This window comes from Salvia splendens, chromosome 4 (assembly GCF_004379255.2).
Source record: "Salvia splendens isolate huo1 chromosome 4, SspV2, whole genome shotgun sequence".
In the NCBI taxonomy this organism is placed as follows: Eukaryota; Viridiplantae; Streptophyta; class Magnoliopsida; order Lamiales; family Lamiaceae; genus Salvia; species Salvia splendens.
Genome location: NC_056035.1, coordinates 597388 through 735621, shown reverse-complemented (window position 1 = coordinate 735621; position 138234 = coordinate 597388). Strand labels below are relative to the sequence as shown.

General features: G+C 36.9%; 21 protein-coding genes and 1 pseudogene across 30 annotated transcripts; 14 read left to right on the top strand and 8 right to left on the bottom strand.

The window, feature by feature from the left end:
- Positions 1–3553: 3553 nt before the first annotated feature.
- On the bottom strand, positions 3554–4769 carry LOC121798683. Its single transcript, XM_042197807.1, has 3 exons — positions 4438–4769; positions 4185–4347; positions 3554–4082 (listed from the first exon to the last, which is right to left on the bottom strand). The coding sequence occupies exons 2-3, from the start codon at positions 4343–4345 to the stop codon at positions 3716–3718; spliced, it is 528 nt and encodes a 175-aa protein (XP_042053741.1). The 5' UTR covers positions 4346–4347; positions 4438–4769; the 3' UTR covers positions 3554–3715.
- Positions 4770–18420: 13651 nt separating this feature from the next.
- LOC121801295 (von Willebrand factor A domain-containing protein DDB_G0292028-like) lies at positions 18421–24488 on the top strand. Of its 3 annotated transcripts, none has more exons than XM_042200758.1 (13): positions 18421–18971; positions 20629–20784; positions 21438–21650; positions 21730–21819; positions 21907–22023; positions 22154–22423; positions 22731–22890; positions 23013–23090; positions 23168–23268; positions 23354–23524; positions 23606–23680; positions 23840–23947; positions 24024–24488. In XM_042200758.1, the coding sequence occupies exons 1-13, from the start codon at positions 18576–18578 to the stop codon at positions 24336–24338; spliced, it is 2250 nt and encodes a 749-aa protein (XP_042056692.1). In that variant the 5' UTR covers positions 18421–18575; the 3' UTR covers positions 24339–24488. The 3 variants fall into 3 exon arrangements, with proteins under 3 accessions (XP_042056692.1, XP_042056694.1, XP_042056693.1); XM_042200760.1 differs by having other exon boundaries at positions 18835–18971; positions 20648–20784; XM_042200759.1 differs by having other exon boundaries at positions 18838–18971; positions 20642–20784.
- A 1322-nt stretch (positions 24489–25810) lies between these two features.
- LOC121800498 lies at positions 25811–28606 on the top strand (annotated as a pseudogene).
- A 3455-nt stretch (positions 28607–32061) lies between these two features.
- Positions 32062–33325, top strand: LOC121799584 (protein DEEPER ROOTING 1-like). The gene is made up of 5 exons (XM_042198993.1): positions 32062–32067; positions 32150–32213; positions 32403–32938; positions 33052–33223; positions 33306–33325. The coding sequence occupies exons 1-5, from the start codon at positions 32062–32064 to the stop codon at positions 33323–33325; spliced, it is 798 nt and encodes a 265-aa protein (XP_042054927.1).
- A 1447-nt stretch (positions 33326–34772) lies between these two features.
- On the top strand, positions 34773–36770 carry LOC121797655 (sm-like protein LSM1B). The gene is made up of 5 exons (XM_042196296.1): positions 34773–35136; positions 35877–35945; positions 36028–36143; positions 36227–36289; positions 36371–36770. The coding sequence occupies exons 1-5, from the start codon at positions 35076–35078 to the stop codon at positions 36446–36448; spliced, it is 387 nt and encodes a 128-aa protein (XP_042052230.1). The 5' UTR covers positions 34773–35075; the 3' UTR covers positions 36449–36770.
- Positions 36771–38070: 1300 nt separating this feature from the next.
- On the bottom strand, positions 38071–41409 carry LOC121798668 (exocyst complex component EXO70B1-like). 2 transcript variants are annotated; one of them, XR_006050081.1, is made up of 2 exons: positions 39317–41409; positions 38071–38486 (listed from the first exon to the last, which is right to left on the bottom strand). XR_006050081.1 is itself a non-coding variant. In XM_042197788.1 (1 exon), the coding sequence occupies exon 1, from the start codon at positions 41276–41278 to the stop codon at positions 39461–39463; it is 1818 nt and encodes a 605-aa protein (XP_042053722.1). In that variant the 5' UTR covers positions 41279–41409; the 3' UTR covers positions 39026–39460. The 2 variants fall into 2 exon arrangements, 1 of the variants encoding a protein (XP_042053722.1); XM_042197788.1 differs by lacking the exon at positions 38071–38486 and having other exon boundaries at positions 39026–41409.
- A 13267-nt stretch (positions 41410–54676) lies between these two features.
- Positions 54677–61084, top strand: LOC121798135 (ankyrin repeat-containing protein At5g02620-like). Its single transcript, XM_042196985.1, has 3 exons — positions 54677–55032; positions 59071–59331; positions 60282–61084. Exons 1-3 carry the CDS (start codon positions 54733–54735, stop codon positions 60951–60953), a joined length of 1233 nt encoding a protein of 410 aa, XP_042052919.1. The 5' UTR covers positions 54677–54732; the 3' UTR covers positions 60954–61084.
- A 5139-nt stretch (positions 61085–66223) lies between these two features.
- Positions 66224–68434, top strand: LOC121798013 (ankyrin repeat-containing protein NPR4-like). The gene is made up of 2 exons (XM_042196825.1): positions 66224–66833; positions 67612–68434. The coding sequence occupies exons 1-2, from the start codon at positions 66297–66299 to the stop codon at positions 68296–68298; spliced, it is 1224 nt and encodes a 407-aa protein (XP_042052759.1). The 5' UTR covers positions 66224–66296; the 3' UTR covers positions 68299–68434.
- Positions 68435–76977: 8543 nt separating this feature from the next.
- On the top strand, positions 76978–79771 carry LOC121801399 (protein TIFY 10b-like). The gene is made up of 5 exons (XM_042200882.1): positions 76978–77357; positions 77488–77623; positions 78372–78721; positions 78790–78847; positions 79486–79771. The coding sequence occupies exons 1-5, from the start codon at positions 77189–77191 to the stop codon at positions 79589–79591; spliced, it is 819 nt and encodes a 272-aa protein (XP_042056816.1). The 5' UTR covers positions 76978–77188; the 3' UTR covers positions 79592–79771.
- Positions 79772–81187: 1416 nt separating this feature from the next.
- LOC121797729 (protein PHYTOCHROME-DEPENDENT LATE-FLOWERING-like) lies at positions 81188–87588 on the top strand. The gene is made up of 12 exons (XM_042196419.1): positions 81188–81499; positions 81890–81929; positions 82067–82131; positions 82252–82332; positions 82698–82778; positions 82952–83110; positions 83188–83286; positions 83361–84682; positions 85036–85262; positions 85340–85488; positions 85597–85635; positions 85715–87588. The coding sequence occupies exons 1-12, from the start codon at positions 81335–81337 to the stop codon at positions 87236–87238; spliced, it is 3951 nt and encodes a 1316-aa protein (XP_042052353.1). The 5' UTR covers positions 81188–81334; the 3' UTR covers positions 87239–87588.
- Positions 87589–87948: 360 nt separating this feature from the next.
- On the top strand, positions 87949–90807 carry LOC121799038 (acetylglutamate kinase, chloroplastic-like). 5 transcript variants are annotated; one of them, XR_006050134.1, is made up of 3 exons: positions 87949–88079; positions 88817–90390; positions 90465–90807. XR_006050134.1 is itself a non-coding variant. In XM_042198362.1 (3 exons), the coding sequence occupies exon 2, from the start codon at positions 88845–88847 to the stop codon at positions 89877–89879; it is 1035 nt and encodes a 344-aa protein (XP_042054296.1). In that variant the 5' UTR covers positions 87949–88079; positions 88817–88844; the 3' UTR covers positions 89880–89888; positions 90024–90807. The 5 variants fall into 5 exon arrangements, 4 of the variants coding, with proteins under 4 accessions (XP_042054296.1, XP_042054293.1, XP_042054294.1 ...); XM_042198362.1 differs by having other exon boundaries at positions 88817–89888; positions 90024–90807; XM_042198359.1 differs by having other exon boundaries at positions 88817–90807.
- A 1047-nt stretch (positions 90808–91854) lies between these two features.
- On the top strand, positions 91855–96641 carry LOC121799579 (putative late blight resistance protein homolog R1B-16). Its single transcript, XM_042198985.1, has 3 exons — positions 91855–91942; positions 93469–96100; positions 96280–96641. Exons 1-2 carry the CDS (start codon positions 91855–91857, stop codon positions 96084–96086), a joined length of 2706 nt encoding a protein of 901 aa, XP_042054919.1. The 3' UTR covers positions 96087–96100; positions 96280–96641.
- On the top strand, positions 96288–101054 carry LOC121797728 (putative late blight resistance protein homolog R1B-8). The gene is made up of 3 exons (XM_042196418.1): positions 96288–96425; positions 97165–100182; positions 100387–101054. Exon 2 carries the CDS (start codon positions 98932–98934, stop codon positions 100078–100080), a length of 1149 nt encoding a protein of 382 aa, XP_042052352.1. The 5' UTR covers positions 96288–96425; positions 97165–98931; the 3' UTR covers positions 100081–100182; positions 100387–101054.
- Positions 96321–98798, top strand: LOC121799576 (putative late blight resistance protein homolog R1A-10). The gene is made up of 3 exons (XM_042198983.1): positions 96321–96425; positions 98054–98320; positions 98403–98798. Exons 1-3 carry the CDS (start codon positions 96321–96323, stop codon positions 98796–98798), a joined length of 768 nt encoding a protein of 255 aa, XP_042054917.1.
- LOC121799562 lies at positions 100420–100860 on the bottom strand. The gene has a single exon (XM_042198969.1). It carries the CDS (start codon positions 100858–100860, stop codon positions 100420–100422), a length of 441 nt encoding a protein of 146 aa, XP_042054903.1.
- A 4391-nt stretch (positions 101055–105445) lies between the features above and the next one.
- LOC121797725 lies at positions 105446–111748 on the top strand. Of its 3 annotated transcripts, none has more exons than XM_042196414.1 (12): positions 105446–105715; positions 105793–105823; positions 106278–106401; positions 106487–106669; positions 106760–106859; positions 106934–106955; positions 107276–107318; positions 107484–107636; positions 107748–109431; positions 109540–110812; positions 110930–111013; positions 111317–111748. In XM_042196414.1, exons 3-12 carry the CDS (start codon positions 106334–106336, stop codon positions 111379–111381), a joined length of 3675 nt encoding a protein of 1224 aa, XP_042052348.1. In that variant the 5' UTR covers positions 105446–105715; positions 105793–105823; positions 106278–106333; the 3' UTR covers positions 111382–111748. The 3 variants fall into 3 exon arrangements, with proteins under 3 accessions (XP_042052348.1, XP_042052347.1, XP_042052346.1); XM_042196413.1 differs by having other exon boundaries at positions 106271–106401; XM_042196412.1 differs by having other exon boundaries at positions 105446–105823.
- A 171-nt stretch (positions 111749–111919) lies between these two features.
- Positions 111920–113438, bottom strand: LOC121797727 (dormancy-associated protein homolog 4-like). Its single transcript, XM_042196417.1, has 3 exons — positions 112831–113438; positions 112540–112626; positions 111920–112385 (listed from the first exon to the last, which is right to left on the bottom strand). The coding sequence occupies exons 1-3, from the start codon at positions 113096–113098 to the stop codon at positions 112378–112380; spliced, it is 363 nt and encodes a 120-aa protein (XP_042052351.1). The 5' UTR covers positions 113099–113438; the 3' UTR covers positions 111920–112377.
- Positions 113439–115375: 1937 nt separating this feature from the next.
- On the bottom strand, positions 115376–118233 carry LOC121797726 (dnaJ homolog subfamily B member 7-like). The gene is made up of 5 exons (XM_042196416.1): positions 117822–118233; positions 117072–117165; positions 116610–116683; positions 115941–115997; positions 115376–115772 (listed from the first exon to the last, which is right to left on the bottom strand). Exons 1-5 carry the CDS (start codon positions 117924–117926, stop codon positions 115530–115532), a joined length of 573 nt encoding a protein of 190 aa, XP_042052350.1. The 5' UTR covers positions 117927–118233; the 3' UTR covers positions 115376–115529.
- Positions 118234–120467: 2234 nt separating this feature from the next.
- LOC121797723 (probable complex I intermediate-associated protein 30) lies at positions 120468–123755 on the bottom strand. Its single transcript, XM_042196410.1, has 9 exons — positions 123614–123755; positions 123207–123342; positions 123050–123126; positions 122133–122246; positions 121838–121894; positions 121631–121722; positions 121305–121385; positions 121051–121149; positions 120468–120830 (listed from the first exon to the last, which is right to left on the bottom strand). Exons 3-9 carry the CDS (start codon positions 123099–123101, stop codon positions 120639–120641), a joined length of 687 nt encoding a protein of 228 aa, XP_042052344.1. The 5' UTR covers positions 123102–123126; positions 123207–123342; positions 123614–123755; the 3' UTR covers positions 120468–120638.
- A 34-nt stretch (positions 123756–123789) lies between these two features.
- LOC121797724 (17.4 kDa class III heat shock protein-like) lies at positions 123790–124623 on the top strand. The gene is made up of 2 exons (XM_042196411.1): positions 123790–123990; positions 124122–124623. The coding sequence occupies exons 1-2, from the start codon at positions 123793–123795 to the stop codon at positions 124377–124379; spliced, it is 456 nt and encodes a 151-aa protein (XP_042052345.1). The 5' UTR covers positions 123790–123792; the 3' UTR covers positions 124380–124623.
- A 302-nt stretch (positions 124624–124925) lies between these two features.
- Positions 124926–130808, bottom strand: LOC121797721 (CCAAT/enhancer-binding protein zeta-like). The gene is made up of 16 exons (XM_042196408.1): positions 129951–130808; positions 129473–129545; positions 129080–129199; positions 128867–128942; positions 128628–128696; positions 128451–128531; positions 128171–128242; positions 127967–128059; positions 127723–127866; positions 127461–127544; positions 127223–127366; positions 127013–127102; positions 126762–126844; positions 126312–126674; positions 125999–126221; positions 124926–125914 (listed from the first exon to the last, which is right to left on the bottom strand). The coding sequence occupies exons 1-16, from the start codon at positions 130765–130767 to the stop codon at positions 125207–125209; spliced, it is 3240 nt and encodes a 1079-aa protein (XP_042052342.1). The 5' UTR covers positions 130768–130808; the 3' UTR covers positions 124926–125206.
- Positions 130809–131269: 461 nt separating this feature from the next.
- On the bottom strand, positions 131270–137822 carry LOC121797722 (phosphoinositide phosphatase SAC2-like). The gene is made up of 16 exons (XM_042196409.1): positions 137054–137822; positions 136332–136536; positions 136053–136218; positions 135244–135466; positions 134949–135025; positions 134559–134743; positions 134386–134483; positions 134144–134277; positions 133953–134048; positions 133338–133710; positions 133042–133163; positions 132788–132901; positions 132371–132559; positions 132073–132249; positions 131864–131957; positions 131270–131753 (listed from the first exon to the last, which is right to left on the bottom strand). The coding sequence occupies exons 1-16, from the start codon at positions 137174–137176 to the stop codon at positions 131634–131636; spliced, it is 2496 nt and encodes an 831-aa protein (XP_042052343.1). The 5' UTR covers positions 137177–137822; the 3' UTR covers positions 131270–131633.
- Between the last annotated feature and the right edge of the window lie 412 nt (positions 137823–138234).

Genomic DNA, 138234 nt, shown 5'->3' with positions numbered 1-138234 from the left:
TGTAGTTGGGGTTCACTTTCGTTCGACATCCAATATTCACTGTCAGCTTGCACTACCTCTGCGTTATGAGTTTTGTTTCGTGGATCTTCCACTGATTATATCGTATTGTTTCGTGGATCTTCCACGGATTATATCATACGATGATACATGAAACGATGCATATCAATGCACCACTTTATGAACAAGGTCAAACTACATTGAAAGATAGGAGCCCCTTGGTACAACAGCTTCTCCTCAATCTTTCTTGGTTGGGGCTCACTCCCGCTCTTCGCCTCCCATTAAGCTATAGCTGTCACGCTACCTCTATCATACGAGTTCCGCTTTCTGGATATACCACTCTTGATATTTATTATATACTGATACAAGAAATAATGTAGATCGTACACGAACAAAATAAAATAAAATATGAGACCAAAACACTACTTTACCAATGAAGTCAAACGAGACCAAAACACTACTTTACCAATGAAGTCAAACGCAGTTGAAAGATAGGTCTAGTTAGTGGCACAATTTGTGGATTCATACTTTCTATCTACTTAAATGGAACTGTTGATAGATGGATTAAATTAGCTAACCAGACTGTCATTATCTCCAAATTGATGATTATATGTTTGAAAAAGTATACTTAACAAATTAAAAAGTATTCGATCTCATCCCTTCTCTCTTCAAAAAGTTGTTCACCAAATCTACTGTGATTGAGTAAAAATATTACTATACCATAGAAAAGTGACATCTATGATTGGTTTTAATTAGTTGTTAAATTAACCTCTTTTGCATAAATTGGCTTATTATTTTTGTCATTTTGCTCTCGTTTGTGAGTTGAGTGATTACTTAATTTGTCAAAAGATTAAATTTTAAATTATATGCTGAGTGAGAATAGAGGAGATTATACTACTGGCACGTATTAGTCAGTATCGTAACCTAATTTATATTTTCATGCTTTAATATTTATATACTCTATTATAGTTTGAATTTTCTTTAAAAAATAAAAGTATCAAATACATGATCACCATAACCACTATTCAACACCTAGCCCACTCAATTTATACAAAATAGGTGTTGGTAAATGACAAATCTGTCCTTTTAGGTGATGTCGTGGCAAAGAGAGTGACAATTTTTTTTCTCATCAAAAGAATGTAATAAAAATTTGAATTTTAAATGAACAACAAAATATAACAAATATTGAAGTCCTAATTAGGGCTGGGGAATAATATCGAAAAAATGATATATCGCTCGTATCGTATTGAAAAATATCGAAAAATTATCGGATTTTCGATATATCGTAATTTTCGATACGAAACGATACCGTATGGTAAGTTTTCAATACGATAACGATATGAATTTCCTAATATCGCGATATATCATTTTATATCGAATATACGATATATATCGATATTTTCGATATATCGTTTTATATCGAATATTCGAATATATCGTATATATCGAAACATATTTGAAATTATAATTTTCGATATACAGGTATTCGATACGATAACGATATTGATATTATCCATATCGAAAGTTCGATATATCGAAATTCGATATAGCGAAACTTTCGATACGATAACGATATGAAATTCTTTCATATCGATATTTTTGATACGATATACGATACAACGTTTTCGATACGATATCTCGTATCGACTCACCCCTAGTCCTAATGGAGCTTAATTCAATCAACTAAGCTCTTTATATGTGGGTACCATAGAGTTTGAGTTCTATATATATTCACTCGAAGTAGTCCATCCATATATAAGTTCGAGTTAAGTCAGTCACGGAAAAATATAAGTTCAATTTTGTATGTATAATACTCCATAATTCTTAGATAAATTTCGTCAAATCTCAATATAAATTTGAATTCGTGTTATCTTAAAAATCAGTCCTTGATAAATTTGGACGAGGCGACTCTCTTGCACTTGCACCCACCACCATCAACAGTTATTGGCATTATTAGTTCATGGTCTAAAATAGAAAAAGCAAGGTGTATTCAAAAGGGGAAGGGGCTCGAGGAAAAGAAGCACAATAGCAATTATTGGGATGGGTCGTTACAAATAGGTAAAATATGATTGATGTTTGGTGTAAAGGAAATTAAAAAAATTGATGATTGATTGTAAGTTGGGAGTTGGCCATTTAACCTTATTATATATGCCAATTCAATATGACAGTCAAGGTCATATTATGAGTGTCCACATGAGATCTTTTTAGTAAATACGTATAAATTAATCATTTTAATTAATGTCCAAATACCATATAATTTTTCTATTTTAATAATTTACTAAAATTTAAAACATAATGCGTGAAACACCATAATGTGGTCATTTTGCATTGCTGTTCGTCTACACGGTCAAATTATAATATAGTACGTAGCATATATAAAAAAATTACACAATCAAATTTGTGTAAGCCAATTATTGTCCAAAACAGAATAATAGCAAGTGATCATATTTTGAAAATTTGGCAAACTGATAGAATTTCATATACTCCTACCACTTTTTAGGGCAGCAAAAAATGAAGGTGACAAAACGAAAACATCTATTAATATATAGGTTCTGAAAGAGATTGCACAACGCATGATTCTCAAGAACCCTAAATTATTGCTGCAATTTGTCTAAAGTTACTTCAAAAGAGAGATTCCAAGAAGCCAAGATGCCATAATCAAATAGTTTATGGCTATGAAGAGCATCAACTTTTGAAATAAAGCACGAACACATTATTAAAGAGACAAGGATTTTTCTACGTTGGTGTCCACAACTTAATACACATACTCCCTTCATCCCAATAAATATGAAACATTTGATTTTCGACACGAAATTTTTTACAGTGTTGTTTTGTAAGTTAATGAAAAAAGAGGAAACAGTAGAGATGTTATTATTTCCATTTTAGAAAACGTTTCAATTTTTTATAGGACAATCCAAAAAAAAGAAAACACTTCATTTTTAATGGAACAGAAAGAGTATATCTCATGTTAGTCCACTCCGGTGGCGTTCGGTTGTCATGACTAATATCATGAGACTATCCATCTAAGATTAAGTTATAGGATTATTTTAGTTGGAGGGGGAGGCTATGACTAATTACCATGAGACTATTTATCTAGGATTAAGTTAAAGTGTTCAATCTTATGAACCAAACATGATACATAATTAATCATGAGATTTAATCTTCCCAACCGAACACCCCCTCCGTATACATTGGTTTAAAATTATCTGAAATTAAATTTTTCTAAAATTAATTATGTCATAGAGATTAAAAAAAAAGACATACCACTAACCAATGACTAAGTATGTCTCCTATTCTTATTTCTTTAGAGCTTCCATTAGCACGGCAATGGTAGCACAACCAAGACAACATTCTCTACTTCTGGGGTTTATTGATATAGTGTCATTGAACTTATTTTTTGTCCACTTTTTTTTTATCTATTTTTCGTGAACATATATATCGCCCGGTAACTTTAGCTTAGATCATTTTTTTCTTATAATAATCAATCCTAATCATCTCAATTGAGGAAAAATAACATACACAAACTCCAACCATTAATGCAAGAATACAAGCAAGATTAATCAACATTTACTAACCATCATTTCATTTCATTTCATTCCATAACATCATTTATTCTATTCAACACTATGTAATGTCCAAGATCAAGCACTACAATTTTGCCCTTTCACATTCTTTTCCCTACTTTTCTTTTACCAAATTTACCATAATACCCTCGTCCTCATTCACAACCCTCATCCAACCTGCAGTACACCGCGGCATCTACTAGGGTCAAACTCGGCATACAACTCTCCGACCGAGCAAACACACCACCAACGCCTTCCAAGTCGAGCCCCCGACTCTTATTAGTCGGGCTACACGGCATTGACCTCAGCGCCTTCGGGCTCTCGAGGCCCCTCATCATAACCCGCCTCATCGCCCGGATCAAGTGCACGGTCGGGTCCTCCGGCGGCCCGCCAGCCCGAAACTTGCTGCAGAAGCTGATATGCCGCGCCACCGCCTCCTCTGGGCTTATCAGCTTCCGACACCTCACGATTTCGTCCTTCACCGCCTCCGCGCAAAGCCCGCATATCCATTTCCCGCCATACCTGAAAGCCCGAATAACGGTTATTTAACAGAATCCCACTTCTTTTTTTTCATCGGAATTAACAAATTTTCATTTTTTTTCAGTTCTTTGATTATTATTTTACCTTTCGCGAATTGTCTCGATGTAGGAAAGGGTGCATTCCTCAGTAAGCCCGCAGCAATCGCATTTCGCGAAATCAACCTCGTTTTGGCCCGAAATCGCGTTTGCGGGCCCTTCCGGCCCGGAACCCAACACCATCGAATCATTAATTATACTCGTAGACATCTCTAAAAAAAGGCAAATTCACAACCAAAATCAAAACTTTCGAAGTGGGTAATTCATGAAATCGGATATCAAGAGAGGGGGTGAGAGATTACCAGCTGAATAAGAAGAGATAAAAATTGGATCTTTTTTTGATGTTTTTTTCTATCGCTCTTTCTCCCACTCGACTTCTTCTTCTTCTTCGGGGATGAAGAATGTATACATGAAAGACATGTCAGAAAAGGCCGATTCGATCGATGAGAGAGAATTCAAGAAATTTCCCTTTTTCTCTCTAGTTAAAGACAGAATCTCTCAATCAATCAATGGAGCTTTAGAAGGTGTAAAGATGTTATCAAATATTCTTGCTATGGCTTTTTTTGGGAGAGAGAATTGAGAGAGAGAAGAGCTGTGTGTGACTTTGTGTGTAGAGAGAGAGACTGCAAGAAAAAGAGTTTATTTGTGCGTTTTATTGTGGAAAAGAAGGTCAATGATTGGCGGTGACAGGGTGGTGGGGGTGGGGGTGTACACGTCAACATTAGAAAATATAGTGTGTGTGTGTGTGTGTGTGTGTGTGTGTGTGTGTGTGAATTCTGGTCTTATCACAGTGGATTTGCCAGCAATGCATTATCTGTGTTTGGAGAGCTGTCCAATTCTTGCTATTCACGCATGAATATTATTTGGAAATTTCCATTATGATGATGACGAATAGGAGCCAGACACGTGGCACAAAAATATTTTCTCCATAAATAAGTTTTTGAGAAATATGGAACTAAATTTGATTGTATTAATCAGTGGGGTTATTATTATTGAATTAATGTTCATAATTGTGGTAATTGTATCTTCTTCGAAATTTGGTGATTTAGTTGAATTTTTATTATTATTATCATATTTAGTCAAATAAGAGGTGAGGGAAGAAAGTTTCTTATGTGTTTTTAATTGGGTGGACCAATTAATTGAAGAATAATCTGAGGAGATTCCATGGAATTAAATTAATAGATAGGCTAAGTATTGAAGTAATAGACCCGAGAAATTGGGGCTGTCGATTTCAATTGATTGATATATTGTTATTTTTATGAAGAGAAGAAAATGATATTGAAAGAAGCTCCTATGAATTCATTCGTTTATCCCTTTAAAAATAATGTATTAAAAATAAAATGTCGGCTTGTTTTTGTAGTTTATTGCTTTCCTTTATCAATTGGCATCTCTTCAAATGTGTAAATGTAAAGTCTATTTTGTTTTTCGATCTTATTTTATGTTCACATCACTTTCAGAGCTATGCATATATGAGCTTATTATATGTATATGAGTATTACATATTTATAAACTAAATAACAAAAGAAGAAGAAAATATCTTTCATCCATTCAGGTTACTTGGTCGTGGGCAAGAAGAAAGAATAAAAAACTACATACTAGAAAATGGGAAAAAATGAAAAATAAAATAAACAAACCAGTGTTTTAGTAATTCGCCTTAAAAATTATGAAATTAAATTTCATTACCTCACATATAAGCATTTGGTCATCCATATATTATCCTTACATTAATAGAAATCCAATTATGTAAACTCAAAACATTCAAGTTTATTTGGAACTCGAAATTACATTTTGTACAAAATTCAAATAATGTCGAACTAAAATCATAGTACTCCATAAAGTTTTTCGCATTTTGTTGCTTAATGAAAGGTACACTGTAAATGATGAATCACGAATATTAATTAATATGTTCATAGTATGAGCCAATAAGATAAGAATGCGTGTAAATAAAATAAATTTCAAAATTTAAAAAGGAAATTTCTCAATGCCCCAACTACTATTAAATTTATGAGTATAATTGGTCACATTCATATGAAAATGAAATAAAATGAGAAGACAATTTTCATGCACTTGTGAATTTTCCAAAGCCACGTCGGCATTTGAATTTAATTATATCCCATTCCTAGATGTCACAAAGCAAACCAAGTTTTCTTCACGTGGCTGTCCCCATTTACATGCACTCTCACGTTTTATTTTGTTTTTGTTTTATTGATTGTTTCTTCTACATACACATACACTTTTGTTATCCGAGATAATATTCTTGGATTTTTATCAAAATGGATTGTATTTGATTTTTTCTATTGTTTTTGTGTGTTTTTATAGTAGATTTAGATAAAATGTTTGCTTTTCTCCATGTGCAGATTTATTTCATTGTGTTTAGGGTTTATATTTTTTTTATTGAGTATTTTTCCTTCATATACTAGTACATTTTTGTTTTCCAAGATAATATTCTTGTATTTTTTTTTATCAAAATAGCTGCATTTTTTATGCATTTCATATAACATTTTTTTAAATTGTGGTTGTAGTATTTATTTAAAATAAAAAATTTCTAACAAAAAAAAGGCTAAGAGGGACCCGGCCAAAATGTTATGGAAATTTGTATCTTTCCCATTATCTTTTTATTTTTGCTTTTCCATCATCTTTATTCTTCATCACTTCTTAAATGATTCCAACACCACTCGTCCCTCTAAATCAGCCCTAAATTATATAACAAACATTAAATTCATCATCAATCACCACACATAGCATAGGTACGTAGGCACAAATGCAATTAATTAAGAAAAAAAAATCAATCACGCAATGAAAATAATTACACATGAATACTTTTGTGACAAATGTTTGGTCCCTAGTCCTTCGAGCTAACTGATTAACACCACTATTTATTAGTATAAAATCATAAAAAAATATAATGTTTGCCCTAAGAAAGAGAGTGGACATATATACCTAAAAGGATTGTTTAGTTTGTATCATCACACACCCAAATAAAATGTCCATTTGTTGTCGTCTCAAAATCTTAATTAATACAGACACATAGACCTACAAACCACCTGCATTGTATGAAATCTATGGTACAAAAATGCAGGTCATTACCTGTTTAATTTGTGGCACATTTATTGGTATGTGATACTATTTATTACGTGTCGAATTGCCCTTACCTATAGTTCTTGATTGCCATTTTAATTCAACGAATTTTTTGAACAGCGACGTTTGGATATAGTTTATCTTTTTTCGTGTTGAGTACAACATCGAATAACGACTATAGTATCCAATATTTTAGTTATTTGAAAATGTAGAAGTGGATGAACACTAGAAAAACATCTAAAAAGTGTGGTGTTGTAAGTTATGTAGTTTCTTTTTTAAGTGTCACAAATTGAGCGGTTAAAAAGATGAACAAATGCTTCATCAAAAACAAGTGAAGAAGAAAAGTAGCTTCAATAATCTCATCACCAAAGATGAATAGTCTCAAAATAGCTTCAAAACGAAAGAAGAGTTCGTTATCAAAAGATTTATATGACATTCCACAAAGCAAAAAAAATTCACAAAGATAAAATATACAACGAAAGTACTCAAAGGATCAAATAACTATAAAAGTAAATAGAAGTGGGCTTTATTATGAATTACATCACGAAAGAATAAAAATGAAAATTGTTTTAATTATAATACATAATTTTAATCTTAAACTCAACTTTCTTGTCCAAACTGTGGATTTATAAAATATGGCAATATGAAAATGCAACTTTGATTTGTCAGATGAGATAGTCAGATTTAGTTGTTGGATATCTGTAAGAAGCATTTTTCTATTACTAACAAAATAAAAATCAACAAAGAAAAATAAAAAACACAAGGCAATGCCTAACATATCCAAATACCGCACACATTAAATAACACAATCAAATCTGGCCGTCACATAAAAGTTTTCAATACTGAAATTTGAGTCTCATACATATATAGTGATGATAAAATATGATATTTTCCCATATTATATGGTTTCTGAGTGTTTATTTTCATAATGCTAATTAATTAAACATTTTATTTTACATATATATAATTAATTATTGAATATAAAATTGTCTCATTAGAAATGAAACATTTGCTTTTCGGCACATGAATTTATGTAATGTTGTTTTGTGAGTTAATGATGAGAGAATAAAGTAAAAGAGATGAAAAAGTGGAGATGTTGTTGTTTCTATTATAGGAAACATTTCATTTTTAATGGGATAGAGGAAATAGTATAGTATAATATATATAACACTCTTTGTAAGCAATATTACAAACATACGCCAAGAAAATATAATTATGACTAAAATATTTAATTGATGTGTATCAAACGAAACCAAATATTGGTTTACAAGATTTGAAGTTCCAAGCAACTTGTGAAATATGATTGAGACTTGTGTCAATAGGATATTAGATATTACAGTTACATGAAAATAAAATATTACCCAACATGTTCATCAAGAGGTTGAGTGCAATAGAATAATCGCTATTCAATGATAAAGAGATAAAAACAAATAATACATTTAAATTATTTGATCCTCAAAATCTCAATCATTTTTAAAAATCTTTTTTATCTCAATTATTCGAGAAGCGTCTTCCATCTTCTTTGATCACACATTTTTAATTTTTACTTTAATCTGTTTCATAGAATAAATAATACTAGGAGTAATACTGTTTTCATTGTTTTCATCACCAAGAAATATAGATGGAAATTTTTATAGAATGTTTGTTTAACTTTTATATAGTATTTCCTTTATAATGTAACTAAAATGAGTTAATAGAATGTTTCATACACATGAAATATAGTAGCAGTGATAAAAAATGAAATGTGAGAGGTATTGATGAATATCTAGAAATGACAAAATAAGATATTTAATAGCGGACAAAGTGACTAGATGTTATAACAAGGACTCAAGGAGTACAATTTTGCAGATTTGTATACCCACAAACACAAGATAATTCTAACTCACTTATTATTAGTAGGAGAAAAATGAATTGAGATTTAAATGCTCAAGTATTAACATTTGAATAAAAATGTCTTTTTTTTGTCGAGAACAAAACTACAAGTGGACATTAGAGTTTGATTCTTGTAAGAGAAGGGTGAGATTGTGTAGTTTTCATGTCAATTTATTACATTCAACTGGTTTGAATCTTATCACTTTGTGTAAGTTAAACAGTCAATTTTTCTGAGCTACATATTTTCTGCCTAAAATTGACATTTTTGTGTATCACTCGTCAATTTATCAATTAATACTATATGAATAAAAGGGTTGACATACCACAGCTGGATTCCAAATTATGAGTTTATTTTACAAAAATAACCTATATTAATATCTTTTGTATTAAATGGGCTTAATAATACAAACATGATGCTATTTCACATAGACAAGGCTTTTTATTGGACTGAAAATATAATATTTACCATACTTATTGGGCTAATATGGGTTTGATTTTTATGGGCTGAAGTCATTTTCCAGTTTGATTTATTCTTCTTATTTGTGCGTAATAAATAAATTTCCATAAATCAATCAAACTTTGTGAGATCATTAGTACTCATTTTAATAATTTACTATTTTCATCTTTTTGGCTGCACACTCATTGAGTATAATTTTGACACCTTGAATTAAAAATATATTAAAATTGACACCTTGTTTTAGGAGGGTGAGCCGCTGTAATTATTGTAGGCTGTGGTCAATATCGTTAGATAATTTAAATATTGAACATAAATTAATTAAATCATTCCACATCAAGCCAATCGTTGAAAATATTAATTTTTCAGTTGTAACCATTTTTAAATAGGAACTACATAATATTTGTTTGACTTCGTGATTCATCGTTCGTATTAGTCATGCTAGATCATTCAAATGATAAATTTTAAATAATCTTTATCATTTCATAATTAAACGGGTAAGACGCTAAACTATCACGGTTTGAAAATTGCAATAAGATTTTTATTAAATATTTAAAACCAAATTGTAAGAAGTGTGTACACAAGTAAGTATACTACAATTATCTCTCTTAACACTAAAGGTGAATATTCAAAACCACTTTAACCTTTTCCGAGAGAGATAATTTTGAACCCTAATTAAATTTTTCGACGATAAGATTGACCAAAATTAAAAGCTTCTTTCTCTTGTCGAAATTAACAAAAAAGTATTCGCTTGATTTTCTTTTTATAATCAGCCAATAATTGGTCCCTTGTATATGAAATTTGTTTTTAATTTTAATTTAATTTTTTCATTTTAAAAATTTATAAGTGTCTATTGCATTACTCATATACGGAGTATATAGTATCATCGTATTTCAAGTATAATTTGAAATAAACTCCAAAATATCGAAAGAAAAAATAGCTCTTCCTAAAATTTAATTTTGGACCTACATAGATTCGCCTGCGATCTTGTCTTTTTAATTTACAATGACACAAAGATGCTCAGAAAATAATATACTAATAAAGGTTGAAAGGAAAAAAAAGGAAAAAAAACACTTTTTAGAGTTTTTCCTTATAATTCTCTTGTTCATTTGTATAACAAAATTATATTTTGCTTCACAAATTAATATAGAAAATGCACCTAAATATTTTTTTTATCGTATGTACGTAAAATCAGGCTCCTTTTCAGAACATGACAAAAAAATATTTTTTATCAGTCAAAATTTGTCACCGCAAATTAGCCGTTAATAGTGGCAATCAATGCATTGATTAATTTAGGCGTGTTTTTTGTATATTTCAGTATAATACTACATTAATGGCTTTATTTCATTATCTTTATCACCTCTTTCTGTTTATTCTAGTAAAAATTGATGATTACGCTTCATGAATTATCTACTCACGAATAAATCAATTAATATTATCACGACCGTCTTAAAAAGGACTATCATTTTACTAAATTTGAGATATGACCTAAATTTTCAATTGCATGTCGTGGCTAAGGAGAAAGACTAACATGATGCGTGTGTTTTCATGGGTATGTTTAATATTTTCTTGATATTTTATTTTTTTTATAATTTTGCTTTGTTTTGTGTTTTCATGGGTATGTTTAATATTTTCTTGATATTTTTTTTTATTATAATTTTGCTTTGTTTCTTGCTTTAGCATTTTTTGCTATATTATCCGCGTGCTTAGAATTTATAGAGTTTTTTATTCCCTTTATTATTTGCTATTATTAATATTTTTGTTACATATCTTTATTCGACTACTTATTGAATTTATACTCACCAGTTTAGTTTGAGGTTTTTTATACATAAAAAAATGTAATTGCATATGGTTTAGCCAAACAGATGCATTTACCCTAAAATTCACCAACCATTATTAGTATTAATTAAAAGCGGTCCAGGTGGACCATATATGTTTAAGTGGAAATTAATATGGGCCAATAAACGGACGCCGCGTATCACAAATTTTATGTTTCCATGCAATAATGTTAGCAATAGTCAATTTCAATCAAAAAAAGAAGTGGGCACACTTTCCCTATTGTTGACCCATGGTATTAGTGTTAAAAAAAACAATTGTATTAGAGTTGTGTCATGTCGTCTCATTTATGAGATGAGCTTGTATTAAACCGTAAGATAAAAATCAATTTAATAGATAACAAGTTTTTTCTCCAATTAATTATAAATTGAGAGTTTGAGTCACAATAATGTATGTAGGAAATCATCGATAAGTGAGTGATTATACGTGTTTTTCAGAAAATTTCCTCATGCATATGTCAACAATCTCACTTCTGATATCTCTTGGTCACATCACCAAAAAACTTATGAGAACTCGCCCACTGGCTATTCCATAAATGAGAACTCGTTATTAATATATTTTGAAAAATAATATATTAAACATCAAATCATTTATGAATTATGATCAATTATGATTGTATTAATAGGCATGCATGAGTTTAGGTTAAATTGGCCAAACAACACCATTTTTAGATAGTATGTCAACTTTGTTTTGATTTTTGCAGTTAGAATTGTCCTCAGATTCGTACTTTTGATTTTATTTGGCCAAAACAACTTCGATAATATGCACATATAAACACTAATTTACGTAGAATAAAATATCACGAATAAATTTGAATTATTTTAAAAATTAATTATGTCCACTCAATCTAATTTGATTTTAAAATATACTCCATTTAGTTATTGATATTTAAACAATGGCTGTTTTTTTTTTATCATAAGCTTATCCTATATAAGATTTGGTGTTGCAAATAACCACAAATACATCAATTTCTTCGTACGGTGGTATGGTCCAAAGGCACAATTAATTGACTCCCTTCGATTGACTGATTTTTGAAGTGAGTTTTTATTTGTAATTTGTTTAATTGTTAGATCAAATTTGTTATGTGGTAGGAGTACTATTTATAAAGGATATTATGATTGTGAAATAGTAATACTTACAAACAGAACAATATATTATATGGCTTGTGACACAATCTTATTATCATAATCAAACCCACATAAGCACTTTAAAGATACCACAAAAGTTATTTATTACTCACTTTATAATTCATTTTATAAAAGATGACCTAAATGATCTAAAATAATATCTGTATTTCACAAAATGAACTAAAAATTAACTTCATATATAGTAGTATTACCTAAAAATTATAGTTCTGCATTTTGCAATAAGGCGTGCATAATCCCCTATTATTAAAAGCATCTCTCACAACATCACTATTCTTTAATGGCATCTCACTTTTTATTACTCCTAATACCTTAGTTTTGCGTAAAATGATTTTTAATACTAGAAGAACTTAAGCCACATTGAATTAGTTGCAATTTGCATAATTTTTGTAATTTAAGTGTTAATTAATTGATAATTGCTTCTATACATGTGTGTTTTGATAAACTTTTATTTGTTCTAGCATATAGCGCCGATTTATTGGAAACAATGTGTTGGTTGAACGTCACACTTTTTTGAAGCTGCCAAATATTAATAATTTCAATTATTGAACAATTAAATGGGCCATTGAATAGTACTCACGGCACAACCGGCCAGAAATTCAGTTTTATTATAATTTATTGTAACCCGTGATATATTTATAATCTATAGTTTTATAGATACTATTCATGTAAGTAATGACCAAAAGACTGGTATTAATTATATGCGAATATGATTAGTTTTGTGTATAATTAGTAAATCTCAATTGTTGATTTGTGTCTAATAATAATAGATACTGTATATACATAATCACACCTAAGGCAGACCTACGGGGGTCTGGGCCGAAGATTGGGCGGGGTTCGGGGCTGTCGGATTGCGACCATCCCGAGGTTGCCACGGGCGACGAGCAGTCATCTGTGGCTGTTGTCGATCGGGATGCGAGTCCGCCAGTTCCAAGGTTAAGGCCATCGCCGCGGCTAGGGACGGCGGCCGATGTAGGCGCAACCTTTCCTGCATAGCCGGTTTTAAACCGGCCACGAACAGCGTGAAGAGCTGTTTCTCCGGAACGCCCTGAATCCGGTTAAGGTATCTCTCAAACGTGTCATGATACTCGAGCACCGTTCCGGTCTGTGTCAACTTCGCAATTAGACCGAAGTAGTCTTGAAAGCTTTGTCTATCAAAACGATGGCGCACATCATCCAAGAACTCCTGCCACGTGACAAATTCATTGTTCGCGCAATAGTTAAAAACCCATTCCGACGCCGGTGGGTCGAACAACATTACGGCGTAGTGTAAGCGTTGTGCGTCCGGCATCATCATATGATTAAAATAAAACTGGACCCGGGACACCCAATTGGTAGCGTCCGAGCCATCGAATCGTGGTGCAGCCATCTTGACCCTCTCGGGCCGATCGAACGGTGATTCGCGCGATGTGAACCGTTGGGGGGGGTCCCAACAGGACGGCGGGCGATCAAACGCTTGATTGAACCCGGTATGTCGCGAACGGCCTGAGTCAACCCCCGCTGGTTCCCAGCCACCCTGCGCGCGGCGCGGCCTGAGCCCACGGTCCCAAGGTCTCTTGCCTCTTACGTCAAACTCCTCGTACTCCTCCCACTCGCCCTGGCGCGACGGGGGCTCTACCTCGCGTGCGGAAGGCGCCTCCAGATTTTCAAATCGTCGATCCGTCTCATCCCTCCACACATCCAATTTGTCGAACCGATCCAACAGCCGGTCCAATTTATTATTAACAGGGTCCCTATGCTGGACGTCGTCCCCCTGTCTCGTCTCCAATTCCAAGTCCTCGAACGGTGGGTGACTGAATCCTCCAGCCTCACGGCGAAACGCCGGCTGACCACGTCGGAAAGGCCCCCACCCCGGCCTACCGTAGTTGTTATTGCGTCGCATTGAATTCAAGATGAAAGCACCAGATGTTAAGGCTCCCTTCCCTTAACTGAACCCGACGAAGCCTTTCGTCGTTCTCCCACGTCCGGCGCCCTTCACGAGGGTCGGCGGAATCTCCCGAAAACGGCTGTGCGCGAGTTCCTCTCGTCGGGCAGCTCGTTTCTGAGTTTTCTTGATCGTTAAGTAACAGCGATTAGGGCAAAAATATTCTTTGTTATTCATATGTTGTGATATAACAGCCCTATTTATAATCTACGGACCCTAGGTTTGGTTCGACCTAATCCTAATCATCGGGAAAGAACCAACAAGAAAACCCGACGGAGCTTATAATTACGCTCGACCCAATGTCAAAATAAATAATAAAATATGCAAAAAATAAATAAATAAAAAGAACGAAAATAACAAAAATATGGAAAGAGGCTATCGGGCCACAAAGTCGCCGAATCGGCTCGGAGGCTTCACGTTCCTCGCCGGCCTTGTCTTCGCAATGGATACTTCCTCCCTTGCTACCCTCTGCTCCTCGACCGGCTCTTCCCGAGGCTGTCCGTCTGCCGGAGTCGACCCCTGCTCCATGCTCGGCTCATGCCGAGATTGCAGCTCGGCTGGGACCATGCTCGGCTCATGCCGAGGTTGCAGCTCGGCTGGGACCATGCTCGGCTCTTGCCGAGGTTGCAGCTCGGCTGGGATTGTATCAGATATGCATATAAATATCATTAAAAAAATATGAATCTTGCATCCAAGATCATTTTGGTAATCTCATACAATATCGCTAGTAATTGATTCAGGAAATGGAAAATTCTATTAAAATAGGTACTCGAATGTCGTAAATAAAACACCATTAGTGTGAACTTAATACTCAAATTATTTTTAAAATTACAATTAAATCAATGCTTTTAATTTATTGTAATAACAGTATCCTCATTTAAAAAAATAAATCCATATCATTATATCTATGAAATTATATTGTTCATGGACACACATGATGAGACAAGCTTTAGGACCCGTTTTATAGGTGATAAACCAAGGTTAAGGTTGGTGGGACCCACCACAATCCAATGTTTGATACAATTTTTCAGCCTGGATAAATGCAATCCAAGGCCCGAAAAAAATTGCGGCGGCCCGCCAGGCCCGCGTGAATAGTGCCCGTTTTCACTATTGGGCTTAGTTAATGTGACCCACAAAATTTGTGGGTTTATTTTATCCTCTTGTGGGTTTATTTTATCCTACATAAATCCTACATTTGGCCCGAAAATTTTATCCTATGTTAATCCTCTTGCTATAACCCACTCACTCTATAAAACGGGTCCTTAGTGGATAATAATTGGGGTCAATGTGTGATTGTGGTATTTTATAAGTCATGCAAAAAGTTACAAACTTCAATAAAATATGTACTCCAATATATATGATTGATTAAATTAATGGCGGACAAAACTATTATTAACTATTCAATTCTCAACCCCACTAATAAAGCAAAGAACTTATGCTTTACTTAAACTTTGAAATTGAACAAAACATGCTTAACTTTGTTCCATCAAATATGGTTTTCGCAATTACCCTTATGGAGTATAATATTGAAACTTGGGCTAGTAATTATTCTCCATTTTCATTATTTGATTAACACTAACATACGTTTTGTATATGTCTTATTAAAGTAGTTTAATCAGTATTTTGGGTATATTTACAATTCGAATGGGACAAAATTAGACACATAGATCTCACTAGAAGTACCACGTGGCCAACTATAGAACGGATTACATGTCTTAATTAGATTAAAATCTTATGATTATTTTTTACATATAAATGGTTGTACGAAATTATTAATCAAATTTACATGTCATAACATTGTGTACCCTGTAAATAATTTAATACAACAATTCAAAGTTATTATCAAGACTAAATATCTATAGTATATTATTAACATAGCATACAAACTTATACACTCTCCAAGTAACTCACACACACTAAGTATGAACACTCACACACACAGAAAACACACGCTACTTAAAGAAGAAGAGAGATAAATGATTTCTTGGAGAAAATGAATTCTCTTTTATTGATTGATTTATAACACTAACATACAAGTGAAAACTGAGCTACTTAAAGCTCATACAATTGTGGTAATTGCCACTAACAGAATAGAATCAAGAATCAAGAAACAAGAGCTTTCAATGGCTCTTCCCTAACAAACTAACTAACTCCAACAGCCAGTTCCTTTTTAACTCTTCATGCTTAGGGACTGAATGTGAACTCATTTCTTATATATGTATGTATAATGAATGTATGTATGTATGTATGTATGTATGTATGTATGTATGTATGTATATGGATGTATTCACACCCTTCATGTAAATATTGTCCAATCATTCAACTAAATCTCAGCCCCACGATTTTTTCATCCGACGATTAGATTAATGTCACGTATCATTTAATAATGTAGATTTTCAGTTGAATAATGCACACCGACTAATAATGCACTATTATAGTGTAATAATGTAGATTTTCATTCTAATAATGTACACCGACCAATAATGCAGATTTTTCGTCAAATAATGCAGATAATCACAACCATCCAATTCAAGGATCCAATGGTTGTGATCTGTTTGAAGCTTACACTAAAAAGCTGTGAAGGGCCCTAACACACCCATATATATATAGATGATCAAAGTATAACTAATATTAAGTGTATAACTAGAGAACAAATCTCAGCCATTAGATCAAAATGATCTAGTTCACTATATAAGTGATTTAGTTCACTACAGGAAGGAGTGAATCAAACCACCATTATAGTGAAGTATTTACTTCGTGAAGGATTTAGTTCATTGTAAAGGCGTTTTGGTTCACTTTTTCCTATAGTGAACTAAATTCGTGTTATCTAGTTATGAATTTAAGTAATGATTTCCCTAGATCAGTACTCTATATTTATATAGTGTTTGATCTTAACTATTTTTTCAAATTGAATTAAATGTCATAAGAAAAAGTTATCATCGTAATCATAATGAAAATGGAATGGAGGCCCAATAACTAAATGAGCTTGACCAATTCGGTTTAGTTATCTATATATTTTTGTAAGCTATGATTATGACTCTTAGAAATAAAAAAAAATAATGTGCTTTAAGTGATGAGTAGGTAGAAGTAGTCGTTGTTATGTTGACTTTTGCTAGATTAATACCTTCATATAGAAAATTATATAGTAGTATATCTCAAACCAAGTTATAAAAAATAAGTATATTTAGTCGTGTCATATTGGTGATGAAATAATAACATAGTCATATTAGAGTAGCTATTAGACTAATAGTAATTAATTACCACGCAATAAATGATCTTGCTTAGATGTATTTACGTTGTATAGTAAGCAAATCTCTCATAAATAAGCAGTTATTAAATGAGGATTAATATTTCATTATAACAGCTCACGGGAGCCAACCTTAATTTTATCGCTTTGAACATTTATTATGGATTATTCCTTTTTTCTCAACTCACAATATATCTACTATTATCACTTTTAAAATTTAAAACCAACAGTACAGTTTCTCCGAATTTATGGTACTCAATTATCAATTCCACTTCAATCAATCTTATAAAATTTAAAAATCTCGAATCATACAAATTTAGAAACTTAATCCCACTGTAAAACCAACCTTAGCATACCTAATCTCAAGAAGAGTTTCCAAAAAGATATTGACATTACTTAAAAGTTTAAACTCTTTATTTACTATACCAATTTACCATGTCATATATTGCTATATTGTCTATGAATAAAAATCTTAGTTTTTTCTTACACTATAAATAAATCTAAATTTGAATTAGTAAAATGAGACTTTTATTGATGTATACACAAAAAAAATAGATGAACGCGACTGACTCTAGTTGTCAGACCAAGAAGAATTATATAAAGTTAAATATGAAAGTTATGGAACTATTGGGGCTAATATGGAAATATCTGCATCTCCAAGTCCTCAAAATGCAATAAATCCAAAATTGAAAACACCATAATTAAATTAAGCAATTTAATACTCAATCTTTACACGTAAATGAAAGCTCAGTTCATTTCACTCTTCCAAATCGTCCCAAGCCAAACGTTACTAATCCCCAAAATTCTTCACCGTCAATCGTTTCCGCTAATCGCCGCCGCCTCTCCGACCAAACTCCGGCAATTCCGCTTCCACCAATCCAGGAATGGCGACAGACTTCTCCAGAGCGGTGGAGCTCGGGTTGAAGCTATCGAAACGAATCTATTACGGCAAGGACAAATCGACGACCGCGTCGGCGCCGCCGCGGCAGCTTTCGATGACGTCGGAGGCGGAGAGCTTCCTGCCGACGGCGCCGATGGTGTACGCCGAGATTAACGACCCGTCGATGGTGGATAATCCCGACGTTCCGAGTTACCAGCCGTACGTCTACGGCCGGTGCGATCCGCCGGTGCTGATTCCGCTGCGCATGCACCGCGTGTCGCTGGAGGTTGATTGCTGCTTGGATACGGCGTTCGTGACAGTCAGCGGCGCGTGGAGGCTGGACTGCGTCTCCACTAGTAGGAGCTGCAGCTGCCGCATTGCTATGCCGATCGGCGAGCAGGTATATCGTGAATGATTTTTATCCATGTTTTAAAAACCAGACCGGCAAGCGAACCGGCGACGTTACTGGTTCACGGTTCAACCGGTCCAACCGGTCGATTCACCGGTCTAACCGTTTTACTGTTGCAAATATATATAAAAATATATTAAATTTAGTAAATGATTTACAATTAATAATATATCACAAAACATTAAACCTTATAGATAATTAGTGATGTATTAATATAAATAATATTAAAATTTAGTAAATATATTCAGATATATATATTTAATATTAGTTAGTCTAGTTAAAAAATTTAATATTTCATGTATTAAAATAGATAATGTTTATATTAATTTAAGAAAATTTATTTCGTAAAATAATATATAATTAAATACGAATTAAGTACTTATTAATTAGTTTAGATAAGATTATTCATTAATGTCAATAGCTAGGGTATATAAATTAAGTATGTAATATAAAAAATTTATTTATAGTAAATAATGAATCTTATATGGTACTAATAATAATATAGGTGGTAAGTAGAGCATCATTAAAATATAAATTATGATAATGATATATATTATAATTAACAATTATATTAAAGAATAATAAAATTAAAATAAATTATTAGTTTTTTTAGATAAAATTAATGGTTAATGTATAAAAATATTTAATGTTCAAATTGTTCAATAAGCCCATGTGGTGGAGTGGTAGAGATCTTCTTAACTAGAAGAGAGGTCATGAGTTCAACCTCTACCAACAACAAATTTTAAAAAATTTTGAAAAAAAAATAGAAAACCGGTTTCCGATTCACGGTCCGACCGGCCGGTTCCACCGGTTCACGGCGGTTCAATGCAGTGGTAGTTTAAAGGGGTGAACCGGACCGGACTACGTACCGGTTCGCGGTCCGACCGGTCGGTCCGGTCCGGTTTTTAAAACATTGATTTTTATCAAGGTGTGGAAATCATGTGTATATTTTTGTTATTTTCCTTTTTTTTTGAAAATATTTTGACTTTTGAAATTAAAAACAAAAAACATGTCTATCATTGTTGTTTTCTGTTGTTTTTTCTCGCTCGTGAAATCTACATCCACTATAAAAATCTGAAAATGAGAAATTAAAAGCTAAATAAGTGAGTATAATTTTTAGATTAGAATTTTGTAATATAAATCACTCCATAGATTTAAATTTAAACCATTGATAAATTATTAATTATATACATTTTTAGAATAAAAATTAATATAAAGCCTCGTTTTCTAGAAAAGTTGTCATCCATTTTGATAGCTGATATCATATGGATAAAAGGCTTTAAGTACTTAACCTTAATTAGCTAAATAAACTTAGCAAGTTTGGCTTTTGGAGTTTCATTTCCAAATACATTAAATATAGCTTTCTAATATTTGAGGAAATTAGTGATTTTTTTCGGCAAATGTACAAAAGTATTATTCCAAATGAGAATATGCAATATACATTATGAAAATGCATTTTGGCTCCTGTCTTTGGACTGTATTTAGTGTCAATGTGCCAGTCTAGCATAAAAATCAAAACTTTTGCATAAATTAGCGTATTTATTTTTTAATTTTTCATGTAAAAGTATATTACTGAAAAATGTAAGGAATTTTTTTTTTTTTTGCAATAGTGCTTTTGATGTTTAGGTTGTTCATATTTGGCTAACAGGGTTCAGTTCTAGGTGTAGAAGTTGAGAGCCCTTTCAAGTCATTCAGTAGAGAGCTGATGCCAACAGAAGATGCTGCAGCAGATGCAGCCAAAACAGCCAGCAGTAAAGATGGATTCTTGATTAAAGGCCACATCTACACTTTTAAAGTTCCTAAGGTAGCTTTTAAACTTTTTTTCTATTACAGTCTGTCACCTTGGAGTATAAAAATTCAAGTTATTTGCGAATATAAATCATTAATGTTCTTCCACTTGGCATATATGCCATGTTCCTAAAAATCATACTACTACTATTCTCTTTATATAATATAAGGAAGGGACAAGTTGGATTTTACCAGTTAAATCCAAATCGTGGTGGCAAGACATTGGTCACAGGACTCACAACTCTCAGATCCGGAATCAAATCATGTCTACTGCTTATTTTAAGTCCTTTTTGGTTGAGTATTTATGGCCTAGTCAATGCATTTATCAATACTAATTTCTAGTAAAATATCCAATTTCTTTATTCGAGGGTGCAACGTGGCTCCTTTGTAGTGACACAATATTAAATACTACTACTTCTATTTTATAATTTCGTTGGTATTTGGAATTTGCAAATATAAGTCTAGATTTGGATATTTATTTGGCTCTCCATAAGATGATATCACACCATATATTAATGAGATTATTAACACTAAGTAGGATTCAAAATTAATGTGGAAAATGCATTTTACACATAATGTTTGTAGTTTAAATGATATTAACATCTGCAAGACTAGTTTACTCCAAGTAAGGCAGGTTGATGAATGTTGCAACTGCTTTCATTTTTTCAGATTGACGGAGGGACTATTCTTTCTGTCAAATTCAGTTGGTCCCAGAAGTTGTTGTATCAAGATGGCCGATTTTCCCTGAATGTTCCATTCACTTTTCCTTCATATGTTAATCCAGTGGTGAAGAGCACAAGTAAAAAGGAAAATATTTTAGTGAATGTGAACTCTGGCACTGGAACTGAAGTGTTTTTTGAAAGTACTAGTCATCCTATTAAGGTATTCTTGCTTCTTTAAGTAACTTCATTATCTTAACAAAAGCAAAAAGATGATAGTTTAATGTTTCCTTTTACGACAGAAAACAAAACATGAAGCTTCGAAAATAGGATTTTCTACTGAGAGGGAAGTTCCATGCTGGTCCAGGGATGACTTCAACTTTTCATACAATGTAAGCTTTCTCAATATTCATTTTATCTTTCTTTGATGTATAGTGACATAGCAAAGTGATTAATTTGTTATTTTTTATAATGCTCAGGTTGCTTCAAATGAAACTGTTGGTGGGGTGCTCTTGCAGTCTCCACCCCTGCATGATTTTGATGAGAGGGAGATGTTTTGTTTGTATCTATACCCTGGAAAAATCATGAATCATAAGGTCAGCCATCATCAGTAGCTATTATATGTTTACTACTTGCTTCTTGATATATATACATGTTCATGTAACTAGTTGACAAATATGTTGATGTCTCGTTCCCCTGACTTAGTATCTGGATTTTTTCGTGCAGGTTTTCAGAAAAGAAGTGGTGTTTCTTGTCGACATAAGTGCAAGCATGCAAGGAAGACCGCTTGATTGTGTTAAAACGGCTCTCTTAACTGCGCTCTTTAAGCTTAACCCAGTGGACACTTTTAACATCATAGTTTTCAATGAAAGCTCTTTGTTATTTTCTTCATCAATGGTTCAAGCAACTAAAGAGATGATTGGAAAAGCTTCTGAATGGATTGAGATGAAGTTTATAGCCGAGGGTGGCACAAATATCGCAGCTCCTCTGAATCAGGTATTTGGAAAGAATTTTTTCCTACTATCCATCAATGATTCTTGTGGATTTCATTGTTTGATTTGTGTATAAACTTTTTCTGCTATACGATCTATACATTCCAATGAGTTGATGATGTTTAAAGTAATTTGCCAGTGTCAATCTATGCCATTTTACTTTGGAGAATAAACTTACAGCAACACATATTTTGGTTTCATACATTACATACACATGATTGCCATTCAAGAAACGTAATGGTTGTTAGTGAAGTGATGAATTATGACTCTCTTTTATCTACACATAAATTACTTTCTGTGGTCTATGTTAGGCAATCAATATGTTCTCAAAAGCTGGAGGTTCGCTTCCCTTGGTTTTCCTTGTCACTGATGGAGCTGTAGAAGATGAAAAGGAGATTTGTGATAGAATGAGACGTCACCTCGTGGAGGCAGGAGGCTTGATCACTCCACGAATCTGCACGTTTGGAATAGGTGAGGTGCTCATTATCATCTATATGTTATCGCCTCTCAGTTTTATGTTAAACTCAATATGATTCTTGTAGTTATCTCACAAGCTTTAAACTGATCACACTAAGTTTGGTTTATGCTGCAAGGTTTGTACTGCAACCATTACTTCTTGCAAATGCTTGCACAAATCGGAAGAGGTCACTATGATGCAGCTTTTGATATAGGTTTGTCTCAATTCCAATAACTATTTGTGAATGTAACTATTTCCGTACTAATTTGGTTCTCGTGATCACTTTGCCAGGATGTGTCAACTCGCGGCTGGAAAGATTAATCAGCAATGCATCATCAGTTGTAGTAGCAGATATAAGCGTTGATTCTCTGAAAGATCTTGACTCCCTTGAGGTATGATGAAATTCACACTTATCCCTACATATATATACATTTAGGCCTCTGATATACTCATCCGAACTGTTCTTTATCACTGCAGATTTATCCGGCTCAAACTCCTGACCTATCGTCTGGAAGTCCAGTACTGATATGGGGAAGATACACCGGAAGCTTCCCTGACAATGTTGAAGTTTATGGCACCTTACCAGATTTAGGCAAGTTTGAGATAACTCTAAAAGTGCAGAGTGCAAAAGATGTACCTATTGACAAAGTAAGGTTTCATCTATACCTCTGTATACAGATAGCTTGCTTGGTTATTATATTTAACCACCAATCTCTTCTCTAACGGCAGGTGATCGCGAGGAGGCAAATTGATTCACTCACTGCGTCTGCATGGTTATCCGGAAGCAAACAGTTAGAGGAAAAGGTTTGTTTTCAATTTCAGTGAAATGATGATCACTACTGTTTGTACACACATAGAAAGAGATATATGCTTTGAATATAATTCTAGGCATTCTATCTCAAACTTGTGCTAATTTTAAAAAATGATGTGATTTGAGTAATGTGAAATGTTCTATACTTGCAGGCTACAAAACTGAGCCTTCTTACCGGGGTGCCTTCCGAGTACACCAGCATAGCTATTGTCGAAATAGACAAATGCATATTAGCTGCCATGACAAAAACAGTTGAAGAGGTGCGCCTTCTTCAATCTTGCAATGCTGTTTATATAGAAAGTGTGTGTTTTCTGACCTATGTACGCGAAAACTCAGAGAAGAGACGATGCTGGAGCAAAGAAGACGACATTCATGCGCAGCCTAGGGATCGGGTTTGGTAACCTCGAGGCCACAGCTGAAAACAGACCACCTGAACAAGCCGAGCCAAAGCTGTACGAAACTTCAGAGATGATGCTCAAAGCTGCAACGAACCTTTGCGCCAAGTGGTGTGACTGCTGCTGCTGTATGTGTTTCTTGCAGTGCTGCAACAAGGTGAACGACCAATGCGCGATCGCGTTCACTCAGCTCTGCACGATTCTCGCGTGCTTCGAGTGCATCAATGTGTGCTGTGAGATATGTTCTGGTGATTAAGATTGGTGTTTGTTGATGCATATGCATGGAGGGTGTGTTGGTGTTGTTTAATTATAATGCTGTATGTAATTATAATAGAGAATAATAAACTGTAGAGTGTACTACTATTAAGTCAATGAGAAAAAAAGAAAACAGTTTTCCCTCTTCAAATTGTATTGATTTGTGTTAGAGTGAGTATGTTTTCATACTTATATGATTATATCTGATATCTAAGGTCTAAAGGGTGATGAATTGGCATTTGGTTAAGTGTTTGGATTTCAGATCTTATTTTGTCAAATTCAAACCGGTCCGGAAATTCGAATTACAGAAAATGAGAAAATATAAATCCGGACTGATATGAAGAAAATATCTAAAAATTCAAATCCGAAAATCCTATTTTTTTATAACTAAACCCAAACCAAAAAATCCAATATATTTTAAAATATAAAAAAGTTATCCGAAATCATTTCTAAATTTATTATATATAATAAATATAATTCTAAATTTCAAATATTTTCAATTAAAAAGACTATCCACTGAATTGAAAATTTGAATTTTGAAGAAAAATAATCTGATTCAAAACCCAAAACAAATTTTATACTGTATTAGTTAGTTTGGTTAGATTATTTTAAATTTTAAATTATTTATATTTTGTTCACACCTAATTTCATGTTCAATTTATTCAATGTAAGATAATCCCATATTTTTCTTCATTTTTATATTTTGGGTTTTTAAAGTATTATATGTAATTGTTAATCTTCAAATTATGTTTTAGCATGAGATTATTCCCATATAGTACTACAGTGTACAGTTTTAAAAGGCCCAAAAAAGGTTAAACAGGCCCAATTGTAAGGCCCAAAATGGAACTTTCAGCCCATCACTGGAGTCTCGGTATTGTGTCAGTCATCACTAGCGCTAGCAAATGGTGCGGATTGGGTCGTTATCGGGTCAACCTGATAATGACCCAACCCAATAAGGCCTAACCTGAACCCGACCTGTTAAGGAAACTGTAAATTCGAACACGAACCCGACCTGCTACCTTCAAATCCGAACACGACCCGCACCCGACACGAACCCGTTATCGACACGATATAATATGGGTTGACACGACACGATAACAACCCGAACCTGATATTACACGATTAAAACCTAATATTACACGATTAAACCTTAATTTTTAACCTAATTTACACAATTAAAATTCGTTTTATACCATTTAAACCTAATTTATAAGAAATTAAAAAATTAAAGTAATATATATTTTTTAAATAATAATAAAAATAATAATATTATTTCTTAATGGGTTACCTGTATCCGACCCGCATCCGACACGAACCCAATCCGAAATTATCGGGTTCTTAATGGGTCAACCCGATAAGGACGGATCCAATAAGACTTGACCCCACCCAATAATTTCGTACGGATTCGTGTCTGATTATCGTGTCGTGTCGAAAATTGTCAGCCCTAGTCATCACTAATCACTGATTCTCTGAACTCTCTCTCTATACCCTCTCTCCCCATCGGACGATAATCATTTGATTTTTCCCGCTCTCGCGTATCAGTGTTCGCGTTTGATGTTAAAATCAGTTTGCCGCGTGTGATCTCGGTTTAAGTTTATTATGGCTCTTCGTTTTGCGGCTTTCTGCTCAAAGAATTGCGTTCTTATCTGCCTTCTGCTCTTCACTTGCAGGTGAGCAAACATCTGCTGAAATTGCTTTATTATGAATCTAATTTTACATTTTTACGGTTTAGTGAATTTGATTTATGTTGCTGGTGGTGTTTTTGATTACGAGTTGAATTGGATACGATCGCTTGGATTGGGTGAGATTGCTCATTAACTGAATTGAACTAGTGAAACGGCTTAGAGAATGGAAGTTTTTTGTTGTTTTAGCTTTTGACGTTACTGTTCTAGCTTCATTTGTTTGATTCCTGATTTGTTGAATCGAAAAGGATAACAATCTATGATGATTATTGGTCCTCAGTCCTCACATCGTCTTTCCACTAACAATGGAGGCGTTTGATCATGTAAAATATACAGAGATTGCCGTTCGTGGAATTGCAACGGGGAAATGCATAGTATAACCTCTATTTGTAGATTAAAATTCAGCATTTGTATTTCCTTGGCATACTTTCTTGTCTTTTTAAGACCTTAAGCTATGTTTACTTTTTTATGCCTACTTGAGCAGTTGTCTGTTGAGTTGCAACTTGTCTAGTGCGCTTTAGAAGTACAAGCAGTTTGAGGAGAATGTTGATTATATTGATCTCAAGAAAAAAAGGAATCATAATATGCAGCAGGCTATGGAGGTGGTGGAGATCCTAATGTTTGGCGCCTCTTCAGTTAATTGCTTTTTTCTCCCGGGGCTTCTTCCATTCTTCATGCTAGTTTTTGGTTGAGATTAGGTTTTATCTGTAAAGGAAGAGACATCATAGTGCCCGTAACATATGCATGCATATCCATTTTGTTGTGCAGAAAAGGTTGATAGATATAGTGCACTGTAATGTATGCCACTGCTCTTGAAATGTTTGGGGCTCATCTGTGGCTTACCATAGTTGTAGTGCATATGATTTTAAAAAAAGGCTTTGTGATAGAAGCTTGTTTACTTGGCTGGATGTTACTTTGTCTAAAGTTTCTTTTTAGTTAAAACTATTTCCGCTCGACTGTTTATAAACCTTCAAATGTTGGACTCTAGAGCATCATCTGATGCGGATGGCTTCAAAGAGAAGACCCTGGCAATGATAAAACCGGATGGAGTTGAAGGTAAATATGTTGATGCTATAAAGGAAATCATCTTGGATTCTGGCTTCAGCATCACGCAGGAGATTGAGCGCCAATTAGATGAGGATACAGTGAAAAGTTTCTATGCTGAGCATGCTTCAAAGAGTTTTTTCTCAAACCTTGTTCAGTACATGACCAGGTACACTATCTTTCTTTTCTGACTTTATTTTGAGATAAAGGCATTCTGTTTAAAATCCTAAACACATCAATACTGCTTGTCAAGATTAGCTGGTCTGGCCGATAAACAAACAGAATGGTTCATATAGTTTAATAACAGGCATGATATTTTACATATTTCTGAGTTTGTGGAATATGCCACAACAAGGTACGAATAATTACTTTCATCAGTTTCACAATCTTTCCTTATGACAGAGACTCCTCTTAACTGTTATCTTTAACCAGTGGGCTAGTGTGGATAATGGTAATAGAAAAGGAAAATGCCATAGCTGATTGGCGTGCTTTGATTGGACCTACAGATGCAAAGAAAGCTAAGGTGACTCATCCAGACAGGTTAGTAGCTTTGCTAGTTTATCACAGTGCTTTGTATTGTCCTATGAGGAATTATGTTCTGTTCCTTGTTTACATTTTCTATTTTCTATTTATTACATTATATTTCCTTTTGACGCAGTGTCCGAGCTTTGTGTGGACTCAACTCAGAAAGAAAACTGTGTGCATGGTTCAGATTCACCACAATCTGCTGCTAAAGAGATATCTTTTTTCTTTCAGAAGCCTCAATCAGGTGAAGCATCTGTTGTATCTAATACAATATTCAGTGTGTGTGAATACTCTCCTTATTCTAATATCTTGATGATTGTTTGCATTAATTATAATTGCATCGGCTTTATGTTTGTTTTTATGGTGAGAACGTGTTTTTCATTGTGTATCATGCATTTTGCTATGTGGTACTACTGTACTAGTACATCTAATAAGTGTGTATCAACTAATAAGGACTGCAAATGCATCTATTTTCCACATAACGACTGTCTGTCAGCAATTCTGAGCTATATGGTTCTAAAGCTGTATTTGTGTTTCTAGCTGCAGGTTTTGTCCCAACGCATGATGAGTTATAAAACTGGAGAAATCATATCAAAGTTTCTATCGGCAGCGCCTCTTTGCTGATAGAAGTCACCAATTATTGGCCAACTCTTGTGATTAGTTTGGGTAATATCCATAGGTGCCTTGCCCTAGGCTTTTCATCAACCGTCCCATTTTTTCTTGTTTTCTACTCCTTGTGCTTAATGGTGGAAATTTGAGAGTTACATTATCAATCCATGTTAAAGAACTGTTGACTTGCATAGTTGCATGGATTATCTATTACTTGAACGAATACAATGACCGTCCGTGATTCATGTGGATAAGGCTGGAATTTATCTACTCCACTAGATATTTTAAACCATGTATCCAATTATGATATTTAATGCAAGAATATCTAGCCTCTTTTAGTTCGAAAAGTATTTTGTGGTTGTGTGGTTGGCATACAGGTTTGAAATGTATTTCTGGTTTTTACATCAAATGTTTGCGTTCAGTATTTATGTCTCTCTGTCCAAACACCAGTTACCATGTTCATTTAGTTGACCGGTTTCAAACAATGGATCAAGATGTACTTGAGATAGCTTCTTTGTTGAACCTGATCTGTGTTTCAGCATTTTATTTGTGGATGTACCCCCTAAACATTTTAATTTGGACTGAGGAAAGGCTTTATGATAAAGAATGTCTGTATATATATAGTTTGAATAGTATATTTTTTTTATTGTCCTCTGTTTCATATTCAGGTGATGATCTTACTTTCCATGTACATATAATCACTGAGGCTTTCCATGGTAGCTTGGCTCATATCCTTCCAAGTAAGTCTCTCTCTCATATTCGGTCATGCTACATTCATCTACGAAATACGGTCTAGGTACACTAGTCTTGTATAAAGGGAAATGAACTGTTGCAGCATATGTGCAGTACAGCTTTGTGAACACAAATTAGGCCAAGTTAGCGTAGAAGTACATTTCTGTGCTCAAAGATTATTTAGCATCCAAGATCCAATGAGATTTGCACTGTTAGTCAACTAGCATTAGACTAACCACTTTATGGAGGGTAGTAGTCCACATCATTCAGCACCCTTTGTTTAATCAAAGCTAAGGTGTTGAAACAGCAAAACATTCCATATTTGGCAACTTTTCGAGTTTCGATTGCACAACTTATGGCAATGGGGAGTTGGATTTCTCAAATTCTAGACATTTGCTAGTTGTACTCATTCTCACATGGTTGTGGCTTCTTTTCCTCTTCTTTGTTTATAGAGGGAACGTTTAAAATAATGGGATCATTTTTCCTTTCTTGATTGGTGTGAATTCTTGAGTTTTCTTTAACCTTCCTTTCCCCTTCTCTTTTAAGTTGTCTCTTTTTACATGCATCTCGAGGGATATCTGCAAATTCTATACAGAAGCTTAAGGAAGTTTGAATGATAGATGGTGACGGTGTGCATGACGTTTTACTTGCATTGAGAGAGAGAGAGAGAGAGGGGGATTTTCTGTAGCAGCCAATGTGAAGCATTTGAATATTAGTTAATCTTGTTAACTGTTGTATGCAATTATAGGATGAATTTTGTACATCGACGGATCTGAAAAATGAAATTTATATGGGGTCGATGATTGCTCGAAAGACCGGATTTAATAGAATATGCCAGTACTCATGGGCCGACCCCGTTCGACCCCACCTTAGTCCGTCCCTGGTGAGAACCCTCGCCAGCTATCTTTGATGTGCACTAGATAGCCCTTCGTTCACCCCCGTCCGCTATTTTTTATGTGCACTAGATAACCCTCCATTCTTGTTAAATACTTGCAAATCATACATAAATATAGGTAAATTTATTGTAATTGTTTGAAATTATAGGGTGGATCAAACTAATTTATCAACCAACCTGTGGAAATTCAGTGATATATTTATTCATCATATGTCAAATGTAAGCAATATTTATCAACATTTTAAACGAATGAAAAGAAAGATCAAATTAAGCATCCTCAAAAGTTAACGAGCACGATTATTTCTATAAGCAACGCGATTAAGGGCTTCAAGAATAGCCATGTAAATAAGAATAACAAGATTATTTAGTAATGTTATTATTAAAAGGGTTGAAATAATCCAATGACCTGCAAGAGTGAAACCACACACAAGAGCAAGACAGGCATTCATCGTAAATCCCATTCAAATGCATTAAACTTACTTTAATTATATTTAACATGAATTGAATAAGAATTTTTGCTAATTTTGATGACACTTGTCCTTCTGCCCGACCTATTGGGACACGTGGAGATTTTGTATCCATCCCACTTTATATGTTTTTGAGTATTTATCATATCTCATCTCTAAATTAAATATTTAGAACAACTGAAAATTTAAAAATTTATTAATCATATCTTTGAATATATCTTCATAATTAATATCCTAACATAAGTCATAATATATTCTAAAAAATAGTAATCATGACTTTTTTAATACTTCTAGCATTTTATTTTTATATGAATAAATAGTAATAACAAAGTGGTAAATAAAAGTTAGTAATTATAACATAAATATCGCGTTTATATAGTCTGCAGCACATTTTGTTTAAGAAAGACGTTTGAAATAAATAATTGATTTTAAGAGAGAAAACATGAAATATCCTACATCAAAGCATAAGATCACTTTTAGAAGTTTTAGGATGATTTTGATATAGACATATCAGATTCTTGTGATCTTAGTTGGTCAAAATTAGCTGCATATATATTGGTTTATCACGGATTATAAATGCATTTTTTTAATTAACATTCGTCCTTTTCATTTTTATTTATTTAATACTTCAACTCCAAAAGATGTGATTTTTCAATTTCCAAGAACTCTTAGAGACCAATTTCTGATGGATTTCACCTGCCTCTTCGGATTAGCTAGAGATTAATAATAACCCAAACCAAGGGTTGTATTTTCCATTTTCGAAGTTTGTAATGTTCTTGGAGCTTCTAGTTCTATTTCTACTACATTTTACAACTAGGCTTGGAGAAAAAAATATTTTTAATCCCACATAATTCTTTGATTTCTTTACAGCCTACAAGTGATAACAAATATGAAAAGTTATTGATCAAAAATTGAGGGAAGAGTCCAGCCACAAATTAATTTTGAAGTAAAACTATTGAACATGCATGAATTTATTAGGAAAAATGTGTGAATTGAAAATATAAACTTTTCGTAACTTTTGAGATTCAAATTCAAGTGACAAAGATTTACATTATCTAAGATTGAAACGATTCCTAGTTTTTATCATAAGATGTTTTTAACTTGAAACCGAACTCAAAAATTGATTGTTCATATAAGAAGAACCAAGTCAAAACATTTTCTCCCAAACAAGAAGTCAACACCTGAGAATATTCTCTCTCGTTTATTCTTTCTTAGATGAGATATTTGTAGTTGCAGGCATTATTAGTAATTTAGTGGTGATTAAGAGCTTAATTCCACAAGATTAGGACGTGTAAAAATGGTGGCCTTGTCTCACGTTTCGAGATTTTAAAGCACTAATCTTTAATTAACTTTCCTCAAGATTAGCACTAATCTCTTGGATTAGAGAAGTGCCACGACTGTTTATGTTGCCTTTTGTCACAAAACAAACATCCTTTATTCTTAAATACAATTTTTTTAATAATCTAGTTATGTATACACATATATAACGTTGTTTTTGCATGGGACTTGAACATAGTATTTTGACATTGAGCTTTGGTTAAGTTGAGTTGATCTATATTGCCCAAAAGGAATTCAAGATTGACTTTTTTTTATACATATATTTTGGAACTCGAACCAATAGAAAATCAGCTTCAACTTCTAATCTATATTTGTTAGTGCTAAAGCTCAAATTTCATTGGCTTCTAGGATCTGCTTCTTCAAAACCTTCTTTTTTCCCTACCAAAACCTATACACCCCACCCCCACATCTCTAAAGAGTCATTCTTGAACAATGAAGGTAAAAGATTGATCAATTTAAGTATATCTTTGCATTATTTTTCTCATTTTGTTATGTGACAAAATATGTTCTTTCTTTGCAGTTCTTGAACTGGATGCAAAGCAAGTTCAATGGAGAAAAGAGACATAATTCAATTCCTACTACAAGTAAGTGTTTTTTTCTTATTGAAAAAGTAGATTTTCCACTCTTTCAAGATCCAATTTTTATTCATATTGCAAATTTCACTTTGAAGATTCAACTTGTATTCAATTGTGAGACACAATCATATTGCAAAAGAAGTTAGTTTATTTAAATGTAAAACATGTCATAAAACTAACACCAACTTTCTTTGGCAGATCATATAAAGAAGGAGCCTCCAAAGGAAGAGTTCAACGACTGGCCCCACGGCCTACTTGCCATCGGGACATTTGGCAACACAGCCCCAAGAGACAGCAAGCAGGAGATCCAAGACAGCCAATTCCCTCAAGAGGAGCAATGCTCATCTCCTGATCTCTCAGAATTCACAGCTGAGGAAGTGGGGAAGCTGCAGAAGGAGCTAACGAAGCTCCTAACGCGAAAGCCAGCTGCTGAGGATCAGCCGGCTGATCTCCCATTGGACAGATTCCTCAACTGCCCTTCTAGCTTGGAAGTGGACAGGACTAACTCAAACAGGTTCAGCACGTACTCAGATGACAAAGATGAGGATGAGATTGATCGGACGATCAGGATCATCCTAGGCAGATGCAAAGATGTGTGTGAGAAGAAGAAGAAGAATAAGACAATTGGGAAGAAGTCATTATCCTTCCTTGTCAAGAAAATCTTTGCCTGCAGAAGTGGCTTTGCACCGGCTCCCAGCATTCGAGACACGTTGCAAGAATCAAGAATGGAGAAGGTATGAGCCTTAGAAACATGTGCTTGATCAAGATTTTGTGTCAAAGTTGTCATTTTTGGACAAAAATCCTTAACTATAGTGCTTACTTACATGTCTGATTTTGTTGTATGCAGCTTATGAGGATAATGCTGACCAAAAAAATGAACTCTCAAAAGCCTTCAAGAATGGCTTCATCAAAGAGATGCATAGAGGACTACAGGGCTAAATCCGATGGAGACGAAGATCAAGAATTGCTGTATGAAGGTGGAGAGGGATCATCTAAATGGGACAAGACTGATTCTGATTGTGAGTTCTCTTCTTGAATTTTGTTCATGGGTTTATAATCATGAAGATTGAAGACTAATAGTTTTAGTGTTTTTGTCTGCAGTTATTGTGCTAGAGATTTAGATACTGCTGAAGTTCATCAAGATTTGAAGAGATAAAGAAGGGGACTTAGAAGATATAAATATGGATCATGGGGAATATATATATGGGCAAATATTTCAATAAAATTGAATATTTATTTTACAAGTGAACATGTATGTGTTCTTCTTGTTGATGGGAAGGAAACTCTCTGTCCCTTTTTTCATGTGTGTGTTCATCAATTTGGATGGATGCAGCACCATGTTGTGTAATATATTCTCATCGATTTTTCTGTAGTTTACAAAGGTTTTGATCTAATCCCTGTTTCATCCTCGTATTTGATTTCATTAGTATCGGTTGCATGTGTGGCGTGAATTCGTCTCTAGACATGTCGGATACATTCGTTGAAATAAAATACGGGATTGAGAACTGGAACAAATAGAGGTCAATATGTATGTGGGGACATTTTCTTCATTTGTAAGACAATGTATACAATTTTCTAAAGCCCTTTAAACGTAGTAAGTTCCAATAATGTTCTTGTTTTTCTTTCCCCTTTTATTGTTCACATTTTTTAAATATTAAAATGATTTCTTATCATTAATTGCACAAAGAGCCTTAAGCTTTGGTGCATTTATATATAATTCACTAATACTTGTGACATATCTTAAAAATCATTCAAACTTCCATAAATATGAATTATAGGTAAAATACCCAAATCACTCCAAACAAGATGAAAGCTCAACAGAAATAATAATAAGTTAATAACCATAGGGGTGAGCAAAAAAATCGGAAACCGAATATCCGAACCGAACCAAACCGAAATTTTGAAATTCGGTTCGGTTTTTTCGGTTTTTCGGTTCGGTTCGGTTTTAAAAATAAAAAAATTCAATTTTTCGGTTCGGTTCGGTTCGGGCGAAGAAAAAAACCGAAAAACCGAAAAACCGAATTATATATATTCTATTAATTTAATATATTATATTATATATGATATATATATATTCTTTTAATATATTCTACTATATAATATATATTATATGTATTATTAATTTATATTACATATAAATATTCTATTAGTATATATAAAATAAAATAAAATACACATATATAAATATATATTTATATTATATTTATTTATTTTTTCAGGTTTTTCGGGTTTTTTTTTTCGGATTTTTCGGTTTTGTTCGGGTTTTTCGGTTTTTTAAGTTCAATTTTTGGTTTTTCGGTTTCGGTTTCGGTTTTTCGGTTTTTTGGGTTCGGTTCGGTTTGGATTTTGAACTAAATTCGGTTTTTCGGTTTTGGTTCGGTTTTGGCAAAAAACCGAACCGAAACCCGAATGCACACCCCTAAATAACCAAATAAAAACTGAAAAGGATCAAATACAGCTAAAACTTAAGATTATTGGGGTCAAAATAGAGCTATCTAAAACTTAAGTCTCGAATCACAATTAAAAAAGAGAGCCTTGAAAACAAATGCAGCTGTAATAAATCAAGAAAGGGGGCTTTAATCATCAGCTTCTCCACATTAATGATCACTGCCTCCCCCCTGAATTTGGGGGATTAGGGTTTTTCCCAGATCAGATCTTCAACAAGTAGTCATCATTGCACCTCCCCAATTCAAATCATCATCCAATTTCACAAATTTCTTGAATTAGGGTTTCAAATTTCGGATTTCTACAAAACTGGGGGAGGTGAAGAGAGCAGTTCGAATGGCTTTATTTCGTTGGAATTCCTGATTTTTGTCGGTGGATTTTTTCGTTAATAACGAAAAGGTTCGAGCTTTGAGTTTGCGTTCATCAATGTCGTGGGCTGGCCCTGAAGATGTCTTTCTCTCGACTTCTCTTGCTAGCTATCTTGACAGTGAGCTTCTCATCTTGCCTTTTATTTCCTATAAAAAAGTACTAAATTTATTGGATATTTGATGGTTTGAACTTTGAATGGCGTGTGATTTCTGTTTTTTTTATATGAACTGTAATTACCCAACTCTGCCTTTGGTTTAATTCGAGTGAAATTTTGTAAATATTGGAGATGAAGATTGAATTTAGATTTACTTTTGCATTGGTGGAGCTCTTGAATTTGTTGTTTTGTAAAGCATTTGTTGAGGATAATTTGTGTAGCATTAATTTTTCTATGATCAATATCTATATATAGTATGATAACTCCCAATCTGTGAAAGGATTAGTATCTGCATAGTGTATACATTATGCTATAATCATCAGAATATGTCAATTCCTCCTATGCCGTTTGAGGCGAGTGGTGAAGTGCGACGAGCATATCACACTTGTAAAGTGCATTCTGCTATATACAAATCCTATAACACTTTGTATATGGCATTGTGCACATTTTTTTGCTACTGGTCTGGTGATTTGTTACTGTTGTAGGCATTTGAGGCGATTGGTGTAACCGTGTAATACAGCGAGCATTTTACTAGTCAAATGCGTTCTGCTATGTGCCATTGTGTTTTACATTTATTTCTTTAAGGTTCATGTCATATGGTTTGGTGATTCGCAATTTGTTGCTATTCTAGTTCTAGGATGAAGGTGAGAACGCTTGGTTAGATTGAGTTCTTGCCTTTTGACTTATAAATCTTGTCTCCACAGAGAAACTTCTTGTATTACTTCGAGATGGCAGGAAACTATTAGGGATCCTTCGTTCCTTTGACCAGTTTGGTATGTCTGTCAATTCACCGTAGAATCTGCCCGCAATTCTTTACTATTAGCCGTTGAACAACTCTTGATATCTTATTTGTAGCCAATGCTGTCCTAGAGGGCGCGTGGGAGCGTGTTATTGTAGGCGGACTTTATTGCGATATCCCATTGGGTCTGTACATAATCCGTGGAGAAAACGTTGTCTTAATCGGGGAACTGGTACATAGCATTTAAAATCCCTTTCTCAACGTCCTCACTTCTCGTATTATTTTAGCTTACTCGATCATGGTTGGTTTGGTTAGGACTTGGACAAAGAGGAGCTTCCGTCTCACATGACCCGCGTTTCATCGGAAGAAATAAAGAGGGTAAGCTCTAATTATCTATGTATAGATGTCTCCCTCTTCCGCTCGTCTGATTAATGTCCGACTGCATTCCTCTTTGTGCAGGCGCAGAAGGCAGAAAGAGAAGCTTCGGAGCTCAAGGGTATGATGAACAAGAGGATGGACTTCCTCGATATGGATTGATTTTGATGGATCAGCTGCGACAATCCAGTTCCTCGTTGTGCTCCAATGCTGAGGCTGCTCTTCTGCAAATATTATCGCGGATGCTGGCTTCTTGGAAGTATAAACAGGCCGGATAGTTGCGATTCTGCTTTCGTGTAGAATCTGACCTTGCTAGCTCTTGTTAATGGTGGATTTGGATGATGCATCATTTAGAAATGATTTTACTGTTAAGAAACGTACCTTTAAAATGCGACCATTTCTGTAGTATCTGAAATAATATTTGAACGACGATGTTATATTTCTAGTTCATTTTATTTAATATTAAAAACCACGTACTATTTCATTAGGGGGACAAAACGAAGAATAAATAAATGCTACTCAATGTGTATCCCAATAATTGTTCACTTTATTACTTATTTTAAGAAATGTAAAGGAAAGTTAGTTGAAAAAGTTAGTGAGATATGAGTCTTATTTTTATATATTTCTAGTTTTATATTCCCCTTTGTTACACAATAAGAGTCGCATTTTGCTATTTCGGTTCGTCACGCTAAAAGTCATATTTCACTTTTATTTATAGTAAAAAGTAAAAGTAAAAAATTAATGGAAACATACGAAAATTTATAGTAAAAAGTGTGGAAAAATTAATGGAAACAGACGAAAATGACAAAAATATAGAACTTAGGGAATATATAACTCCGAAAAAGTTGACTAATAATACAGAAGAATGTAATCATATTATTTTCGTGCGGCAGGCATGCATTCCATTTTCTTTATGTACGACAAATAATAATAATAATAATAATAATAATAATAATAATAATAATAATAATAATAATAATAATAATAATAATAATAATAATATCACAGCGCTCATCTCATCAAACTATACAAAGTCATAATATTGAATACTTGAGTACTGACAATGATATAGTATTTCCATCTCTCTCGTACTAGACATAGTAATATTTTTAGATAGTTTAAATACCTAAAATTATATTTTTCGCTTTATTTTTCCAATTACTTTATACCAAATTTTCTTTCTTTATTTAGCAATTGTGGTAATTGATTTTATTTCTAGGAAATTATAGTTCCCGTATGTTTTTAACATTAGTTTTACTTTCACAAGCTTATTACAACTTTAACTTCTTATAAATCACAAAGGATTTCAAGAAAAGCATTTTATTTATAACACTTTTCCAGTACCTATATGAATTTTTTTTTATGTTGTTTTCTAAGAACTTATATAAAATAAAAAATCGCAACATAAGATTTTTAGTCACATAAATGGCGATAATGATAAAGTAATTTGGGACAATAAGAAATAGAATACTAACGCAAAAAAATGGGATATGATGTCATCTTATTTTAAGTATGACAACAAAATGGGATTGTTTTGAAAAAGTGATGAATTATTTTAGGCTGAGTGGTCCGAAGAGGACGAAGCTCAACCTCTGCGGCAGCTTCACCAGCTGTGTCGGAGACTATGGCCGGTCAACTTGAACTCTCCTATTGAGGAGAGTAAATATATTTATAATTTTATCTCACTTTCCACTTTGAAAAGTAGCTTAAAGTTGCATATATTGAATATAGGATATTCACACAATCACTTAAAAAGTCCAACATATTGGATAATGATTCCTCCTATTCAAATGGCTGATGAAACATCATAATCGCTCAAAGTTTTATAGTACTACAAAACAATTGAACTTATGCCCCACGGTTAGACTAAGCCATTTCTTCCACCAGCGCGGGCGTGGGCCCACCCAGACCAGGCTTATATCTCGAGTCTGAACTTATGAGGTCGTATCGGTCATCCCTATAGAAAACTCGAGAGATCATATAGGTCATCTTTAAAGAAAACCCGACCAACATACACACATGACATGCATCGACACATTCAACAATCAAAACAAAACGACAGCCAACGGGCATGGGCCCACCACGGATACAATCACTTGAGAGATTAGGCTTCTATCTTGACTGTGAACAAATGATATCGTACATGTCATCCGTACAGAAAACTCGACCAACGTAGATGTCATCACGAGGGACCAGGCTTCTATCACCAACAATGAACAAATGAGATCACACAGGTCATCCCTGTACAAAATGTGACCAACATATACACGCGACATGCACTGATGAATCTAGCCACCGAAACAGAACAACATCGAAAAAAACTCGCAAGTCAACTAGAACATTCTGAAGGAAGTCAATGATCATCAATATAGTAGTAGTTGAGACCAGTCTCTTGTATTGAAGAGAGAAAAGTCCTCTACCCTTTCTAGTCAGTGTTGGGCTATTTAAGACCATCATAAATGAACCAACACTTGGAATTAGTCAACATAAAGAGTAGAAAAACACCAAGTCTACTACTACAAGCTTTTATTGGTCAACAAATTTACCAAACTGTGTATTCCACATTAACATAGGTAAATACCTATGAAAATTTAATAATCTGCATAGTAAAGAAGCCTATACTAGCAACAACAAATGATCTTTATGTATTAATACCAACCAACCATTGTTATCAACAGCTAAAGCAACCTAATCTAGTCCACACCAAGTAAAGAAATATGTTCTCTAAGTGATAACAACTTGAGAGTTTAAGCATCATTTCATATATAGTTCTTCCCACAAAAATCAGCCAAAAACGGAACAAAGACGACAGTCAGATATGCAGCAATGTACTAAGAGAACTTCGAACCAACAGAGACGAGCAGCAGAGGGAAAAACCAAGGTTTATAATCACGTAAGCTCTTTCCCGTGAAACACTAGAATTTTCTAAATCACGTAAGCTATTCATGAATTACAACAAATACAACCAATTCACATATAAACAAATTGAAACAAAATCTAAAAGCTGAAGTACAAACAACACATGCTTACAGGGCAGAAGCATTTGAGAGGAGGCTATGAAGAGTCCGAAAACAGCATCTTTGGAGACAATACGGTCGCCTCATCCCATAACACTCCACCAAAAATTCAAAGAATGTCGTCCTACAATCTATGTAGCAAGTAGTTCCAATCGGGTCACTCAGATCGCTTCCTCAAATGCTGTGACACGGGGGACCCCTCGAAGAAGTCCAAGACCGCGTTTTCAAGATCCTCGACTGAGTATTTGATGTAATTCTCGGGGTGCCTCCCACTCTCAATATGACTTCTGAACCTCCCAAGAAACGATCTATACGCAGGGATTAGCTTCTCCGATATGGAAATCCTCAGCTCCTCCCGGAGCTGGATTTCAGGTATCAACCACGTCGCCTGAGTTCTATGCACCTCCTCAAACATGGAATTGAAAGCCTTAAACCTCTCTCTCAGAGCACTCTTTGACACACCGGAGGAAAAACTCCCACTGACGTGCAAACCCTCGTCTCTCAAGCAATACAACACTCTCACCCACGTTGCCCGTTGGTAATTAGTTGCAGAGAACCGGAACTTCCCCGTCATCTTCCTCAAGTAATCATCCCCGATCATTTCCCTCAACTCGGGCGAACCCTTGATCTTTTGCACAATGTAGTGAACGTTATTCATCATAAACAGATGAGCTAATGAAGTATCCTTATAGTGCTTAGACTTCCCATCCAAATTGAACTGCAAAATCCCAATGATCCAAATCAAATGAAGCGCCAGCGTCGAAGCCTGGCCTTCGTACTCGGAGAAATCCATATCCGGAACATTGGGATCACTCGAGTACCTTGGACCGGTGAAGGGCTTCGACACAATCAATTCAATCAAGGTCTGCTTATAATCCGAAATCAAGCTTATGTAATTCATCACATATCTAGTCAACGGGTGAATCGTACCGCCGGGAACTGGAATTCGAGAGGGCTCGCGAAGGATAGCGCTCTCGAATTCCGATAGTATCCCTCGGGCAGCCTCGGCTAGCCTAGAGAGTATCTCGACGGCTTGAACCCTAATTGACTCGCTAGATTTCGAATCGAAAACGGAATCAATATCAGGCATCAAATCGGATAAGGCATCGTGCATATCAAGTATCTTAAACAGTTTCTCAGGCGATCGCTTGCTAATACTAATCGCTTCGGCGAAATTGAAGAGCTGAATCGCAGGACCTTTGATTGTTTCCATGAAGCAGGTGTCGTCGGCGCCGGGGGTTCCGGAATCTTCGAAAATCTGCTCGCAGAGGCGGCGCTCGCTGGCGAAGAGGACGCGGACGGAGATCCTGGCGGCGCGGATCCAGCGGCGGATCTTCGTCTCGAGCGCCTCCCACTCGAGCTTCTGGATGTCGCCGATGCTGAGCTTCTCGACGCTGAGGCGCTTGAGGCTGGCGTCGACGGCGGATTTGCGGACGCTGGCGTAGACCTGGATGCACTCGCGGAGGTAGCCGGCGGCGATCATCCGCTCGGCGATGCAGCGGAGGTCGTAGGCGGCGGCGGCGGGGATGAGATCTATTTCGCGGATGCTGCTGGTGGACTTGTAGCAGTAGCTGCTTGCGGTGCTCTCCTGGTGGCTGAATTGCTTCTCGTTTTCATCTTCCTCTTCATAGCTCCTCTCCATGATCTCGGACTCGTCAAACTCGGTCGAGTTGAACTCGAAGTGAGTCGACTCGGCGAGGGAGTCGGTTTGGATGGGGGAGGTGTGGGAGAGGAGGATGGAGCGGAACTCGTCTTCGAGGCGGGCCATGGCGATCTGGAGGGGGGAGGAGGAGGAGAGGGAGGCGGAGGACATGGATTTCTGGAGCTCGTCGACGGCGTCGAGGTAGCGGTCGATTTCGAGGCGGTCGGAGGAGGAGAAGATCATCTTGTCGCGGGAGTCGGAGGAGGAGGCGGAGGAGTCCCAGCGGAGGATGAGGTTCTCGGCGGCGGAGTGGGAGGATTCCGGTGGGCCCATGGGTGGTCAATGGTGGAGAGAGGTGTGTGTGTTTTTAGGGGGAAGGAAGTGGTGATTGAATTTGATGGTGGGATTGGAGAGGGAGGAAATTGAATATGGAGAGATGGGATGGCGCGCTGCTGCTTCTTGGTTGGCGGGCCCTGCTTCGGGCTATATCTCTCTGGTAAACATCGGTCCTACTGCAACAGTTTAAGTAATTGTCTTTTACCCGAAAATAGAAATTGTACTAATATTTATTTTTATTTTTTTTATTTTGTAAGGTCACAGAGTATTTGTGTTTATATTGTAAAAACTGAGGCTTTCTGTTACGAACACACCATCACCGCCACCCACGGAAGACAAGGCAGTTGCCGAGGCAGAGGACGGAGTAGAAGAAACAGGGGTGGCCGATCAAACAGTTCAATCAGCAACTGGGTTTGATGAAGAGGCGGAGGACGATCACGAAACGCCAGCTGAGGATGATGAAGAAGCGGAGAGAGAACCGTCGCCAGCTCCGGCGACGGCTGGTCAGGGGGACGGCCGGCAGCTTCGCCCTCGGGATCGCTTGAAGCCCCCCAACCGATTCCTTAATGGGATTTGAGTCTTTTAGTTAGTTAGTTAGATATTTTTGGTAATAATTTAGTCATTATGGAAATTATTTATTTTTTATTATTTCCGTCGGGTTTTCTTTGTTGGTTCTTTCCCGATGTTATTAGGATAGGTCGAACTAACCCTAGGGTCCATAGCTTATAAATAGGGCTATTCGTGTTCCATCTTCATTATCAATACATAATTATTTGCCCAACTATCTTGCGTAATACTCGCGAAATCTTAAACTCTGCCGACGAAGAGCGTTCTTCGCGCCAGAACAGGAATCATCCGCCGACCTTCTCGTTGAAGGCGCCGGCAGGCTTGTGTTACTTGGAGAATTGGACGGAATATTCACGTTAGGAGTAGGTGACTCTTAACACTTCCAGTGATTGAAATTTTGAAACTAGTAGTACTACTCCACTATTTTGAACTGAATTTCTGGAATTACGTGATGGAAAAATATAAAACGTGTGTGTTGATTTTATTGTTCGGATTTATTTTGAAACTTATATAGATTTTGAATTTTAAATGTATTGTAAATTCATTTAAAAAAGGGTGAGTTGAAGAAAATAGTTGATTGTGTGCAACCAATTAGTTCTAATGTATAGTTATGGCAAGGGTTTGTTTGATAGGTACTCGTATAAGATAAGGTATGATATTTTTTCTATTTTTATAGTAACTACTTCTTATATTATAATTGAAGATTATATAAATGAGTTTATATTTATTAAAGTAATAAAATTAAATTTAATAAAGTCAACTTGAAGCAGGAGGCCGACACTCACACGTGCAAGAATGCTCGCACGTACACTAATTGATTTGTTGAGATAATTCATCATTAGTATTATTTTCAACTTTTTAAATGGGGTCATTCGAATTCGTAATGATAATCTGATCCTACAAGTATAAAATTCAAAGATATTTCAGTTTTAAACAATGCAGTAAAACTTTTTTGAAAATGACAACAAAAATTGCAAAATATACCTTACAAAAAATTTACATAGTACTCCCTCCGTCCCCTAATAGGAGTCGCTCTTTGACCGGGCACGAGTTTTAAGAAATGTAGAGAAAAGTTGATTGAAAAAGTTAGTGGAATGTGGGACCCACATTTTTATATTGGTTTTATAATAAAATGTGAGTGAAGTGAGTTAGTGGAATGTGAGACATACTACCATTTATGGTAAAAATAAGAGTGACTCTTAATGGGGGACGACCCAAAATGAAAATTAGCGACTCTTATTCAGGGACGGAGGGAGTATTATTTAGTAAAATTAAGGCAAAAATTTAGTAGTAGAAGTTAGTAGGATCATAAACAGAGGGCGTGGAATGGGCGGATCATATCAACATTTATCAAGATCGTCAAACAACCCACATAACATGAAGTACTATAAAACATAAGAAACTGAATTAATTGATCATTTTTCCACCACAGTAGAGACAAGACGACAAATAAAGAAGTTGCATGCACAGTGAAATCCTTCTTCTTCTTCTTCTTCTTCTTCTTCTTCTTCTTCTTCTTCTTCTTGTTGCAAAAAGGAAGTTATAATTTATGATGATATTGATAGGTGGTACCGATGTTCCTTCTCCTTCGTGTCTCATTGTACCTCATTAGTCGGAAGATGGATAATGTGGTTTGCATAATTTCTGTTTGACATGATCACAATAACTTACATAAGTCAAGGATTATAAGTATCTAATTTGACGTAGAAATAAATTACATACTCAATGGTGCGAGGTGGCTTGTTGAGGGAACACTTGATGTGGACAATATATCTGCAAAGCTCACAGTGATATATCCAATTTTGGGGGAACACAGATTTGCTACAGACATCACACTTGTAGTCATATTCAGGTGGTCTTCCCTTTCGATGGTTACAGGCAAGGATGCGCATCTCTCGTGGATCCAGTACACGAACTCCCCACAAGCATCGCATTTGAAGGAACACCTTCTCCTCCGCAGCTTCAACTCATGATGATGTATGATGGCACGTCTTTTCTCATCTCAGGTGCATATCGAACTTACATCCAGCTGGGCTTGAACATGGTACTACTAATAGGATTTCCACAGAATCCGCAATGGTCCCAAAACAACCATGTTGCCCAATATGGATGAGTATATGCAACGGATGTTGTATCCTTCGTTTATTAAATAATTTGGAAAACTCACATCCATTGATGCTGCCTGCATCTATAAGCTTGCTCTCCACTCCTAAAAAACAGTTTACAACCATAACATTCATCTCCTCTACCAGTTTCCACCAAAGTAAGTGGATGCTCATGGCTCCAATCATCAATCATCTCTCTCTACTTTTTTTCCTTTCTCACTCATAATTATGTGTTGTATTGTTAACTAACTTCTCACATAACTGACAAAACTATCCCATCTTACACACATTTTAAAGCTAGCATTTGGCACCACATCTCATTTGGCCTAATATAGAGAAAATGATATGCTTACCAGCCATTCCTTTGTCATCATCTCCCAAAAGATAAAAAAGAAAAAAAAGGAAACAAGTAATCTAATCACATAAACATATTATATGAGCGAAAAAGCAGAAGAATACTGATTTACTTTTGCTCTCAAGTTTTGAAATCAATCAAACTAAAATGCTCTTAATATATGAGTATATTGCTAGTATCTATTTTAACCAAACATATGGAGTCTTAACCATATACAAATCTCGCAGTTGAAAGGTTTGCATTCACATATTCCTGCCCCACTAATAGAATCATAGTACAAAACATCCAACCTCAGCAAGGCATTCTCTTTGTATAACAACAACAAATTATTTTACTAAAAGAATCTACTTTCACTTTGGCATTCTCTCTGTCTTTTTTATTCATAATGATTGGTCTACTTTCACTGTGTGGAATAATTCTCTTCTTGATGATCATATGTATTCTCAATTAGTATCATATTTTGCTTTGAGGATTTCTCTTTTTTAGTAAAGAGTACAAACTGAATGAATCACAGTCTGAAATACATATTTCTCTCGATCCAGCAGCAATTCAAAAGTGGTTTAGATTGAGTGTATTCTCTCTTTCATTTATGATACTCCATTTGAGTGATGGATAAACTACTTTCCACAAAAATACCGCTCTTTCAAATCTAGTTCATCTTCCTACATGCCATGCTATCATTTCTAATATTTTATTTTTCCTCTAAAATCCTGCTCATCTTCCGTCATGCCATATGCCATGTGTTCATTTTGTTGGAAATTGATGTTCCCGACGTAGCTATAATACTCGCTCGCTCCGTCTGCCATTGAATGTCCCATTTTTCCATTTTGGAAGGTCCGACATTATGTGTGTTGATGAATCGGCGAATTTTTGATGATGATGAATGCTCGTAAAAATAAATTACGACACAGAGAATTTTACGTGGTTCGATTTACTGAGGTAAATCTACGTCCACGGGGAGAAATGGGGGCAGGTTTGTATTGCTTGATCTGCGAATTACAGCTTACAACACAGACTTGCTATATGATTATTTCTCTAGAGAGATTCTAACCCTTTTCTATCAGATCTAAGTTCTATTTATACATTGAACTAAGATCGTGGCTTACATCATCACTCTAGGTCGTGGAGGTCGTGTAGGTCATGGCCTAAGATCGTGGCCTGAGTTGACGCCACGTGGTAGTGGATGTATTGGAAGTTGTGGAAATCCTGCATGGGTCCACTAACTCCTTGTTCGGTCGAATACTGAGACCGAACTGCTTTGGTTGCCGATCTGAGAGTAGAGCTTGATGCCGACCTGAGAGCAGAGCTTGATTGGTTGGCTTTTACCGAGCTGTAGGCAGAGGCCGAACTCTTTGGTAATGCCGAACTCCTCCGAACTCTTTGGTAATGCCGAACTCATACTCTTCCTTGGGCTTTGGGCTGATGGGCCGTCACTGCTGTTGGGCTTGTTTAGTTCGTACCCCATCACTACCCCCCCCGAAAGACGAAGTGAATCACTTCGGCGAAGCGAGTCACTTCGGCACTCTGGATAAAGGTACGGGGGAGGCTGACGTCAGGAGACGTGCCTTGCATGTGACTGCATTAAATGCGACAGTAAAATCCGGCCGTTGAATCCTGAAAAGGTGGGATTCGAAACGGTGCGACGATTTTGAAATCTTCGCCGAATCTGATAAATATGCTCTTTCTTCCTCATTTGAACACCTTTGCTGTTGCGTCTTCTATACTCTCTCTTTCTCGAGAAATTTTCTTCCGCTTTCAAGAGCTTCTTCAGACTTTCTTCACTTTCAAAAAGTAAGAAAAATGTCTTCTTCTTCTTCTTCGGTGTCGGGTAGCGGTAGGAAAGGGGATAAGGGGTCTTCTAGCCGGAAAGAATCCGGGGAGAAGACCGTAGAGTATTTTCACAGTATCTTGAGTAAGGATACTGTGATATCCCTTCACGAGAAATATTTTTTACCTGGGGGGAAGGCGGTGGTTCCCGACGATGATCATAGGGCTAACGACCCTCCGGAGGGTTATGCCACCGTTTACGAAGCCTGCTTAGAATGCGGGCTTCGTTTTCCTCTTCCCCCACCTTTTGTAGAGCTTCTTGATTTTTTTCAACTCCCTTTAGGTCAGGTGACTCCGAACTCTTGGAGGCACTTATCGGCTTTTGCTGCCGAACTGCGTAGGCTAGATAAGGATCTGTCTCTGAGGGCAATCCTTAATTTTTTCCAGTTTAAAAGGAAGGGATCTTGGTTTTACTTGATCCCCTTACAGCCTTTTAGGGCCTTCTGCAGAACCAAGTGGCCGAAATGGCAAAACCGTTTCTTTTTTATAATAGGACTTCGGCTCCGGGCTTTCCTTGGAGAAGGCCGAAGTCCGTGATTCCCCATCCTCGGTTAGAACCGTTGGCCGAGCTCGAGGGCGAGCTCAATAAGATTCCTATGATTAGGAAACAGTATTCGGAAACTGAGCTCGTCAAGGGCGACCTCGTGTTCAATATCTCGTCTTCGGACGAAGAGGCCGAGGGTGAGGATTTCTCTTTATCTTTATGCTCTACTGCTTTAACGAAGAAAACTAACCTTGTTTTCTTGCTTTTTGGCAGTGTTCATGCTGAATAAGGCTATCCGAAAGTCCTCCGAGCTTGAGGAGCCGGAGAAAGAGAAGGCTACCAGCTCGGCGCCTGATGCCGAGAAGAATCCGAAGAGGCAAAAGACCTCTTCGGGTCCAAAGAAGCCGGAGTCGACTTCGGCAAGTAGGAAGGGGAGGACCCAGAAGCCCCCGAGAGCGCCAGAGAAAGACGTGGTCTTGGCGCCTCCTTCGGAGCATATCTGTGAGCCATTTTTATGGCCCACGGACTTCGCCGAGGTGAATTGTCTTCTTGATTCTTTGGCTTGGCTTCTGTCCTGTATTTTTGGTGCCCTCTGTTGACTTTTTTCCTTATCCATTTTCAGAGGAACGATATGCTCTCCAAGCTCGTCGCCGTCGAACTCTCCAAAGCGTCCAACGACTATGCTGAGATGCAGAGGAAATTGGCGGCTGCTTGTCACCGGGCCGAGCAGGCCGAGGCAAACTTTGAGAAAGCCAGAGCTGCTAGGATTTCGGCCCAGGATGAAGCTCAGTTTGCCAAAAACCAGCTCGTCATCCAGCGAGAGCAGACGAAACGGAGTGATGCTGCCGCCGTGGTTGCCCAGGGGGAGGCTCTCCGTGTTTACACGGAGAAACTCTTTTTGAGTAGCCAGTTCTCGGCTTTTGTCGGTAGTCTGGTAAGGCTAATTGCCGATAAGGGCGGGCAGGGGGCCGACGTCGTACTGCCTCTGTACAGCCGAGAGATAGCAGCTCGGCTTCAGAATCTGCCGCTCCTTGAGGAGCTCGCTTCATCTTCGGTCCTGCTTTCTGCAGACCGAGTCCGGAGTTGTCGAGCTGATCGGGACGAGAACCTGGAGGCTATCTTTGCCTCCGTGGGACCCGTTTCACCCGCTTCGACTTACAACGGAGAGGGTGAGGCCGAGCCGCTGGAGCGGGAGGCCGAAGTCGAGCGAGCCGGGCATCCGGAGAAGGAAGCCGATCAGGAGACGCAGCAGATCGGCTACGGTGGCGCCGAGCAGGCTGAGGAGAGCAAGGAGGCAGAGGCTGAAGCTGAAGCAGATAAGGAGAAGGAAGCTGAACCTCACCGAGAAGGTGGAGACGAAGCTAGCGAAGTATGATTTCGTCTCCCTTCTCTTAGTTTAGTTTCTTCCTTTATGTAAAATGGCCTTGAAGCCCTCCTTGTATAGAAAATTTTTTTTCTTATGAATGAAAAAACTCTTCTTTCTGCTCTTGTGTCTTCGTATAGCCTTTCGTACTCTCTTACTCCTGTTGTGGTTTACTACCTGCTCGGTAAGCTGAAATGCCGAACTGACGTAGCTGCTTTGTATTCTTAACTCTCAAGGAGCTGGAGGTACTTCACTGGAAGCGGCTGTACTCTTCGGCTTTAGACGAAGCTGAGAAAAGAGCTATAGCCGATCAGACGAAGAATGACGAGCTTCTGGCTCGTTTGGTGAAGCTGGATGCCGATAATAAGGACTTAGAGTCCGATAAGAATGATCTGGAGGCCGAGCTGAATACGACCATTGCTGAGAGGACTGCGTACGAGGATTACATCCGTGTGCGCGGGGGAATGACCATATCAGATGTTCAGAGTCGAGTTGACGAACTGTGGGAGGAATATAATGTACTCCGGAGAAACAATGCGCTGGAGAGCTCGGCTTGCCAACAAGTCGTGACATCATTGCGGCGCTGGGCCTCTCGGTACGACATAGTTCTTGCCCGGCGTCCCTCAATCGAGAGATTCCTCCGGCATTTCCCGCCAACAGATGCTAGTACTCCAGCTCAAACCTCTGATTCACTTGCTCAAAACCCTACTCCAAGTCAGCAACGAACTCAGGGACAACCGGAGACGTCAAGTCGAGGACGGACTGAAGTTCGCAGAGGAGCTGTGGTTATGAGTGAGCAAGATCGGCAAATGCTTCGTGAAGAGACTCTTCGCCGCCGAGGTGCTAGGGCTTCCCGGGCTCAGAGAAGAGGTGGCAGGTCGATTAGAGCATCTCGTCGACCTGCTTATTCTGCGGCTGCCTGGAACGCCCGAACTCAGCTTCACGAAGATTTTGTGAATAGATGGCTCAACTTTAGCAACCCTGGACAGTAGAATAGTCCTTTGTAATAGCGTAACGCCATCTCGTAGGGTAGCGGAGTTGTGTGCCGAACAAGATTTGAAAAATGAAATTTTGTTTTTGTTTTCGCTTCTAACACTGTATTTACAGCTTAGCGAAAAAATTTCATCGTACTTGTCCTCGGTCTTATGAAGTAAACTTCTTTGACCGGACTTGTCTTTGGTCTGATGAAATAAACATCTTTGACCGGACTCGTCTTTGGTCTGATGAAATAAACATCTTTGACCGGACTCGTCTTTGGTCTGATGAAATAAACATCTTTGACCGGACTCGTCTTTGGTCGGATGAAATAAACATCTTTGACCGGACTTGTCTTTGGTCTGATGAAATAAACATCTTTGACCGGACTCGTCTTTGTGTTCTAATTTGGCGATTTTCGTCGCCGGGATCGAACTTTCCCTTGTCCTAATTCGGCGAGTTTTATCGCGTGGATCGGACTTTCCCAGTTAACCGAAGTGGTCTTATGCAGTAAACCTCTTTGACTAGACATGGTCGTCCTCGGTCTTATGAGGTAAACTGCTTTGACCGAACTTGGTCGTCCTAATTCGGCGAGTTTTATCGCATGGATTGGACTTTCCCTTGTCCTAATTCAGGCAAGTTTTATCGCGAGAATCGGACTTTTGTTGCAGTTCGTTTCAGACGAAGTGCTTGATTTTTAAGCAGAATTGTGGTCTTGTATCCTCTTTAGAAGCTTTGACACACAATCTTCGGCTTGTTGCAGCTCGTTTCGGACGAACTGCTTGTTTAAGCTGAATTGTGGCCTTGTATCCTCTTTAGAAGCTTTGACGCACAATCGTTGGCTTGTTGCAGCTCGTTTCGGACGAACTGCTTGTTTAAGCTGAATTGTGGTCTTGTATCCTCTTTAGAAGCTTTGACGCACAATCGTTGGCTTGTATATGTTCTAAGAAGGGGATCAGCCTTCGAAGAACAAGATACCTCAGTAACATTTGTAAGAGACGACACGCACATAGACAGACAAAACGCATATAGACAAAAACAAGTAAAAAACAAAGAAAACACATAAGACTGACTGACCGGACTGTCTCTTACAAATGGAACTTTTTGAGGTTGGAAACGTACCATGTTCGGGGTACTTGTGCTCCTGACGCGTGAGTCAATTTGTAAGACCCTTTGCCGAGGACTTCTGACACCCGATATGGACCTTCCTATGTGGGTTCGAGTTCGCCCAGCTTTTCTGCTCGGCTTACTTCGTTGTTTCTCAAGACGAGATCTCCCACTTGAAATTGCAGCTTCTTCACCCTTTGGTTGTAATACCGGGCTACTTGCTCCTTGTACTTGGCTGCTTTTAGGCAGGCCAATTCTCTTCTTTCTTCGGCAAGATCTAGTTCGGCTCTCAGTCCGTCACCATTCATTTCTGAGGAGAAATTGAGTTCGGGGACTGGATATGCCGATCTCAACCGAATCACGGCTTTAGTGCCGTACACCATCGAGTTCGGCTCCGGTGTGACTTCGGTCATTTCGCCGGCCTCTGATTCCGGCTGCTGTGATTGCTATGCTTGATGGTGCCGAACTGATTGCTCGGCACTTTTAAGCGCAATCTGCGAACACACTTGCTCTTTTTCGATCACCTCGGATGACCGCTATCTCTCCTTTAGTGGAGAAGGTGTTCGGCGAGGATGCCTCTGATCGCTATGACCGGGCTTCTTTTTGTCTTCTCTAGATGAGCTGTCTAAAGACCGTTTTCGACGGTCTGCCTCATCGGCACGAGAAAACTTGTCCGCAATGTCCCACATCTCTTGAGCTGTTTGCGGACCGCACTCCACGAGCTTTCTGTAGAGAACTCCGGGCAGGATTCCATTTTGGAATGCCGAAATGACAAGTAGATCATTGAGATTATCTACTTGTAGGCATTCCTTGTGGAATCTCGTCATAAAATCGCTGATCTTTTCGTCGCGACCTTGACGTATAGAAAGCAGCTGAGCCGAAGTGATCCGGGCTTCCGCTTTCTGAAAGAACCTCCTGTGGAAAGCATCCATTAGATCTCGGTAGGATCTAATGCTGCCTTGGGGGAGGCTATCGAACCACCTTCTTGCGTTCCCGATAAGCAGCTCGGGAAACAGCTTGCACATGTGGACCTCGTTGAGACCCTGGTTCGCCATGTTATATTGATAGCGTCCCAAGAAATCATGAGGATCCACGAGTCCGTCATAGGTTATCGACGGAGTTCGGTAGTTCTGTGGTAGGGAAGTTCGGGTAATATCGTCCGAGAACGGAGTCCTCAATGCTCCGTACATGGCGAACCCGACATTTCTTCGGTATGGAGGAGATGAAGTTCTCCTGTGATTCCGGTACCGAGGATTCTTTCTTCTGGAAGACATGATACTACTGCGGTAGTGACTGTCTCGTATGGAGGGAGAGGGAGAATCCGCCGTTTTCGCCTCCGGCTGCTTTTGGCTTCTCTGCAGGAAGGTTAAGAATTCCTCCTGCTTTTCAGCCAAAAACAGCCTGACAGCCTCGTTCAAATCGGGCTGCTGGGAAGACTCGGTGTGACGGCTTTTGGAGCGGCTTGTTCCTCCGCCATGAGAACTGGTGGTGGATTTATCCCTAGGCTGTTTTCCAGACCTATGGGATGGATTGGCTTCCTCCTGGTTCTCACGGGCAGGAATACGGGTACTCTGCGATCTGGTATGCATTTTTTGGGTTGAAAAAATGGTCAAAAATTCGCTTTATCACAAATTTGGTTCTCTGTTTCCCACAGACGGCGCCAGTGATGAATCGGCGAATTTTTGATGATGATGAATGCTCGTAAAAATAAATTACGACACAGAGAATTTTACGTGGTTCGATTTACTGAGGTAAATCTACGTCCACGGGGAGAAATGGGGGCAGGTTTGTATTGCTTGATCTGCGAATTACAGCTTACAACACAGACTTGCTATATGATTATTTCTCTAGAGAGATTCTAACCCTTTTCTATCAGATCTAAGTTCTATTTATACATTGAACTAAGATCGTGGCTTACATCATCACTCTAGGTCGTGGAGGTCGTGTAGGTCATGGCCTAAGATCGTGGCCTGAGTTGACGCCACGTGGTAGTGGATGTATTGGAAGTTGTGGAAATCCTGCATGGGTCCACTAACTCCTTGTTCGGTCGAATACTGAGACCGAACTGCTTTGGTTGCCGATCTGAGAGTAGAGCTTGATGCCGACCTGAGAGCAGAGCTTGATTGGTTGGCTTTTACCGAGCTGTAGGCAGAGGCCGAACTCTTTGGTAATGCCGAACTCCTCCGAACTCTTTGGTAATGCCGAACTCATACTCTTCCTTGGGCTTTGGGCTGATGGGCCGTCACTGCTGTTGGGCTTGTTTAGTTCGTACCCCATCATGTGTTGTTTCACTTTTTATTACATTCCAATAGTTTCATTTCATTACATAAATATTCCAATAATTTCATTCCATATATATTCCAATAGTTTCATATCAACATTTCATTATAAAACTAATTAAGGTTAACATGCAATGAAGGGAAGTTATAGTAATGCTATGAATGATCCAATATCGGAAATCGATAATAATACCCACAAAAGAAGGTTCTCCTATGCTTCGCTTCCAATCACACGACATGCTCAGCAGGTCCACATATTCTTGTGCAGTCAAGGGATCGATTCCTCAAAATATGAGATATGTAAAAGGGAATCACCGTGGATCTTTAGTAAGTACTCATGCAGGAGTACTCACGATATATGAAGTGGGACCCACATTCACAAACATTTTTAAGAACATTGAACGAATAAAAAAGAAAATATTTACAAGAATATGTTTTTGTGATCTTTTTCCCCCTTTTTCTTGGTGTATTCGAATTTTGAAAATATTCAATATCGTATTTGCCCGAAAATCATTATGAGACAATTGCAAAATTTTGAAACTTCATGATTTATCATTCAAATTTTGAAATATGCTGGACAAACTAAAATTTTACTAAACATCAAAAATTTAAAAAGGCAATAAACCGAACAAATAAGGCAATGGAAACTAAAGTAATGGATACGTATTGGGTTCAAATAAAATATGTAGAGTAACATTTCTTTATATGTATATGTTTATGTAACGTATCCAATAGATGGGAGCACATACGTGAGGTTAACCAAAAGAGAGATTTTAATGAATTTTCTGGTACTTAGCCCCCACCTCGTCTGTCCCATAATGTATACTATTGCTATATATATTTTCCTTTAATATAAATTTAAGGGAAATTTCCAGTTGGTTGTCTCTAAATATTCTCTCATTCACTTTCACATTCTTTGCGTGCAATCGTAGAGAGTGAGTTAAGGGTTAAACATGGCGGCTCTGGTTTGTTTAATTCTGATGTGGAAAGCCGCCATACAACTTGCACAATGATTTGATCGATCGATCGATCAATAATAATATTACAAATCTTGTCCACATATATTATTATAAGTATTTTGTTTATTTGGTTGTGTTTTTTTTGTTTGAACATCCTCTTTTGAGTAGTCTCCTAGTGTCCTATCCTTGAGAAATTGGAAACAGGGCAGAATCTTCTTCTATTTTCAATTCCAACCCCGCCCCACATAAGTCACTAGCATCCCTACTTGGAGTCCATAGCTTTATCTATTTTATCCCTATTAATTGCAAGAATTAGGGTCACTACTTATTTGTCTTCATTTGGAGACTTAATACTTTTCTTCGGTCAATCTTAACCAGTGTTTTAAAAACCGGACCGGCCGGTTCGACCGGTCGGACCGCGAAGCGGTAGGTAGTCCGGTCCGGTTCACCACTGCATTGAATCGCCGTGAACCGGTGGAACTGGCCGGTCGTACCGTAAATCGGAAACCGGTTTTCTATTTTGTTTCAAAAATTTTTAAAATTTGTTGTTGATAGAGGTTGAACTCATGACCTCTCTTCTAGTTAAGAAGACCTCTACCACTACACCACATGGGCTCATTGAACAATTTGAACATTAAATATTTTTATACATTAACCATTAATTTTATCTACAAAAACTAATAATTCATTTTAATTTTATTATTCTTTAATATAATTGTTAATTATAATATATATAATTATCATACTTTATATTTTAATGATGCTCTACTTACCACCTATAGTACCATATAAGATTCATTATTTACTATAAATAAATTTTTTATATCACATACTTAATTTATATACCCTAGCTATTGACATTAATGAATAATCTTATCTAAACTAATTAATAAGTACTTAATTCGTATTTAATTATATATTATTTTACGAAATATTTTTTCTTAAATTAATATAAATATTATCTATTTTAATACATGAAAATTAAATTTTTTATCTAGACTAACTAATATTAAATATATATATTTGAATATATTTTCTAAATTTTAATATTATTTATATTTATACATCACTAATTATCTCTAAGGTTTAATTTTTTGTGATATATTATTAATTGTAAATCATTTACTAAATTTAATATATTTTTATATATATTTGCAACAGTAAAACGGTTAGACCGGTAGTTCGACCGTGAACCAGTAACGTCGCCGGTTCGCTTGCCGGTCCGGTTTTTAAAACATTGATCTTAACAGATATCTACCTAGACCTAAATGATCTTTCTTTGAACATTTCCTAGTTCCTTCTTCCAAAAGAGATGGAGTGCTTATACACTATAGTCTCTATATATATATATATATATGTGTGTGTGTGTGTAAGTGTAAGATGTTTATTACTACAAGCTAACTTGTGTGTAAAAGAAAGAGTGAAAAAGAATGGCAGAAAAGAAACTGTACGATGCTGCAAGAATTGGAGATGCAGCAACACTCCAACAACTCCTCCAAACATATCAACATCTTCTTGATGTAGTCTCATTCCCATGTCTCAAAAATGTGTTGCACATTGCAATAAAGCATGGAAAAGAGAACATCGTGGAAGAGGTGCTCAAGATCAACCCGGAGCTCGCTCTCGAGCTCGACTCCAAGAACTCGTCGTCTCTCCACCTCGCAGCCGCAAGAGGCAGCGAGGGAATCGCGAAGAGATTGCTAGCGATAGCCCCGGAGATGTGCTGGTGCAATTGATAGAACCTTGTTCTATCGGGATTGAGCACGCACGTTTGACACGAGAATAAAAGGAAGATAAACCCTAGTTGAGGTGCTAGGGGGCGATTTCCGCCAGAACCAGGAATGAGAATAAGTTTATACTTTATTTCTCAATGTTTTTGACTCTCTAATGGACTCTAGTATTTATAGAGTCCGGACCCTACTTGATTCGACTGTACGATTCGGGAAAGAATCAAGAAGAAAACCCGAAAAGATTTATATAAATCCTATGCTAAAATACGGTAAATATCTTGCTTGAGGAGCAAGGTTTGTGTTCCAAAAATACTATAGCTAAACAAGGAAATTAAATAATAAACTAACAATAAAAGATGTCGGGCCACGGCTTAGTTGGTCGTTTGGGCTTCGGGCTCGAGGTCCCTATCAACTCCCTCCCCGATAACAATCGCCTTGTCCTCAAGGCGGATATGAAGAAAATGCAGCAGAAGATCAACTTTATAACTCCGTGTTCTAAAGCTCGAAATTGAAGCAACACACAGGAGCCACAAGCCATGTATGCTTCCTTTGCAGCTGATTGCCTAGCTTCCAAGCTTGCCATCTCTGCTCCAATTTGAACTTCTAGCCCTTCATCTGCACTCGCTAAATTAATTGACGACTCGGTCTTGATGCTAGGATTCTTACCTGGATTGTATACTGCTCTTGTACTCCGTTTAGCTAATAAATGGGCTTGAATCATTAGCAGCATAACGTTGAGAACAACCTCTTCAAACTCTCTTGAGATTGCATTTGCTTCCCTACATATGTCTGCTATAGCAGCAATCCAAGTTCTCCCCGTTCCTAGACCAGAACCACCTCCAATGATGACGAAAAGTCGCGGTGGCCATGAGTCGAACTTCAGAGAACCCGTCACACCTATCGTAAACTCCAACAAACACCTGGCAACCCCATCTGCCTCATCAAGCTTAGAAACACCACAATGATAAGCAATCATGCCCTCTCTCGTAGTGAATAATCGAATCAGCGAAAACTGATTTTTGTTAAGAAGCCATGGACGAGAGAAGAACCCATCGATAACTCGCTCCCCATCTATATTGTATCCGAGGAGGAATGGCTCGTCCTCAATCGGAAAGCAAAGGTCTACGCCTCCTGATTCCTGCAAGGCCTTAGTCACATCAAATGCGTGAACTTGTACGGCACTCGAGAGACATGGCCGCATAGTATAATTGCCAAACTCATCAAGCAAGCCAAAACACTGAATGTTCGGCCCAATTATAAGCCTCGATCTCGGCAGACCAATGTTGTAGAAGCTCCTGTTATCAACGAACAGACATCCCTTGTCATTATCCCCACAAGCTGCTATCCCAAAATCGAGTGATAGATCATTCTCGACATGGTCTCCTAACTCCCTGGAGGCTGCATGGATTTCCCCACCTAAGTTTGCTACAACATCAATCCAGCTACTCTCTTCTTCTGAATTGAAACCCTCTACCATGATTACATTATTCTCAACTTCCTTCAAATGATCAAAAATGGTTGCATGAAGCAAAACTAGAAACACCCTGCCTTGTTTCCTTTTCAAAACATCAGACGGGTCAAGCCATATGCATAAAAATAGCAATTGCCAAAATGCAAATTGGTAATATTCATCAGCAAACAAACCTTCATCTCCATCAGCAACTAAATTATTTTCACTGGTTAAACTTGGATCTTTATCAGCTTCACCAGCTCCATTTCCCCCACACAAAATCTCATCTTGACACTGTTCTGTAAAGTCAGGAACGAAGGAAATAGTAGTCTGTAGCTGCTTGTAATCTCCATTAGTCTCTAATCCGTTTCCTTCCTTATCATGAGGCAAAATAGTTGCATCACCCTGTCCAAGCTCAAAAGTAGGGAGTAGTTGTGATGCCACTAAAGAAGCAAATCCATTTGATGACTGCAGAGCTAGAATGAAATCGGTAAACCAGAGAGTGCTGTGCGGAGCGTAGAGCAGAATATATGCCATCTGCTCGAAAACTTCATCACCATCTGCAGCAGAAACTCGAGAATCATCAGATATGTACCATTCAGTGGAGTGTAAGTGAATGAAGCTGTAGTAATGACCAGCCTTAGATGTATCTCCTTTGTGCACTACATTAGCATAGAGCTCGGAATTAGAATGCCACCCGAGAACAGAAAAAGGGGCGTAAAATTGCCTGCTCAGCTTGGTGGAGAGGGGGCAGCTGACAGATATTTGGTAATAAGGCTGTTTCATGTTCTCCCCCTGTTGCTTCGTCATTTTGGCCGTAAAATGGTCCAACAATATCTCCATCTCAAGATTCAGCGGACACGGGGACGGAACTTGAGATTTGACTGATCCCGTCTGTAAGCAAGTAGGAATGCTTTCATCTTCATGTTGAGGTCTCATTCCTCGTTCAATGTCAGTTGCAACAGAATCTTCATCTTGCTTTTCCCGATGAGGAAGCTCCAAACCATGCTTTACTAAGTAGTCCATCTTCGCACCATCTTCTACTCCACAATCTTCACCGTTCACATTCATGATAACAGTAAAACTGAGTACACGCGGAGGGATCGAGCGACCATCGGTGGTGAGTGTTTGTTCCAATCTGAACAAGTTTTGATCACCAACACCGAGCAAATTTTGTTGCTCGAGACATGACTCCGTATAATCACTATCGGATGGTGTAGGAGTAGCCATATATTGTGCATCTATTTGTGCAGATTCAACAGCAAGAAGAGCATCATCACCATCAACCTCGTGGCTAGAAAACTCGCACAACTTAAGAGCCTCGTCGCTAGGATCAGTCACAAAAAGTGAGTCTGTAACACGTTTTGATGCAACGGAGAGAACAACTCCATCAGAGGGAGCGCCGACCTTGCTAGGGACATCATCAGACACCAATTCCAATGCAAATTTTTGTGAAACAACATCGGCGTCCATCACCTCGTTGGGGATACCAACACACAACGAACTGCCACCTAATTGCTCTTCATCGTTGACCTCCACAGTGAATCCCAGAGCAAATTGGTAACGGACTGCCAATAGAAAATCGTCCCACCCTTTGCCTTTATTGTTTGCCTCCCAGTACGTCATCCACTCCGCTGCTGGATGATCAAACAAGAATTGGGTCAGGTATAAACGATCATGGAGCGGCATGTACTGATTATTGTAGTAGTGTTGGATTTTATGAATCCAATCCTGAGCATTTTCGCCGTCAAAGCGAGGGGGATCGACGCGAAGGCTCGGTAAGGGCTCTGCCTTGAATCCCGGCGGCGGCTGTGTGATCGACGGAGGAAGTGTCCAACACCGCGGAGGCTCTACGACTGGCTGCTGGGCCGGCGGCCGAGTATTCCACGGTGGATGTGGAGGTGAGCGCTCGACAAGGCTGTCCGGAGGCTCCTCGGTCAGTGTATGACGTCTGAAATTGGCTAGAAATTCACCATGAGCAGCAACCAGTTGGCGCAAGTCCACGAGGATCTCACGGAGAGCATGTTGTTGTAAAGATTCCTGAATAAAAGCCATGGAAACAAGCGGTGGCTACGTGGCTGTGATGATTGGAGTTTGGATTGAGATTGTGAGGATTTTGTCGTGAGTAGTGAGTTTTGAGAGATTTGGATGGAGGAAGAGTTAACAATGGAAGCACCAATTGATAGAACCTTGTTCTATCGGGATTGAGCACGCACGTTTGACACGAGAATAAAAGGAAGATAAACCCTAGTTGAGGTGCTAGGGGGCGATTTCCGCCAGAACCAGGAATGAGAATAAGTTTATACTTTATTTCTCAATGTTTTTGACTCTCTAATGGACTCTAGTATTTATAGAGTCCGGACCCTACTTGATTCGACTGTACGATTCGGGAAAGAATCAAGAAGAAAACCCGAAAAGATTTATATAAATCCTATGCTAAAATACGGTAAATATCTTGCTTGAGGAGCAAGGTTTGTGTTCCAAAAATACTATAGCTAAACAAGGAAATTAAATAATAAACTAACAATAAAAGATGTCGGGCCACGGCTTAGTTGGTCGTTTGGGCTTCGGGCTCGAGGTCCCTATCACGAGACGTCCATGATATGAACCCGCTTCATGTTGCGGCCATGAAGGGGAATGAGGCGGTGCTGGAGGAGATGCTTCAGCTGGATATTCTTCCGGCCGCGGCGAGGCTGCATCGCGGACAGACTGTGTTGCACTTGTGCGTGAAACATCGTCAGCTTGGGACGTTGACGGTTTTGGTGGATAAGCTGAGAGACCTAGTGAGTGCAAAGGATGATGATGGAGAGACGTTGTTGCATTTTGCTGTGAGGGCTAATCAACTTGAGGTACTTTCTCGAATAAATCATAAAATTTGGTCAAATTATGGCATTACCTATTATTTATTTATTTTTAAATATGGAATATAACATAGTTGTCCTATGGGCTTTATTTTTAGTGATATAGTGATACGAACCTCTATTATTATTATTTAGTTTAGATATTATAGGGATTTAGCATATCTTTTTCTATATCTTTGTTTTCTTGTTCATTAAGTCAGTAACATTATAAATAGGATAGACTGTTATTTTTTTATTCATTCCATCAATATATGAAATTATCATTCTTTTGGCTCAATTGAGTAGCAAACAAGAAACATCTCCTAAGTTGCCGACGAGGCTGATCTCGCGCTCAACCGCCCATTTTTGCCGTCCAAGTCACGACCCAACATTGGGCGCTCGACAACGACGACATCTCGTTTCTTGATTTTGTGTGGAAATCGACGTTAAGGATTTAGGTCCTTAACATATAGCATCTGATGTCACTCAAAACTTAGGTCATATTTTGGCTTGTGCTGCAGATTTATAATTGGTCAGAAAACCGTGAAATTTAATTAATATTGTTCGTATAGTTAGACGTATCTGAAGTGAGTCAACGCTTTAATGGCGGATATAGCCTTGTCAAAAAAAATTTATAATCTTGTTTGTATAATTACTTAATTAGACGTATTTGAAGTGAGCCTTGTCAAAAAAAATTTATAATTTTGTTAAAATATCTCTATTTGAAAAATAAATTAGTAAAAAAGATCTTCTATTAATATTTTGAATACGAAATAGAGATTATACTTCTTTCACGCAAAACAAATTTTGCATTACAAAATAATAGTACATGCTAGAAACAAAATTTTGTGTTTGCCCATACTCAGTTGCTTAAATTAAAGTTAAGAATTATTTGGGATGATTTTTTAAGTTGTGGGATGGGCCAAATTTTGTGATTACTAATGAAATTACTAATTCAGATTGTAGAATACTTGAAGAGAGCTTGCAGACGAGAAAAACTGACAAAGAATTCGAATGGCAAAACAGCACTGGATATCTTTGAGGAGAACTCTGGAGACTCAAGAACATGCAAAAAAATGAAAAATAACCTGGAAAAATTTTCCAATCTGTCCATATTCCAAAACTTTCAGAGGTACAGCGAGATGACGATGGTCGCAGCCGTCCTGATCGCGACCATGGCGTTCCAAGCGGCCGTGAGCCCCCCTGGCGGCGTGTGGCAAGCTGACGGACTCGATAACGAGACCGGCCGAGCTTACAAAGCCGGCTTTGCCGTCATGGCTACTAAGCACCCCAGGACATACAAAAGTTTCGTCATTGCTAACATTGTGTCCTTCATTTCGTCTACCATCGCCATCTTGTTGCTCTCCACGGCTGGCGCGTCGAACCATTCGAGATTCGTGAAGATCGCCTCGTTTACGGAGTGGGTGTCGATGGGGGCCATTGCAATTACTTATGGAGCTTCCTTTGTCATGACCAATCCTAACATGGTAGAGTTTGGAATTAACAACGTTGTTTTTATAACAACGGGTATATTTGTTCCGGTCATAGTGGTGATCTTTCTTTTGGACTCTAAGGGGATGAAGAAAAGACTTGTCAAGAGGGCCAAGCACACCTTATTTTGGGTTGAGTAATTATGTTACTTTTATGTTTGATTGTGTACGTGTTATTGCTTAGTTACTGGGTTTTCTCTTCGATTCTTTCCCATAATGCTTTTGTTGCACCAATGCTTGTTATGTGGTATGGTAAGAGAATTGTATTGTTACCAAAGATGCCAAAAATGATAAAAATGAAATGGACAATTAATATGAGATGGTCCAAAATAAAAACCTAAAATACTCAAGGGATAATTTATTCAGTATGGTAATTAAAATAACGGGTGTAGCATGTAGGATTTTTTATTTTTTTTTGGTCCAAATTACTCGTTTTACCTCAAAGAAAGTCCGAAATAGGTTGAACCCTATAGCTTGTTGATTACATACTCGTTCATTTAAAAAAAAATAAAAGAAATAGGTTAGGAATTGTTTTTTTACTCTCTATCTTTTGTGCGTGTTATCGCTCTCTTTCAATGTAGTAATGGAGGACTACCTTAAAAACACCCTAATGGGCCTATCCCCCTCAATAAAAATTAATGGGCCCAGACTTCCATGCACAGTGTGAGAGGTATTACTCCTTTCTTAACAATTTAATTATGGCTCTAGCCTCTAGGTGTAAATATCTATATTTATAATTATTTATTTAAATAAGGTCCATACAGAACTGAAAAAAAAGTGGGTTATATATATAGAGAATCAACCTTTGGAAAAAATATGTAGAGTATTAAGTTGACACTACAAGTCTACAATAAAGTATCTCATAAGGATATGAAATTAGGAATGTGATTACTTGCATTGGAAATTTTTGAGAAATAGTCAAAATTTAGGATGCAGAGAAAAATATTTAAGTTAGGGAAACAATGGTCTATTATTCTCGAACGCTTCTTAATATCCATAATGTATTTGAGAATACAATTCTTTAAAAATAATAATAATAGTAATAATAATTATTATTATTATTTTATTTTATTTTACAACTATGGGCCTTTCTGGACAACTTAGGACGAAGGATCATTAATTATTCGACTTGACATATTTTATATAGAGAAGATACCGATTGGCATTGTTTGTCCATTTAGAGAATCCCACGTCACGCATTTGCAACTTAGTACTCCATTAAATTAATATAGTTATTAAAGGGTTGGCAATGTGATATACATATTTCATATAATTTCCATACTATTGTTATTATGAATTTCTTGGAAATTCTTTGTGTGAATTCATAGAGTGAGTTAAGCATGGCGGCTAATGCAGGTCTGGTTTCTCTAATTCTGATGTGGAAAGCCGCCATGCAACTTTTACAATGATTTGATCGATTAATAATAATATTACAAGTTGTAATATCAGCTTTTACCCAAATATTTGAAGTTTATCTCAACTTGTTCCTGCTCTCTATTTTAGTATTTGTCAAATATATAGACTATATTTTGTTAATTTGGTTGGGTTTTTTAGGTCTTTTTTCTTGAATAACTTGAGCATCCTCTTTTGAATATAGTTTCCTTGGGTTTCATCCTTGAGAAATTGGAAATTAGGCAGAATCTTCTTTTATAGTATCTACTTTAATAGGTCCTGTTTTAAACTTTGCCTAGAGTAGTTTGATGCAGAATTCCTAGTATAATATTATTTCGAAAATGATAATCCTTCTGTCCTATTAAATATGAAACATTTATTTTTCGGCACAACATTTTAAATAAGAGAAAAAAAAAGTTGAGATTATGTTGTTTTCATTTTAAGAAACGTTTCATTTTTTGATGGGACAGTCCAAACAGGAAAAAAGTTTCATTTATAATGGGATAGAGGGAGTATGTCTTTGCACAGTATTTGTGATGTCATGTTACACCTCAAGAGCTAGGCCGGGTCAGCTCATCGAGCTCTGAGTCCGTTCTATTTGGTGGCTGGCTAATTGAATGTGGACTAACCAATTTGGAACTTGATTCGGTAGAAATGTAACAGACTAGGTGAACTAAAAGCTAAGTATTGAAATTAGTATTATTGTCACGTAAAATGTTGTAATTAACTTAAATGAGCTACTCCAACAGACTAGGTGAACTAAAAGCTAAGTAGACGAAATTAGTATTATTGTCACGTAAAATGTTGCAATTAACTTAAATGGTTATCTAATAGTATCTCTACAAACTATTCTATAGTGCATATTTTATTGGTTTCGTACGCCTGCGGTTTCCCCCACCATTTGTAAACTTTTATAACATTTATATTTATATTTATATTTATATTTATATTTATATTTATATTTATATTCAATGCATCGTTGTTATGTTTGAGAGTTCAAAACTTTTCTTCAGTCAATCTTAACATATAGACTTAAATGGTCTTTCTTTAATATTTCCTAGTTCTTTCTTACAAGTATACTATATACTATATGTGTGTGTAGATGTAAGATGCATTCACATATTCATCACTACCTATGTTATAAAAGAGTGAATTGAAAAGGAATGGCAGAAAGAAATTGTATGATGCTGCAACAATTGGAGATTTAGCAACACTTTAAGACATTCCACTAATTTATTAAGAAATTTCACTAATTTATTTTACTCGATAAAGACAAACCGCCAGAGTTTGAACATTATACCTTACTAACATACTCATTCGTTAAGTAATAGAAATACATTAGGAGACTATTCGATTTGCAAGATTATATCTTGGAATTAAATATGTATTGTGTTTGATTCAAGAGATTGAATTTCTCAACTCAATTCTATATAGATAATCATGTGATAATTAGTCATAGTCACCCCTCCAACTTAAATAATCTTACAAATCATTCATAAACTACTACTCCCTCCGTCCCCCAAATTTTGTCGCAGTTTGACCGGGCACGGGTTTTAAGAAATATAATGGAAAGTGGTTTGAAAAAGTTGGTAGGATGTGGGTTCTATTTTTAAAGTATTGGTTTTATAGTAAAATGTGAGTGAGAATAAGTTAGTGGAATGTGGGGTCCAGTACCAAAAATGAAAAAAAAAGGTGAAATGTAAAAAATTTTATGTGACGGATAAAAATGGAAAAATGTGACAAAATATCAGGGACGTAGGTAGGGAGTAGTACATTTTATGATTATATTGTATGTTTGGGCTCTATTGCAATCTAGTAACACTGCCTTGAATAATGGGCTTTATGGGCCTAGGCCCCGTCAAGAAAAAGTAATGGGCCCATAACTTTTCCAGTAAGTGATAGTGTGAAGATATTATTTTTTTTAACAATTACTACCTCCGTCCTCAAAAATTTGTTCCACTTTGACCCGACACAAGTTTTAAGAAATGTAATGGAAAGTGAGTTGAAAAAGTTAGTGGATTGTGGGACCTACTTTTATATATTAGTTTTATAATAAAATGTGAGTATGAATGAGTTAGTGGAATATGTGGTCCACTACCAAAAATAGTAAAAAGTGAAATGAGACAAATTTTGGAGGACGGACGAAAATGGAAAACTGAGACAAATTTTCAGGGACAAAGGTAGTAGTATAATTAATGGTTGTAGCCTATATATGTAGGTGTAAACTAAATCTATATTTATTTCTATTTTTATTTTATGTATATACTAGAACTAAATATAGTCTACACAGAAGGGAAAAAGAAAGTGGGTTATATAAAGAAGAGTAAAGGTTAAAATTGGTCCTGAACATATGTCCATTTTATCATTTTGGTCCTAAACATTATCTTTTGAATTTTTTGGTCCTGGACATTTCAAATCGGATCACAATTGGTCCTTTGTTAACAATTCCGTTAATATTTAACGGTCAACGATTTTAATCACAATTTTGACCAACTTAAATAATTTTTAATTATTTAATCATCAAAAATATTTTTTTATATAAAATCATAAATAATTTGATTATTTAAAAATTGTTTAAGTTGTAATAAATAATTTATGATTTTTTAATGATAAACACAATTTTGACCAACTTAAACAATTTTTAATTATTTAATCATCAAAATTATTATTTTTAAATAAAATCATAAATAATTTAATTATTTAAAAATTGTTTAAGTTGTAATAAATAATTTATGATTTTTTATGATAAACACAATTTTGACCAACTTAAATAATTTTTAATTATTTAATCATCAAAATTATTTTTTTAAATAAAATCATAAATAATTTTGTTATTTAAAAATTGTTTAAGTTGGAATAAATAATTTAATTATTTAAAAAATATTTCTAATAAATAATTTATGATTTTATTTTAAAAAATATTTTTGATGATTAAATAATTAAAAATTGTTTAAGTTGGTCAAAATTGTGATTAAAATCGTTGACCGTTAAATATTAACGGAATTGTTGACGGAGGACCAATTGTGATCCGATTTGAAATGTCCAGGACCAAAAAATTCAAAAGATAAAGTTTAGGACCAAAATGATAAAATGAGCATATGTTCAGGACCAATTTTGGCCTTTACTCTATAAAGAATCAACCTTTGGAAAATGGTTTTGCATTACTTAATAGTACCATTGAACAGAATATCCGGAATGTATTTAAAAATTTCATATCACAAATGGTTTGAAATTAAAATTTTGAACATAAATACATAACTAATTTTAATAATAATAATAATAATAAAACTATGCAGCCACATTGTGATTCCCCTTACAAGGAATTGTTTTTAGCATACTTTAAATTTTAAATAAATAAAAAGTTTATTATGTAACTTTAATTATTGATAACAAAATTTAGCAGTTTTTACAATTAAAATGTTATTTTTTTTAAATTAAAGGGAAAATAGCCAATTGGTTGTCTCTAAATATTGTCTCATTTACTTTCACATTATTTGTGTGCATTCATAGAGTGAATTAAGCATGGCGGCTTATGCAGGTCTGATTTGTCTAATTCTGTTGCGGAAAGCCGCCATGCAATTTGTACAATAATTTGATCGCTTAGTAATAATAATATTACAAGTTGTAATATCAGCTCTTGCCCAAATATTGTAAGTTTATCTCAACTTGTTTCTGCTCTCTTTATTATTTTAGTATTTGTCAAATATATTTGGGCTTTTTGTGGTCCTTTATCTTGAAAAACTTGAGCATCCTCTTTTGAATATAGTCCTATCCTTGATAAATTGGAAATTAGGCAGAATCTTCATTTATATCTATTATATATAAAAGAGATCAAATTAATGTGTACCGTTTGTAACTATTTATAGCATGTATAGATTCAATGGATCCTTGTTATGTTTGAGACTTTTCTTCAGTCAATCTTAAACATATATAAAGACTTAAATGGTCTTTCTTTAACATTTCCTAGTTCTTTCTTACAAGAGCTTTTACACTATATATATGTGTGTGTAGGAGTAAGATGAATTCACACACCACTAGCTAAGCTAACTTGTATGTTAAAAAAAAGAGTGAATTGAAAGAAGAAAAAAAAGAATGGCAGAAAAGAAACTATACGAAGCTGCAACAATTGGAGATGTAGCAACACTCAAACAACTCCTCCAAACAAATCAACCCCTTCTTGAGTTACACAATGCAATAAAGCAGGGACAAGAAAGCATCGTGGCGGAGGTGCTGAAGATCAACCCGGAGCTCGCTCTCGAGCTCGACTCCAAAAACTCGTCGTCTCTCCACATCGCGGCCGCAAGAGGGAACGTGGGGATCGCGAAGAGACTGATGGAGATAGCCCCGGAGATGTGCTGGTGGCGAGACAGCCATGATATGAACCCGCTTCATGTTGCGGCCGTCAAAGGGAATGAGGCGGTGCTGGAGGAGATGCTTCGGCTGGATTCTTTTGCGGCCTCGGCCAGGCTGCATCGCGGACAGACTGCGCTGCACCTCTGCGTGAAACATCGTCAGCTCGGGACGTTGAAGATTTTGGTGGAGAACGTGGGAGACGGAGACCTAGTGAATGCCAAGGATGATGATGGAGAGACATTGTTGCATTTTGCTGTCAGGACTAATCAACTTGAGGTAATTTAATTAATTAATTAGAAAAATTATGAAGTTCAACTAAATTTTGGTCTTTCGGCAACTATAAGGTCGGTATCATGGAATTAGGCATGCGGAATAGGAATTGAAGCCTCCAATTCCAAATCCAATATTCAGTACCACAAAATATTTGGATTTGGAATTGATTTACAATTCCAATTCCTCCCAATTCCACAATTTGAATTGCATATGAAAAGTAGAAAATTTCAAATTTCAAATTTCAGATAATAATAATAAAATTGCACTATCACACACCCCACACACACATACACACCTGTGTATACACATAAATATACTTGGACACACACACCTACGACCTGCACACACACTTGTACACACACACATGTATACACACCTGCACAAACACACACATATACACACAGCTGCATACACATACATGCACGCACACATATACACACAAAACACATCCCTGCACACACACACGCACATACACACATGGCATAATTTCTTTGAATTCAACTTCATATCATTTATATCAACGTACCGAACAAAGGATTTAGAATTGAATTATGATTCAATTCTTTCAAATTCCATTCCACAGAATTCTAAGAATCACTTGTTTGCGATTATATCTTTCGACAAATTTTGAAGTGAAATTGTATCTGATATAATAGCAGAGACATCAGTATCGATGAGTTAAACGATTTATAAAGGTGTATTTATACAGAAAACAAGGTTGGTTTGATTTAAAAACATTTTGCACGGACCATATTGGAGTAATGAAATGATCCCATTTCAGGTTGTAGACTACTTGGAGAAAAGTGGGAAAGTAGAGAGGCTGACAAAGAATTCGGGCGGCAAAACAGCGCTGGATGTGTTAAACGATAGCTTTGGAAAGGCAAGTGAATATCCAGAAATGAAAAGAATCCTGAAAAGATTTTCAAGTCGTCCAATAGCCCTAAACTTGCCGATGTTCGCGGAGATGACGATGGTGGCGGCGGTCCTGATAGCGACCATGGCGTTCCAGGCGGCCGTCAGCCCCCCTGGCGGTGTATGGGAAGAAACCAAGTTCAATGAGACGAGCGGCGAATGGTACATAGCCGGGCAGGCAGTAATGGCTACTGTACAGCCCCATAAATACATACAGTTCATTCAGGTTAACATTGTGGCGTTCATTTCGTCTCTCGTAGCAATCTTGTTCCTCGCCACCACAGGCTCCTCGGACCAGTGGATTTTCCCGGTGCTCGCGACCTTTTCGATGCTGGTGTCGATGGCATCGATCGGAGTAACTTACGGATTTTCGTTGATCTTGACGAATCCTAACATGGAAGAATTTGGATGGAGAACCTCTGTTATCATATCAGTGGGGGTGTTCGCAGGAGTCATGTTTTTTATCTTTGTTGTAAGCTCTTTTAGAAGTGGGACGGGAAGAATGAAACGATTTTTCAAGAAGGCTGCTGGCCCGGCCACCTGCAACTTTGTGTAGCTGCCGCCTTTTATTATGTATGTGTATGTTACTTTGGATTGGATTTGGTATGTTTTCTTGAACCCACATGTTTCTTTTGTAGGCTACTACTATTATTTATCAATTGTAATAACAAAGTATTTATTTTTGTTGTCTAGTTCAAATAGTCCAAGTATTTTGCATTCTTAGTTTATCCACTTGTTTTATAAAAAAATTTCTACATTATTCTCTTGATTACTTTACTATTTCTTCACTTTAGCTATTTATTAGTACTTCATCCATCCCTAAATATTGTCATAGTTTAACCAGGACGGATTTTATGAAATGTAATGGAAAGGGGGTTGAAAAAGTTGGTAGGATGTGGGTCATACTTTTAAAGTACTAGTTTTATAATAAAATATGAGTGGAAATAAATTAGTGAAATGTGAGATCCACTATAAAAAATGGTAAAAAGTGAAATGTGACAAATTTTGGGAGGACGGACGGAAATGGAAAAATGTAACAAAATTTCAGATACAAATGGAGTATCATTTTTATAAAATGAGTGCAGAAACGTAAGTGTGACTCCTAATGTGGGATAGAGGAAGTATATCGTACAGGTGTACCATGTAGGCATGTTAATTAGTACAATATTGAAAACCATTAATCATATGCATTTATTGTTCAAATTACTCATTTTACTCGAGAAAGAGACAAGTAACAGAAACACATTACGATAAAAAGTAATGAGCCCATAACATTTCCTTAAATAATGGGCCTAGGCCCGCCAAGAAAAAGTAATGGCCCATAACATTTCCAGTAAGTGATAGTGTGGAGATATTATTTTTTAACAATTATGGCTACTAAACAGCCCGGTTTATACAAACAGTTCATTCAAGTTAACATTGTGTCGTTCATTTCGTCTCTCGTCGCAATCTTGTTCCTTGCCACGACCGGCTCCATGGACCAGTGGATCTTCGTGTTCTGCGCCACAGTTTCGATGTTGGTGTCGATGGCGTCCATTGGAGTGACTAATGGAGTTTCCTTGATCATGACCAATCCTAACATGGAAGAGTTTGCATTCGGAAAGGTTGTTGCCATATCAGTCTGTGTGTTCTTTGATATTTATACTAGTACTACTAAATAAGGTCTACACAAATGGGAAAAAGAAAGTGGGTTTTTAAAGAATCAACCTTTGGAAAATGGTTTGCATTGAGTAATATCGTGGAACATAATTTGAAATTAAAATTTGGAATAATAGTAATAATAATACTAATAATGATGAAACTATGCAGCCATAATGTGATTGCCCTTACAAGGCAGAATTTAGCACTTTAACTTTTAAATAAATTGAAAATTTATTAGGTAAGTTTAATAATTATTTTTTACTAAATTTTGGAGTTTTTACATTTAAATGTTAGTATTTATGAAATTAACATTTTAAAATGTTAACAAAAAAAATCCCTTGTGTGTGCATTGCTCTAATATTAATAGTTGACCATAAATATGGTGCTTTGAACCACTTAATTAATACGAAGGATTTAATGTCATTCATTTTTCGACTTGACCTATTTATTTACAGGAAGACACCAATTTGCGTTGTTTGTCCCCTTCAGAGAATCCCACGTCACACATTTGCAACTTATTTTATTTCTAATTTTCTATCAATGCGATGAACATAATTCATATAATTTGCATAATACTCTTCTATCCCCCATTTTAAAGAGTCATTTTGTCATTTAAATTGTCCATGATTTATAAAAGTATAGAACCATTTATTTTATTCCACTTTTAGTATTCGGACCTCATATTCCACAAACTTTTTACATTCTCAATCTTATAAAGCTAATGTTTTAAATGGATCTTACATTACATTCATTTTATACATTTACTTTTTTTCATAAAGTCAAACAATTTTTTAAAATTCGTACGAGTCAAAAAACGGTTATTTACGTGATGGACGGAAGGAGTGTTATTATTTTGAATTTCTAGCTGAAATGCTTAACAAATCACATAATGAAAATGTGGAGCGATTACTCAAGTGACCCCTTAAAATATCTAAGAAATAGTGACAAGATATACACAAGTAATTTAATCCACATATCTAGTCATCCCACTTAGCATTTATGCTTTTTCATTCCTAAAAACGTGAATTTAGTTTAAAATAAAATAATTTCAAACAAACCCACCCCCAATTAAATTATTATGTTCTGGTGGATGGATGCATAATTGAAGCTTTTGTGGAGAATAAAATGGTAAAAATCATACTGCTGCATCTGTCCATAAAATAAAATTGTATGGAATGGGATTTGATATAAAATTAATAAATTAAGAGAGAAATGAAAAAAACAGTTGAAAATATTGTTAGTGGGAAATAATACCAAGATACAAAGTTAATAATGCAATATCTGCTGCGAACTACTACTAATCACTGCATGACTGTGGTTTGGGATTTCATGCTTAATACTTGGAAAAAATGAGTTTAACTGTGAAATTTATTGGTTAGTTGACTTTAGTAGTATCACATACTCCTATATTAATACCAATCTTTGACAAGCTTTATTAACGTGTAGGTGTATATATTATCACATGTGTTTCAATTCACTAATTTTCACGTTCAAATCGACTGTACCAATATAAACATAATTTCTGATTTTCTATTAGCTAAGTATTTAGAGCAACTTAATTACATAGGTTCTAGTTTTGGGCAAGGAAAGGACAGCAATCTTAAGAGCATCCGCAACGCGTCTCGTTGTTGTCTCTATCTCGTCCCCAGCCCGTCCCGTGTCTCGTCGCGGAGAGGCAGTCAACGAGCTGTCTCGCCACGCGCGTTGGCCACGTGGCGAGCTGTGGTTCGTCCGTGACGCCCACTCGCCGGCCCGCGAGTTGGCGTCGTTTATTTCAGTTGAAAATGTATTTTTTTTGTTTTTTTTTTAATTTAGAAAAAATTCTAAAAATAAAAAAAAATATCCCAAAATTATACTAGCCGTTTTTAAAATTTTTTAAAAAAATTTGTATTTTTTATAAGCCCCCAATCACTTCTATAAATATCAAATCATTCTCACAAATTAATCCACAAAAAAAACTCTATTCTCGATCAAACACTCTCAAACACTCTACATTCTTCATCTCAAAACATTATTTTTCTCTCAAATTTAATCCATTCATGGATCCATTTGAGCAAATGCGTTGAATAATGGAAGAATCGCTTGAAAAAGATCGACGTATGGAGGAGGAGGAAGCCGCAGCGCCTCAAAGGCGATCCCGGACTTACATCCATCGTAACCGGGAGGAAGCCGCCGCAAGGTTGGTACGCGATTACTTCTGTGAGAACCCGGTATGGGGAGAGGCCTACTTCCGTCGCCGTTTCCGCATGCGGAAACGGCTATTTCTGCATATCGCAAATATATTGGCAGCCCGGGAAGAGTTCTTCTAAGAAGGGTTCGACGCCGTTGGCCGTCCCAGTCACATGACCTTCCAGAAATGTACTGCAACAATCCGTCAGCTTGCTACTGGACAAACGGCGGATTTGTTCGACAAATACCCGCACATTGGGGAAAGCACTGGGAGAATATGTTTGATGAACTTCGGCAAAGGCGTCCGGGCAGCCTTCACCGATGAATTTCTCCGAAAGCCAAGCACCGCAGATTGTCAGTATTTCTCCGACTTCACGAACAAGGGCACAGATTCCCCGGGATGCTTGCCAGCGTCGATTGCATGCATTGGCAATGGAAGAATTGCCATGTGCCGTGGAGGGGGTCATACACGAGCGGCCACAAAGGCACCCACCCCACCGTTATACTCGAAGCCGTTGCCGACTACCGGCTATGGATTTGACATGCGTATTTCGGGATCCCCGGATCGAACAATGACGTCAACGTGCTCAACCAATCCGACTTCTTCACCGAAGTTTTGAATGGTAAAGCACCGACCATCAACTTCATCGCTAACAACCGACAGTATAAAATGAGGTACTATATTGCCGACGGCATCTATCCGAAGTGGCCAACCTTCGTGAAGACATTCAACAGGCCGATGAACGAAAACAGGCTCTTTTTGCGCAGAAGCAAGAGGCTGCTCGCAAGGATGTGGAGAGAGCTTCGAGGTTCTCCAAGCTCGCTTCAACATTATCAAAGCCCTGTCTCGTACGTGGTTTATGGAGACTATGGTCGACATCATGTATACGTGCATAATATCTTTCACAACATGATTGTCGCCGACGAAGGACCTGAGGCGGGAAATTGGTTCGACCCTGAAACCCTGGGAAGCTCTACCGCAAGTAGTCCGCCTCGTAGTGGAGTGCATCCGTCTATGCAAGATCGGTTGTCTGTTCGGGCAAAGACACATGATTCTACCACCCACGCCCAACTCCAGGAGGATCTAATGGAGCACATTTGGGCAAAATTTGGCAACCAGTAGACGCACATGATCGCCATTAGACAACTCTTTCTTCTGCTTCTTTGAGTTTTGAGATTTTGAATTTAGAGAGAGTGAGCGGAAGATTTTAAATTATGTAACTTTTATTTTTTTAAGGATTTTATTAATGTGGTTTTTTATTTTTTTAGAATTTTAAGTTGTAATTTTATTTTATTTAATGAAGTGTGTTTTTATTAATTGAATTTGTTGGAAATAAAATAAAAAATGAAATTGAATGAATAGTTAAGGGATGAGATGGCTAAGAGAGGGTTAAGAGATGGAGGGTTGCAGGTGTTGTCTAGTTAAGAGATGAGATGAAAAATACAGTGAGACCCATGAATAGTGAAGAGATGAGACGGTTAAGAGACAGCGTTGCAGATGTCCTTTAATTCTATTGAAATTTCAATTTTGCAACCCTTATTTATTACGATCTTTAATTATTATAGTACTCCTTTAAAAAAAATTATATGAGATGCTCGTTCTAACCAAACTTTATACTTGAAAAGATAATATTTCTGAATTTAAATTCAATACGAATGTAAAACGAGTAGTTGTTCCTATTGTTTAACTGTGTTATTCGGTAGTTGTTCATTGGAACACTAATTATTTAATTAATTGATAAAAGTCACACTTCATTTTTACCATAAATAGTAAGTAGATTTTATATTCCATTAAATCACTTCATTCAAATTTTATTATAAAATCAATATTAAAAAATTAGTCTCATATTCATTAACTTTTTCAATATATTATTCTTTAAATTTCTTAAAATTCGTGCTCACATTAAGAGTGAGTCCTATGTGGGACGGAGAGAGGAATATTCTAATGAGAGAGCTCACACGAATTTTTGTTCAAATTATAAAAGTACGGTTCGAGGCACACTTTAGATCCACTTAACATTCTAATTGCAATTATAAAATTATATCAAAATAAAAAATTAATATAAATAAATTTTCAGAACTACAAATTCTAATTGTAATAAATATATTGTACATATATACAATACTACACGTGTATAATGAATCTAATGGAGTAGTTTTTTCTGACAATACATACAATTACAATCCAGCTACGTGGAGCAATGTGATTCGCCCGACATTTACTGTGACATCAATATAACATCTGCGGCTCCTACTGCATGACAGCGACAATAGGCAACATCGGACGGCCAAGATTCAGTCACACGAACTATGAATTTTCACGTGTTTGGATTACTGTACAAATAACGTAGAGCAATCAAGACCCATTAAATAAACCCTCCATTCCACGTATCCCTTATTCCAAACTAATTGAATTTTTTTTTTCATATCGGAATATTTTATTATAATAAAGTCATTTCGATTTTTAGCAAAAAAATAATATACCATATGTCCCATAAAAATATGGGCGGATGATATGGCATAGGAATTAAGATAAAATTGATAAAGTAAAAGAGATGAGATAAATGATAAGTAAGAGAGAAGATGAGAATGATAGTTAAAATAGTGTTAAAGGATAGTGTGACATACATTATTAAATTGATATAACTTTTTAAAAATGGAATGCAAATATTTTTGTGGGACGGACGAAAATGGAAAGTGCACATATTTTTATGGGACAGGGAGAGTATATTTTTCTCTCTTATTTTATTCGCTCTTACATTATTCTATTTACTTTTTTCTATTTTCTAATTTATTATCTCCACTTAATATATTTAATATTATTTCTTTCTTAAACTCTAAGATAAAAAGAAATTATTTAACTACTACGGAACGAAAGGAGTAAATCATAGAACTGTCTCACTCGGTTCCATGAGTTGGTTTTTTAAATCAAAGATTAAAAATATTAAGGGCATATTTGAAGGAAGATAAATAGATAAAATAGAATAAGAACCCATATTTTTAATTATTTTTAGTTAAATAATTTTAACATTGTTAAGTTATCTTTCTACTACTATCCATTAGTAAATTAAGCAGAAAATGAATAAAATTGAAAATAATAAAGTAGATAAATAAAAAGATGAAACAAAGAACTAAAGAGAGAAGTACACTATAAGTAATAAGTAAAGTAAATACAGATTAAATATAATTGTTTTTGTCATTAAAACGATTTATTTACGGTAAAACAACCAAATATGTTGGGTGAATTGACATGAGCAATTTTTCCTTGTCTGCACTATCATTTGAAGTGTAATCATTTGAAAACTTGAATCTGATAAAAACATGTTAATGATTTGAGAATTGTAAAGTTCTGATATTGTGGATCTGATAGTAAAATTTCAGCCAAAATTATTTTAAATATGTGTTCATGTAATTAAGATTAGCAATGCAATCACAAAAATTCTCCACTCTGCTTCATTCCCTCAATACTAAAAGTGCTCCCATAAAGATTAAAATAACAAAGAGAAAATTAAAGCAAGCGAGGCCCCAACACTGAAATCCCCTCGAACACTTCTCTTGATAAGTACTATTTCGCTATGGCGACCTTAATTAGCTCCATTCTCAAGTTCAAGGAGTTGTGCACGATATTCGCATGATACGTTGTTGATGTCCGATAGTGTTCTAGACATGCATGATACGTTGTTGATGTCCGATAGTGTTCTAGACATGCATGACGAGGTGTGATTGTTCATAGCCGAGAAGACGTACTGAATAAATAACTTAGAATTTTTTTTTATTTTAGGAATTTGAATTAATGTACTACTAGAGAGTTAATTTATCTGAGAAATAGTAAAAGAAGTACTACTACAAAATTTATAGTATGATAACTTACAAATGAATATCGTGCACATATGAAATACATAGCAATTAATTTTCATTTTGACATGTGACAAATTTATTAAATCTCTCTATCCATCTATGTTTAACCATAACGGTCAACTACTGTAGAAGGGCATTATGGTCAATGAAATATTAAAGCTTTGTTCTACTTCATAGTTATCCAAAAGCCATATCCGATTTGCCATGTCAAATTTATCTCTTGGCGCATATTTGGTAAGGCAGATAAATCGTCTAGAGTTAGGAATGAATGCATAAATTTGTTTTGCTAAATATTTACATTTTAGGTTATGATTTGAAATTGTGCGACATTAATTTTTTTTCATGTTTCGTTATGAAAATATGAAATTTTACATAGCTATTCACTAAAAATTCGACAATGATATAAAAATTAGCTTGGTGCGGATGCTTAATCCCCTTTTGTTTATTCTTGATCTCATATAGTACTATATTGTATATTTGTATGTATGACTTTGACACTTATGAGTATTATCGAGTTGTATATGCGGACTAGGGTTGGTTGCCAAAGAATTTAATGTGTTAGTAGTATTTGTTTTATTCGTGACTATTTTTGAAGTTTTTGTTCTAGTAGCAGCGAAAAGAAATCCCCACTTGTACACATTTTAGCAAACACTAACTAAATTTCATGTGACATTATTAGGCAACTAAGATTCACACTCATTCTCATTTACTATTTGTTAAAAAAGTAATGTTGTGAGTAATATGATTTTCTAAATGTGATTTATCAAATATTATGTATTCTATATTAACACATAGTATTAATTAAATAAAAGATGTGATATTATTGCAAGATTTTTAGTTAAATTATGAATTAAGATTACTTTCTTGTTTGATAAAAAATCAATTAACCTCGATTATTTAAAAATATAGTATTGAATTACATATTTAGCTGACCCTTCCTTGGGATTGGCTGAAAATATCATGGCTACTTCCAATCCACAAATTCTTTTCGAAGATGACACCAAATAACATTGCTCTAAGAATTTTTTTTATATCAACCCACCTTTTGAAATTAAAATATTCGTCTTATTAAAGTAACAAAAACTCTTCTTCATTCATTTGTTCACTTCAATTGCATACCATTTCAACCAATGGATCCGTCCCCTCCAAAAGTATGTTATGGATTGGCCACTTAACCAAATTGAACTAACATATTCAAGTATTTTATGAATTCGCCACTTAACCAAATCGAACTTACATATTCGGACAAACTCAAAACATACTCTCATGTCATGTGAGAACCAAAGTCCAATTTTGTGCATGTGTTTCACCCACCTTTGTCCTTTGCCCCTTTCCACAAGTGCCACCATTTTTCTAGAATCTATATGCATGTTGACATGTTGTATACCAATGCCCCCTTTCACAAGGTCCACAATTTTGTTGAATAAGTACATGCATCTATACTCCCCCACCCTAGCCTACCCCACCACAACCAATTCCTTTTCACTGTATCTCCACTCTCAATTATCACGTGTTTAATGAACAGACCACACATTCTTTCCTCCATCACACAAATTCAAAATAATATCGAAATTCAAGCACATGAAATTCGATATGCTACTATTCCAACTGTTTGCCCCCCTCCTCGCCTAACTTCCCCTTTTCCTATTTACTCCCAATTTTCCATCATTCATTCCCCCCAACTTCTAAACAAGGAGTAATTCATCAAACAAACGCAAACCACAAAATTTCCAGCTCAACAAAAAAACCTTCTTTTTCAGCTCGTCAATTCGTCGAACATGTGGAGTGCGAAAGACTCCTCTCATGGCCGGAGTAAAGGGAAGGCGATCGAGACGTCGAATTTCGCCCAAACCTGCAATCTCCTCAGCCAGTACATGAAGCAGAAAGGTACCCTCAGAGATTTGAATCTCGAAATCGGTGGAAAAGTTGAAAGCCTCGAAACTCTAGGTAAGAAATTCTCACATAATAGAGATAGATCTGGCGAATTTAGGGATAAATTAAACTGATTTAAACAGTTAATTCACCTTTTCAGCTGTAAAATCAGTTTTTTTTTTTGTTTTGCTTCCTTTGATTTCAGTGAAGCCTGGATCATCTCTTGCTGCGACGAAACCTGCGAACACCGATTCACCGGTAAACTGTGGGATATCTGCGCATACGGCGGCGGAAATTCCGATTTGTGTGGTGGAAGAGGCTTCGGATAAAGCTAGCACATGGTATTTGCCATTTTTTTACAGCACTGTTCACTCATTTAATACCCGATCACGTTGATAATGTTTTGCGGCATTTAATTAATTTTTTAAGCCATTAAATAATTAATCGCGTCTGCATTAATTAATTAGTACTAGAAATGGATTGTGAAGCAATTTGCCTATGCAATTTGTGGATTAAAAAAATCATGAGTTTGGTGAAATTGGAAAGTAGTAAAAAATCCCTACCCTATATACACTTTTATGCATATTATTTTAAATTATGTTAGTCGGTACGACGCTACCTCTCAAATTAATTGGTCAATTAATTGGTCAGGTGTGAGTCGGTACAAATATAGGGGTATATTTTAATATTTTTTAATGTTAAATACTTACTTGTTTCTATATCTCTTTATAATTAGTTTTTTAATTCTATTAAAAATTATCAACTAAATACTCAAATAGTATCTTTTAATTAATTATATTTTTCTTTTAAAATTTTATTTTTAACTACCAACTATGCTTAATTAATAGTCTAACTTTAAGTAATTATTCAAATTTCTTTTCCAAGGTGACATAAATATCACAACAATATCATTTTGAGGTGAGTTTCTTTCCTTTTAAAAAATGAGGTTATATAACATTCTTAATGTTTTAATCCACACTCAAATTTTAGTTGTGAAGAAAGTGGATTAGCATGACTGTGTTTCTAATTGTGTAGGTAGGCAATTCAGTAAGAGCTAAACAATTCCTACAATTCTTGTTTCTCTTTCAGCAAAGGTGGTAACAGCAAAGATCCCAAGATTGCGCAGTTGACGATCTTTTACTCAGGAAAAGTGTTGGTTTTCGATGATTTTCCGGCGGATAAGGTTCGAGACGTAGTGCACGTAGCCAAAAAGAGCGGTTCGAAGATGTCTTACGGCATCACGGCCACGAGCATGGAACGGCCGAATCCCGTGGCCGCGACGTCAAGCCCGCGCGAGGGGCTACCGCCGCGGCCGCAAGCTGGGAAGCAGCACGTTGGCATTTCGTCGAACCCCTGCAAGGCTAGAGTGAGTGAAGCTGGGCCGTCGAGCTCGGGAGGTGAAGAAGAGCTCTCGACTACCTCTGAGGGTAGTGGATCAGGTAATTTTAGAAGAAAATGGATGATTTCTGTGAATTGTTTGTGTATTGATGTTTTTTTTTTATTGTAGATTTGCCAATTGCAAGGAGATCATCACTTCATAGGTTTCTTGAGAAGAGAAAAGATAGGTATGCATCTTTTATTTTTATTTTCTACTTTAATTATTGGGTTCGTGATCGAATCCATCCCGATTTTAGTGATTTCTACAATTTATACTTTTGAATTTTGGAGGGAGAAACATAATTTTATATTAAGTCTAGAGTGAGAATCTAATGGAAATTTTATAGATTATACTAGTTGAGATATTTAGTTATGATATGAATAAGTTTAATATGCCAACAATAAAAATGATACTCCGTGTTTCTATATTTTCAGTTTCAGCATGTAACTATCCCTTTTTCATTCTTTGGAAATTCAATAATATTAGTCATGTGCTAGTAATGGTTTTTCCATAATTTTATTACATGTAAATATTCGGTTTTGTCTAATCATTTGAGCATTTTACAGAATATATCCCAATGCAGGATGATTGCCAAAAAAAAAACCAAAAAAAAAAACAAAAACAATGTTCCTATTTTTGCAAAAATGTTTGGGAAACATGTGCTTGGACGAAATTATCGTCCGGACATTTTAAAGCGAAAATTGAATAAAATTCATCAATTGCATACGATATGTTCTACGATTGTGTGGTGAATTTATTACTCCAATACTATTATTGTAATTAATTTTAATTTTGTAGACTTATCAATATTTGCTTCTTGTTCAGATCTGCTGTGAGAGGGCCATACCATAATCATCAAGAGAATGTTGCACACAATTTCAAGGCTGAAGAACCATTTGACCTAAATAACTTCCCTTATCAAAAAGATTAGTGTTTCAATTTTTCCAAGTTGTACTTTATCATTCTTTTATTGTATTATTATAGCAACTTCTTGATTGGTAATGTCTTAGGCAGTTGATTTTCCACTCTCACTATCTATGATATCAAGACCTTAACATATTGTACACTTTGCAATGAAATTGAAGGATGAAACAATTTTTTTCTCTAAAAACAAAATTATACTATAAGATGGATCATTTGTTGTTAAGTATTGTTATTGCTTATGTTCTGTATTTGATGGTTGTTAGAATTTCTGTTCGACTTAGAGCTGATGTGAAACCATTCTTTTCTAGTAGAGGGGTTGATGGACAACGCCGGGATTTGTTTGTGTTTGTTCGGTGTTTTTCTTATAGTGGTTTTGACCAGCTTGTTTGTTTTTGTATATACTTCGATTTTGTTATTAATTGTTTCTGTATTTATAATTTATGTTCGCAATTGATTGTACCATATCAAAGACTCAACATACATACATAAATTATGGCATGATATTTGTAGAGCAAGTTATAAAAATGGTCCGACTTTCAAAATATGCAAGGAAAAATTGTAGTTTGGAATTCTGACGTGGAAAGCCAGAATCAGACGTGGATATTTATAATAATTAAAGATAATAATGGACTACTTATTTAATGGGACCAAATACTATGGGCCCCTAATTAGGCCCAATTTAATTTACAAATAAGTCAGAATTATGACCCAATTGTTTTTGCCAACAAACATTTGGTTTCATTTTCATTTGATATTGACTCATTCATTATTTATTTCCATTAATCATAATTATCTATGGTTTAACGTTAAACAGTAATCTATTTTATAATGTGAAAGTGCGGCTTTGCTATGTAATAGTATTTCATTTTTTCGAAAGTTCATTGCTGCATGTATTTCTTCCTTTAATACTACTACTTCTAGTACTCTAAAATTAGTCAATATTTAATTAGTATATCTAGTTTCGTAGATTAAGATTCATTTTCCAATTGAAATAATGTGGTTTTTATACTCATACTGCATATATATGTACACACCAGTCCCTTAAATATTACTCTTATTAGTAGTATTTAAATTCGTCCTGCATCTCATTTCATGAAATGGATAGATTAATTCATTTAATCTTTACAATGATAATCATGAATTGAGATAATTTGAATTGTGATAATTCCTTGTCCATCCAAACAAAAAAAATAAAAAATATACTAAAAAAAATAGTATAGTGCAAATTTGAGTTGATTAATTTGAAAAAGGCCATTAAAAAGTATTCCATCCATCCTAAAAGAGTATGAATTTTGGATTAAGCACAAATTTTAATATATAATTGGTAAAATTAAAAAATAGAAAGAAAAAATAATTAAAGTATTATTAACAGAGAATAGGTTTTTTATCGAAAAATATAAAATTTCTAAAATTAGAAAAAATGCTTATGGGATAGACTAAAATATATAATGAATACTCTGATGTGTTATAGGACGGAGGGAGTTAAAAGTTTTTTAGTAATAGTAGTATTATAGTACTAATAAACAACAAATTACTATTATCCTCCTAAAAAGATTATTATCGACTAAAAATAATGTATTTTTGTTCAAGAGTTCTACATAAGATTGCGTCTCTCTCATCAAACATACACACCCAGTCAGACACAAAAGAAAAAGCAAATTCATTTATGCAATCGTCTCTTCAATACATGAATTGTACTCCATTATTCTAGTTCTCGAGGTAGTGAATTCAGCTTGTAGAGATCCAAGCTATGGGGATCTCGTTTAAGGTCTCCAAAACAGGTAGGCGATTTCGCCCCAAACCGCTGCCGTCAAATGCGAACGTTGTACGCGCCGAAGATGACGAATTGATCGATTCCCAAATCGCTGCATCGAAGCAGAAAACTGATGCCGCTTCGCTGTCTGCTCGGAAGCTGGTGCGCTTGCTAATTTCCCTCTTTATGTTTTTCGCAATTTCGATTTGCGAATGTATATGCTGTATGAATTGTAGAATTAGCTAATTAAATCTTTTCCCGTGAGAAGAATTATCGATTTTGGTGAGTATTTGAGGCTTTTCAGTTAGAACGAGCTCTACATGCGTTTCTTTTTCTTTCCCCCTAGATTTTGCGTCTCAACATGTGATTTGGGGTTTGTTGAATGAAATTGCATTGGGAGCTGGATAGAAATTGAGATGTTTGTTATAAAGACAAAACATGATGAATTATGATTTAACTCAGTGAGGAAAAAAGGGCACTTTGAAGCTTTTATCTCTACATAGTTGCTAATTCCAGCTGCATTTCGTAACGATTTCGATCTTTATTGGACAGGGAGAGGCCAGGGAAAACAGGGGAATCACTAAAATTGGAGGTATGTAGATATCTTGTTAAAATATATACACAAGATTCTTATTTTGCTCTCATTTTCTTAAAATATTTGGCTTCATCGTATTGTATTAATTACTACTATTGTGCTTGATTGCTTTCTCTTCGATCCTTGTTCGCCAGATAATGAAGTTTCATTCACTCTTAGACTTTTTCCGGATGGATATTCAATCGGGAAACCTGTTGAGGTCTGCCATTCATTATCCCTCTTAAATTTTGTATGAAAGAAATTAAGGGTCCCATGTTAAAAATGAGATTTTTTTGTGTAATTTGTGTGTTGGTTGACTATGTTCACTATGAATCTTCAGAATGAATCTGCCAACCAGACATCCATCAATGTACCGAAGTTATTGCATCCATATGATAGAGCATCAGAGGCTCTTTTTTCGGTAGGTTTGCTATATATCTCCCTTTTAGAGGATTTTAGCATTAGTTTTATAGTGCTATAACTTGTGTTAATCTAAATGAAATGGCAAACACTCTTTTCCCTACTTAACAGGACCACTTATCACGGTTGATTAACTGTTGACTTTGCTGTATGTTGATTGGCAGATTTTGTTAACCTTCATGTCATTTTGTTTTCCAAGTTGTACATACTTTTATTGTTTGATATGCATTTGTAATTATTATAGAATCAACATAAATATTTGGATCCCATGTTTTATAGAAACTCTAGTCAAATTCCTCATATTAAAACCATCAATTTTTATGATTTAATTATTTTAAAAATCTTACTTGCTTTTTTTGGTTGAAGGCAATTGAATCTGGTCGATTGCCGGGAGATATTCTTGATGACATACCTTGCAAATATATTGATGGGACAATTATCTGTGAGGTAAGCTATCCAATGTCCAAAATAGAGTTGTTAGTGATAGTTTGTCTCAACTACAATTACCTTAATGGATCCTTCTTCTCAAAATGCTTTTAAAGTGAAACATTAAATAAAACGAAGAAATTTATGTTATGAGGAATCGAGCAGATCCTAATTTAATGTAATTATTAACACAGGTGCGAGATTATCGGAAGTGCTTTGCTGAAGGAGTTAACATGGCTTCTGGCGAAAGCCCACCTGCAATTAACAGAGTGTCTCTTAAAATGTCACTAGAAAATATAGTTAAGGATATTCCAGCTATTTCAGAGAATGGTTGGACATATGGTGATCTGATGGTAAGTGATCCTCTGCTCTGATTTGTGCAGTTGAAGGATAATTTTCTTACTTGGAATTAATATGTTTTTGAGTAAAGGAAGTGGAGTCTAGAATTTTGAAAGCTATACAACCGCAACTTTGTCTTGATCCATCCCCACAGCTAGAAAAACTATCTGAAGATCCAGTTCAAAATAAGGTTTGTCTATTCTTTTTTCCCTTTATGGTTTTTAGGTTTCATGTTATAATTTTTGGTGTTACCTCTGTGTTTAGTTAAATTTAGAACTACGCAGCATGCGAAGGAAAAGATTGAGGCAGATTTCTGAAGCTAATAACCATGGAAAGAAGGCAAGTCTTGATAGAGTTCCAGAAAGTTCTAGGCTGGGAGATGCAGGAACTTTAATGCAGCAACCTGCCTATGAGAATACAAACAGTCAAAATAATTCGAATGCTATGCTTCAACTAAGGAGCAATAGCTTTGGGTCGGACGGCTCTCTTCTGCCTTCTCCTATGGCATCCTACCAGTCAAAATATACCGGAGGCGTAAGCCCAAGAATGATGAAGGATCAGCGGACAGGAGCACTTTTGAATGCCTCTGTAGGTTCTCCTGGTGGGCAGGACATGATGATCCCATTCGCTGATAACATTGCTGCTTCTCTTCACGGCAAGAGGGAGAATCAAGATGGACAATCATCTCCATTGACCAACAAGAAGGCTAGGCTTACACATGCAGGTCCTGAGGGAAATATACAGCATTTTGGTTCACAGATGGATTCATTACATGGGTCTGAATCTCACTGGAAGAACACATTAATACAGCAGCAGTCAATTGGAAGAGTCATGCAGTATGCTAACAATGGCATGCAAAAGTTCCCTCAGCAGGCATTTGAAGGGAGTCTAAATCAGGAAGGAGGGCAGATGCCATTCAGTGTTGGACAGCAAGGAATAAGATACAACCTGAAGGAAGAACCTGTTGAGACAGATAGATTGGATAAACCCGATGGTCGTGTGGCCATGGGAGAGAATGAATTAGCAAATATCGACTCCCAGCAGTCACGGTTGCCGCAAAGGATGCCACATCAGATGATGAGATCCGGCTTCCCTCAATCTCCTTGGAACAATCTTGGACAGCCTCTTGATAATAATTCTAGAAAGGAAGACCCTTTCCAGAAAAGAAAATTAGTTCAGAGTCCTCATGTTTCTGGCAGTGGCTTGCCTCAATCTCCTTTGTCGTCGAGATCTGGAGAATTTTCTAGTGGCTCTATGGGGCATCAATTTGGAGCTGTTGTAACTAGTGGGCTCGTATCATCACAAAAGGATAAATCTGCAGTCACATCTGTTGGTGTTGGTGGCAACCCGTCTTTCACTTCAAGTGCTAATGACTCTGTGCAGAGGCATACTCATGCACAGGCAGCTGCAAAACGCAGATCTAATTCTCTTCCTAAGACCCCTGCAATGAGTGGAGTTGGCTCTCCAGCAAGTGTTGGCAATATGAGCTTACCAATAAATGCGAGCAGCCCTATTGTTGGGAGTCAGACATTGGGTGATCAGACCACATTGGAAAGATTCTCGAAGATAGAAATGGTAGCTATGAGGTATCCCCATCAATCAATATCCTCAAATTTTTGTCGTCATTCTGATTTTAGTTTTCATGCCACCAAATTATCAAGTAGATATCATATTTACATATTCTGTTGCACTCTGGGTGAATCTAGCACCGTCTGGGTAAGATTCAGTGAAAGACTTTTCGTGAGTGTTTGTCCTTCTGCGCATGAACTTGAGTCGCAACAACCATTGAACTTATTACAGAATCCACTGTAGGAAAACAAACTTCTAATGGCTTCTTGTAATATCTGATATTCTATAATAGGTTGAATTATATCCTCGAACGTTGTCTTGTCTGGAATTATTTGTTTATGTTGGATATAATGATTTTTTTTGCTTTCAGGTTTCAACTTAATTGCAAAAAGGGTAAGGTGGAGGAGTATCCCATCAGGAAGCCTAATGCATTTTCATCTCAACAGCTGATGTCTCATTTCTCAAGTGATTCAAACAATGAGAATTTGAAAGATGAAACATGTCAAATGCCACTGTCAAAGTCCCTGGTTGGTGGTAGCATGAATGTTTGCAAGACCAGGATTTTGAACTTTATTCAGACAGAGCGCATTCTTCAAGGTGAATTAACAATCTTAATATTTCTACTATAATATCGGCAAACTGAACTTGGCCGATCCTGACAATTGATCTGTCAGGTAATACCTTCCAAGTGGTCCAAAAGTCCAGAACTAGGATGATCATGTCTGAGAAACCATATGATGGTGCCGTTGCAATTCATATAGGGGAGATAGAGGACGCAGATTACTTGGCTGCAGAGGATTACCTTCCAACGTTGCCAAATACTGTAAGCTTTTCAAGCATCAATTTTCTTTGATAAACACGATGACGTTTCTTGTTTCTGTAACTACTTACTCATTTTGCTTCTTCCTTGCAAAATGTTTTGCTTACGCAGCACATGGCCGATGTACTTGCAGCGCAGTATTCTTTACTGGTATGTCAGCACTTTTTAGTTAAAAATTCAACGATTGTGATTTAGCTCAATTTGCTGCTGATAATATATACTTGAGCAGATGACACGGGAAGGTTATCACATGGAGGATCACGTCCAACCAAAACCTGTTCGGATGAATCCTAACTCAGGGACCCAGCCCAATCCTTCGGGAATATCTCCCACTAGCGCAGCACCTGAGATGCAGCAGTTTTCTGAAGGTTTTTCCCTGCAGCAATCAAGTGATGTCGCAAAACCGAGCAACAGTGGTAATTCAACCTCATCGCAAAACCTACAAGGCATGAGGGTGCTGCCTCCAGGAGGTGCTCAGGCAATTCAAATGTCCCAAGGACTTCTACCTGGGGTTTCAGTGTCTTCGAGGCCTCAGCAACCCGAACAACTGGCGCCTATGCAACAGCAACCTCAAATGCCACAGCAGCATCCCCAGTTCCAAAGGATGCTCCCAACGAACTCGATGCAGCATCTGAATAATATAGCTCAGAATGCTAGCATGCAGCTGGGGCCTCATACGACGAACAAGTCTACAGCTCTCCAGTTTCAGATGATGCAACAACAGCAACAATCGCAACTTCTTCAGCCGCAGCAGCAGCAGCAGTTAGCAATGCAAAGAAAAATGATGCCTGGCCTTGGAAACGTCGGGATGGGAAATATTGGCAATAATATGATGGGGCTTGGAGTTAATGGCTTGGGTAATGTCATGGGAATCGGTGGGGCTAGGGGTGTGAGTGGATCGGGCATTTCTGCACCGATGGGGTCTATGTCAACCATAGGAAATATGAACCAGAACCCCATGAATCTGACTTCTGCTGCAAGTCTTACTAATGCCATTAGATCCGGGACGCTTAATCCACAGCAGCAAGCTTTCATGAAAATGAAGTTGGGAAACCAAAACAGAGCGAATTTGTTGGGAAACCCGCAGTCGAGTATTGGAGGCATACCTGGCGCTAGACAGATGCATCCAGGATCAAATCTTTCCATGCTCGGCCCTGCTGCTCTAAACCGGGCCAATATGAACCAGATGCAACGTACAGCTATGGGTCCACCAAAGGTACCGGGAATGAATCCTTACATGAACCAGCAGCAACAACAGCAACACCAGCTTCAGCAGCAGCAGCAGCTACACTTACAGCAACAACAACAGCAGCAGCAACTACAGATGCAGCAGCAGCAGCAGCAGCAGCAACAACAGCAACAGCAGATGCAGCAACAGCTGCAACAACAACTACAGCAGCACCCGCTGCCACAGCCACAGCAGCAAGAAACAACGTCACCATTGCAAGCTGTTGTTTCACCTCCACCAGTCGGATCACCTTCAAGCGTGGGGATTCCCCACCAAATGACTCAGCAACAGCAACAGCAACAGCAACAGCAACAGCAGGCCAGTCCCCAGCAAATGAGCCAGAGAACTCCGATGAGCCCACAGCTCAGTTCCGGGGCCATTCATCCGATGGGTGCTGGTAATCCAGAAGCCTGTCCAGCCAGTCCTCAGTTGAGCTCACAGACCATGGGTTCAGTCGGTAGCATCGCAAACTCTCCAATGGAGCTACAGGGTGTCAACAAAAGTAACTCTATAAATAATGTATAATGCTGACGAGGCTGTGACAACCGGGTAAGACGTATACCAAATGAGATGTCAAAAAATGAACCCCAAGGAGCATTGCTGATTGATTGTGTGGCTGTTCACAGAATAAAACGTAGAAGGAAGAAGCCCTTTTCAGTGGGAGAGTACATAATTCCATTCCTCTTCAATGATGAATGTTGTAACTGATACATTAGTAATAACATGTGTTGTAAAGCTAGGAGATGTCATAGTGTCTCGTGTTGGATTAAGCTGATTTTGTTTATTCGGTTTTGTCACTTTTATGTAATGTACTAGGATGATTTATGCATTGCTATTTATAGAAGATTCCTCAAAACATATATAAAGTGCAGTAACTGTTAGCCTTTATAAAATCAGAGCCAGGTCATGTTCTTGAATAGGCTGAAAAGTTTGGTTGTTTTCATTTTATTACAAATTGAAAAGTGGTGTTATTATTTGTAAGTAATAGTAACTAATTAGAAACTAAACTCGGATCAAGTGTATCTTTTTAGCATTTAAACCTTCAAAAATTGGCAGATTACTAAGACCACCATAAGAAAAATAAAAGAAACTATAATATTCTAGTTTTCTTTAGTTAGGTCGAACACTCTTTGAAATGAATTAATATTCTTAAAATGGTAATAAACTCGGAAAATAAATAGTAAAAGAAAAAGTTTGTTTTGCATAGTACTACTAGTAATCAATAGTGAATTTTTATTCAAATCCACTATATAATAATCACTCAAAACTTCTAACATCCCTCATCACATTGCGCAATCCCCATTTTTAATTGTTGTTGGCAGCTGAAATCAGCTACTGCAATTCGCTTTACAGATTTGTGAAAGAGGTCAGTTGATTTCCATTTCTTCTACTTTTTCTTGTGAAGTGTCTGCAACTTATATATGGCAATGCATGCGGAAAACTAAAATGTTGCTTGGATAGTCAAGACTGCTTCAAGATTTGTTTTTTTATGGATATTTCTTAGTCGTATATCAGTTGAGAGATCCTAATTTCTAAGCTTGAGAGTGTTGGAATGGAAATTAAGGATTTTTTTCTTTGTTTTGCATTTTTTGAGTTTGCAGAAACCTAATTTAGCTAGCACCGTTGCGGTTTTGCTTTTACTCATTAACCTATTCTTGAACGATTTCGATTGCTTCTCTATGAAGTGAAAAAGTTAGTTTATGTTTTGGGCAGTTAGTCTGTTTGGATGTTCTAATTTTTTAGGAGATTGTCTGATGTTTTTGGATGATTCTTATTCTATTTATCTTAAGCAATTGTTGTTCTTGCTTTTCTTGTTACTTGTAAATTTCAGAAATTAAGTGGTTTTTTGGTTTCAAGTTGGGCAAATAGGGTTTAGATATCTTTTTGTTTTCGGTAGAGATTCACTGAGTATAGATTTGTTCTCATTCTGTTTATGCAATTTGGAGATTTGCATTTCTCCTTTTGTTGTTTAATTCTTTTTTGGATTTTGGATTAGTATGTATTGCTTCCATAGTTGTGTACTTTGTCTTGTCTTGGTCGTTTACTCTTGGATTAGTGGATGGGGCATGAGCTTATTCTTTGCTAGTTTGAAGTCTTTAATAGGTTCATTGTCGAAGCCGTTGAAGAAACGATGTTAGCTGCCAATATGCGCCCGATTAGTCCTTTACCAGCAGTTCTTGAAAAAACTAGTAGTTTTGCTCTTTCATGGCAAAATGCAGCGCCTTTGGCCAAATTCAAGCCCAGCCGTATAAGCACAAGCGTCAGATCGTCTTTACATTCGATTGTAGCTCCAGAAGTTGATCAAGACTTCACTTCTGCTCAAACCCGAGTGAAGATTTTATCCGAAGCATTGCCCTTTATCCAGAAATTCCGTGGCAAGACCATTGTTGTTAAGTATGGAGGAGCAGCGATGAAATCCGAGGCCCTGCAGGCTTCTGTGATTGCTGACGTTGTGCTTCTTTCCTGTGTCGGCCTCCGTATCGTATTCGTCCATGGAGGCGGGCCCGAGATCAACCAGTGGCTCGGAAAACTGAACATCGAGCCAAATTTCCTCAACGGGCTCCGTGTCACTGATGCATCGACCATGGAGATCGTGTCGATGGTGTTAGTTGGTAAAGTGAACAAGCAGCTCGTCGCGCTGATCAACCAAGCTGGCGGTACCGCAGTCGGGTTATCGGGAATCGATGGCCGACTCTTGACGGCTCGGCCCTCTCCAAATGCCTCGCAGCTCGGTTTCGTTGGCGACATTGCGAGTGTCGATCCCACGATAATCCGGCCGCTCATTGACAACAACCACCTCCCCGTGATCGCCTCGGTCGCTGCTGATGCAACCGGACAGGCCTACAACATCAACGCGGACACGGCGGCAGGTGAGCTGGCGGCGGCGCTGGGGGCGGAGAAGCTGATATTGCTGACGGACGTGGCCGGGATACTGGAAGACCGAAACAACCCGGAGAGTCTGGTGAGGGAGATCGACATCAAGGGAGTGAAGAAGATGATTGAAGAGGGGACGATAGCTGGTGGGATGATCCCGAAGGTCAACTGCTGCGTGAGGTCACTGGCGCAAGGTGTTCGGACAACTAGCATCATCGACGGGCGGCTGAAGCATTCGCTACTCCTTGAGATTTTGACTGATGAAGGCGCTGGGACGATGATCACTGGATAAGTATTACTGGTAAACTAATAGTAATGCTTTATGGTTTATGTCAGTTTTTTATTTCATATTTGGAAATGGAATTTGTTTGAGAATTTCTCATGCTTTTGCTTGCTTATCATACGCATAACTGTTTCTAACTTTCTATTTCAACAGAAAGATAGAATCAAATTACAGGGGACAAAAGGTGAATTTGAATTCTACCTTTCACTAGTTTGAAGCTGATTCATGAAAAAACTTGCATCTATCCTTGTAATGACGCCTTCATAAGGCAAAGTTTCGAAATTTTTCTGCTGCTTTTTCATGACCTTGCTGGTGAATTCGTCGACTCCCTACTGCATTCGTATTCTGAATATAGTAAATGCGGCTTTGCTGCGAGTATCCCATATTTTCCTTGAATGTTTGCCTCTGTACTGGAAACTCGGGATGATTGGGATTCGAAGAAAAGCTCCGAGGTTTGTTCAGATCGTGTTCACTCTCTGCAAGTTGAAGTTGATAGCCATTAAGGGTTGTTAGTATAAAAGTGAGTTTGTTTATCAGATTGTCTAGCTTTCTTTCTAGTGTTCTTGTTTAGATTTGGATGCTCGTTTCTTGCAGCCCTGATGGTCGATGGATACCAGTGAAGCGAATCACATGAACAAAACCCGAGACTAAGAACATGATAATCTATGATGTTCAAATCTGATCTGTGTTTTGTTCAACTAAAGAGGTGTACTTACCTCGTCGACCTCTGCATTTTTCGCTTTTCCTCCTGTTGCGCATTTCTAACAAAATTCTTCCTTTCTCCTTCATCGTCGAATTCTATCACGATCTACAGAAAGTGATCGAAGAAATCAAGAAAGAAATCATATTAGTCCAAAATGTACAGCTATTTATCTTTGTGATTGTATACCAAAGACTATATCAAGGTTTATGTCATTCATATCTTTAAGATCCCAAACTCGACTCCTCTTTGTGTCATGAATAACTCATAAAGTGAAAAGGATATAATCGAAATCCACTATTTAAAAACCACACTTACTATATAAAGGCTTCAATTCAAATCAAGCAGCTTAATTCTTAACTTGATAGAGTTGTGTTTGATTTCAAGTTTTGAGATTCATTTTCTGACATTATGATGTGCATACATGATTAAAGTAACTCTAATCCATAATTATATGCTAGGCACATTACATTCCCATATCAATGAAATATAAAAGACTTAAAGATTCCTAGATAGTTGCGTAAATATTTTAGTATTCATGGTGTATTAAAAAGTCATAAAAGATTTTATTGTTCATCCTTATCTGTCATAAAGATTTTTAATTCTCAACTGTGGAGTCATGATACAAGATTGGTTGTCTTCTAATGTTCTCAAATTTCCATTCACATTCTGTGTGTGCATTCATAGACTGAGTTTATCATGGCTGCTTATGGAGCTCTGGTTTCTCTTATATATATATCATAGATACACTTGAAAAACATCAGAAATGTTTACAGTTGTAAAGTTCATGATTTGTGTTTGAAAGAAGTGGAAAAGGAAAGGTTTTATGTTGCTGTAAGAGATTCACCTTCGGCCAATAATAGCGAGCGCCGGATTTGTGATTAAAAAGTAAAAGTGTAGGTTCCATAAAATGTGATGACATGTATGGAAATTGGACGGAAGAGAGGGATGGAGAAGTTCAACTAGCTCGATTATGCAGAAGCTACTTTAGGTGGGGCTTATTTGGTAGAAGGATAATGTGTTTGAATTGGTGAACTCACGGTTGAAATTCATGAGAGTTCCAAGTTCCCTGCTTCGATTGGTCGGTCTGCTTTGGAATGAATCTACACACATTGATTATTCAGTAATTTTAGTGTCCCGATTGAAATGTGGAAATTGCATCAACTTCGGCATCTCATATTTGAAGCTTCATCCTTGGGATTGACATTTGACAATGACATACATTGTTATCATGGAGAAGTTGATTTTGAATGAGAAGGTGGTTAAAAGAAGACCTTGTATCTAATGTATGATGGGGTGAAACAAAACGGTCTCAACTATCTTCAGTGTTTGAGTAAATTGGAAAACTTCGGCTGCAATACCACAGAAAAAGGTAATGAATATTTGCGGAGGTTTAGGTTCCCACACTCCCTCAAGAAGTTGTGATCGTGAATCATGGAAAGCGGAAGATCGGGCGGCTGAGAAGAGGCCGGAGAAGATCATCCCGTGCCCGATCTTGCCGCTTCTGCTATTCGTAGTAGCTGAGCAAAGACAGAGCAGCCAATTTCTGGTTGTTGTAGCTCGAATCAGACATAAGGTTGTTGAATTGTAGTGAGGTAGAGCAGATATCTTCCCTCTTTTTTAAAATATTCAAATTTTGTTTAGGTCATAAATTTGATGATGAAAGCCGATGAGATTCATCTAAGTTTTGAGAGGGAATCCGAATGAGGTCGGGAAAGAGGAAAGAAGTGGCAAAAAAGATTGTCAACAATTTCAAGAAATAGACACAAAAGAGAGAAAACTTGTGAATATATTAGGTAATTTGAACAATTCATAAATATTAAGATAGAAATAATAATAATAAAAAGAAGAGAAAAAATAGAAAAATTTGAAAAATTCCTTATTTTGAAAAATTTGCATGCTTCAATAATGATTAGCGAATTTAATCAATTTTTCCGAAATATCTTGCTTTATACTGTGGGGCAACATGCATGTATGTCTTAGCTGTCGGCAATACTTATATTTGTGGACTAGATTTTAACAACAATTCTTCTCTCAACGAGCCTAAAGTCTGAGCTTTGGCAGCTACAGATCGCCATGGCAGCTTAGGCCATCCACAACGCTGTCTCTATACCGTCTCTTAAACCGTCTCTTAACTACTATTTGAGCACTATTTGAGGGCCCCACTGTCCTTTTTTCCTCCATCTCTTAACTAAGAGACGGAGGCTGCAACGCTCCGTCTCTTAACCGTCTCTATACCGTCTCTTAATTACTATTCATTCAATTTAATTTATAATTTTTTTTAAAACCCAATTCAATTTAAACAAACACACTTTATTTAAACAAACACACTTTATTAAAATTTAAACAAACACACTTCGAGTGATTGTTCCATTAATTGGCGCATTTGCTCAAAAGGATCCATTTGTTTGAGTTGATTGAAGATGGAAATTGGAGTGATAGAGAGGATTTGAGAGGAATAGATGTGTGTTTGTGTTTGAAATGAGTATGGAATAGAATTATTTATAGAGTAAAAAATTAAAAAATTAAAAAATGAAAATAAATATTTAACGGTAATATTACCGTTTGAAAAAAAAAAAAAATTTTTTTATTAAAAATCGATTTTTAAAAAAAAAAATGAATTATTGCGTCATCAGTGACGACGCCCACTCGCGGGCCAGCGAGTGGGCGTCACGCACGCATGGGGACGTGCCACGTGTCTCGGGCGCGTGGCGAGACAGCTCGTCTCGTGTCTCTCCGAGACGAGCTACGCGACGAGCCGGTCGCGAGCTGGAGACGAGATGGCCGCTGCAATGCGTCTCGCGGGGGTCTCGTCTCTCCGAGACGAGACGCGAGCCCGGCGCGAGACGCGTTGTGGATGGTCTTATGCAGCTCTGACTTCACTCAAGCATATCTTAGATGATATCAAGCATCGTCCTTCCCCTCCGATTTCTATCGACGAACAACAAGCTGAATCCCTCACTCAAACTGTCACCTCCTTGCAAGAATTTCTTGAAACCTATAATTCCCCTGTTGCCAACACAAGCGAAGCCGATCCGTTGGAGATTCGTATTGCAGAGGCAGCATATGCAGCCCAAGATGTGATCGAGTCCCATATTGTGGACATGATCAAGCTGCGTAGATCCAGTGGAGAAACCAGTACTTCTGCTGGCTCCAGCTCTCAAAGTAAACCGCTCATGTTGTCCAATTACTTTGGATGTCTAATGAAACCCAAAAATCATGCCAGGAAAATCAGTTACGCTGATAATCTTTATCGATGTTTGAAGAAAGTGATAGAAGACATGGATTTGGTCAAGAAGGAGGCGATGAAGATATCTGTGTCCGAAGCTCAGCTCCAGAGAAGTGTCTCAACATCTACATCTGGTGGTTCGTCGAGATCTTCCATCATGGTGGGGTTTGATGATGTATTACTTGAAATCATGCTCAAGCTCACCAATGGACAAGACGATCGCCAACTCCGAGTCATCCCTGTTGTAGGCTTGGGAGGGATTGGTAAGACCACTCTCGCTAAACATGTTTATGCACATCCTTATATTAAGGAGCGTTTTGATGTTTGTGCATGGGTTACTGTTTCCCAAAATTTTGACATTAGAGAAATCCTTTTTGAGTTGCTTTCTCAAGCCAACAAAAAAAGCAAGGAAGAAATGAGTGAAATGAGTGAAAATGAAGTAGGATTAGCACTCCACAAATATTTATTCAATAGAAGGTTTATAATTGTTATGGATGACATGTGGAGTATCGATGCATGGGATAAGATGCAAAATTTCTTTCCTGATAATTGGAATGGTAGTCGCATAGTGGTGACGACTAGGCAATCTCAGTTGAGTTCTCAATTGAACAGCAATTATTGCCTTCGATTGAAGTTATTAGATGAGGTTAGTAGCTGGGATCTATTCTCCATCTCTGTGTTTGGGGAGGAAAGTTGTCCAGTTGAATTGGAGGAAATTGGGAAGAAAATTGTAGAGAATTGCAGAGGACTTCCTTTAGCAATTGTGGTGGTGGGAGGTGTTTTGAAAAAGGTGGAACACACTAAAGAATGTTGGGAATCAATAAGAAAAAACTCAAGTTCAGTAGTGAATTCGGCTGATGATGATTTTTGCTTGAAAATTCTAAAACTAAGCTACAGTTATTTGCCAATGTATTTGAAGCCATGTTTTCTATACATGGGAGTGTTTGATGAAGACCATACAGTTCATGTCTCAACACTCGTCAAGTTGTGGGTTTCGGAAGGGTTTCTAAGACCACAAAGTGGGAAAAGCTTGGAAACGAGCGCAAAGGGGTACTTATATGAGCTAGTTGATAGAAATCTCATTCTAGTTCATGAGTTAGGGTGTACTGGAAACATAAAGTACTGCAAAGTTCATGATCTATTGAGAGACCTTTGTTGCAGAGAAGCTGAGAAAGAGGGCTTTTATTATGTGACAGGGAAACATAAGTCTCAGGCCTTAAATAGGCAACGTTGTGTTGTTATTCTTGGAGGCACTTTAATGGACAGGGTTCGTGATGGCTTACAATCTTTGCAGCTTGCTCATACGCTTTCATGTCATAGTGATGAAGTTGTTCTGATGCCTGAGTCAAGACTGCTGAGGACATTGAAAGCTCTTGGTACCAATAGATGTGCAAGCCGCGATTATTTGTTACATGCTTTGTTCCAGTTTGTGAACGCACGGTATCTTGCTGTTGGGTGGATGTATTATATCCCTTCTGCAGTTACTTTTCTTTGGAATTTACACACACTGATCATTTTGCATTCTACAAGTTTTGTTGCATCAAGTTTTTGGATGATGCCTCAACTTAGGCATTTTGAATCCTATAAAGGAGCAATGGGTCTACCACGTCCTCGTAATGGAAATGTTGTCATCATGCACGAACTACAAACGCTCAAAGGAGTTAAACTTAGGGATTCGGATTTGGATTTGAGTTTCCCCAACATAAAGAAATTGGCAATAACTAGTGGAGAGTTTCAAAATCTTGAGTCCATGAATACACTAGAGTCCTATACTAATTGGTGCCAGGTTAAAGGGAATACCTTCCCACACTCTCTTAAGAAGTTGAGCTTGGGATCACACCACTCCAATTGGGATGTGAATGAAGAGATGCTAAAAAACATAGGTGCATTACCTCTTCTACAGAAGCTTAAATTGGAACGAGCTGGTTTCCAAAATGGCGTGTGGGAAACAAGTGAAGAACAGTTCCCAAGCCTCAAATTCTTGGAACTGAAATGGTGTCATTTGGTATCCTGGATAACAGATAGCTCTCACATTCCATGCCTTGAGAAACTTCGTCTTTACGCAACAAAGGAATTGGAGGAGATCCCTTGTGAAATTGGTGAAATACCAACAATGCAATCAATTCACTTGGAATATTGCAGGGAATCAGTGGTGGAGTCTGCCAAGACGATAGCAGAGGAGCAAGATGAATTACAAGTTCGAGTTGTGCTCTTCAACAACAGCAGCAACCAAGCGCTACGGAGACTCGCAAGCCCCAACTTTCAAGTTGAGATAGACTATTTTTAATCTGAAACATTGAGGTAATGAGGCTGTTACAATAATGCATATGATGGTACATTGGTTTCCATTTTCAGTTTGTAGGTAAACATATATAGACAGAAATGTGCTGGTTATAGCTTGTAGCAACTCATTAGTGTCAATTGCATATTCCTTAATAGTGAGTGTGATTTGATAAGGGTTATTTATTACTCATCTGCAGATGTAATCTCTGTCTCTGTCTGTCTGTCTGTTCATGGACTGATGAGGCAGGCCGCTTATGTCGGAAGTAGTTGTTGGGGATTGACACCAACTGTTTTCGTTGTGTTCTGTATTGAGCGTATTTCTTTGCAAGTACTGTTTGAGCAGGTTTGCTAGTTCCATTGAATTTGTAACTCTTAATTACAGAGTCCATTTTGTTACTACCAGTTGGCTTGTTTATTTGCTTAAATTTGTTGCAAGTACTGTTTGAGCGTGTTTGCTAGTTCAATCCATTGAATGTGTAACTCTTTATTTTTGTTGCTACCAGTTGGCTTGTTTATTTGCTTAAATTTGTTGCAAGTAATAAATTCATTGGCTTGTTTATTTTTGTTTGAAATAATAAATTTTTGGTTTGTTTCAAATAATGTATTGACTGTCTAAATAGATATTAGATGGAATGGAGGCAGGTGGACTAATAGCATAAGAGTTCACTAGTCTCCCACTCAAACAACACAGTAGTACATGGTTCTTTTGTGTTTGTGAATTAGTGAGAAATGCAATTTTGTTGAGGTACTTGAGCTGCTCAAACTTGTCTTCTTCGTCTACATAACATATCCCTTGTCGTACACTTGTTCTTGTGGGTTGGTGAGTGTGCTAAGGGTTTTTCATCACCTCAGTCATTGCCCACGCACTGAATACACATCCTCCCTGAAAAAGGAAAAATGGTGGTGTAGAATGAGATCCAATTTTGATGTGATCTCATATGACTGACTATGTATGGGCAAAATCCATGAGTAATTTTGAAAATGACATTAAAACCATATTCTTATTTTATTACTCTTTTACTCTATTTTTATTTGTTTTGTTCTTTAATTATCTAATTATTACTCTTTTACTGTAATTGTAGGCACTAGTAGGAATTTAAGGGATAATAATTTCGTTTATCGTGCTTATTAGTGCTCTAAATTACCTATCGTCACTCCAAGAACACGAGAATACAGAAGCCATATATAAATCAGTGAGGCACTTGCAGGCAAAGGTCGTTTAACAATACAATAGGAACCAAATGCAAAGGGTGTTTCACCAAAGGCCTCCGTCATATCCAAATCTTCATGTTGGGCATTTTCCAATCAAAATGATAGAGAAGCGGAAGCTCTAATCCGAATGACATTCTCCTTCCTGCACCAAAAGGTATGCATTCCAGATGGTTCCCTTTGAAATCAAAGGAGCTCTCCTCAAATCAAAGGCTTTATGCTGCTCTATGATGCTATCGAACAGCTTGTCTAATTTTCGATACATCCGTTGGGTCTTCAACGGAAGCAGCTAGCTGATGGAAGGATAGAGATCGGCCAACAAGAACCCCGTCGCCAGCTCGACGGATTATACAAGTCTTTGCCCCGACCACCACCCTCGTTGTAACATCGTACGACGTCATCCCCGACAGATTAGCCGGAGATCCTTCTCCTTCACAACAAGCCATCTGTTTGCAGAGGCTCAAAGTCTCCTCCACTCTTTTGTCGCCACTGGGGCTGCGACGATGTCGGAGTAATTGTAGGTGAGTTTCCCCATCATCAGCCCCGGGGGCCGGTTCGCGAAGTTTATGTCGTGAGTTCTGACCACTTGTTTGGCGAAGTCGACGGAGGAGATGATGACGGAGTGGATCTCGCCGAGCTGGAGATGCATCAGGGGGCCGTGTTTGGCGGGGCGGAGCATGAGGTGGAGGTTTCCGATGAGGGGGGGGGTTTTGGGGCCTGGGATGTGTGAGTAAGTCTTTGCATGTTTTGAGATTGTTTCAGATTTCAGAAACATCAACACAAAGAGGAGAAAGGAAATTAGTAGAGGTATCTGAGTCCGAAGCTCAGCTCCAGAGAAGTGTCTCAACATCTGGTGGTTCGTCGAGATCTTCCATCATGGTGGGGTTTGATGATGTATTACTTGAAATCATGCACAAGCTCACCAATGGACAAGACGATCGCCAACTCCGAGTCATCCCTGTTGTAGGCATGGGAGGGATAAGTAAGACCACTCTCGCTAAACTTGTTTATGCACAACCGTTGATTAAGGTGCGTTTTGATGTTTGTGCATGGGTTACTGTTTCCCAAAATTTTAACATTAGAGAAATCCTTTTTGAGTTGCTTTCTCAAGCCAACAAAGGAAGAAATTAGTGAAAATGAAGTAGGATTAACACTCTACAAATATTTATTCAATAGAAGGTTTATAGTTGTAATTGATGATGTGTGGAGTGTTGATGCATGGGATAAGATGCAAACGTTCTTTCCCGATAATTGGAATGGTAGTCATGTAGTGGTGACGACTAGGCAATCGCAGTTGAGTTCTCAATTGAACAGCAATTATTCCCTTCGATTGAAGTTATTAGATGAGGTTAGTAGCTGGGATCTATTCTCCAACTCTGTGTTTGGGAAGGAAAGTTGTCCAGTTGAGTTGGAGGAAATTGGGAAGAAAATTGTAGAGAATTGCAGAGGACTTCCTTTAGCAATTGTTGTGGTGGGAGGTGTTTTGAAAAAGGTGGAACACACTTAAGAAGGCTGGGAATCAATAAGAAAAAACTCAAGTTCAGTAGTTAGTGAATTCGGCTGATGAAGATTTTTGCTTGAAAATTCTGAAACTAAGCTACAGTTATTTGCCAATTTATTTGAAGCCATGTTTTCTATACATGGGAGTGTTTGATGAAGACCATACAGTTCGTGTCTCAACACTCGTCAAGTTGTGGGTTTCTGAAGGACTTTTAAGACCAATAAGTGGGAAAAGCATGGAAACGAGTGCAAAAGAGTACTTAATTGAGCTAGTTGATAGAAATCTCATTCTAGTTCACGAGTTAAGATCGACTGGATGCATAAAGTACTGCAAAGTTCATGATCTATTGAGAGACTTTTGTTGCAGAGAAGCCGGGAAAGATGGGTTTTATCATGTGATATGGCAACATAAGTCTCAGGGCTCAAATAGGCAACGTTGTGTTATTATTCCCAGAGGCACTACAAAGGATGAGGCTTGTGAGGCCTTACGATCTGTTCCGCTTGCTCGTTCTCTTGTATGTCATAGCTTGGAAGTTGTTCCAATGCCTGAGTCAAAACTGTTGAGGACATTGAAAGCTTATGATAGAGATAGATATGGAACCCATGAATATTTGTTAGATGATCTGTTCCAGTTTGTGAACTCGCGGTATCTTGCTGTTGGAGTTCAGTTTGTTGGGAGGATGTATGGTATCCCTTCTTCAGTTAGTTTTCTTTGGAATTTACACACACTGATCATTTTCCATTCTACAAATTTTGTTGCATCAAGTTTTTGGATGATGCCTCAACTTAGGCATTTTGAATCCTATAAAGGAGCACTGCATCTACAACGTCCTCCTAATGGAAACGTTGTCATCATGTACGAACTACAAACGCTCAAAGGAGTTGATCTTTGGAATTTGGATTGGCATTTGAGTTTCCCCAACATAAAGAAATTGGCAATACATAGTGGAGAGTTTCAAAATCTCGAGTCCATGAATACACTAGAGTCCTATACTAACTGGTGGCAGGTTAAAGGGAATACCTTCCCACACTATCTTAAGAAGTTGAGCTTGGGATCACACCACTCCAATTGGGATGTGAATGAAGAGATGCTAAAAAACATAGGTGCATTACCTCTTCTTCAGAAGCTTAAATTGGAACGAGCTCATTTCCAAAAAGGCGTGTGGGAAACGAGTGAAGAACAGTTCCCCAGGCGTGTGGGAAACGTGTGGGATGCAATCAATTCACTTGGAATATTGCAGCGAATCAGTCGTGGAGTCTGCCAAGACAATAGCAGAGGACCAAGATGAATTACAAGTTCGAGCTGTGGTCTTCAACAACCAAGCACTTCAGAGCCTCGCGGGGCCCAACTTTCGGGTTGAGATTGACAATTTCTAGTGTGAAACATTGAGGTAATGAAAAGCTGTTACAATGCATTTATATAAAATGCAAAAGAGCTGCAAGAAACCAATTCCTTTTATTTTATTTTTCCATGTAGGCTTTTAAGCTTAGAATCATGAATATTTGTTATTTGTAACAGCTTGCAATTGCTTTAGTACATACTATATATTTGTCACATATGGTATGTTGGGTGATTTTTTTTTTTCTAATTTCAGGTGAACTCTGCATAGCGTAGAACGAAATGGTATTTACGGACGTGAGTAACTTGGGGCTCCCGGGATAAAGTAGGTCACCATGCCTAAACCCGATCTTAAGCCGACAACAATAGGAAGCTTCACAAAACCTCCAGAAGGATCAAACACACACGAGTTGTCTGGCATTGCAACTTTAAGGTAACACATCTGCGGGACGCTGAGCAAGGCCGTATCAGCTACGTTGAAAGAGAAGGAATAAACCCCCTCAAGATTTGTGTGTGCCGTTTTGATCACCTTCTCTACAAACAGGACGCCACAGACAACATCCACCCGTGCGTCTGGGACCAATGGGTACGTCTTCACAGCCGCTATAGAAGCGTTGATACAAGTGACAATGCCTGCTAGAGTGGCATTGCTGTACAGTGCTTGAGAAGAAGCTTGCGAGAGTGCAAGCGAGAGGAGAGTGATGAGAAGAAACGACGAAGGAAAAGCCATCTTCGCTCGTTTTTTCGATTCAACATTTTGTCATGCAAACTTAATAGGGAAATAAGGTGGGATTTTTGGTCTGTTTAGAGTTTAAAGAGTGTGGTTTTCCTTTTGCCCTTTGCTTTACTTGTAAAGTTTCCTACTCTGTACATGCAACACAAGCTGTTGTAATTGAATATAAAGATTATATTTTTCTCAATCTAGTCTATGCCTATTAGCTAAGGACCACAAAATTAAAAAAAATACACTACCACCCAGCTCATCTCCTAGCATTGCCTATGGCTAACACAAGTTCAAGAAATTTAAATCAAAGTACAAATACAGCAGTACCTATGTATACACTAATTAAAAATCTACATAACATAGGTCAAAAATACACAATCCATTAGTAGTACATCAATAAAAATTATATGTCACCCCCTTTGTATAAATCTGCATGAACTTCAACCACATTGGATCCAAAAATGGCCTTTCTCTCTTTTCTTCTCATTGCTCTTCTCTCTCTAGGCTTCACACAATCTCCTGCCCAAACAGTGGAAATAAATCTTGTTCTTGCAGGAGTCTTGACTTGCACAAACACCTCCATAGCCAGTGCAGGAACTTATGCAGTGATCCCACAAGCAAAAGTTGAGTTTGTTTGTGGGATTTGGATATTCGAAAGAGTGGTCAAATCAACCACAACAAGTAGTTTAGGAATCTACACCTTCTCCTTCGGCGCCAGAGATATATTGCTCAACAACCCTGAGCTTTGCTATCTCAAGGCGACGTTTCCTTCATCTTCGTGCAGCTTGGACCCCTCGGGGGGAGTGCTGAGGTTCCCGATTGTAGGGATCCGGTCGTCGTCGGGCATTTTGACCGAGTATGTCCCTGGGTCGCCGAGCTATCTTCCGGTGTGAAATTAAATAGGTCGTTGATGGGAGAATCATATGTAGTTCTTGTGTTTTAATGACGTCCTGAATAAAGTTTTAGATCGTGTTAAATGTGCCTTTTTTGGTCAAATAGTGGTGTATGATTGTGTTGCATTGATATCGTGTCGATTTGTTGGGTCGTATGCAGTGTGAAATGAGATATATATAGGTACGGATGTTAATTGAGTCAGCTCATCGGATTTCGGATAATCCCTACTCGGAATTTGGGCTAATTGAACTGAAATTTTATTGGGATAAAAAATTTGTTCATAACCCTAAACATTCGGATTCGAGCCTAGCCCTACAGAAAGTTAAAATGTGTACTTTCTTCTTAAGGAACCCATATTTTCTATAAATATATAAACATATTCAGAAATTAAAGATATGTAACACATGAGTAACATTATCTCGCACCAGATTAACTCACAACTCAAATAGCGTGACCCAAACCCCGATGACGAACTGACCCTAGATGTAACTCCTACTCATCAATAGAGCATCCTCCAAAAATCCAATGAAGCCCAAACTTGTGGTAGAGTAATGATCTCATCACGAAAATAACATGTACTCGTACTAATGCCTTCTAGGTCGGGATAACTTATTTGCATTTACAATCAGTCACTTAAAAATTATGAAACTAATGTGGTTCACCAAACTCACTCCATTTTCTTGAAAATAGATCTAATTTGATAAGCCAATTTAAACAACTTTTTTGTAGTACTTTTGATTGGTTGCATTACATTTACAGCACATAATATATGATTAGATCAATATAGTGGCAATGGGTGGCCACCCTGTGATGGTACAGATCATTTTTATCATCATTTTTCACTACTTTTTTGGCAGCCAAACTCCCAATACCCACTTTTTCAAGACATAAACCACTTTACAAATATACATAGAATAAAATATATTTGATCGCACAATTTCTGGTGATCTTGTTGGAGTGTGTGGTATATATATGCATATTTTAAAAATTTCTTAACTCAATAAAAAATTACTACTATTTGCTTTTCAACATTCTATATATATGATAAAATCATGTCACGTTATTTCATAAGTGATCAAGAATAGTAGTGAGACTGAGTTTTTCTTCATGGATGAATCTAAATGTGCAGCAGCAGATGGAATGTGGTTGATAGAAGATGGAGAAGCAGGGCACGTGCCCGATTTTCATGTCCTGTGAAAATCTAGCACGTGCCTTGACCCTCCATCTTCTTCCCTTGTTCCGATAAATTCATAAAGTTGGAAAATGGAAAAAAAAATTAAAATCATGAAGGTAATTTTTCTTTGCTGCTTTTTTTTATTTTTTTATTTTTATATCTCTATTCAATTCTTGCATTGATATTTTCTTGATTGCTTTATTCGAACAAGATGTTGCTTCAGCCCACCCCATTATCAAATTTTGGACGTGCCCCTAACTTTTAGGGTAATTAATTAAGCAACTTCCAAATTAAGCCATGATATAAAGTTCAAATTTGTGATTGTAATTTATACAAGAGGGTATTTACTTGGGCCTCAGTAATGCAGCCAATATTGTGAGACTTTGGAATATATAGACAATATTCCATTTGGGCCCATGAGCTATAGTGATTATTTTAAAGAATTTCTTTTTTTTTTTTTTTTTTAACAGTTCTATTTTTATGATTTTATTACAATTACTTTTTTTTTTAATTCTCTTGTGTATATAACTAGATGGTTATAGACTGTTACAATGTGGAGCAATAAAATAGGATTGTGAATTAATTTTAGAATGCTCCCTCCCTCCCTCCCTTCCTATGAAAGGCTTTACCAAATAAAGTTATATGCTTGAGAAACTTCAACAAGTCAAAAAATACAGCACAAGCATTCAGCTGATGGGCCATCTTTGAATTATAATGTAAGCTTTATTTTTATCTAAAAAATGAAAACTAAAAAAAAGTACATAAATTCATAATGTGAAATGCATGTGAAATTTGGATTTCCAAGAGCTACTCATAATTCATGTGGTGAACAATGAATGGAGAGGGTGTGGGGCTAAGAAAGGTTTGGAAAATATGAACAAAAAAAGAAGATCAAGGCAAAGGAATGTTGATTGTCATTTTCCATGTGTATCACAAGAGTTGGTTTGGCTTGGAATAAGAAGGCAAAACAATTTGGATCATCCATTTGCTATTGTCACCTATCACCACCATGTTAAGTTTTACCAATGGCAATGGTGGATTTGGGATTTCTGGTTTGTGGGGTGAAACAAATAATTACTACGGCTTGAAGCTTTATATTCAAAGCAATTGTTGGCAAGAAGTAGGGAACCATCCATGTTTATTAATTGTTTGTAGGCCTTCTTTATTCCTTTTCTTATCTATTCTAATATCTCAATTAGCCCATATAACAAAATAAATGGGCTGACTAAACAAAAGGTATTTAGTTATAAAATATATTTTATTGTGTATATGTGGTACTATTATATTTATGAACATTCATAATTATTTATTCTTTGATATTTAGAGGAGTGGTATGTTGCATCATACAGTATGATTCATATATAAGCACTATCGATGTCAAAACAATTCAGATACTATTAGCTTAAAACTAGAAATTAAATGCTAAAACTATTTATATATATGGAGAATATCATGATCGGTTAAAATTAATATACTAATTTATGATTAAAAAAATTTTAAGCTAACACTCGCAAAATTTATCAAATCATTCAATTGAATTTTCGCAAAATATACTAATTTTATTTTTTATTGACTATTCCATGGTTTGCCCAAAAATGTCTAATATGGCAACTGTATTATTCTCTACACGTCTTTAATACTTAATTCCATTTATTCACGCTCATGTTATTCTAACCATGATAATAAATAGATATAATTGATTGAAATTAAACATTGCTTTATAAGCCTAACGATTACTAGTAACAATAAACGGTACTTAAAACCCCTCAAAAAATATTAATTGAGATTTTAACTTTTCGAATTTGAATATATATAACACCGATTTCGTCTATTAAAGGAAATAAAGGAATAGGAAAAATAATTAGTTTAGTGAAATGACACCATTGCCAAAACTAAACGGCTAATTATTTCTAAAGTCGCGAAGTTTATTTTAATTCTAGATTATTTTGTAGTATATTTTTAAATTTTGAATGACAAATAATGTTACTAACTAGTTTTAAAAAATCTCAATCATTTCAAGATGCTTTTTTTCTGGGCGATTCTAATACTAAATTAGTGCACACATGTAAAATTTTAGTGATATTTATGAATGGTGACGTAAATGTGTATTAATGTAACGTCACAGTCAACTAAAGACATCGTTTTAAACTAAAGAAACTATAAACATATAAATAGAATAAAGCATATTTGGTCAAATGAATAAATGAGAATTTTTTAAAATTCCTAATTTGTCATTCATTTTTTTAAAAAAAATGACGAATCTAAATTTGAAAACTTTGTGTTGTTACATACAATTAATCGCAAATGAAAACATCGAACTTAATATTTTTATTCTACAAGCTTATAAAATGATTAGAATTTGATAATTTAAATAACTATTAAATCTAAAAAATCGATTAAGGAGGATAATTTCGTAATTTGAGGCCTAGAATAAGCAAGCTAAGAATTCCACCACAATAGACTTTTTTGTCTTTTCATTAACCCTTCACTTAACGATTTCAAACATACAACAGACAACTAAAGTGAAAACGAACCACACTCAAAAAGAGGAGAGAGAGAGAGAAAGAGGATTCATTATTTGTCTGAACGCACAAACAATCACAGCATCAAGGCACCAGTACCACCACTCCATTCTCCATCCGCTCCCCCACCTTCTCTCTCCATACCTACACTTAGCTGTAACTATACACATAATTCTATCTATCTTCAGGGAGAGAAGAGAAGCAGAGTGGAACGAAGTGTGTGCGTTTGTAGCGAGCTAAGGAGTACAGCGGCAAATCCTACAAATTCGAGGTGAATTCGAGCATTTTGATTGAATTTCGTTGGAGATTTATTGTTGACTGAACTTGAATCCGACGATCGCGTTCCAGTGTTGAAGATCTTCGCGCTGGCATCGCTGAGGTCAGTTTATGATTCCTCGATCGCTTTAGTTTGGATTAATAAAATTTGGTGTGTTGTTTGAGTTGTTGTTTGGTTAGTGTTGGAATGTTTCTGCATTGTTTTGGATTGAGCTGATAACTTAGCTGTTGCGATGATTCCTAGCTCAAGTTGATGTGTGGCATTTGAATTTCGTTTGGGGAAAATCAGATCTGAGGCATAATTGATTTTTGTGTTTATTTTCTAATTGATTTTTAGCTCAATTTGAAGTGCATTGCGGCTGATTTTGTAGATTTTGTGCGATTGTGCAGTTCCAGTGATGGAATTTGGTTGGCATTTGTGCTTTACCTTTTTCTGCCCCTTTTCTGGTGTTGGATATACTTATATCTGATTTTGTGTAGCTGTAATTTTGGAATTTCTATATAGTTGTGTGTGTGAATGGAGAGAATTTTCACGTTCTGATGTTCATAGGTCTTAGGGGATGGATGTGTACATATACGGTATAAGACGGTGAAGATAGTATCGTTTCCTAGTATGGAAAAGATAAAGCCGGATACACCTCTAGATTACGCTGTATTCCAGCTTTCACCAAAGCACTCGCGGTGAGCTAGCATTTCTTTCTTTGTGATTGCCAGCAGAGTACCGTGGCAATGCTTGTTGTTGACTTGTGAGCACGTTTTTCTCCAGATGTGAATTGTTCGTTTCGAGTGGTGGGAGCACAGAGAAGCTTGCTTCTGGACTTCTCAACCCATTTCTTACGCATTTAAAGGTTTCCGAGGCAGAAGCAGCCTCTGCTTCGCAGACAATCAAGCTTGATCCTGGACGACATAAGAATGCCAAGGCGTGGTTCACCAAGGGCACACTTGACAGGTAGTGGCACTGTTCCAACCTTCAACCTTTGCTAATCTTTGAATACTTGGATATGTCTGATATTAGGTATCTATAAATTCCATTTTCCAGGTTTTTACGATTTGTTTTCACCCCTCAAGTTCTTGAACTTGTCAATACCTTTGATGCCGAGATGTCACAGCTGGAAGCAGCTCGGAGAATTTATTCACATGTATTTATTGCCTATTACCTTGTTTTCCTAGTGGGAATGAATCAATGCTAAATTACTTTGGTTGCTTGTTTCAGGGAATGGGTGATCAACTTTCTGGTATGAATTTTCCAGTTTCGTATTTCCTTTTATTTTAGTCACATGACATGTTTGATTTATCTTGTGTTGGATGCCTTGAAGCATATACTATTGTTATTTGTGTAAATTTGTGTTGCTTTGAAGCATATATATGTTGCTATAGTATATTATACTTAATTTATTGTCGTAACAATCGATATAGAACGTGTTTGGATCTTCTGGATATCCAAGTAAAATTTCTAGTCATCGAGAATCTAAGGTCATTTACCACTTCTTGTGTAAGTAGTATGGTTTTTACTCCAAGAAGGAACAATAATCTTATTATTTACGATTTGCTCCAGGTGGGGGTGGATTCGGTTCGAGTGCTGCAGATGATGCCACAAAGTATTTTTCCCCCCCTTTAACTTATGTATTAACTGCCATCATCTTTTTCACTTTCTGTCTGAGTTGTCTCTACTAATGAGCATTGGGATGTTGTTCAGCTTTTATTATCCAAAAACGACTTTGAAGGCATGCAATACTTAATTCTTTTAGTTGTAATCTATACAGGAAGGAGCTTCTCAAAGCTATCGACTTAAGGCTTGTAGCTGCGCAGCAGGACCTAACTAATGCGTGTACTCGTGCTGCTGCTGCTGGTTTTGATGCTGACACTGTCACGGAACTTCAAATGTTTGCTGATATATTTGGGGCTGACCGCCTTAAGTAAGGATTCTCAAATATAAAACAAGTTCTGTATGACTAAATGCATTATTGTCGTGTCTGAGATCTCCCTGCGCTGAGTTAGCCTGCTTTTGCTTCCTTCTGCTTTTGCAGTGAAGCATGTGGCAAGTACATATCTCTATGTGAGAGGCGGCCAAACCTCATCAACCAATTGAAGTCGGGGTCAGAAGACCGAGCTATTCGTTCCTCATGCACATCAGATATGTCCATCGACAATGATCTGCTCTCTCCGCCGCATCCAGAACCAACCACACATCAGAAGCCCCGTCACACTTTTAGTATAGAATCCAGTGTAGAGAGGGATGTGGGAAATAATCCGGACAAAGCCACTGGTGAAAATGAAAAGAACGATGAGACGTCAGCTCCTGACCAAACAGGTTCTATTCAAGCCAGTCAAGCGGGAAGGCGACTCAGTGTTCAGGACAGGATAAACATGTTTGAGAACAAGCAGAAAGAGAATTCTGGGGGAAAGCCTCCTGTTGTAAAACCTGTTGAGCTGAGGAGGCTGTCGTCTGATGTGTCAATGATGGGAGCAGCTGCAGAGAAGGGAGTCTTAAGGAGGTGGAGTGGAGTTGGTGATATGAGCATTGACTTGAGTGCTGAAAAGAAAGACTCTGAGAGCCCGTTATGCACTCCTTCCATGAAATTGTCTTCCCAGGAGGATAAAGTTTTGGATTCAAACAATGATACGGAAAAGGTTTCTTCAATGATTAAGCCTGAGTCAAGTGTCATTTATTGGCAAAAGAACCAGGATACTTCACCAGCACAAATTAGGCCTACTGGAAGTGAAACAAGGGATAAATCCGCTGCGCAATCAAGTTTGACATCCACATGGAAGACTATGGAAGAGTCTTGGGCTTCTGAAGGTGTTTCCGGTTCAAGATTGCAAGAGGCTTTTGATGCTCAGCATAAAGAGATTGAAGATGATACTTCTTCTGCTCAGCAGGAGTTGAGGTCTAGTGGGGAAACTGAAGTAGTAGAAAATACGGAATCTATTGAAGATTCTGGACCTCGGAGGATGAAGTTCAATCGAAAGGTCTCAGGAGCTGACCTTAGTAAGAAGACAATAGTTCTGCCTGATGGAAGCAGCAGGACGCTATTTTCTGGTAAAATTGCAAAGGAGGCTCAAGAAGGGTTTGATTCTTTTGCTACACCTCCGGAACAACTTCAGAGGGGAAAGCAAACAAAGGGTAATCAGGACCGCAACGATGAGTTACAGATGAAGGCAGATGAGCTTGAAAAACTCTTTGCAGAACACAAACTGCGAGTCCCTGCAGATGTGTCTAACTCTTCCCGTAAAGGTAAATTAGACGATGCAAAACATTTTCCAGCGAGTAGTTTTCAGTATTCAAAACCGATACAAGATATCCCCCCTCAATTTTCCGATAGTTATAACCCAAATGAGCCAACTGGAAATTTGAAGAACAAAACCAAGTTAAATGCTTCGTCCTCCATGAAAATTGTTGATAGTCAGAACAAAGGTGATGCTTTGAAGAAGAGTTTCTCCGAGCTTAGTGTTTCAGAGGGGTCTCGAGGGAAACTATACCAAAGGTATGTTCAAAAGAGGGATGAAAAACTGAAAGAAGATTGGAGTTCCAACAGAACACAGAAGGAAGCTCGATTGAAGTCAATGCAGGATAGTCTTGAAAGGAATAAGTCTGAGATGAAGGCCAAGTTATCTAGATCTGCAGACAGACAAAGTTCAGTATCCAGTGCTCGGCACCGTGCTGAGAGACTCAGATCGTATAATAGCAGGTCAATGTTGAACAACGAACAGGTAAAATTTATATTATGCTCTAACTTGCCATTAATGAGTGGAATCATCATGCAATTTTTGCACGCGTGTGTTTTTCAAAGGATTCTCAACAATGGTTCACTTTGACAGGAGCATTTAGATTTTGGAGATTGTGATTTTGATGATGATGCTTTGGATTTCCGAGAGAAGAAGCTCATTCCTAATAACAGAAAATTTTCATCAACGACTCCTCGCCCTTCGGCTACTCCAGTTTCAAGGCCTGCTTCAAAAGCTTCCACTGGTTCTGTAAAGCGAAGAATGCAACCTGAAAATCCTCTTGTCCAATCTGTCCCCAACTTCTCAGACCTGAGAAAGGAAAATACTAAGCCTTATTCTGGAGGTGGCAAAGCAATGCGTTCACGGGTGAGAAACCATACTCGTAGCAAAAGCATAACTGAAGAAATGGGTATTGTCAAGGAGGACAAATCACGCCGGTCGCAGGCATTGAGGAAAGGCTCAGCGAATCCAAGTGAGTTCAAGGATGTATCTTCTCTGGACTCAGATGGCGTTGTTTTGACCCAGATTAAATTTGATGAGGACATTCAGAAAAATGTTGGTGCCAAGCCTTTTCTTAGGAAAGGTAGTCGTGCTGCTCGAACAAGTATTGCGAGGCAGAGGGTCCCTGTGGGATCCGAACGCGTAAATGATATGGATGAAAATGATGGAATTGCCTCTGAACCTGATGAATGCATAAATATTGTCCAAGATGAAGGAGAGGATGAATTCAAGAGCTTGAATGCCGAAGAGGACAATATTTTAGAAGCTAGGGAACCTGAACTAGATACATTTGTAAACTCTGAATCCGAAAATGGTGACGACACTCTCACCTTTTCTGCAGTAGACCAGGCTTTGGGCTCAAAATTTCCAAGAGAAATTCCTTCATGCTTCCTCCCTGCTGACTCTGTGCAAGATTGGCATAATGGAAGTCAAATGTCGTGGAATTCTCGCACTCAACATCCCTTTTCGTATCCCCATGAGACATTTGATGCTGACACCTCTCTGGATTCCCCAATTGGAAGTCCTTCGTGGAATTCACATTCTTTAAATGTGATGGAGGCTGATGCTGCTAGGATGAGGAAGAAATGGGGAGCAGCTGAGAAGCCTATGGTAGCCACCAATTCATCCCGTAAGGATATGACTAGAGGATTTAAAAGGTTACTGAAATTCGGAAGGAAGAATCGTGGCTCAGAGACAATGGCTGACTGGGTCTCTGCTACCACATCAGAAGGAGATGATGACACTGAAGATGGACGAGATCTGGCCAATCGTTCCTCAGAAGATCTCAGGAAGTCGAGAATGGGATTTTCTCTAGCTCAACCTTCTGATGATGGCTTCAATGAAAACGAGCTTTTCAACGACTCAGGTGGTTATAGTATCTCATTATGTTTTCTCATTCCTTTTATGCTTAGTCAGCAATTCAGGCGGTAATTAAGAACTATCGATGCCTCTTTACTGACGTTTATCTCCTTTGTCCACACAGAACAATCCTCGCAAAGTTCTATCCCAGCACCTCCAGCCAACTTCAGACTAAGAGAGGATCATGTTTCTGGAACCTCAATTAAAGGTAAGTATGCAATGTTGTGTTTTTCGTTCCAAATATTTGAACTCCAAGAGAAAATGCATACAGAAATCAACATCAACTGTGAATGATACTTGGAAACATCTTTACCTACATATTACATGTAACCCAAATAATTTCCCTTGACCTCTTCATCTACACGCACGAGCACTCACACACACATTGATCGTATGCTCATATACTTACTAGTGAGGATGTTCCTTCTCAGGCTACTCAAAATGTGTATACATTCATTATGAAAGTGTATCGGTTCATTGGGTTGCTTACACTATGCTATGTTTCTTACAGCTCCGAGATCATTTTTCTCACTATCGACGTTTAGGAGCAAGGGAAATGAGTCCAAACCAAGGTAAATTCTTTTTTCAGTAGACTGTAAATTTGCTTGGATTGGCTTCTACGGCGCTAGCATGATTGATATGAGTGCTAAATGAGAGAGTATGATGCTTTATATGATCATGGATTCTAATGGCATCTATGGAGACTTAGTTATCATCTAGTTTCAAAATATTCTATTTTTGTATATTACTTATAACAACTAAACAGTTCCAATTTGTGGAACATTAATGTGATTTTGGTAGCTAAGAAGCATTCTTTCTTAAAACCAGTGTTTGCAATTTTGATGCTTTACTAGAATATAATGAACTGAACTCTACCATTGTATCTCACTTACTGTCTCATTTTGGTTTATTGCATATTGTATCTCACTATTATCTTGTCTAATCTTGTCTAATGAACCGAACTCTACCATTGTATCTTACTATTATTTTGTCTAATGACCGAACGTAATCTTACCACCGAACGTCATCTTTAGGAACAAGATATGGGGATTCATTATTTGCATGAGTAGCTAAAGTTATTTTAAATTGATCTAGTAAATCCAACATACATAGCTAAAAATAATAACATTGTAAAATTTCTATGGCCAATTATTAAAGAGAAACTGGTATGCTGCTTCATGAGAGAGGTTCACATACAAAAATAACATATTTACAACCCAAAAAAAAACTTATGTCAAATCCCCCCAAACAATAGTTTATAAAAGAAAATCCCTAATTGTCAATTAAAATGACAAAATAAATCCAAAAGAAAAAGAAAATCCCCATAAATGAGGAATAAAATAATTACTCAACTTTCCCTCTCTCTACTCTTCTCAGAAGCATTACTTAGAGATCCTAAACAGATGATTTTTTCTTTGCTTTACATTTTCTCCATCATCTGGTTTAATTTTTACATGCAAAACTTACCCAAAAAGGTTAACTTATTTACATACATACATACATATATATAATTTTTTTGAACAAATTCATAACTTCCTCTTTGAAATAATCAGCGATCCAAAGAATTTACGATCAGAATCCTGTTAAGAAAGAAGATGAATCTTAGATTAGTTATATGACTTGTAAAATATATGTGTGATAATCTTTCTGCAAATATGAAAATCTTAAAGAAGTAATTAATGATGCAATTAAAGAATAATTGGAGGGCTACAAACCAATCATGAAAATTCTTACTCTCATGGTCGGAATTGTGCAACCCTCCTCCACCCGTTGTCGGTTTCTTCCTCAACCATTTCTTAAAATTCCCTCCTGGAGAATTTGCTAAAAGCACCCCAAAATATATCAATATTAGAATTTCTCCCCAAAAAGTTCCAAATTGTTGATTTGGTAAAGTTAGAAATATATTTAATACTCTCTTACTCCCGCCATAAGCGAGCCACTTCTTTTGGCTATTATTAGAGGTGTCCAATTTTTATGGAGATTCAAAAATACAACGATAAATTAAAAAAAAGCTCGGGGTCTTACGTGAGAACGGAGAGCTAGGGGTGGAGCTGGTAGCGGAGGAAGGTGTCGACGGTGATCCAACTTCGACATTTAGGTTAAGGTTGCGTAGAGCATCGCGTCGCACTACGGTGATGCTCCGGGTGATCCGGGCCTGGTTGGCGTCAAAGTGCGGCAGGGAAGAGGCTGATCTCGCGGCGGAGAAAGAGTTATATTTGCACAGCTTGCCGAGGCCGGCGTCCGGAGGCGGTCCGGCCAGTGTTTCGTCCCAAAGTTTATGGAGAAACCCCATAATTAGGAGAAAAAATATAATAAAATAAAATTTACTAAAAATGCGGAATTAATTGTGTGTGTGAATTTTCTTTTGTAACAACCGAAAATATGTAGGTGATGAGATATGGAAATAATTTTCTTGGAATGGAACACCACCAAACACACGACTGTTACAAAGAAGATGGAATAAAATAAATAAATTAAACGGACCTATTTATTTACGATATAACAAAATTAGTGAAAATGGGAAAAAAACTAAGGTTTTTATAGATATTAGCAAGAAAATCCTAAAAATGGATTTTGAGTAATTTGTGGCGAAGCATTGAGTGTTTATTGGATCAAAACCAGTCAGTTTTTGTGTGGAGAAATTTGATCACTAACATCATATTCCCTAATTGGTAAAATATTTATTATGACAAAAAAATGGGTCGAAAAAATAATACGAGAGGTTAGTATAATATAGCACTCCACTACTAGTATCTATCCAATTTGTTGGACTCAATTTGATTTAGTCCAAAACTATTGAGTCTGGGTTCTACTTTGGTGGCTATTTAATTAATTAGATCATGTGAATGGTCTGCAATTAATGATATTATTCTGTCAATATCAATATTATTAAAATTTAAAACGTGACAACTATATTAATGTAGACTTTAAATTGCCATTATATATAGCTGAAATTTAAAGGGGGTCATTAACTTAATTTTTTATGAATTGTAGCTACCTCTCATTAACACGTTCGTGTTGTATGCGAGTCGTGTTTGAATTTGAATATAGCTAGTTGGGTTCATATTTGGGTTTAGAGATTTGTTAATATGATGTGTTCGGATTTGACCTTAGCGTTAAAAAAATTGAATCAATTCGCACAATTTGGCAACCCTAATATTCGGAATAGGTGTATCAAGTTTGAGAGAATAATATTTAAGTCTCCTTATTATTAAAGTTTAGTTGATTTTATTAAAAATTAGGTTGATGAAGATTTGATTTCCACAAGTTGAGACTGGAATTACTAAAAGCATTGTAAAAGTAGAAGCACAAGTTGAAGAAGTGGGGCAATAAGATAAGAAAATAGACAAGTGGGGTTGGAAATGTCGGGCAACAGTAGGCTTAAATGGACTGAATCTTGACCACTCATGAAGTTGGAGGGCCCTCCAGCAATTAAACCAAAAAGAGGAGGGACCTCACGATAAAATTAATAAATAAATAAATAGTTGACGGCGGCGGATGGCGTCAGCAGCTATAAAAGCTAAGAAATGTTTTTTTTTGCAGAGTTGTAAAGTACAATCAAGCTGAGTGGAGCCCACGTGGACCATTTGCCCACGTGATGTAGGACCCACAATATTTTATTCCCAAAAATAATTTGAAGTTTGATCCACATTAAAATCACAATTTTCATACAGTAATTGACATGTTATATCATAAATTTAACTTTTTCCTCAACTAAATTCTGACACAGTTTGTGGAGTGGTCTACATTACTGAATTTTATGACGTGGATGGAATGTATATGTGTTCAATTAAAACTTTGTGGAGTACATCATTTATTTAAATAGTTTATTATATGAGAATTGTCAAAATTGTGATATAATCATCATTTATATAAATTGTGTAATGTACAAAACTTAATAAGCATACTGGTTTCCAATCACTGTGAATTCGTAGCACCTAAATTTTCACAAGTATTATTGCTACTTCTATCAATTATATCAATACATATATATTTATTTATGAAAATAACCATTTATATATAGAATAAAGCAACTGTCATTTAAATTTTGTTGAATAACACTCTAAAAGAATGGAATGGAATGGAATAAAATAAAATATAAAGGTTGATATTAATTGACGGCTGGTCTCCATTTCCCAACTTGGTTTATGTTGTGTATATATTGGTACATAAAGTGGGTGGATTTTCAAGTTGATGTGCACCTTTTTGGCACACCAGAATAGACTAAAAGGTTGTTGTCACTATATTATTTTGATATAGTGGCATACAATAAATTATTATAATCGCCACTTTTTTACTTTTATGCATATTAACAACTACACAATTACTAGTAATTATGCATATAAATGATGTCTGGATACCACAAGATCATGATAAACACATACTGCCATCTCTGTCGCCATCCTATTATTATTGAGATATTTCTTTTTAGCACATAACTAATAAAAAATATATTTAAATAGTTAAGTATAAAAATAAAATAAAGTAATTAACTTCAGTGGAAGTGCAATAGCTAGAGGTGTATCAACAAAATTACAAAATTATAATTCAAAATTATGCAATACAAAAATAACAAAAAAAAGGGAGTTGCATAGATATAGAAACTTGAGGTTACAAGAAATAAAACAACTAGAAAATAAAATAAAACCAATTTGTTACAAGGGAGATTAAATTCCACGAGAAGGAAGTTAAGTACTACTAAAAATAAAATCATAGGCCTCAAACTACCTCCGGCCAATCTTTGCGTTTTTTTTCCGGCTACTCTCTCCAACCGTCCCCGGCCTCATCTCGTTCAAGCTCCTCTTGTTGGAGATGCCATATGCCTCGTTTCCTGAGGCCGAGGACGATGAGGAGGAGCGCGTTGGGGGCGTGTCTGACCGGGATGAGCTAACGAAGGCTTTGATGTCGCTCTCGAAGAGCTCGTCGAATAGTTCTTGAAGTTCTTCCAATGTCTCATTCCCACTCTCCTATCATACACACAAACTTTGCTTTAAAATCACAACACACTACTTAGCCATGGATCATTATTAGGTCATAATTGTTCCAACAATGAAAAAAATAAGCCCTTTTTGGGCAACTTATGTCAAATTTTAGATTAAAAAACATCAAAAATATTGTAGCATAAAAGAACTCACACTGGATTTGGTTTGGTTCATCATTGTAGCCATCTCATTCAAGAACTCACCCATTCCCTACATAAAATCAAAGAACAAAAAGAATTGAACACCAATTCAAATATCTGCTGTATAAAATTAAACTCACGTGGTTTACTAGTTGTACTATTTAACAATGTCATTTCAGTAACCTCACGCTTTGTTCACATATTATTTTCCGTCCGTCACATCATACATAATTTTCCCTCAAATCCGAAATTATGGACCAATTGAGAAAAAAATGTCAAAATTATGATATAATCCGCTAGTTTTGTAAGTTACGAGATTGACCACTGATAGATAGTTTTTTTACAATTTGCACTGAATAAATTATACATAATCTAAAGGCCATTATCATCCTCTAATAATTTAATTACAGACCCTATCCATGTTATCATTAAAGAATTCCAACTATGAGAAATTGGGACCACATTCTCATCACCTCAATAGCAACCAAACTAAAATAACACACTAGAAACAATGATTTGTATCTATTCAAACAACTTGATCCCACCATTAGTCATATGTGAATCAACTACACTAGAGAAAAGGTGATAAAGTTAATACCTTGAGGCCAAAGATCTCATGTTTGAGTATTGTAGTGCGCAATCCTTAAATTTAATGTTGCAATTACACGATTACGCAACTTACATTGTTGTCGTCGTCATCGTTGCAGTCGTACACTCCTACATCGTACAAAAACCTCTTGTTGGTGTCCGAGAGCACTGTTTTTGCAACAGCATCACATGATAAGTAAGTCCACTTGAAGAAAGTTCAAGAATTCAAAATCTTTGACAAAATAAAAAAGTACACTTGCAAGTTGCAATATAATTGATCAAGTTGTGTTTGTGGATAAAAAAAATGAATAGAAACTACTCACCAACACATTAACACAAAAGAGAATCCACAAAATATGAGTGGTGATCTAAAAAATTTGTGTTCCTCTGCAACCAGAATCAAGGCCAAAGAATTCTGATCAAGATGGCCCACCAAACCACCTCTGTTTACCATGAACTAACAAGATTTTGGTGTTCTAATTGACAGCTTTTAATCATGATCAGTTAAGTGCTTATAACATATAAAATAAACATAATGATGTAATCATTTTTTTACCTGAATATGCTTGCTGAATAGTTTGAAATTTCTTCTTTGCCTCATCTAAATACTTAGAATTCCCTGAAGCAGAGAACCGATCTGGATGCCATTTCTGTCACAATAACATCAAATTAACTCTTTTCCAGATCAAAAGCTATGATTTTTAATAGAAAAACCATTTCAAACGAGACATTCTCTCTAGTGTTTGTGTGTCTGTGAGAGAGAGAGAGTCATCAAGAAAGATCACAGTTATATCATCAAACAGAGGAAATATCACATTTTATCGGCAAACTGAGGAAGGATCACATTTTTATCTCAACATCAAGAAAACTGCAAAAGCCCAGTTCAAAACCACTTCTAGCAAGGTTAATCACAACATATTTGCAATGTTTTTCAAGTTTTTTAGTGTGTGTTTGTGTGTGTGATTTTGATCTTCATGTACGACACTTCCAGTATAACTTCAATTCTGAGTAAAGATCACATTTTTATCTCAGAATAAAAAACCCAGTTTAAAACCAATCCCAACAATCATACACAATAAATTTATGCTGTTTTCAAGTTTGTCACTGTGTCTCTGTGTGATTTTGATATTCATGAACAACACTTCCAATGCTACTGCAATTCTGAGTGAAGTAAAGATCACATTTTTATCTCAGGAAAAAAGAACAATTTCAAAACAACTCCCAATCATTCCCAGTTTGATTTCCTTATAAACAAACAGAAAAAGATAAAAATAAACAATCATATGTCAAATGTTGTAATTCTAACCAGAGCAAGTTTCTTGTAGGCATGCCTCAGCTCTGCTGATGTGCATTCCTTCTTCAACTCCAAAACAGCATAATAATCACAGCTCTTATCTTCTTCACCAGCCATAGCCTCAAAACTCCACAATCACTCAACAAAAAATAAATAAAAATCCGATCTTTTTCTTGTCCCAACACACCCTTTTTCAGCACATGCGTGGGTTGCATATATAGTAAGTAGAAAGTGTGCATATACACATGGAGTACTAAAATAATATATTTGTTACTTCTCAATAAATGCTAAAAGATCACTACAAGACGTAAACCATTTGCAAGTGTTGAAGAGAGAGAAACAAAACTCTATCTATCGAAAAGTTTCCAGAAAGCATATTAATGTGCAGGGTGTTTTTATACTGAATAATTCCAAGAAAATAAAATGCTTAAAAAAAGGGGTGAGTTTTGAAGAATTTTGTAGGGTGGTTGGTTTGTTAGATAAGGGATTGTGAGGTTGAAAGGTTTAACGGCTGGGATTGAATGTTGGGTTAGATATTTTTTTCAGTTTCTGTCTCCAGAAGCTTCTCCATTTACTGTTTTTGGTTCTCTTACTTTTTAAATCTTTTTTTAAAGTTTTCTTGGATTGGTGCATGTTTTTGTGATTTTCATTTGCGTAGACGACAGGGAATTCTTGGCCACTTAGCTTGTTTAAAGGAAATTATTTTGGTTTGAGTTCAACGTCTTGCTTTATTCATAGGGGCTGTTGCCTTTCTTTGGGGAATTGAAAGAGGGCCTTAGAAAAACATGATCAAATCAAGATAGAAAGGATAAAAAGTAGTGACAGAGATAGAATAATAGCTATGATACATATCAAGAATTAGAGATAGATCATGCAAGATATTTAGGAGCCTTTTATTAGTATATTTAGTTACCTTTGTATATTTTCTATACATACTTCCTCCAGGATTGAAGATAGATATATCCGTGGGATAATATAGTTGTGTCTGGTAAATGCCGCGAGGTTAAAGACTCAAGTCGTTTCTTGGTTAAGGTCGGGATTTGTCTCTTTCATTTATCGATATCAGTTTGCTATCTTCCTTTTTATCTCATTTATCTCTTTCTCGAGCAATTCACCAAACAAACTAGTGAGCAATAGCGTGTTCATTCAATGCGTTTATCATGCCTCTCGTGATCAGCTTGTCTATCCCAGCACCTTCGGCTTTCGCCCTCTTGGTGCGTGCATTATCAAGCATAACACTTATTAGAAGACGATAAGAGTAAGAGCATCCACAACCGTGCTCTTGCCAGCGGCACGGTTGTGGGCCCGGGCGGTACTATTCATGCCTGCTCTCTGGCAAGAGCACAACACCCACAACTGTGCTCTTCCGCAAGGACGAGCACAATTAATATAAAATTCAATTACACAAAAACATTTTCATAATACTAAAATTCATTAAAAAAACCACAATAAAAATAACAAATTACAAATAAAATAAAAAGACATAATTAAAATTACGCCTTGAACAATCTTTCCATCTCCGCCGGTGAGTACTATATGTGAGAGGAGGGGCCGAATATTCCGTTTCCGGACTATGAAACGGTTGCGAACCGAACCATTCGGGGTTCCAACCGTGAGAGCCGCTTGGGTTGTCGTCGTTACCGGACATAGTGGTGTTGTAGGGTGTGAGAGGAAGATGAAAATGGATATGAGAGATTGATGATGAGAATTGTGTAATGAAAGTGTGAATTTTTTGGAGTGAAATTGGGGGTATTTATAGATGAAAGTGTGTATTTTTGGGGTAAAAAAAATTAAAAAAAAAATTAAAAAGTGGGGAAAAACGGTTATAAACGGATATAATTTTTTGGGGAAGTGAAAAATTTTTTTTTTATTTTTTATCGATTTTTTTAATAAAAATCCGATTTTTTAAAAAAAAAATAAAAAAATGTTTGAAACCAACGGCTATGCCGTTGGCGAATGGGAGACCGCCACGTGTGCGTCCGCTGGCACGGACGTGCTCGATACATCGAGCAGCGCCGTGCCAGCGGCGCGGTTGCAGCGGTGGCGGTCCTTCGCCTTGCCGCTGGCACGGACGGCGGTGGCGCCAACCGCCACCGCTGCGGATGCTCTAAAACTCTTGTACTATTAGGCTCATGGAAATTGCCTCTCAACATGATCAAGGTGGCCTCATAGAAGATCGTCCGCACTGTGCGGGCATATCTAACATTATCACATTTTCTCTTGTATAACTGTCACTTATCTTTGAAATAACCTCTATATCAAGTTAGAAGATAAAAGAATAGACATCACTTTTATATGTTCGCACCACAACCTCAACTTTTGGAATTGGTATCAACAAAAATCTATGATGTATGGCTTCAAGTCTTCAACTTTGTGTTGATGACTGAAATTAGAAGGTAGAGTGGTCCATATTCCAATTATGAGATCACGTGACCAACAGGTGCAAACTGCTCCAAATCACGTGCCTCTAATACAAAAATTTGATACTTCATCTTGTTTGGTTTCAGTTAAAGACAGTAGAAGGAAATATCAAACTGAATCACAAGATTGTGAGGGAAATGTGTCCACGTCAACAAAGAACAAATCCCACCGTCCTTTTTCCTTCAAATCAATTAAATTTGCCAGCAATAGTTACAGAACTGTGTAGAAACACAAGCCTGAAACAGATCAGCAGCATATTTATTGAGATTTCTTCACATATAGTGTGTGTTTTTAGTCCAACGACGCGGGAATAATGACATCATCAATATACACGAGTAGACCGTCGGGGTTCAAAATATGTCTAACAAAATTGAATTTGTGTCTATACTCTATAGCAACGAGGATCAACTAACTCAATGTTCTAAGAGCTTTGATCCAGTCTATCTCCACTCGAAAATCACCTGGACCAGATATGGCGCCTGGGATTCCCCCTTCTGCATTCAGTGATAGAGACATTCCAACAACGCGAGATGGGTTCATCTCGAGTTCTGCGTCTATCACATTGCCTCGCCATGTTGGCAGGTATCGAGCAAGGGGGATCTGCCAGATAGAAAACATATTTATTGATTAGTAAGAGAGTTCAGTTTTGGCTCATGCGCAAGAATGGAAATGTTTCTCTTTCGTGTTCTTCAATACTGAAAAAGACTATGGCGCCCCTTTTAGTTATCTGTTTGGGAGGCACTCATACAACTGCCATGGCCACATTAAAAGTGTGTGTGCATGAGAGAGAGAGAGAGAGAGAGAGAGAGAGAGAGCTTGCCTTGGCGATGTACCAGTTGTCCTTAGGCACATAAACAAACGCCTGCCACGAGTTATCTTCCTGTTGTCCCGGAGAATTCACCCAATTCTCTGTATAAATCTGCATCGAAGTTAGATTTATCCTCGATTAACTTGTTCCTAGTTATATACGCATCGTTAAACCCGCATATGATTGAACTCAACTCACTTAAAGGCATCAAAAAAGAAAATCTTCTTTGATTTGTCCAAAGTTCACAACATGGTCTAATTACTCACAGTAGATATGTAGCATCGCCCGTCTCCTCTAACTTTTAGAGCCAATGTGTCATACCCATCCAGATCAATGAAGCCATCAAACTGCAAAACAAGTGAATGATGCTAGTGGTATAGAAAACTTTATTCGCTCAAAGGACAATTCTATGGACAGCTTATTCATTCAAACTTCTGCACTATAACAATCATTGGTGAAAACATAGATACGGCCAGAATACTTACCATTCCAATCCCTCGGAGACGGAAACTTGTTAAAGGAACCATTTTCGAAAAAGAGAATATGAAGACATGCTATTGATCTCTATTTCTCAAGTATAGTTTACCATTACCTTCTTAGATCTCATTCCGCAGAATCCACTTCTACTTATATTCCACTTAGTACCTTCACTGACATCCAAGGAAAGGTTTCCCGAGAATACACCTGTGAGGTTTTAGTACAAACAAAAAGTTACTTTTGTGAAGGCAATCGTAAATAACACTATTTCTGTGACAATTAAGATGAGCCGATCACATGAGAAAAGGGTTATTTTACTAACCAGTACCACTTGATCCATTGGTGGACTCATTTATCTGCAGCGATGCTGATGATAAACCTGAAAAAGTAATGTTTGCCGTTTATACAATGATATCTGCGATTTTCCTTCTTCATATTCTATCCTTTGTCTGATCTATGATCAGACAAAGCCAACAAAACCATCATTTTTAATAGAGTATTCTGGAGAAACTGGCATCGCCTCACAACATGTGCCTAAAGTTACATAAAGCCAAATAGAACACAAGGAAGAATTTATCATCTTTTTATATGAACATCGAAATTTCTCATAATGATACCATTGAATTCAGAATCTGCGTACAAATGCCATCGCTTTAGTTCCTCTTTTGAGTCAAACTTAAATATGTATCGTTCACTTGGAGGAAGCAAGTCCTCAGGTTTCCATAAAAGAGCTGCAAGGTAAAAGAAAACAATAAGGCAAACACAAAAGGGGGAAGGGGTTAGCGATTCAACTCAATTCTTCGTATACTACCAAATATTACGAGTAGGAGCAACATATCACCTAAACAGATACTAATTCTCAAATTTTTTCTATCCTATCTCTCCTTAAAAACCCCATAATCAACCAAAGATTGAGTTTTCTAGATTTCTCTTTTCAAAGTATTAACATCAATCATTGTTCCTCACAACAACAACATAACTCTAAAACAAAAAAAATTATCCAAGCATATGTTTTTCATTAATACTCAAAGCTGCCTAAACCACATCTCCAATCATACTCCAAAAATGAGTTTTGGTGTAGAAATCTTCTCCAACCATACACCAAACTCAAACTCATGTTTGGTGTTTTTTGTGAAACACCACCAATATGGTGTTACGGCAAATATTTTGTGAGACAAAAACTCAAAAATGGTGTAAATTTTGAATTTGGTGTAAATGGTTACAAAAACTCAAAAATGGTGTAAATTTTGAATTTGGTGTAAATGGTTTGAGTAAAACTACCTTTTGATGAATTGATGTATCGTATAATCAAAAATGATTTTGAGTTTGGTGTAAATAGTTGGAGATGGCCAAAACAACAAGAATTCACATGCCAAGTTCATATTAGATTCATCATGTTCCTAAATCAGCTAAGCAAACAGCTTTTTAATGCTAATAATTAGGCAAAGAGGAGCTTCACCTACACACACCTCAAAGAAAAGGGAAATGCCAAACGCGGTTGCTGATGAAGAGGAGAAGGCAAGTGAAATTTTACCTCTTTTAGTTGCATTAACGGAGGCTTGCCACAATCCACGAAACCTAGACATCTTCTCGATTAATTTATGGTGAACTCTGAAATCGAACATCAATTTAGTTTCACATACTTTACGTATAACATGTATTTGAGTGATCTGAGAGAAAAAAGGAATTACCTGTAATCGAATTCGAAGGTAAGAAGAGGTTTTGATGATTTCGTCACAGATTTTCAAAGCGTAGTTTCTAGCTGGACTGAGGAATTGAAATGGAGAGGAACTGATAAAACGGCGCCGTTTGCATTTAACAGCAACACTGGAAAAAAACCCATTCTTTTACTCAAAAAACTAGCGTTTCTTTTATTTTTGTAGAAATTTTCCGACTTTTATGTTGTAGATGTCAACAAAGGTAAACTTCCTTCAAAATTACAAACTTTTGGACGTTTTGATTTTGTATACCAACTGTCAAAAAATCAGAAATACACAAATTTTATATTTATCGCAATTTTTCTTGATTTAATAATACAGAAAAATCAAAAGGTTATAAACATAATTCGTAGACAAATACTGTAAGAAAACGTGCTTACATTCTAACAGGTGTCGCATTTCCTGTCGTTTCTAGAGTTTTCTTCAAGATTTCTGGATTTTTCAATCTTCCAGCTTTAAATCTCACTCACTTCAGCTGCAGCAATCATCACCCCAATTTCGTTCAGGCATATTACATCGAACGCATCCAAATCTTCATAATCTTCGTTGAGCATACCGAATGAGCTCCGTCGTTGAAGCCATGACCGACCTGCTGAATTTCCCGGAGACACTCGAGAAGCTACTGCACTCCACCTCGCGCCACGACGGCGGCGGCGGCCGCGGCGGCGTAGCCAATTTCCCGGCCGACATTCTCGACACGCCAAAGGAGTACGCCTTCTACTTGGACGTCCCCGGGCTATCGAAATCGGACATTCAGGTACGAAATTCACCAGAAATTAAGCTCAGTTGCTTGATTGAAACGAAATTTCTTTAGGAATTCATGAAATTGATGCGAAATAGCTAGCTCGAGCTGAAGGTATTTATGAAACTGGGGCGGAATTGCTGCAGGTGACGGTAGAGGAGGAAAACACGCTGGTGATAAAGAGCAACGGGAAGAGGAAGAGAGAGGAAGGGGAGGAGGAAGGTTGCAAGTATATACGGCTGGAGAGGAGGCCGCCGCAGAAGCTTACAAGGAAGTTCCGGCTGCCGGATAACTGCAACGTGTCGGCGATCAGCGCAAAGTGCGAGAACGGAGTGCTGACGGTGGTGGTGAAGAAGCTGCCGCCGCCGCCGAAATCTAAGTTGATCGAGGTCGCCATATCTTGAGATGGGGTTGTAGCTTTTGTGTGTGGGTTTTATGGTTTAAGTGTGCGTTTAAGAAAATCGATGGTTAAATGTAGAATGTAATTTTGTATTTTGTGTGTGATTATGGGATTTTACTGTTTTAGGCTTTAGGATTAAGTAGTAAATCCACCGTTAAATGTGAATTGTAGTTCTGTTTTTTTTTGCATGCTATTTCTTGTTTGTTGCTTATTCCGATTAATGAGAAAATTCTGAATTCAATTTCCAATCCTTTAAAGATTATTAATGTGTTATTACTGTATAAGTTAAAATCAAAACTAATAAGGTATTCATTTTATTTATAATAAAATCAATTAAATGATAAAATAATATAAAATTTTAATGTCTATAATAATTTATAAAATTAATAATGTCAATAACTATTATGGAGGTATCAAAATATATTATATGTATAAAATAATAATGATAGCAAAATAAATATTTAAATTGCGTAACTTATTTAAAGTAGCATTTCTAATCAAATTATAATCTGTCTAAAACAACATGGTGGAGTGGCCGAACAAGTAAATATTTTCGCACATAAAAAGATTGATCTTCATAAATTGAAAGTGAAGGTTTTAAATAATCTCCACATTGGGGAGAAGCATCGTGTCCAAACAAAATTCCCCTAAAACAAGATTTATAAGTAAAACAACAGGTAAGAGCACTTTTTGCAAGTATTACTAACCATCTCTCAAATTGGCTGAAGACGCCTCTGCTTCTGTATGCACGGCCGCACCGTGCATCCTTCCAGAACGCATCGGAGAATTGCCGTCGCCGGAGTTGTGCATTAACTTGCACAAGCAGAGCTACTAAGATAGTTTTCTCTTCTTTTTATCCTTCTTCGACTTGTGCTTCTTCTCTTTGGGTGCATTCGGTTCAACACTTTCTTCCTCCATCAGATGTTCATACTCTTCAAGGCTGGCAAAAGGGGAAGCTCCAGGACCTTTACTCGATTTCCGCTTCTTCGTCTTCGACTTCATCTTCCTCCCTTGTTCGAAGCCCTCGTCGAGGTCAATTCCACCGTCGCTGTCGTCGCCAAAACCGCCTTTGCCAAGTGCCGCCTCATCTTCGTCGAAGTCGCTACCGTCGTCTGCTTGGCCTTCCGCGATATCATCATCATCACTGTCCTCGTCCAAACTAGCTCCACCATCATCGGATACTTCGTCATCTGTGGGGATGTCGATTTCTCCGTCGCTACCCTCGGCTATCAAGTCTTCATCGTCTTCGTTGTCAAGATCGTCATAGTCATGATCGCTGTCCGCCTCTGAACGGTTGGATGCGTCCAACACGTTTTCGATCTCTTCGTTGTCGCTTTCGTCCTCATCACCGGCAACGGCGTAGATCTCCTCAGCCGCATCATCCTCAGCTGTCTTCTTCTTCTTCATCTTCTTCTTGAGTTTCTTGGAGGAGTCCTTTTTGTTCATGTAAAACTTGTGGAAAACTACATCCTCAGGTGGCACGTCGGCCTCAGCCAACGACAGGATCTCCGGCCCTATCAGCTGATGGTTCATGTCAATCTGCAAGAAGATGGACGGAAGTTGAAGATCACTCACGGCTAAGCAAGATTGAGCAGAAATGGGAATATGTGGATGAGAACAAACCTTCTTGGCGGGTTCAATGTCGGAGGCGCCATGCCACGTGTTCTGCTTCGGCTTCTTCTCCATGAACTTGTCCAGGAATGCGCCAAGAGATAGGTCACTGATGGGGTTACCATTGTACACAATGTTCACTCCAGAGAGAAGTGTTTTGGCCATTGCAGCAACGGAGGGGTGCCCGTGTGAAGCAAATACCGTCAACTCTCGCCAGGCGGCCCGATCTGCATTGCTGTTGGCGACGAGAGTTAGCAAGCATCAAAACAAGAACGCATTATACGACGGAATCTGCTGATAAAACATTTACAAGAGCTAGAATTACCAATAAGCAGGTTCTCTGTGGCGTGGGTTGTAACCTCCGGGTGGTGGGGTGGGAGCTTGAATACTGTACACTTCAATGTCACCAGTCGACTCCAACTTTGATTTCACAGCTTTTTTGAAACCACCTCCCCTGAATAAATCATCTCCTTCATTTTGGCCATCCTCATCGGAATCAGAGGTTGCACCTTCGAGAAGTGATTCCTCGCTATCATCATCAGATGTGTGACTGGTTTCAGCTACTTGGCACTTCTTCTTGTTGTTATCTGATGTAGGAATTGCCTGATCGCCGTCATTTTCAGTAATATCCTCGAAATGCTCGAGATCATCATCAGCATCAACAACCTCATTTTGAAGCACCATATTCCTAAAGATTTTAAGTTCCAGTTTCAACCTTCAACAGTCTGTACACCTTTACTATAATGAAGGTTATTTTGTCAAGAAAACGACGTACCAAAGAGGAGGACGGGCTTTCAGAACTTCAGAAAGCAAAAAAAGACATCCACAAGCATATTGAGGCGGCAGCTGTAGGGCAACCTGTTACAGGGAAGCTGTTAATAAATCATAACATAATTTGTTGTCCCAAGTACCAGAGTTTTAGTATCTGACAAATAAAATCTGATTGCAGATTCTTGGACGTTCCTAAGCAGCAACAATATAATAATATCATATTTTAGCGCTAGCAAGCATCGATTTAATACAAACCTGTAACAGACGCTTTGAGAATGCACATACACGCTTTATATTAATATCATTCTTCATTGCCCTCAATAGAAGTGCAATAAACATTTCTTCCTGCCATTGTGGAATAAAACACGATTGAACATCACATCAAATGGAAGAAAAAAATAGTCTATTAAAAAATCAGAAGAAGCATTAAATAATGCAATCATTAGATAATATTATTTTATTGACCTTGGAAGAATTCATTGCAGCTGGGAGCAGCAATTTTGAGTACAAGGCACGATAAAACCGGTCACTGACAATTTGATTTTTGGATGAGATTTTGTCAAGAAGCATCAATGCTTGGACACCCACATTGAAATTCTTAGAATGAACCTGGTCAGAGAGCACATACTTCACGGTGTAAGATATCTTCAATATAGACCAAATATCAATAACCACAGGGAATTCTTGGCATTAAAAGACCTACCAGCTGGAACAACAGTGGCGTTTGGACCTCTATAACATCATCAGCTTCATCAGTTGACACAAATGGGAAAGCTCGATTAACACCCTGCATCAGAAAAAAGGGTAGCTTTCAAATCAGCTATTTGTGAAATCTTTATCATACCAGATATATCAAGATTAAGTAGTTTTGGTTGAGTATGAATACCAGCATTGCAAAAAAGGGTATCAGATATTTCCCGTTTATGATGTTACTACAAAAGAAAGGAGAGACCATTTTTACTGACCGTTAATAGAGCCGATAATAACCGTGAATCCATTTCAATATGTGACTCTGATAAGGCTTTTGATTTGCCCTCTTTCGAAGAACTTGAATTTTTTTTGTCCTTCTTCTCCTCTGATTGTGCTGCTGAAGCCTCTGATATCAAAAGCTAAAGAAGTAAAAGATGTAATTAAACTCCTTCACAGGATCACAGAGAGCATATGAATTGGACTGTATAGTAGGGTAAGTATTAAAACTCCAGATCCCACCTTGAAAAGGGCAAAATATATATCAATCAACCGTTTTGCTGCTTTAGGTCCATCCCCTTTGTGACTCAAACGAATTTGAGTCAAGAAGTTCACCTGTTCATCCACAGAAGAATGAGGTTCAATATGATCTTAACCAGATAAAAAATAGATCAATCAAGTTTAAATTCACAGGAAAATAATGAGGAAATCTGGTTAGAATCATACAGCGTGGTACTTGGAGCGTAATCCAAGACGAGGTCGAAAAAGGAAAGTGTCCACTTCATCTATTACCACTGCCTGTAAAAAGAAAGAATAAAATCTTCAATTTCTTCTTGAATGAGTATGGTGGGGAAGGCATGAACCATGTAGACAACAGAAGGAAAATAATTCTAAATTTTATTAATAGATCCATCATCCACAAGTAAAAACACAAACTGAAAAGCCCACTTATACAAAAATTATGCAATCCAAAATATTAGCATAAGGTACAAATATGAAAAATCACCTTCATATTTGGATGCTCAGATAAAAGATTCGCCAAGTGATAATCAGCATTTGACGCAACTTTATTTTCAGGATCTCCAAGCTGCCAGGGAATTAAGAATCAAGAATAAGAATAACATAGTTGTTGATTTTTTATTTGTCCACCATACTGTTTACAAAAATTGTTTCTAGAAAGTACCTTATTCACCAGTGCAGATAGCAATTTGCGCTCTTGTTCTGATTTGTTCTTCAGCAACGTATATATAATCTGAAACATTGGATCAAACATGAATACAAGTGCTTCTGTTTCTTTCTTACATGAACCAGTTACACCACATAATCCACTGGCTCTGATTCATATTGCAAAATTTCTAGTCATTTACTGATATGCAAGAAAATGGATAGACTGCACTACACAAGCAAAGGTGATCCACATACCTTTAATGCCATGCTTTTGAGCCTAACTATCACATCCAGGGAAGCTTCCTGAAGAGCGGAAACAAATTGTTCATACCTGCAAATTAAACAATAGCCCTTAGTTTCCATGGACAATGATTCCCTACTCAATCTTATTGTATTGCACGAAACTATCATATTTAAAAAGTGACAAATCAACTAGAACCTAAAAATGAGAAATGTAACAAGAGATACCTCTCCTTCAAAGATTGCTCCCAATACCAAAAGAGTAACAGAGAGTGACCATCTTTGGTATCAGAGAGGTGATTTAGAGGCCTCTGAGAGAGTGTTTTCAACTTCCGATCAGGTAATAGACTGAAAAAGTAATTTAACAAAGATCAGCTTCCCTTCGAAACCGGAATGCAGCCATAACTAATCAACAGTGATAAACTCACTCGTTATGTTAAGTCACAAAATAAGTTAGTTTGGCATATATAGAAGACAGCATACAAATAAGGAAGCTGGAAGAGGCTAGTTTTTGCACAACTATTGGTTGTGATTTTCAGCAACATCCACTTGACCAGAATTAAACTGGAAAATTTATTCTGTCGAACAAGCAAGGGGAATAAAGAACCTAGGAGAACTCACATAAGAAACATTTCTTTCAGTGCTTCAAAGGCTGTGAATGCATGTCGTTTTCCAACTTTTGAAGTCACCATTCCTGCATATAATAATTCTCACAATGTTAGCTTATAAAGCACCTAGAGCCTCTAAATAGCTAAAATTTCAATTAAGGCTATCAACACTTTTCACTTCACAACACATCTACTCTCTAGCATTCCCCAACATAGCTACAGTCAACTAATTCCAGATTGCTATGTCAACTTGTCTCTCTCGCTCTAACATCTCCCGGAGCTATTCAGCTCCAAAATGAAGCCGTGATCAATGTGACTAATATAGCTTCACAACCCAAAACATAAATCATCAAAGAACACAAAAACCATCTCGAGTCCTAGCAATATCACAAGAACTAAAACCAATACAACCAATGTGCATGAGTAAGGTGTGTGTAAGTTGTAACTCAAAAGAAAAAAACAGAAGAGAATTCACTAAAAAGGCTCATTACCCAAAAGAGTGTCAACTGCCCTCAGATTAGCAACTGCATTATCCCCAATCAAAACAGACAGCGCGGAAACCTTATCAGCAGCCGTCCCTGACCTCTGTGTCGCAAAAAGCATCTTAATATCTCCGTGTTGCCCTCGCGATGTCATATATTCCTGCGCATACTGAGCCAATAGTCGCTCCCCCAATTCCTTCTTCTTCTCCACCAATCCCTTCCACTCCTCCGCATCCTTAAACTCAATTTTCTTATCATTCCCGATCAATTTCTCCTCTAGCTCCGCCAAGTCGCTGTGCCACACTCCCGCCAAACTCGATTTCACCAGCGGAAGCTTCGGGAGATTCTTAAACTTACTATCAACAGCATTCTCCTCCGGCAAATTACTGCTCATGAAATCGACCTTCTCGTTTTGAACTGGTTTAGGATTGTTGAACCTACCACCGGCATGATTTCCCTGTGAATTATTGTTCCTGAAATCGCGCCTCTGGTTCTGAGCTGGTTTGGGATATTGCTTGGGGTTTGGTTTAGGATTACCGAACTTACTGTTAACATGTTTTTCCTGTGAATTACTGTTCCTGAAATCGCGCTTCTGGTTTTGAGCTGGTTTAGGATGCTGCTTGGGATTCGCTTTAGGGTTTTTGGCAGCGGATTTTGGTGATTGAGAGGCGGCTTTGAAGGAGCCGGTTTTGCGGAAATCAGAGTCGTTGAAGCCAGAGGAGGGGGCGGAGGAGGAAAAGCCGAGGGTGGAGGCGAAGGCAGCTACGTCGGAGTTGAGGTCGACGGCGGCGTCCCTTGGGGGTTTGTTCTTTTTCACGGCGACCATTTTCGGGTGAATTGGAATAGTGAAGCCGCAGTGGAGAAGCAAAGGGTTTTAAGGCCCAAGGGTTTTGGGCCTTTTAACAACGTCGTTTAGGGAAGGCTGATTATAGCTGTAGAAATTTGAATGGACCGATCGAAGAAGCCCACGTTCCATTTTTATGTTTGTAAAATAAAAAAATTTTAATTTTTCCGTTGGTTTAGATTAAAAACCTTCCCATCACAAGGGAAAAGGTGAAACTCATAAATCAAAATTAATCTTCAATCACTTCAAATCAAATAATCCTAAATCGATTTAATCTTTAGCAAATTCAATCTCGAATCAATTCAATTTCAAATTATCACGAATTCAACCTTAAAACAATTAATTTCAAAAAATACATCAATGTTGGATCAATTCAATTTCAAATCAACTTCATTTCAATCTTGGATCAATTCAATTTAAAACCATGCATCAATCAAAATTAACACTAATATATTATACAAACAAACCGAAAACAAAAAGGGTATATACAATGATGAAATAAATTGATAACAACGTATGTACACAGAAGATATAATACAGAATTCCCAACTACAGATGAAAAGTAAACTTCCTATTTACAAATCAAAGACTAAAAAAAGAGAGGAAAAAAAAAGGATTGTAGTGTTGTTACTATCTGTACTTTCTCCTCAAGTAATGAATTATTTACTACACAGTAAAATTAGTTGGTTGCAAATGTACAATTTTCAGAAACCAAAATTTCTTCATCCATTTTCATTGCTACGTTTTTTCCACCATTTATTTCTCTATCCACATCCTTTGGATGGATTCATCAAGTCAAATAATGGTGCCAATGTTACTGCACTGTTTTTTGGGGACGAACGAATGTCTCAAGGAAAGAGCATGTTGCCGTTGATGACCCAATGCACGAAACTGTCAGAGAATCCGGAGAGGTCGACTGAGCTGCTGGCAGAGCCACATTCGAGGTTTCCGCTGACCAGTTCCTTTCCCTGTAAGCACATAGATGAGGTGACTGAACTTCGTGTTTAAGACTTAACATATCCGAATTTAGCCAGGTATTTAGGCTGTAGATTGAAAAGTGTGTTGAAAGTAAACTGACCTTCAAGCTTGATCCAGATTGATGGCATGGGGTTGATTCCATTTTAATTTCACCCGAAGACATTCCAACGTTTGGGGAAGCAATTAGCAATGATCTGTAACGAGGTAAGGCACAGTTAGCAACGAACAAGCAATTTCACGATCCATGTTGAAGAAGAAGATCGTCAACATGAACCTCAGATTTCTGATTTCTGAGAAATAATGATTTACCTTTCATAAGTTTCCTCTTCACAGGAGTTCCCGGATGAAGATAGGCAATCCACATCAAGAAAGTTTGAACAGTTGATTAAATCTCCGCGCTCAACAAAGTATGTACTCTCGTTTTCAAGAACTTGCTCTTGTTGCGCATCAAGGAACAGCTGTTTACGTGACATTGAGGGAGTATACCTAAAAATTGCAACCAATGATGTCAAGACATCGTGCAACCAATACAAGATTTAACTTGGACCTAGAAAAGGTTCTATGTGTGCAAGGCGTCATTTACTTCTGCAAATGTAAAAACTCATACCGGGAATAAGTTATAGCAGTTTCACAAGTTGAAAATTCTGGAGTCGATTCTGAAAGACACACGCTACAGTCTTGAACCTCCATAGCTAATGGCCTTTGAGAACTATTCATCTGAAGGACTTTCTCGTCAACATTGGCCGAGTTGTCACAGAGAATGTTCCCATCAGAAAACGATCTTTTGATCATTGACCTGCAAACTTATTTGGCATCAGCAACGCAACGCAAAGCAAAACAGCAAAATACTTGCAGTATTCTCAATTACAAACAGATTTCTATCGAGAAGTATTCAGGGCAACAAAAGTTTTGTGTTTGCTTTAAATAAACCCATAATCATAGTACGAACAAAATGTATAATTCACATATCATGTAATCTGATATGAGTAGTAACAAGGTAGGTGCAGGTATGTTTTGTTAATACCTAGCATTTTCGGCAGCAAAATCAGATCCACGCTTTCCAACACTGTAATGTTGATCAGAATCAAGCTCCCAAAGAGCTGGTTTACCATGTTGTGGCTGAAAATGACCCAAGAACCTGCTCACAAAAAAATTAAGCATGCACTATAAAATATTAATCACATGTTAATGTTATACCAATACGAAACCTAAAAGGATCAGCTTAGTTAATATATTTGAATATTTGATAAACTTCTTTGGCAGGACCCATTGGCTTACACATTTATGGCGTCTTGTTTCTCAGCATCCATGTAGGCATTACTGTAAAAACGCTGAAGAGTTCTCAAAAACTCTTGGGATTGTGTTGCTGCTTTCCACTGACCTCTTCTCTCCGAGAAGATCTGTTCATTGTAGCACAAATTAGGTGATCAAGAAGAAGAAAGAAGAGAGCAGATTGTTTCCAAAATAGAACATCATATTGAAGTTTATCTCAGCAAGAAAAACCAAGATGAGAATTGGGTTTAAGGTGTTGCAAAGTAATGAATTTTTTTTTAAATCTCGTGGTAAAAATATACCTTATTATGTGCTGCAGATCCACCATACTGCAGAGCAAGAGTGTCGCCCATAGCTTCATAAATCTTCATTAAATCATCTGCCAGCGAGGAGTCTAAACCAATACTAGGACTATTGATATACCCTAACGAATGCAACTGATGACCAAGAGCAACGAGCCCATACACATATTGGGCAACATTTGTCCGGTCCAAACAATCTATGCAATTTGTTCTTAAGACCCCTTTCTGAAACAAGGGAGACTTTACAACATAACAATCATTCACATCAGAGCCAATTCTATCTTCAGCATTCACATCATCCCCATCTTCATTCATAATGAAAAGGTCTTCATTGGGGCAATCATCATTGCAATCACTACTGCAGGGGAGTTGGCTGTGGAAGAGTCGATCGGTTATCATAATCGTGTAACAGAAAGAAGGATTATAATCATAACTAACTTGCAACAGAAAAAAAATTAGTACACAACAAACATAGTGACCCAGAAATTTAGGTAATAACTATCTATCTAATGAAATGCATAAAACAGTTGGCTTACCACAATATCAGTCTTCAAACTAATTAAGTAACAATGCAACAACCTTCGGAAAATATCAGTAATTAATCAAATCCCTCACCTCGATAATGGAGGTAATTCACAGTAGAAGAAGCCAGTTAAGTCCAACGCGTTAGCTGCTACTTTGACTAAATATGCCAGCACACATGCTGCTTTGCTGTAGAGCAAACAGAGAGATCTTAAGGTTACAATATGCAAGAGTGAATGAAAATAAAATAAAATAAAAGTAAAAGGAAGAATATTGATTTATACTTTCTAGAGTGTTTACTCAAATCCCAATGAAGGAACTTCAAGCGATTATCATATGCGAGATCTTTATTGATGACTTCGATAGCATGAGCAAACTCTGCGCGCAGAATAGATTCCCGTGGCTTCTTCTCACGAGTCTGGGGATCAAAAAATGGAGTTTTAAAGACATTTGCTATAAGGAGAATGGAGAGGGTGATTCTGCCACATTAGCAGTATCAGCCCAACAGTCAAAGCAAAAGTTTTACCTTAATCAAGTTTAAAATAATAATAGGATTGCCATATCTCTTAGCTAGATTTTCAAAATGAAGCTTAGTGGCTTGATATGCATCATCCTTCTTCGATACTGCACAGAGGTATGGTTAGAAGAGTGTCTAATAAGCACGAAGGGTGCATTGATTATTTGAAATAATCGACATACATATGATGTCTGGTTTAATATTCAATCTAGAAGTTTCTTGTGACCAAAAGAGCGGTATTGAACCCCGATTTTGCACAACTGAAGATATTTGTCTTGGTCTTCCTTCCACATCCTCAATCACTATTTGTTCGGCCTCAACATCATTTGCTACACGACCCTTTTCGTTGACCCCGCGTTTTAAGTATCTGCATCCGAGACACAAGGAGTGGGATATTAGTACAAAATCTTCATGTAGTTGAATACAGACCTCCTATTTGCAATGCATTATCGAAAAATCAAACCTTTGTTACAGAAAAATGGACATAGTCAAAAAAATTAAGTTATTTATTAACAATCATAGAATGACAGAAGAGACAAAAATTATATTTATAAGGCTAGAATTTTAAGGACCTGGTGCCAGCATAGTGACGAGATCGTCTAGAAATAAGAATTAAACTGAAATCATGGCCGGATACAGAGAACTTAACCTGTTGAAGATTCGAAGTAAAAAATCAAGCAAGTTCTAATAATAAATTATGAAGAAACTCAGATATAAGAGATAGTGAGTAGTCAATAAAACATGAAATTCACAAAACATAAACTACTTATATCATAGAGATCAGAGCAACTAAAATATAAGAGCAGCATCCCTATAACAAATGAAGGCAATAAAGACGATGGGCTGACAACTTTTGAATGTAATTACCTGTTTAAAGAATCCATAAACCAATGCTACGGTCCAAACCGAATTCCTCAGCTGATTTCGAATGCCACGAGTTAAGAATTCATTCCAGACGAACATTTTATCATAGAGCGATAATCCTGTTTCATGCTTGCTTAGATTCCTTTGAAGACTGAGCATAACATGGTAGGAGTAGCTAAAAAAGAAGTCCTTCGTGAGATCCACGTTGCGTAAGAGCTTCTTGTATCTATTTATCAACAAAAGAGAAGGGAAAGGCAAAACAAGTCAATAGATGTCCATTTCAAAAGTAAGACATAAGCGAACAATTCTAAAAAACATAAAAAACTTTAGGCAAGAAATGTCCCCCTGAACTTTGATGATACCTTCGTCATTCAACAAGTTAAATTCATACCACAAAACCAATGTGGATTGCCCTGCACATCAACTGGGAAAAACTGGAACGGGCACTAAGAACAATTTAACTAAGGCAGATGCACTAAGAACTGTGCTCACGATGATCTCTAAAAGGACTTTAACGAAATAACTCTCAAATACTATAATGTCGTAAACAATTATCATTGTACAACAGCCTTTGGAGAAGGGTGCATTGATGATATTTTAATGAGATCGCCTCAAAATTGTAGATCTGGCAGAAGACACTATAATATAAAAAAGGTAGAGCATTAAATAGCTAAACAACAACTACATTAACAATTAACAATGAACAACAAATAACAAGCTACATTAACAATTTAACATAACAAGCATATTCAATCCGATAGTTTTGTCCTCTCATAACATAGCGACTTTTTACATATAAATTGGCAAAAGACCTGTTCTCGCTCTTAGAATAATCCATATTTGGGTTGGCAGAACAATAAGGTACTGGGATCATCTCGCTCTTGGCAACGGAATATACTGCATGACCACATATTGTGCCAATCTTCTTTCTTTTAGTGATAATGATCATGTAATAAGGTCCCAAAAATTTTATGAATCCTGTAACCACGAGAAGAACCACAAGAAACTCAGACAAAAAATATATCCTTTTTTAACGGATTCACAATCACACAACCAACTTGTTGAGAGTGATAATAACAAAGATAACATACCGACAATTCCATAGCATGTGGTGACAAATTTTAGTCCACCCGTAGACTTGTTTCCATCAGCAATTCTTTGCAGAAGCTCGGATTGTTCCTCCTGAGAGTATATTGTCGAATCTTCAACAACACTAAGCTCGGTTAGATCTGATCTGCTTATCTTCAAGACTTTCCAGTACTTTTGCCTTCTTTCAAATCCAAACATATAGAAGTTCTAGAGCAGCAAGAGAAAATGAGTGAGCTGATTGTGTAAGCAGGGAACAAACATATACTCATGTCCTAGATTCAGACATATATGATCATACAACCAACTCCAAAACAGAAAGAATGTAAATGCCGTTACTATAGAACTCCGAAAGTGAATACGATTTACAAAGATGTTTCGAGGAAATTTTGCTAAAAAGAGCAAATATAAATTCAAGACAAATTAATAGGGTGAAACAAGAAAATGCTGCGTCAAAAGACTGAATTTTCACAAATCTGAAGAATTAAACTCCCCCTAAAACCTTCTCCTAATCACGATCACGTCTCAATGGATTGAAATCAGATGCCAACGTCAATAATAGTTCTATCCCTTACGATTAAAGCAAATACACAATCGACAAACTTAACGCACCAATCAAAACACAGCAACTTACTCCCCAAATTCAAACCACATATAGCAGAAGATATCACAACAACAATCATTTACTTTCAAACAAGCAAACAGCAACGAGATCAGATATTTATACCGAGCGAGTTTCATAGAGCATGAATTTCTGAAACTTGCCACCGCCGCCGCCGCTAACGTCGTCAAAGCTCGCCTCCACATTGAAAGGGGCCTTCGTTTCATTCTCCAAAGTCATGCTTCCCATTCCCCGAGCCTCGAGCTCGGGCTTCGCAAATCCAACTATCGCATACAAATTCTCCAAGCAAAAGCTGCAAGTCTACTCTGCTCCACAACCACTACCTTCCTCAAACAACTCAGCCTACACAAACGAGCATCCGAAATTCAAAATAAAACTCTATTACTCACCAACAACTATCTCACTACAATGAGACTCGATTTTCAGCTAAAATTTTTCAAAAAAATCGCGATAAACTCGGAAACAACAGAAAATGTGCGAGCGAGGCTGCAGATTGAGAAGGCTGGGGTTGAAATAAGGCGTAGATCGAGAGAGAAGATTTAGAAGCAAAGCTCAGGCGACTGCGTCCACAAAAAATTGGCGTGAAGAGAGAATGAGGAATATACTACTAATAATTTCTATTTTTATGTATTTAATCTGTAGCTGTGTAATTATTGGCTGTCTTCGTTTTCAAAAGATAATTTTCCAGCTTATTTCATGAAGCAGTTTGTCAATTTAATTACAAGTCAGATTATTCAAACACGTACACGAGTTAACATCCGATCTTATTGATTAAAAATGAAGTGAATAAACAAATGATAAAAACACATACTTGACTTATTAAACGGAAATAAACGTTTGAAAATAAATTGTTAAAGCTTCTGAATTTTAGGCAAATTTTGGTTCATAACTTTAAAATTTGGAAAAAAAAGATAATCACAAAATTCAATATTGATCATATTGCTGCGGAAAGAAATTTGATCAAATTTTGGTTCGTAACTATAAAAATCGATTGAAAAAATCTCAAATTTATGCATATCGAGCTGATATTTTGTCGTGTAATAATTATGAATTGTCGATTTTTTTCAAACAAAACTTTTAATCGCGGAACAATACAAAATTTGATCAAATTACATCATTTTCCATCAGTTTGAGGACAAAAATTCATTGGAAAAATATTTAAATGTCCCAAACATATTATTTTGAATTAAAAATGAAGAAAACATTAAATTGGATGTCGTTTTAGAATTCGAGTATTGTTTATTTATTTTAAGACGATAATATGAAAATTAATTTTGAGACTTGTG

Coding starts and splice junctions, on each gene's coding strand:
- LOC121798683 (XM_042197807.1), bottom strand. CDS start 4,345: ATGTCTACGAGTATAATTAATGATTCGATGGTGTTGGGTTCCGGGCCG. Junction 4,083..4,184: donor ATCGAGACAATTCGCGAAAG/GTAAAATAATAA, acceptor TCGGGCTTTCAG/GTATGGCGGGAAATGGATAT.
- LOC121801295 (XM_042200758.1), top strand. CDS start 18,576: ATGGCGACAGACTTCTCCAGAGCGGTGGAGCTCGGGTTGAAGCTATCG. Junction 18,972..20,628: donor CTATGCCGATCGGCGAGCAG/GTATATCGTGAA, acceptor TTTGGCTAACAG/GGTTCAGTTCTAGGTGTAGA. Junction 21,651..21,729: donor GTACTAGTCATCCTATTAAG/GTATTCTTGCTT, acceptor CTTTTACGACAG/AAAACAAAACATGAAGCTTC.
- LOC121799584 (XM_042198993.1), top strand. Junction 32,214..32,402: donor TAATTCAATTCCTACTACAA/GTAAGTGTTTTT, acceptor TTTCTTTGGCAG/ATCATATAAAGAAGGAGCCT. Junction 33,224..33,305: donor GGACAAGACTGATTCTGATT/GTGAGTTCTCTT, acceptor TTTTGTCTGCAG/TTATTGTGCTAGAGATTTAG.
- LOC121797655 (XM_042196296.1), top strand. CDS start 35,076: ATGTCGTGGGCTGGCCCTGAAGATGTCTTTCTCTCGACTTCTCTTGCT. Junction 35,946..36,027: donor TCGTTCCTTTGACCAGTTTG/GTATGTCTGTCA, acceptor TCTTATTTGTAG/CCAATGCTGTCCTAGAGGGC. Junction 36,144..36,226: donor TTGTCTTAATCGGGGAACTG/GTACATAGCATT, acceptor TGGTTTGGTTAG/GACTTGGACAAAGAGGAGCT.
- LOC121798668 (XM_042197788.1), bottom strand. CDS start 41,278: ATGGGCCCACCGGAATCCTCCCACTCCGCCGCCGAGAACCTCATCCTC.
- LOC121798135 (XM_042196985.1), top strand. CDS start 54,733: ATGGCAGAAAAGAAACTGTACGATGCTGCAAGAATTGGAGATGCAGCA. Junction 55,033..59,070: donor CCCCGGAGATGTGCTGGTGC/AATTGATAGAAC, acceptor AGGTCCCTATCA/CGAGACGTCCATGATATGAA. Junction 59,332..60,281: donor TGAGGGCTAATCAACTTGAG/GTACTTTCTCGA, acceptor TTACTAATTCAG/ATTGTAGAATACTTGAAGAG.
- LOC121798013 (XM_042196825.1), top strand. CDS start 66,297: ATGGCAGAAAAGAAACTATACGAAGCTGCAACAATTGGAGATGTAGCA. Junction 66,834..67,611: donor TCAGGACTAATCAACTTGAG/GTAATTTAATTA, acceptor ATCCCATTTCAG/GTTGTAGACTACTTGGAGAA.
- LOC121801399 (XM_042200882.1), top strand. CDS start 77,189: ATGTGGAGTGCGAAAGACTCCTCTCATGGCCGGAGTAAAGGGAAGGCG. Junction 77,358..77,487: donor TGAAAGCCTCGAAACTCTAG/GTAAGAAATTCT, acceptor CTTTGATTTCAG/TGAAGCCTGGATCATCTCTT. Junction 78,722..78,789: donor CTCTGAGGGTAGTGGATCAG/GTAATTTTAGAA, acceptor TTTTTATTGTAG/ATTTGCCAATTGCAAGGAGA.
- LOC121797729 (XM_042196419.1), top strand. CDS start 81,335: ATGGGGATCTCGTTTAAGGTCTCCAAAACAGGTAGGCGATTTCGCCCC. Junction 82,132..82,251: donor CAATCGGGAAACCTGTTGAG/GTCTGCCATTCA, acceptor ATGAATCTTCAG/AATGAATCTGCCAACCAGAC. Junction 85,636..85,714: donor CAGCGCAGTATTCTTTACTG/GTATGTCAGCAC, acceptor ATACTTGAGCAG/ATGACACGGGAAGGTTATCA.
- LOC121799038 (XM_042198362.1), top strand. CDS start 88,845: ATGTTAGCTGCCAATATGCGCCCGATTAGTCCTTTACCAGCAGTTCTT.
- LOC121799579 (XM_042198985.1), top strand. CDS start 91,855: ATGTATGATGGGGTGAAACAAAACGGTCTCAACTATCTTCAGTGTTTG. Junction 91,943..93,468: donor CTGCAATACCACAGAAAAAG/GTAATGAATATT, acceptor AGCATATCTTAG/ATGATATCAAGCATCGTCCT.
- LOC121799576 (XM_042198983.1), top strand. CDS start 96,321: ATGAGGCAGGCCGCTTATGTCGGAAGTAGTTGTTGGGGATTGACACCA. Junction 96,426..98,053: donor TGCAAGTACTGTTTGAGCAG/GTTTGCTAGTTC, acceptor AGATTGTTTCAG/ATTTCAGAAACATCAACACA. Junction 98,321..98,402: donor ATGCACAACCGTTGATTAAG/GTGCGTTTTGAT, acceptor TGCTTTCTCAAG/CCAACAAAGGAAGAAATTAG.
- LOC121797728 (XM_042196418.1), top strand. CDS start 98,932: ATGGGAGTGTTTGATGAAGACCATACAGTTCGTGTCTCAACACTCGTC.
- LOC121799562 (XM_042198969.1), bottom strand. CDS start 100,860: ATGGCTTTTCCTTCGTCGTTTCTTCTCATCACTCTCCTCTCGCTTGCA.
- LOC121797725 (XM_042196414.1), top strand. CDS start 106,334: ATGGAAAAGATAAAGCCGGATACACCTCTAGATTACGCTGTATTCCAG. Junction 106,860..106,933: donor CTCGGAGAATTTATTCACAT/GTATTTATTGCC, acceptor TGCTTGTTTCAG/GGAATGGGTGATCAACTTTC. Junction 107,637..107,747: donor TTTGGGGCTGACCGCCTTAA/GTAAGGATTCTC, acceptor CTGCTTTTGCAG/TGAAGCATGTGGCAAGTACA.
- LOC121797727 (XM_042196417.1), bottom strand. CDS start 113,098: ATGGGGTTTCTCCATAAACTTTGGGACGAAACACTGGCCGGACCGCCT. Junction 112,627..112,830: donor CCCTAGCTCTCCGTTCTCAC/GTAAGACCCCGA, acceptor GGGTGCTTTTAG/CAAATTCTCCAGGAGGGAAT.
- LOC121797726 (XM_042196416.1), bottom strand. CDS start 117,926: ATGGCTGGTGAAGAAGATAAGAGCTGTGATTATTATGCTGTTTTGGAG. Junction 116,684..117,071: donor TATTCAGCAAGCATATTCAG/GTAAAAAAATGA, acceptor TTGCAAAAACAG/TGCTCTCGGACACCAACAAG. Junction 115,998..116,609: donor ACGATGACGACGACAACAAT/GTAAGTTGCGTA, acceptor GATTTTATGTAG/GGAATGGGTGAGTTCTTGAA.
- LOC121797723 (XM_042196410.1), bottom strand. CDS start 123,101: ATGTCTAGGTTTCGTGGATTGTGGCAAGCCTCCGTTAATGCAACTAAA. Junction 121,895..122,132: donor CGCAGATTCTGAATTCAATG/GTATCATTATGA, acceptor TTACTTTTTCAG/GTTTATCATCAGCATCGCTG. Junction 121,150..121,304: donor GGCGATGCTACATATCTACT/GTGAGTAATTAG, acceptor ACTTCGATGCAG/ATTTATACAGAGAATTGGGT.
- LOC121797724 (XM_042196411.1), top strand. CDS start 123,793: ATGAGCTCCGTCGTTGAAGCCATGACCGACCTGCTGAATTTCCCGGAG. Junction 123,991..124,121: donor TATCGAAATCGGACATTCAG/GTACGAAATTCA, acceptor GAATTGCTGCAG/GTGACGGTAGAGGAGGAAAA.
- LOC121797721 (XM_042196408.1), bottom strand. CDS start 130,767: ATGGTCGCCGTGAAAAAGAACAAACCCCCAAGGGACGCCGCCGTCGAC. Junction 128,943..129,079: donor GAGCAATCTTTGAAGGAGAG/GTATCTCTTGTT, acceptor TTTAATTTGCAG/GTATGAACAATTTGTTTCCG. Junction 127,867..127,966: donor TATATTTTGCCCTTTTCAAG/GTGGGATCTGGA, acceptor TTACTTCTTTAG/CTTTTGATATCAGAGGCTTC.
- LOC121797722 (XM_042196409.1), bottom strand. CDS start 137,176: ATGGGAAGCATGACTTTGGAGAATGAAACGAAGGCCCCTTTCAATGTG. Junction 136,537..137,053: donor TGCTCTATGAAACTCGCTCG/GTATAAATATCT, acceptor TTGCTGCTCTAG/AACTTCTATATGTTTGGATT. Junction 132,560..132,787: donor TTTGCTGCCGAAAATGCTAG/GTATTAACAAAA, acceptor ATAAGTTTGCAG/GTCAATGATCAAAAGATCGT.